The 143,401-nt window shown below is 43.7% G+C and overlaps 1 protein-coding gene across 3 annotated transcripts; it reads left to right on the forward strand.

The window, feature by feature from the left end:
* Positions 1-29,011: 29,011 nt before the first annotated feature.
* On the forward strand, positions 29,012-118,269 carry GCNT2 (glucosaminyl (N-acetyl) transferase 2 (I blood group); the record flags this gene model as incomplete). Of its 3 annotated transcripts, none has more annotated exons than XM_080805243.1 (3): positions 29,012-30,317; positions 109,347-109,439; positions 115,659-118,269. In XM_080805243.1, 3 exons carry the CDS (start codon positions 29,393-29,395, stop codon positions 115,847-115,849), a joined length of 1,209 nt encoding a protein of 402 aa, XP_080661369.1. In that variant the 3' UTR covers positions 115,850-118,269. The 3 variants fall into 3 exon arrangements, with proteins under 3 accessions (XP_080661369.1, XP_080661371.1, XP_080661370.1); XM_080805245.1 differs by lacking the exon at positions 29,012-30,317 and adding an exon at positions 56,551-57,466; XM_080805244.1 differs by lacking the exon at positions 29,012-30,317 and adding an exon at positions 81,491-82,716.
* Positions 118,270-143,401: the final 25,132 nt, after the last annotated feature.

Consider the following 143,401-nt stretch of genomic DNA (forward strand, 5'->3'; position numbering starts at 1 on the left):
ACTTACCATCACACATGTCCCTGGATGAGTGTATTCCTAGTGGGCGGCCTAGCTCCAGACAAAGAGGGAGGAAGGAAATAGATACCTGCCCACTTAAGTATTCCTTTCACAAAGGCACTGGTGTTCCTGTCCCGGCGTAGCTAACATTTCCGTCTTTTGTTAGCCCCACGCCTGCTTTAGGTGTATTGTTTACTGATATTCAACACTGTTGTGTAAGTGAAGGACAGCCTCGTCCCCCTTGAGTGGCTGAGGCTTCCCGAACGTTAACTGAGGTTTCCAGAAGCTTCACCATTAGGCACAAATTCAAGGAGTCTGACTCCAGACGAACTCCTACCTGCTGCCCAGACATGGACTTAAGAGCCTCGAGCGCTGGCTCGTTTGCCAGACGCTGTTGTCCTGGGCTGAGGTTCTTTGGAAAGGTCAAGGGGACCAACAGCTCACAGACTCTGAAGGCAGGAGAGACGCAGGTTCAGAGCAGAATTGTCACTATGTGATTTACAGCAAGGTATGTGACCCCCTAGACCGTCAGTTTCCTCTTCTATCAAGAGATGGGATAACACCCCCCTAACGGGATTGTTGGGAGGACTACATAAAAGGCCTATTTGCCAGTACTACACTCCTGTCCTCTGGGCCGGTGTCCCCACACACCCATTTAATTGTTTAAGATACCTTTGAAATGCCTGATAAAAATTTGCATTATAAAAGCAAGACTAGGGGGTCACCTGGGTGGCTCCATCGTTAAGCTTCTTGCCTTCGGCTTAGGTCATGATCCCAGGGTCCTGGGATGGAGCCCTGCATCGGGCTCCCTGCTTGGCGGGAAGCCTGCGTCTCCCTCTCCCTCTGCTTGTGTTCCCTCTCTTGCTGTGTCTCTCTCTGTCAAATAAATAAATAAAATCTTAAAAAAAAAAAAATAAAAAGGCAAGGCTAGGGGCCCCTGGCTGGCGTGGTCTGTAGAGCATGACTCTTGATCTTGGGGTTGTTAGATTCGAGCTCCACTTTGTCTATACCAATTACTTAAAAATAAAAATCTTTGTAGGGGTACCTGGGTGGCTCAGTGGGTTAAGCCTCTGCCCTTGGCTGAGGTCATGATCTCAGGGTCCTGGGATTGAGGCCCGCATTGGACTCTCTGCTCCGCGGGGAGCCTGCTTCCTCTCTCTGTCTGCTTCTCTGCCTACTTGTGATCTCTCTCTCTCTGTCAAATAAATACATAAAATCTTTTAAAAAGTTAAAAAATAAAAATCTTTTTTAAAAAATCAAGATTAAAAGTGAGAGAAAGGCAAAACAAAAACCGTTTCTGAGGTTTAAGTAGACAAGCTCTTTAGTGATATTTCCAACACGGACTGGCTATTGGCCTGAAAAAACGTTATTCCACAAAGCAGAGGTGAGCTGGTCTGGAGTGTTCCTGCAGCCATCACCACCCTGACCTCAGGCTTAGTCTGGAATGTGATGGTGAATCCTGGTGAGCAACTCCGATGAGCCAGCTAAATGGACTTTTGAGGCAATCTGGTGCAGCTAAAACATTCACACTGATCCAAGAGCACGAGGACCTTGGTTCCTCCCTCTGTGTCAAAGGACTGAGACCTCCCCTGGCATCTGAGACATGTGGAGGCTCTGGAAAAGGAAGGTACATTCCCAAAGTGTGTCAGCACCACACCCAGCTCCCAGGGCCTGTTCTCCAGAACCATCAACAGTTGTCTTCTTGTAATGCAAATGAAGTCGAAGGCAGAGTGCTCTGGCAAGTTTGATCTTGCTCCAACTTGAACCTTGCCGTGAAAAAACTGGTCATTTACGTTCCTTCTCTTCAAAATTGGGAGGAGATTGTCTCTTGCCTCTTAGGTCTGGGGGGCCACCATAGAATCCTGGCTCCCACTTTCTCCCAAGGATGTGGGGAAGGAATGTCACCAGGGATGCTCAAAAATTCACTAGTCCTGTTCTCCATTGCTTTTAGTTCTGGAAGCCTCTATCTTACTTACTATCAATGTCAAGTCAAAACGGAGCCCTGCTGTCACTTGAATTGATGAAGGAAAGAGAGTGAGCTTGAATGGACCCCCTCAATGCTTCTGCTGCCCCAGGGGCTCAGCAGAGCCTCCCAAGGGCTGGAAAGCTTTGGAGCTGCTACACTGACTTTCTTGTGGGGGGAGGGGAGGAGCGTGGAACACGTGGTCAGAGGGCCATCCCCAATCTTGCAAGGAGGGCAAGGAGGTGACATCAAGAATTAAAGTCTTCCTCGCTGTCCAGTATGTGTCTGGCAGGAAAGGCAGGGAAGGCATCCCAGCTCCCTGAATCGCGGTGGGTAACTAGATAAGCCTGCTCTGAACCATTTGAATTTTCAGCATTTTATTTGCCTAGGTCTTGCTTTGAGATTTAAAAAAAGACATCAAGTATTCGGCTCTTTGCATGAAAGCATTAGTCATGGGATAGGAAATTTAATTGAATGACATTAAATGGTAACTCAATTTATAGTAGCTTCTCCTAGGAGCATCTTCATGATCATTAAGGTCTCCGGCCAGACTTAGAAAGTGCCTATTAGGGCAGCAGTCACCTATTTGTGAAGTCATGTCCTGGCAGCTGAAAGCCGGGGTGGGGGGCTCACTTCCGCTCATCACTTAGCTGTTTTAGAATCGCCTTTATAAAAGCAACACATGGCTAGAGCTCTGTGATATTGCCAGGGCCAGTTGTCTGCATCAAGTTGGTACCAAATGTGGTCTGATGGCGCTAATGAGTTCTCGCAGACCATGTCCGCCCGCAGCAATCACTTGTACTTTCCAGCAGTGAAAGCAAGAAATATCTGGAATCCTTAGACTATGGAAAGATCATGCTTTCTCTGGGAGCATACATACATACATACGTATGTACATATTGTGTATTTTCTACTCTAGAGCATTGTCTCAAGTGAGTTTTTTTTTTTTAAGATTTTATTTATTTATTTATTTGACAGACAGAGATCACAAGTAGGCAGAGAGGCAGGCAGAGAGAGAGGAGGGAAAGCAGGCTCCCCGGTGAGCAGAGAGCCCGATGTGGGGCTCGATGCCAGGACCCTGAGATCACGACCTGAGCTGAAGGCAGAGGCTTTAACCCACTGAGCCACCCAGGCACCCCTCAAGTGAGTTTTTTTTAATTGTACGATTTATTGCCCATTTTTTAAACAAATTACATCTACACAGCATCTGATGGGCGACCCACCCCCAAGCACACAGTGCTCTCCTTGCCCTCCCCAGCTACACTTATTTACTTTTTTTTTTTTTTTTTTTTTTTTTCCAGAGAGGGATAGAGAGAGAGGGAGGAGGAGGATGGGGAAGGGCAGAGGGACAAGGAGAGAAAGAATCTGAAGCAGTCTCCATGCCCAGAATGGAGCCCAATTTTGCCACCCTGAGGTCATGACCTGAGCCAAAATCAGGAGTCAGATGCTTCACCGCCTGAGCAACCCAGGTGCCCCTAAACTTACTTTTATTTGGATCTCTACAACCCGTCTGCTCTTCTGAGCAGGGCAGCTATCAGTACTTATTAGTATAGACTGATGCAGCTTACATTTTTAAAAACCAAAGCAAAGTCAGCTCTGTGGAGTTAGGATGTGAGACTGGTGGGATTTTATGAAAAGAGGTGGAGTTCTGGAAATTTTGATATTGCACCAGTAATGCCTGGTGGGACGGCCACCCAGGAAGGAAGGAAGGAGGAAAAGGAGGGAGTTTGTCCAGAGATAAACCTGTAAGGTCTGCGTGTGTGTCTATCTATCGACCTACATCCCCCTATCTAGCATCTAGCATCTCTCTATTTATCATCCAGGTTCCTCCGTGTCGAGAACCTTGCTCGAGTTCACAGAGGAAGTGTAGGAACCAGAACTCTGCCCTTCTTGCCAGAGCAGCGACTCAGTATGTCCAGACAGGTTGTTTTTTTCTTTTTTGCTCTTTATTCCAAACTTTTCTGGAATGTTATCAAATCAAATTATCAATGGATGCCACAATTAATGGAAGAACACCCACCGTATTCTCTTTATGGACACAAAAGACCCAAGGTCAGTTTTCTACTTAGAGGTAGGCTAAAGCTGTCAATGTTTAAGCCGAGCTAACAGGACGCTAACCGTCAGCCTTTGGAACTCATTAGACTTGGGGCTTGTGGTTGGAGACCTGCATGCAGGACCAGTGGTGCTGGATAGTCTGAAAGCCCTCAATATCTCACTGCGTTTGCCTGAATAAGAAGTACTAGTTAGATTTTTTTAAAGTAAATTCTATTTTGAGGGGTGCTTGGGTGGCTCAGTTGGTTAAGTGTCTGCCTTTGGCTCAGGTCATGGTTCCAGGGTGCAGGGATCGAGTCCTTCATCAGGCTCTCTGCCCAGTGGGGAGCCTGCTTCTCTCCCTCTGCCTGCCACTCCCCCTGCTTGTGCTTTCTCTCTCTCTCTCTCTGCCAAATAAATAAATAAATAAATAAATAAAATCTTTTAAGAAATTCCATTTTGGGATGGTATTCAATTTACAGAAAAGTTGCAAAGATAGTACAGAGAATTCCTATACACCCCTCACCTGGTTTTAGTTTTCACTAATGTTACCATTTCACGTTACATTTGTGATACATTTGTCAAAACTTAAGAAACTAACGCTGATCCTTACTGCTGAACTCCAGACTTTATTTGATTCCACCGGTATTTTCACTACAGAGAAACTGCCCCTCACTCTGCCACACTTTTTTTGGCCCAGAATCCAACCCATGATACCTCATTGCATTTAGTTGACCTGTCTCCTTAGTCTTCTCTGGTTTTTGACCATTTCTGTCCTGCCATGTTTTTCATGACCTTGATAGATTCAAGGAGTACTGACCACCTGTTTTCTAGAATGGCCTGCAGTGGGGGTTAGTCTTTTCTCAAAATTATCCTGCAATTTGGAGTTTGTGGGGCGGAGGGGAGAATGAAGTGATGTGCCCTGCTCATCATATCATTTCAGGGAGTCCCTGACATCCATACAATGACACTGAGGTGTTCATTTTGATCATGTGGTCAAGGTAATGTTGGCCAGATTTTTCCCTCATAAAGTCATGATTTTTCCCTTTCTATACTCTATAACTTGGAAGTGAGTTACTGAATCCAGCCTACCCTCAGGGACAGGGGGATTGAACTCGACCTCCCGAGGTGAAAATAATTAGATTGCCCCCCCTGAGAACTGGGGATCACTCTACTCCATCCTACCCTCCTTATAATTTGCCACTTATTTGTGTTATGGGATAGAGAATGTGTCAACGTTTTCTCAAAAATTGGAATGATATCATCTTTCTGAACAATTATGAAAATTAAGCTGTACAACAAGGCTGAAGACAATGCTGAGTACAGTGTTTGGTATGCAGTAGGTGCTCAATAAAGGCTACTTGCCTTCCTCCAGTGAGATGACATAGTGTTGCTGCCAAGAAATGGGTCCTGGCTCCAGACTGCCTGCCTTTGAGTCTGGTTCTCCTGCTCTGAGCTGTGTGATCTTGGGCTGGTTACTTAACCTCTCAGTGCTTCAGTTTTTTTCTTGGGGATAATAATAATACTCCTTTCATAGAGTTGCTGTGAGTTTCAAATGATTTATTGTAGGTAAAGGGCATAAACAGTGCCCAGCACATTTGTAAATATCGTGTATCCTTCCATACATTTCTATTTTGGGCACGGGGATAAAAATACAATATGCATTATTTTAATATAAAACTATCCTATAGATTACCATGCCCATTTTTTCCTGCCAGAACCCCCACATTATTGATGTATAATTGACATACAATAAATTGCCCATAAGTGTACAGTTGACAAGTTTTGACATATTAATATATCCATAAAACAATCACCACGATCAAAATACCCAACTTGTCCGTCAGATCCCAAAGCTTCCTTGTTTCTCTTTGTAATCGCTCCCTTCTTTGCTTACCATCTCTAGGAAACCATTCATCTACTTTCTACCACTATAGATGTTTATATTAATGGAATCATGTAGTAAGTACTGTTTTTTTGGTATGACTTCTTTCAGCACAAATATTTTGAGGTTTATCTGTGTTGTTGCATATATCGAGCATTTATAGCTTTCTCTCTTTTTAAAGATTTATTTATCTACAAGAGAGAGAGCATGTGAATATGTGATTGGGGGTTGGGGCGGAGGGTGAGGGGGAGAATCTCAAGCAGACTCCTTACCCAGCGACGAGACCATGGCTTGCCTGGATCCCATGTTATTCTTCCCTGGCATTGGATAGTTTTCTTTTCTTTTTTTTTTTTTTTAAAGATTTTATCTATTTATTTGACAGAGAGAGAGAGAGATCACAAGTAGGCAGAGAGGGGTGGGGAGGAAGCAGGCTCCCTGCTGAGCAGAGAGCCCAACGCGGGGCTCGATCCCAGGACCCTGAGATCATGACCTGAGCCGAAGGCAGAGGCTTAACCCACTGAGCCACCCAGGCGCCCCCATTGGATAGTTTTCTTACACCCTTTTCCTGATCAGTATTCAGCTCAAGACTTGAGGGGATCATCTGAATGAGTCTGGAGTTCTCTCTCTCTTTTTTTTTTTTTTTTTAATTTACTTATTTATTTGACAGAGAGAGATAGATCACAAGTAGGCATAGAGGCAGGCAGAGAGAGAGAGGGAAGCAGGCTCCCCGCTGAGCAGAGAGCCCGATGTGGGGCTCAATCCCAGGACCCTGAGATCATGACCTGAGCCGAAGGCAGAGACTTAATCCACTGAGCCACCCAGGTGCCCCTGGAGTTCTCTTTCTTACTCTCTCTTTTTCAACACTGTCTCCTATGATGCTTCTTGACAACCTAGAACTCCCAAATCTGTTTGCAGAGCTCAGGAAGATGGCGACTCCACCCGGCTTCCTCCTCCCCACTCTGTGGTTGGGAAACTCGCCCTTCTCAGTAAGCTGGAGCAATCATAGGGCTCACTGCATGAGACCCCCTTTCTCAGGGTTCACTGTCCCATCTGTCTCATGTCCTGTGTTTGAAAACTCTTAGCGACAACAAAGATGAAGTGTAGCTGTGGCATGATTATTTTTTTTTTATTTTTTATTTTTTTTTATTTGACAGAGATCACAAGTAGGCAGAGAGGCGGGCAGAGAGAGAGGTAGAAGCAGGCTCTCTGCTGACCAAAGAGCTCGATGCGGGACTCGATCCCAGGACCCTGACATCATGACCTGAGCCAAAGGCAGAGGCTTTAACCCACTGAGCCACCCAGGCACCCCACCCCATGTGTGTTCTGATTATTGAAAGCTATCTAATTGAGCTTTCATTTTGTACTGATAACTTATTTGAATTATTCGAACAATGTATTCCTTGATTCTGAACCTACATATCCTAGTAGTTTGAGAAAAGAAGGCTACCATGGATTGTAACCTCAGTAGAACTACATGGTGTGGAAAACAACTTCCCTGAAAACAAAGTAGGCTATTATCAGAACAGATTAAAAAACTGCAACTCCTCCTCCAGGAGATACTATAAATGACTTCGTAATTTCTTCCAAGGACAACAGGTTTCCATTTTCTTATTGACCACAGGCCTCTCTACTTACCTGAATTGTTTGAATTCAGGCTGTCCTGATTTATGCACTTTACTTTCTAGGCCTGGCCAACTATTAGTCCTATACTTCTAGAAGAGTGAAGTTCTTTCAAGTTTGAGTCCCATATCCATTCTTCTGGATTTTAGTTGGATCCAATGCAGTGGAGACTTTTCTCTCCAAATTAGAGAAAGAATTTTCCCTCCACTCATAGTCCCTTTTAAAAAGAACCTGTTCTTTCCATGAGGGCAAGACCTAGAACCAAACCCATTGCCCTTCCCCACTCCTCCAGCATTCCCAATCCCAACTATTAGGATGGAGATCTGATCCAAATTAAGCAAACCTAATATATTCTTCCAGGAATTTCTATAAAAGTCAGTATTTTCTTAGTGCTTTAGTTGCTTAGCTGTGGGGAAGCTGAGCTGGAAGTTTCTGTAGACTTGTTTGAGGAGCCCATGATTTGTAACCAAAGGAGACCATGTGCAAGGGGGTGAGTGAGCAGAGAAGGTGGTCTAAGGTTGCTCAGAGTGGGGGAGAGAGAGAATGGTTGTCCATATGACCCAGCTATGCTTCTCAGACTTGAACAAGTCCTTTGAGTGGTTTTCTATCCTTCGCAATCATGTGATTCCTAAGACCCTCACCATCTGGGCTGGCACCTGACTCTGACCCTGGGAATCCTTCATTCTTGTTATCACAGACTTCTGCTCCTTATAGTAGCCTTGCTTTTGCTGATTAAGTATTGTGTTCATCTGCCAGGGCTGCCATAACAAAGTCTCGCAGGCTGGGTTGTTTAAACGACAGGAGTTTATTTCTTCACTGTTCTGAGGGCTGGAAGTTCGAGGTCAGGGTGTGTGTCAATAGGGTTGGTTTCTTCTGAGGTCTCTCTCCTTGGCTTTCAGATGGATGCTTTCTTACTGTGTCCTCACATGATCTTCCCTCTGTGTGTGCCTGTGTACTTATCTTTTTTTTCTATAAAGACACCAGTTCCATTGGATTAGGGCCCATCTCAGTGACCTCAGTGAATTTTATTTACCCTTATAAAAACTTCACCTTCTATTTGCAAAGGATATTTCTGATAAGGGGTTAATATCCAAAATATATAAAGAATACTTACAAGTCAACACCAAAAAAAAAAAAAAAGAAAAGAAAGAAACAAAACCCAACAACAACAACAAACCAACCCACACTATCCAATTAAAATGGACAGAGGACCTGAAGAGACATTTTTCCAATGCAGTCATGCAGATGGCCAATAGACATATGAAAAGATGCTCAGCAAGAACCATCATCAGGGAAATGCAAATCAAAACCATAATAAGCTATCACCTTACACCTGTCACAATGATGAAAATAAAAAACACAAGAAATAACAGCTGTTTGGGAGGATATGTAGAAAAGGGAACCCTTGTGCACCATTGGTGGGAATGCAAACCAGTACAGCCACTGGAAAAATGTATGGAGCTCCTTCAAAAAATTAAAAATGGAATTACTTTGGGGTGCCTGGGTGGCTCAGTAGGTTGAGCCTCTGCCTTCAGCTCAGGTCATGATCTGAAGGTCCTGGGATCGAGCCCCGCATCGGGTTCTCTGCTCAGCGGGGAGCCTGCTTCCCCCCTTCTCTCTGCCTGTCTATGCCTACTTGTGATCTCTCTCTCTCTGTCAAATAAATAAATAAAATCTTTAAAAAATAAAATAAAAATGGAATTACTTTATGATTCAGTAATTCCACTACTGTGTATTTACCCAAAGAAAACAAAAACTATTTTGAAAAAATATATGCACCTCTGTGTTTATTGCAGAATTATTGACAATAGCCAAAATATGGAAGCAACCTAAGTGTCCATCATCAAAAGAACAGATCAGGAATATGTGGCGTGCATATATTATATATATTCATATGAATATAATATTGCACAGCCATAAAAGAGGATGAGATCTTGCCCTTTGCAACAACATGGAAGGATCTAGAAGGTATTGTGCTAAGTGTAATAAATCAGACTGAGGAAGACAAATACCATATGATTTCACTTATATGTGGAATCTAAAAAAATAAACCAAATGAATAAACAAACAGAAAGCAGAATCAGACCTATAAATACAAAGAGCAAGCTAATGGTTACCAAAAAGGAGGAGAGGTAGGGGGACTGGCAACATGGGTAAGGAGAGTAGGAGATAGGGCCTTCCAGTTATGGAATGAATAAATCACAAGAATAAAAAGCTCAGCACAGGGAATACAGTCATTGATATTGTAATAGTGTTGCATGGTGACAGATGGAGCTACACTTGTGGTGAGCACAGCATGACATATACAGAAGTCAAATCACTATGTTGTACACCTGGAACTAATGTAACACTGTGTGTTAAGTATACTAAAAAAATTTTTTTAATAAAGAAAGGAATAAAATATAAAAACCTACAAAGTTAGCATGTGTGAATCTAGACAGACATAAATAAACACTTGGATTCATAAAAATGGGTCACAAGAGATAAAAAAGATAATTTTGAAAGTTCTCCCATGAAAAATCCTGATTTTATGTGGATGCACACTAACTAGAAGGCTTCCTCTCTTATCTAAAACCAAACTGAGAAAGTAACTCTAAAATACAGTAGAGGAATTTAAAGCTTTAGCATTATATATGAATATACTTTCTGTTTAAGAAAATTAACAAAGAGGTGCCTGGGTGGCTCAGTGGGTTAAGCATCTGTCTTCAGCTCAGGTCATGATTCCAGGGTCCTGGGATCGAGTCCCGCATGGGGCTCCCCGCTCAGCAGAAAGCCTGTTTCTCTCTCTCCCTCTGCCTGCCTCTCTGCTTACTTGTGCTCTCTCTCTGTCAAATAAATAAATAAAATCTTAAAAAAAAAGAAAGTTAACAAAAAGAAACTGAAGAGACAGACAATGAAGAATCTATGAATAAAAATATCAATTCAAAGAAAAAAAGTCTAATGAGAAAAAGTCTTCTAATAAAAAAGTTGATTCTAAGATATCCTAATAAAGATATAAAGAAATTTTTTTGAAGACCTTGTCATCGATATAGTCACATCCTGAGGTACCAGGGGCTGGTTTTCAACATAGGAATGGGGTGGGGCAGGGTCCCAGATCAGCGCCAAATAAGCATTTTGCAGTTGGCTTCCTTTTGCTTTCCCACTCCTGCGGGAAGTGGTCTTCAGCTGCTTCTCTTCTAAGGTTCAAATTCACCATTACTGGAGTCTCTTTGTTACTCTTGTTTCTAATAAGAGTCTGTTTGTACTCTAACTATTATAAAAATTTGTCCCAGAACCCAAATTTGATGTCTCATTTGTTGGTTGGTTGTTTCTCACAATCTCATCTTTCACACTTCCATTAACATGTTTATATCTTAATAGCATTTATCTCCTTTATTTAAAAAATTTTTTAAAGTTTTATTTATTTATTTATTTATTTGAGAGAGAGAGAATCTGAGTAAGGGGAAGGGCAGAGGGAGAAGGAGAGGGAGAATCTCAAGCAGACTCTGCCGAGTGCAGAGCCTGATGTAGGACTCTATCCCAGGCCCTGAGATTATGACTCAAACCAAATTCAGGAGCTGGCTGGTCAACTGACTGAGCCACCCAAGGGCCCCTAAACTTTTTTTTTTTTTTTTTAAGTGGAGCGTGGAGCCCAGTGCAGGGCTCCAACTCATAATCCCAAGATCAAAACCCCAGCTGAGATCAAGAGTTGGACATTTAACCAACTGAGCCACCCAGGTGCCCCAAGCATTTTTCTCTAATAAGACACCTCAATATTTCAAAGGCAATCACGCACTATAACAAATTAATGTATAAATTAAAAAATTTAAAACTTCTCAAAGTCAAGGTAAGACCAAATGCTCAGTCTAGTTAGAATGCCTGACTTTTAAAATATACATGCTTTTCATTTCTCTGAGTGAAGAAGAGGACCCGTGAGTGTGCATGGGTCCACATACACGTGCATGTATGAAAACCTGTGCACACACGCAAGCATTTGCCCCTGTGTGATCTCTGCCCCTTATGCTAGACGGGGCTATGGTGCGAAGAGAGACTAATATACAGCATATTCTAAAAAGCAACATGTAATATAAAAATTAGGAATCAAGATATTGAGTATGTTGGTGGTGTCAACTTCCCAGGTGAAAAGGAGGCAAAAACATTTACTGAGAATTCTTCAAAAGACAAGTGTGTCCTGGGGCACCTGGGTGGCTCAGATGGTTAAGTGTCTGCCTTCAGCTCAGGTCATGATCTTGGGGTCCTGAGATCAAGTCCCGAGTTGGGCTCCCTGCTCAGCGTGTCGTCTGCTTTTCCCTCTGCCTCTGCCCCTCCCTCCTGCTCATGCTCTCATGTGTGTGCACACTCTCTCTCTCTCTCTCAGATGGATAAATAAAAAATCTTGAAAAAGAAAAAAAGACAAGTGTGTCTGACATTTTCCAACTATACACACATTGTGAGTGTAGTTGGGATGTAATATATCACACTTGCTGAATGGACCACCCAGCCTTGCTCAAGTAACATTGACTTGTTCCTTGGGTTCCTGATGGGACTCCTATGACGAAAGCGGTCTGTGCCAAAATAAATATGGACACTCACCCGTTAGAGTGACTGTTACCAAAACAACAAAATAACAAGTTTTGGTGAGCGTGCCGAGCAATTGGGGCACTGCTGGGGGGAATGTAAAGTGGTATAAGTCATACAGAAAACAGTTTGGCAGCTCCACAGAACATTAAACATGGCATTACACAAAGGGGCTAGCGAGTCCAGTCCTAGGGATCTACCCAAAAGAACTGGAAGCAGGGTCTCAAATAGCTACTTTCATACCAATGTTCATAGTAGCACAATTCACCACGGCCAAAAGTTTAAAACGGGGAAGCCTGGGTGGCTCAGTCGGTTGAGTGTCTGCCTTCAGCTCTGGTCGTGATCACCGGGTCCTGGGATCGAGCCCCACATTGGGCTCCCTCCTCAGTGGGGAGCCTGCTTCTCCCTCTCCTTCTGCCTGCTGCTCCCCCTGCTTGTGCACTCTTTCTCAAATAAATAAATAAAATCTTTAAAAAAAAAGTTTAAAACAGCCTAAGTGTCCATCAACAGATGAACGAATAGACAGAATATGTGACGCACGTACAACAGAATATCATTCAGCCAGAAACAGAATGGAATTCTGACGCACACGACAGACCACATGGATGAGCTTTGAAAACATTATGCGGCGTGAAATCAGCCCAACCCAAAAGGACAAATACATGATTGCACTCCTCTGAGGTATCCAGAAGGAGCAAACTCACAGAGACAGAAAGCGGAGTAGAGGCGAGCAGGGGCCTGGGTGGGGAGGAGGGGATGCTGTTTCATGGGTACAGAATTTCTGTTTGGGGTGATTACAAAGTTCTGGAACTAGTGGTGATAGTTGTCCGACATTGTGAGTCCACTTCCTGCCACATATCTTACACGTAATTTTACCACAATAAAATAAACAACAAAGTGCTAAAATATGAGCTGGGACAATACTGGATTAAATAAAGTGAAGCGGGTCTCTTGACCCCGTGGCATCTGAGAAGCTTTAACGGGTTAGTTAGAATCATCAGTCCTGGGGGAGCAAGATTAGTATTTCTCAAATCCCCTTTTTTTGCAGAGTAAATCCATAATAAAAGTTGATAAAATAACAAGCTGGCATTTAAACTTGAAACAGAAGGCCGTGGCACCAAATAAAGCAACGCTGATCTTGAGCACGGTTTTAATCACTCGGTCCAGGGTTCCACTCCAGAAGCATGTGGCTCAAGGACGATATAACAGGTGGCCTGTGTGCCTCGCTCAGTAGCCAGAAGGTCAAAGGTCAAAGTCAAGGTCAAACTCAAGGGAAGATGGAGGAGCTGAAGGACATGACCGCTCCTCGCCCCCACTAACCTTTCTTGGTTCTGGAAAGAATATGTACAGAGAAAGGCAGTGTTTTATTTCTTCCTGACTAATCTCTTAATTTCATTAAACTGAATCAAATTACCCAGGACACAGAACTTAATAAAAATATCAGATAGGATTTCTTTTCCTTCTCTTGAATGGATGCTGCCAGAAGTCTCTGGATATTTCTCTTACAAATTGCAGATCCACATCAGTTTTGAAGCACTGTTCTTTTTCAGGATGCCCACACTTAGCGTACTGAGCTCCTCCTGGAGCAGAGGTCACTTCCGCTTTGATAATCCTGGATTCCAGTACTTAGCACTTAACAGTGAGACTAAACGAAGTATTTCCCCCGTGAATAAAAGGAACGTACATTCTAGAATGGAGTGAAAGTAACAAAAATAATCTATAATCCTATAACTCAGAGATAACCACTGTTAACATTCCAGTGTAGCTGTGTACATGTGTGTGGCAACAAAGTCTATCACTCACCCCTGTCTCCCTATCACGGAGCACATGTTGAGCTCAATCCCTGACATAGAGAAGGCATCCAATAAATAGAGCTAAATATTCTTGCCTAAATTATTATAAAATTATACACATGAAATTTTATATCACATTCAATTTGTATGACACCTATAGAATAGGCAAATCTATGGAGTCTATGGAAAGTAGATTAGTGGTTGTGAGGGTCTGAACTGAGGAATGGTCAGGGTAGTGACTGCTAATAGGTATGTGACTTCCTTGAGAGATAGTAAAAATATTATGGGGGGACACCTGGGTGGCTCAGTCTGTTAAGCATCTTCCTTTGGCTCAGGTCATGATCTCAGGGTCCTGTGATGGAGCCATAAGTTGGGCTCCCCTCTCAGTGAGGAGTCTGCTTCTCCCTCTCCCTCTGCCCCACAGAGCTCCCCACCCTCCCCTACTCATGCACTCTCTCTTTCAAATAAATAAATAAAATCTTTTTTTTAAAAAAATGCTTCAGGGAACATTACTAGTTGAAATAAGTCAGTCCCCAAAAGACAAATACTGCATGATTCCATTTACATGCGGCATCGAAAGTAGTCAAGCTCATAGAAACAAAAAACAGAATGTGGTTCCCAGGGCCTGTGGGGGGAGAGAGATTTGGAAATCGTTCAGTGGGTATAGAGTTTCGGTTACATAAGATGAAAGTTCTAGAGCTCCGTTGCACAATATAGGTATCTTTCACATATTGTATGGTGCACTTTAAGGTGGTTAAGAAAGTGAGGTTTTGTTATTTATTTTTATACCGCAAAAGAAAATGATTTTGCAAGTCTTCAACGTCACGGACGAGGGATAGAATTTGAATTTTACCGGTTTCAGACCTCAGTATTAGGGGTTAAAAAGGGATTCTGTGTCAGATTTTCCTGTAGATGCACCTGCTCCAGCCAACTGGACAGAAATGCAAGCTTAGGTCAACTGTGGAAGGACAGGGTGGAGGACATGGGCGAGGAGACGGTGAAAAGATCCGTAGCGGGACCCCACAGAGGAGACACTGAATACGAGTTTAGAAATAGGCTGATGTGTTGGGTTAATTCTTGTTTTTATGAGAAATAATGTATTTGCAGAAGGTAACTGAGGAGTCAGAGGACATTCATAAACATAAATGTCATTAAAACTCGGGGCCCTTCACCAGAGTTTTGAATGTACCTATTGGCTTTGGTCATGAAATTTCCAGAATCTGTTGTTTTGCTGTGGCTATATTTTCCCAATCCTGATATGACCAGCCAGAAGAAGTGTTATCTCACTGTGCTTCGAAGTGCAAATATTCTACCAGCTTCGTTTCAGAGCACAAATATTACCTTTAGCCTGGGTTTCCGAGGGTAGAAGCTGAACACAAGAACAAATTTCAATGAAGTTTAGATAATCTCATCCCTTGTTTAATTTGTCTTTCAGAGTTCAGATAGGCAAGCACTTGTGAAATTGTGTTTTCTGAAGTCTTCTGTCCTGGACAAGGGAAGGAAACACTTTTGGGAGTAGCTGATTGCATGGGCCAGTTGCCACTATGAAAGCTCTGTGACTTCAGGCAAGACTCTCTCTGGACCGTATCTTGCTTCCCTCTGTAAAGTGACAGCATGGGATAAGAGGACCTCTAACCTACTTTCCAGTCGTTAACCTGGGCTGTTCTCCTCTGTAACCATTTAACTATTCTAGAAAGAAATAGAGTTGAAAATTTAATGGTCAAATGACATGAGAAGAATTAAAATGAAACTTGAGCTTTGAGGTCAGTGTACCTAGGGCATCGGGGAGAATTTGATTTGTAAGACATATCTCATTCTGAAAATGATAATATTGGTGATGGTGCATGACACCCCCAGTTGCATCTTCCTGCCCTCATACTGGGAGGCCCTCCCTGCCAGCATGCTCCAAAGAACCTGCAGTAGCCCCCCAAGACTCCAGACCTTGCTTGCTTTCTTTCCATCTAATCTAAACTGTCCCTCCTCCCATTTTTTGTAGGTCTACTGAGTGTCCTTGGTTGCTAATGACTCAGGGACATACCGAGAAGTCTCCACTGTGTCACGACTCTTGAATAACTCACTTAAACAATGTGCCTCCTAATGAGCCCCCTTAACTAGCATTCTGGATCCCTTGGCTGGGTGGTGGGTGGAGACCTTGAGAGGGACATGTTTTCCAGGAGCCCTCCAATGCCACATTGAGCACTCCTCCTATGTCGTTGAAGACATATTCTTTCCTTCAAGTTATGCCCAGTCTAGTGGGGAACAGGATGCTATAATGGCACAAAAATGATTCTTTCCTCCCATTCACAAGATTTTCAATCACTGAGAGGGAAAGAAAGTCACATCAAGCTACACGGTATGGGGGCCATTGAGTGACAACACCACACTTTGCCAAAGTTTGGGCCCAGTGGAGTCAGGTAAAGCATTGTGGTATGAATTTTCAACTCACTAAGAGTGCTGGTAGACTTAAAATGACCATGTGCAGATAATAATAACCAGCATTTAAGAATACAACTAGTCAACTCTGCTGTTGCAGTGTGAAAGCAGCTATAGCTAATCTGTAAACAAACAAGTGTGTCCATGTTCCAATAAAACTGTATTTGTGGACACTAAAATTTTAGTTTCATATAATTTTCACCTGTCGTGAAGTAGTTTTTTCTTCATATTTTCTTTCAACTGTTTAAAAATGTAAAACCAGGGGCACCTGGATGGCTCAGTGGGTTAAGCCTCTGTCTTCGGCTCAGGTCATGGTCTCAGGGTCCTGGGATCGAGCCCTGCATCGGGCTCTCTGCTCAACAGGGAGCCTGCTTCCCCCAACCCCCTCTGCCTGCTTCTCTGCTTACTTGTGATCTCTCTCTGTCAGATAAATAAATAAAATCATTTTAAAAAATGTAAAACCATCCTTAGCTCACAGGCTGTACAAAAAATATGCAGAAGCCTGGATTGGGGCCCCCTTCCCACCCTCTGCCATAGTTTGTGTAGAAGAAAGAGGAATTACCACACTTAATTCAATGATGAGCACCTACCGTGAGGTAGGTGCTGAGAATACAGTGACCAGTAGACAGAAGAATCTTCCATAGCCTAATGGTGGAGCAAACAAGCAATTGAAAGGGTATAAAGTCCTATGAGGAAGGTAGAAGGGCTCCCAACACAGACTTGGGAGAGTAGGGAAGGGACACCAGGAAAGTAGTGCCACAGGAGGACCTAATGGATGGGAGGAGACCATCAAGAAAATGTGAGGGGAGAGAATATTCCAGGTAGAAGACCTGTGCAGTCAGAAGAATCAGGTTTGAGACCTGATGGCTACCCTTAACTCATTATTGGCTATCGGGCAAGTCCATGTACATGTGGACTACCATTGGTGCCTCCTCTTGTGCCCAATGGATATAATGTTGATGCTTACCTCACCAGTTGTCTGTAAGAAGACAGAGAACAGAGTGTGACAGAATATTAGTTACAGTTCACGGTCCATGTTCTCCATTTGTGAATTGAATGAGCTGGTCTGAATAATTTGCAACGTTCCTACCAGCCCTGAAGTTCTATGAATTCCTGACTTTCATTTTTAAATAAAGAGAAGCAGTGCCGTTGAGCAGTTCTGGATGCTGTCAATGTCAACGGTGACCTGCCTCACCCCAACTGAAACTGCCCAAAGCTGAAGAAATATGCTATCCCTTGTATTCAAAGATGACATCAGCGATTGTGATGGTGGCCCCTCTCTGGAGCAAAAGGGTTGCAAGATGGACAAATGTTTCACCTTCACCCTACATGAGAAGACCACTCTGAGTTGGCAGCTGTGGTGATTTGTCAGAATCTGAACTTGAGGTTGGCCTAGACAAAGGCACTCAACACTGTCCAGCTCTTGCTCTGTTGGCCCCAGTGGCTCATGTTCTCAGATCTGCTCAACCCCTTCAATGTAAGAGAAGAGCTTCAGACTCGTGGTTGGTCCCCTTAAGTGAGTGGCAATATTTCTCTTCCTGCTCAAAATAACAAATGGGAGTAGATTCCCCAACAATCTAGGGATAGACCTGCAGGTTGACTTCGGCAATGGTATGAAGTCCAGCAAGTGACAGACAGAGAAGAGATGGTAGGAAAAATGAAGCTGAAGGTGTTTGGGTTTGTTGAAGGCCTTACAGCCATTTCTATAACTCTTTTGTTCCTTTATACTGATTTAGTTTCACAAAAATACCTGCAAGGGAGGAACATCTCAAATGCTGTCACAGACTGTGCAGAAGTCTGTGACATGAAAGAAAAGAAAATCTTCTGGGATTAAAAATATACCAGTGACGCTGTGGGGGAGGAAAACATTTCCCTTCTTCCTTTCTAGGCTCTTTGGCTGGCCTAATCATCAAATTGATATAAGGCAGATTAACAGGAGAAAAACAAATTTAATTTCATACATATGGGAGCTCATAGAAATATGAGACTGAAAAAGGTGACTCAAGCAGGCAACTTTTATAGTTTTTAGACAAAGAAACAATAAATCTGTGAAGAATTGTAGAGATGAAGAGGTTTGGGCTGGGGTAATAAATTTGTGAAAAAGTGTCAAAGTTTGCTTATATAGACTTCTTGGCCCTAAATGCCCTATCTCTGGTGATAAGGATGTCTCTCTTTCTCCTACTAAGTACAGGGAGAATACCTTTCACATAAGAGATGTATTTCCTGCTTCCAGGAGAACATAAAAGAATCAGTGCCTCCTTCTTGCACCAGCTTTTTCTTATGTAATTTTAATTCAAAATAATCAATATGTCAAACAGGCATTTTTGGGGCAGGCTGCCCTGAATCCCATCAACACCATTGAGAACAATAACTTGCCAACAGTACTGGCTCCAAAATCAATACCTAACGAAACTCTGTCTAAAGACGAAGCTGAGTTCTCTTTGGTATATGTCATGGTCATCTACAAAGTTTTGGATATGTTTGAAAGTCTCTTAAAGACTTTTTGCTCACCTCAAAATTTCTACCATGTTCATGCGGATAAGAAAGTCATCCCTGCTTTCAAAGACGCAGTGGGAAGGCAATTGAGCTGCTTTGCAAATGGCTTTCTGACTTCCAAGAGGAAGCTGTGATTTACACAGAAGTTTCCAGACTTGGGTCTGACCTGCACAGCCTGGCAGTACTTGTAGCTTCTGAAGTTCCATCAGTTCCTACGGACGAGATTTCCCCCTGAAAACCAAGGAGGAATTAGTTTAGTATCTGATTTTAAGGGGAAACTATAACTCTAGGGGAGCCATCTCCTCCTTATATTATCAGAAGGACCAAAGACGTGCACTTAGAGCAGGGATGCTGTTTGTTTTCCTTTATGCTGCAGGCTTGGATGAGAAAAACACCTCCTCATTACCTGGCGTTTGCTTCGGCTCTGCCCATGTGGTCCTCACAAGAGAATTTGCTAATGTTGTTCTTCAAGACCAGAGGGCTATTGATTTACTTGGGTGGTTGAAGGACCCCTGCTCTCCTGATCAACGTTTCTGGGGGACACCCAGTAAGCTTCTACGTATGTGAAACTGAAGTCTAGAAGCAGTGTGTATGTATGTTTTACACTTTGAAAATGTGCTTGATGGCGTTATGTATATTCACCTATGTTCCCAGTCTTTATGGGCAACCTGTGGACTGTTTTCTGCGTTGGTTACTTCTTCTATATCAATAATATACTGTTTGCTTATATACTTACATACTTACAAGTACATAAGTATATACTTATACACTTGTTAAAATTTTTACTGCACAAATTGTCACAAATCTTTGATAGGACACATGAGACTTTTTAAAGCAATTATAGTATGTTCAGGAATTCAGTTATCCAACATGGGTAATTTGTTATGGTCTTATTTTGTGCGAATTTGAGTTGTGTGAGTTTGGGACGTTTGAGATCTGAAAAATATCAGTAAGATCCCTATAAGAACAATTTGAAATAATGCACATCTGTCCATATTAAATTTTTTTAAAAATTTAATTTTAAATTTTAAAATTTTTTTAAAAATCTGTCAAGAATTTCAAGAATTCTTGTGTTTAGGCTTGGCCATGTGGCAGCCTCACTTAGCTTGGTGAATAGAAATCCTGCCACCCATTGTTAGCTCTGTACTCCAGCCATGGATGAGTCTTCAGGAACTCACCCTTCAGGCAAAATTTGAAAACCCTATAGTAGTTACTGATGGGCAAAAAATAAAAAAAATAATAATAAAAATAAAACTTTTTCTTATTCTAAAATACAGTCCTATTGTAGAAAATCTGCGAAATGAAGAAAAGTAAAATAAAATTGCTAAGTAGAAATAGTAAGAAAACAAAAATTATACATCATACAAATTGAGAAGTCATTGCAGTGAAAATATTTGTATTATTTATCTTCTCCATGTATTGCTTTATGTAGTTAGGTATATATATATACTTTTTTTTTTTTTAAGTAGGTTCTGTGACCAGTGTAGAGCCCAGCATGAGTCTTGAACTTATGACCCTGAGATCAAGACCTGAGCTCAGATCAAGAGTCAGACTCTTAAGTGAGCCACCCAGGCACCACTGTAGTTACGGCATATTGATTTATATAATTTTGTATCCTGCTACTTTCTCCTAACAATATATGAGAATGATTTCCCTGTCTTCTTGGAAATGTGACATAACTGCTTTCTTTTTCACAGCACAGATGAAGCATAATTTGACAGTCATTGAGCATTCATTTCCATTTTCCTACTGTGGAAAATATTATCATAATTAATGTTGAAGAACATCAAAAGTAAGTCACACCTTTTCACATAAAGCTTTGTCACATTTCAGTGTTACTGCCTTTGGAACAAAAACTTCATGAATTGAGTTAATGGAATCACTCTGTCATATGCCTGAAACTAATGTAACACTGTGTGTCAACTCTACGTCAGTAAAAACATTGTAACAGCCATTAACAAAAGAAATTGAGGGGCACCTGGGTGGCTCATTTGGCAAAAAGTCTGCCTTCAGCTCAGGTCATGATCACAGGGCCCTGGGATCAAGCCCCTTGTCAGACTCCCTGCTCAGTGGGGAGCATGCTTCTCCCTCTGCCTCTGCTGCTCCCCCTGGTTGTGCTTTCTCTAGCTGTCAAATAAAAATAAATAAAATCCAAAAAAAAATTGAGAGATAGGAACATTTTAAGTTCTTGATACATATTCCAAAATCATCTCAGGGGAGGAAAAGCAAACCTTGAGTTTACCCACTTACGTTCTTCACCTAGAGCTCTAGAAATTACACTGACAAAGCACAGGTTGTCGAGAGAAAAAACAGTTTATTAACACACGCAGCTCACAGTCTCATGGGAGAGACTCAACGGTGAGTAACTCAAAGGAATGGTTAAAACTTGGGGTTTATACAGTGTCTTGACAAAGAATGATACCTTTGTAGTGAAGGAACAAGACAAAGGGAAAAAGAGTTCAGGATCTTAGGATTGGCAAATTGTAGTAAAAAAAAAAATGTGGGGACAACTAATGGAAGATAAGAGCTACTTTGTAGGGCTTATGATCTAGATCCCTCTGGTGCCATGTCCATAAGGGTCTAGAGAGTCATCCTACCACTCCATGGCCATGTGGCTAAGATCAAGTGTGAAGATCATCCTGCCCTTCCTGCTAGAGATGGGAAGGGCAGAGTTTCCTGTGTTTGCTTCTTCCAAATCACTTCAGATCACAGTCACCCTTATGTCACAGTGACAGACGTTGGGTAGCCTACTCTGAATGCTCGGAACTCCGTCATTGCCTTCCAAAATGCGTTCTAATATTCAATCAGACCACTAGTGTACCGGAGGGTTATGCCATCACACCTCTGCTCACAGTGGATATTCTTAGGTGTTCTTTTCTTTTCTTTTTTTTAAAGATTTTATTTATTTATTTGACACACACAGAGAGAGACGTCACAAGTAGGCAGAGAGGCAGGCAGAGAGAGGGGGAAGCAGGTTCCCCACTGAGTGGAGAGCCCCCAGTGTGGGACTCGATCCCAGGACCCTGAGATCATGACCTGAGCCGAAGACAGAGGCTTAAACACTGAGTCACCCAGGTGCCCAAGACCTGCATTTTTGTTTTTATTTGCAATTCAGTGAAGGTGAATCTTTTATTTTAAACATCTACTAGGCATTTTCCTTTGTCTTTGTGGGATGCCAAGTTTTCTCCATGGTAGGCACGGAATTTAAATATTCTCTTGTTAATTATGGGGAAGAGCAGAGTAGGTGGGTCAGAAGGAAGAATAAGGGTATTTAGAGAAGAGAATGGAGCCATAAAGAGCAGGGAAGTCCTGAAGTGATTTGAGCGGTGTAGTGAAATAATTAGTGAAATAATTGTCGAGGAATGGAAAATCAGCTTTGGCTGAGATCATTTGCCTTGACTGGCTCTTTCAAAATGAGAGGACCCAGTCCTTAACCTTCAGAACAGCTCCTTCTTCCTCCCCTTCCCCCTCCACCTTCCAGTGCTGAAAGGGTCTGAAAAACCCCCATATATACAATAATAGGTCTCTGAAGATTTTATTCCGTTGTTGGTGAAAGACGTAGAATCCCATAAGGCATTGTATGTTCTTCTCCAGCAAGATTCCTATGGCGTAGGGTCTATTTGTTCATCCTTTTGCAAGTGGTACAGAATGCCAGGCCGTGAAGAAATAGAGGAAGTTGAATGCTAAGGAGGAAGTTGAATTGTCCATCAATGTCGAGCACATGCAGCTCTGCCGAGGGTGAGGGGAAAGATAACCAGCCGAAGCTGTTACAACTTTTCTTTTCCAATTCAAGAAATAATCCATGACCATGAATATGAAAAGCAGGAACAAGTGTATAAAAATAGTAATTTCTCAGAATCCTAACGCTCAGAAAACTACTACAACAGTTGAGCCTCTTTTAGTCTCTTCTTCAGGAAATGGTCATTTGAAGAATTGCTGATTTGATATTCCTTTGGCTTTTCTTGACTCTACTGCAAATTTTGTTGTGGCCTTTTTTTTTTTTTTTTAAGATTTTATTTATTTATTTGACAGAGCGAGAGAGAGAGAGTGTGAGCAGAGGGAAGCGGCAGGCAGAAGGAGAAGGAGAAGCAGGCTCCCCGCTGAGCAGGGAGCCAGGTGTGGGGCTCGATCCCAGGACCCCGAGATCATGACCTGAACCGAAGTCAGACCCTTAACCGACTGAGCCACCCAGTGCCCCTGCCAATTTTGCTTTTTAAAACCCATTGGATATTATCAGTTGCTTCAAACCATTTATGGGAAGAGAGAAAGCTGGGTAAAAGTATAAGAGCACCTAGCTTTTCCTCTGGAACATGAATCATAATTCATTCCTGGAAGGATATGTAAAGGGCCCTCCTGTCTGCCTGGCCTGAGGCTCATGGTGCAGTAACTCATTCAAGGAATACAACTTGTGTTACAGATCCCAGCATCTGGTCTCCTAACTCCCAACCCAGTGCATTTTCTCCTAAATCCAGTTGCCTTGTGATTTCCCTTCCTTAGCGGGCAGATCTGTGTGAGGACCACTGATCTAAATCCGTTATAACTCATTCTGGATCTGGGACTGTAGGATTTCCCATCTGGAACTACGTTGAAGGGTGAACCTCAAGCTCCAAGGATCTGTGAGGAGAATCCAAAAATCCCTTCTCTGGGCAAAGCAACCTTTGCATGGGGAAAATGGAGGGTAGTCTCAGAAAAATACCAGAGAATAAGTCTCCTGCCTCCTCTCTTAGAGCTTCCTGGCGGGAGATCCTTATGGCAATGACAGTTGCTTCCCTGTGTAACCTCTCTGGGGTTGGAAGCGTTAGAGTCAAAGCCCTCTGGATTCTGTAGGGAAGGGTTATATACCGGTGGTCATTAGATAACAGTAACTTGAGACATGAAGACTCCAGGCCTGATCCTTCTTAGGCTCCCAGCCCTTTGGGGGTGGGTCTAAAAGCCAAACAGATCTTTGTGCGTCCACATTCCAGCTTTTGTTATCCCACATCTAAACATTAAGGTTAATTTGGTTCACCTGCCTTTACCTTAAAGAGAAGGAGGGATTTGCTGTGGGATTCATCTGGGCAACTTCATCCTCCTAGGAATGAGAGAGACAGAGACAGAGACAGAAGAGGGGGGATTGGAGGAAGAGGGGCACAGCACTTACCTCTGTTTAATCCCAAGCAGTACTCAACCCAGTAGGATTAAGTTCACGTGGCCTGCCTTTCTGTTTTCTATTTCCAGAACCTAGCAGAGTGCCTGGCGTAAATTAAGCGCACCAAAAATGATTGTTGAATGAATGAGTGAATCATTTGATCGTGGTACACGGGATTTCCATTTCTAAAGGTTTTTCAAAGAATAGTTCAGGCTAGTGGAGGCTCTCCTTAGCCATGGACTTGCTGGGGACTGTGATTTCTCGCATTTGTCTTGTTAAATCATTAGTAGCCATATATATTTAATTACAACTAAGCTTTTATTGAAGGACGATGTTCCTTTCTAACTTAATGGTTGACATTATGTACTTCAGTTTCCTTTAGGCAAAGGGAAAAAGTTTCCAGAATTTAACAAAGTACTTGGCACTGTGTGGTGGGTTAAAACGTACTTTTATTTCACGCGTCCCCACAACATTCCTGTTGAGAATAGGTAAAACTGGACCAACTAGAAAAGCAATGAGGTAGGTTTGCGAGTGATTGCTGTGAAAATCCAACTCCCAGAACTAAAGACACATCGATGACTTAAAATCAGGTTTTGCCAAACGCAGAGCTACTTTTCTGGTTTCCGTATTTTTTCAATCTGGGCCTGTCTCGAGCCCGCTCTGAGGGCGGGTCATGGGGTTGTATCTTTCCACAAGGTTGGCTTTACGCAGTCATAAAGCCAGGTAAACACAGCTGTAAAGCAGGTTCAGGATTCCAGATTCAATGGCGTTTCATGGAGCATTTAACTTGGCTTCAAGCATGGCACCCCAAACAAAGCACAATACAAAGTCACGGAAGAAAGATACAATAAGGAGTAAGAAAGTAATGAACCAAAGGCGAAGTCAATTTGCAAGCGCATGAATTATGTGCAAGCCGTGGAGGGTCTCTGTCATGTTCAGTGATCAACCAGGCAGAGCCTTTGGCTACTTTCCTGATTATATCACTACTTGACATGAGTGACGCCATCTTGCACTCTGCAGGGCCTTTGGTAGTCACCTCTTGGAAAGAGGGTCCCCCCCCCACTCATCCAGGGGTGAATTGGCCGAATAGGCAGTGGGTAGCCAAGAGTTTCTGTAGACTGTGGGCTCTGAGAAGAAAAAATGGGGACATTGCAATGCCAGCACCTGGGGACCTTACAGATTAGGGGATCCCTTCTTTGCAGTCTGTTCTGATTGAACAGCCTGTTGCAGTCAGAAGAAGGGAGACTCTGTTCTTGGAGCATGTTATTCTCCAGGATCAGGAGCTCGAGGTCTCCCCTGTGGTAGGAACATTTGCTGCAGCAGTGATCTTAAGGTCCTAAAACTTCCAAATCAAGGACTTCTTGAGGAATAGAATGGAGAAAAGGAAGATTAAAAATCTAGAAAGGTAAACAGGCCAAGCTGGACCCCTGCTGTTTCTCCCCTGACACCCAACCTTGAAAATCCAGCCAAATCTTACACAGGGGGATTTTCTGAACTGGGAGGTTAGACTGTCCAAGCATCGGAGGTCCGTGGCTCAGACTCCCTTAGTGCGTGGCATTTACAGCGAGGGTGACCAGTTATCCCTTCATGTGCAAAGAAGCTGGGAAGTGCTTCGATGCCACAGACTTGACTTAATGCCGCTGAGATGGTTCATCGTTCAGCTCTTTTCCTCAGCTCAGCCTTGTTCCAATGCTATTAAACCGACTGCTTGCAGAGAACCAACCTTTCCACGCATTTCCACACTCTCCTATGTCCAGTTATCCTGTGTTAAACTCCTACAATCCTCCCCATGTTCTTCCTGTGATCTGTGCTTTCCCAAGCCTTTCCCTCAAGGTCTGACATCTCTGGCCATCCCTGAGCTGGCTGCTGGACTCCTGCTGGAATCCTCTCGGCTCCACCAGGAGACTGATGATGGCACCCAGACTGGAATTGAAAACCTGAGACTCAGAGGTGTGGATGACCTGGCAAGGAAGGAAGCAGCCACTGGGGGTTGGAGACCCCGGGGTAGCTGCAAGGGGTGTTTCCTCAAATTTGGCCAAAAGGGAGCTGTGAGGGGTGAGATCCAATGTCTTGTGGACAGCTGAGAACCAGCTTGGTTCAACTGGAACATTTGGTCCAACTGGAACATTTCTGACCCCCAACCCAGGGCTCTTCTTGTCTATTTGAAACCCTGTTGTTTCCTGTGGTTATTTAAAGCATTGATGAGGATAAGATAGGGTAGTGAATTCAACAATAGTAAGTACATCAACAGGCAGAGGAAGAGATAGATAAATAAATAAACTGAAAAAAATACTAGTAGGCAAGCATAGGGTGAATGCTGGGACACAAACTTACACCCTGCTATTTATGGAAGGACCAGGCCACAAGTCTGAACTGGTTCCCAGTTTCTTCAGCACTCCATCCTGCCTGATCACGGCCTCCAGCTTAGAATTGGGGGTATTAATTTTGATCTAAGTCTCCAGCTGGAATGAAGAATCGCACTGTTCTTTTTGGTCACCCATTACCATCCCCTTCTATTACTTCACGCAAATGCAAGAGCCCAGAGCTCGGGATTTAGGAGGGTAATTAGTGAGATGCCACACAGGGCCTCGGGAAAGCCAGGAGGATCAGAACGAGCATTTCCCGTATTTCTTACATGAGAACCAAGAAGGTGAGCATCAGATAGACTAGGTAGATGGGGGAGGGGCAGATTGGTACTAATTCTTTAAAATATGTTTAGCATTGTTGAGGGGTGTCTGGGTGGCCCAGCTGCCTTCAGCTGAGGTCATGATCCCAGGGTCCTGTTGGGCTCCCTGCTCAGCGGTGAGCCTGCTTCTCCCTCCCCCTTTGCCACTCCTCTTACCTGTGTGCGCTTTCTCTCTCTGTCAAATAAATAAATCAAATCTTGAAAAGAAATAAAATTTAAAATGTTTAGCATTGTTGAAGAATTTATTTTAAATAACGGTGGAAGTTTCTAGAGCTTGCAATCAAAGGACCCTTGGAGCGGTTCAGGTGAGGTGCAGTTAAGGACTCCACTGCAGCGAAGGACTAACCTTAAATGTTCTTTGCCCCATGACTGTAAATTCAGGGAGCTGTAGGTTTAGAGAAGAGCCAGGAAACTGTTGGAGATGCATTTCCGCATGAAATGTCTGGAAGGATGGGACTGTGCCAGTTATGAAGTTGATAGCCAAAATAAACAGGAAGTTATCTGGATATGTTAGGAGAAGAAGCTGTAAAAATTGGACTAGTTTCGGTAAGCATAATTAGGTATCGATGGCTTCATTTAGTCATCCCTGGTCCCTTTCATCTGATGTGGACAGTGGCTGCCTAGAGGGAAATGAACGATTTTTTTTAAGTGAGAGAAATTTTACTCATCATTTCAGAAAAGACGATTCTTGGATGACTACTCTATTGAAGAAATGATTTGTTTTAAAGAATTTTAGGTACACGCGTGAGAGATGGTTGTGTAAACAGGTATTTGGGTTGTTCGAATTCTATTTTGGGTCATATAGACAAGATGATGCATCTGAATCATGCTATAAAATCGGATTCCAGAAACTAGTAAGATTGACTCACCTAGTTCTGGAGAATTTCCCTGGGTCCATTCTAAGCATTATTTTCTGCGTTCTCAAAGATCCCCTCATTGAAACATAAAACTTTCAGCTGGGGTGGGAAAAACAAATAACTCCAGTCTTGTGTTCTAAGGTAATGACTGTGAAGACAATGCCCAGTGAAGACTGAATAGCACCATGGAAATGAGAGGCTGTGACATTCAATGCAAAACACAGGATGCAAACTTGCATATCCCTTGTGTTCTTTGTAAAAATCAAAACGTGAATGTCTATGGGCAAGTAGTCTATTTACTACCAGAGATGAAAACACTTTGTTTAGAAACGGTCTGTAATATTATGTTGTCTTTATAACTAAGACGTATTGGGAAAATAGGTATGTTGAATGTACCCACATCCACAGACACAAATAAAGATTAGAAGTCCTCAGTACTTGGAATCTCACACTAATGTGATCAGGGAAACAGGGAAACGAAAACTAGAGCACTCGATCAATACATATTTGATGGTCTAGCATGTGCAGACAGGGCTGGGAGCTAAAAACGGATGAGGGATGTGTGAACTCAGTGCTAACGCACCACTCCTCTAAGTGTGGATGGCGGATGTTCACACCCACATGCAGCCAACCACCAAATAAAGTAAAACTGATCCATGCTATCTTTGATATATCATCTAACTGGCATGGGCTCATGGAAGAGAGAATAGGGAAGTGTAAAAAGGCTTCAAAGGAGAGGTGGTGATTGTGTCCTTTCCTTGACACACGGTGGGGGAGGGGCTTTTGTTAACTCTTCTCTCTCAGCCCTTCTTGTGGTTGGCCATGGCCATGAACTCTTACACATATTATCTCGTTTTGCTTTCACGACTGACCTAGGAAGGAGGTAAAATTATGTTTGCTTTTTACATAGGGGAAACCCCTTTGAAAGGGTAACCTTTTTTGAAAGGGTACATTTGTGATACCTCTCTCCTTGAGTTCTGGAACTTCCCAGACTGAGACAGCTCCTCTCTCATACCTCTCCAGATACCCAGTTGGGGCTAGGGTGAAATCAGTTTGGCCTTTACAGTTCTAGCCTTTACACAATTTTTGGGTAAGGACAGCTGTTTGGGGTTTTTTGGTTTTTTGTTGTTTTTTTTTTTAAATTAGCCTTTATTCATCAAGTGCCCCGGTCACTTTGTGTAATAAGTTAGGTGGTGAGGTAAGTTTGCAAATGTGCCTTTTTAAGGACCTCACCCAGCAGCAAGGAAAATTAAGCCTTGGAAAGAATTTGGCTCCACAACCAGTCATATGCCTTGCTTTACAACATACTCAGCCAACACAGGAAGGAGGGTGAGTATGTGTGGAAAAAGACAGGTTAAGAGATTAATTTTTAAGCACTAAATATTTATTGACAGAATATCTCTCCAGGCAGTGTTCACATGCTTAGAACTGAAGCTTTTAAAATTGGCAGTGCTGTTTAAGCAAACAAAGCCAGTCAGTTGAACGCAATGATTAACAGGAAGTTGGGGAGCGGACACAGTTGCCAACCCTTGGCCGGGAGAAGAGGCTGGGGTAGAAGTCTTAGGGGGATGACTTGCAGAATGGTGAACTCAGCCCTTGGTGATTTTACGGTAGTGATAGGTGGCTGCGTTAGAATCGGAATCTCCCTGAGGCAGCTGGGGTTTGTGTGGTAACAGGTTGCGGGTTAACAGGAGCCCAAGCAAAGCAAATCCAAAGAAGCTACTTCAGAAATGTGTCGAAGAATGGTGGAAATGAAGCACAGCGGTGAATGAGGAGGGAAGGAAGACAGCGAAAGGACAAAACGGTCACCTGGAAGGGCACGGAGCAGCTGATCAGAATTGCGTCTACCGAGAGGATGATTTCTGGATTCTGGAGAAAATGTAAGTTAAATCTATCTATACCCTGATCAGCTCTTGAAAAACATTTCCCTCACTTTCTGGTCTTGAATGATGGTCTCTTGGAAGCATTGTCTTTTTACTGTGTCTCTTATCACTGCCCTGATTTTTGTGTTTGTTTACAATAACGAGTTATGGGAGGAGAAGCATTTTCTGAAGGCATCTCTGTCCAATGCTTCACTGTTAGCGCAAGTCTGTCATCAGATTTTTAAGGGGAAGGTTTTTTACCCAAGAGAGAATGCATTGAAAACTACCCTCAGCGAATCTACCTGTTACGAGTACATGGCTCAAAGTCACTATATAACAGAAACACTATCAGAAGAGGAAGCGGAGTTCCCTTTGGCTTATACGGTGACCATCCACAAAGACTTTGGCACTTTCGAGAGACTCTTCAGGGCAATTTACATGCCCCAAAATGTCTACTGTGTTCACATGGATGAGAAGGCAACAGATACATTTAAAGATTCAGTGAAGCGATTACTGAGTTGCTTCCCAAATGCTTTCTTGGCCTCCAAGATGGAGCCGGTTGTCTATGGGGGGATCTCCAGGCTCCAGGCTGACCTGAACTGCCTCAAAGACCTTGCAGAGTCCGAGGTGCCCTGGAAGTACGCCATCAACACGTGTGGGCAAGACTTCCCCCTGAAGACCAACAAGGAGATCATTCGGTATCTGAAAGGCTTTAAGGGGAAAAACATCACCCCGGGGGTGCTGCCCCCAGCTCACGCCATTGGACGGACTAAATATGTCCACCAGGAGCTATTAAGCAAAAAAAATTCCTACGTGCTTAAAACAACAAAATTAAAAACTCCACCTCCTCACAACATGACCATTTACTTTGGTACTGCCTATGTGGCCCTCACAAGGGAATTTGCCAACTTTGTCCTCCAAGACCAGCATGCACTTGACTTGCTCTCCTGGTCCAAGGACACTTACAGCCCTGATGAGCATTTCTGGGTGACACTCAATAGGATCCCAGGTATGTGTGTCTCTTAACTTTTGTTCTCATGGGTGAACATTGCATGGTCAATACTGAATGTACTGCTTTAAAAACTAGTTTAAAAAAGTTAACATTTCAAAGCTCTTTACAGTTTTAAATGTTAATTAAAAAAATCTTTGTAACAGTTCTGTTCACAGGTGTCACTTTATGTCCGTTTACAGATGAGGAAACTGAGGCATAGGGATTAGCAGGGCCGAGGTAGAGCTCAACCCTCTGACTCAATTTTGCTGACATGCCAAACTGCCTTTCGGGACCCACAGACCCATTTCAGATACGTGCTGCAGCCTTGAGACAGGGCAAAGGGTTGAGGGAAAGCCGCTGTGCCAGTGAACGACTAAACCCAACTCTCCTTTAAGTGAACATTTTAATAATACTTTGGCTCCTGTCAAAGCTCCAATAGCTAAATTCACATGCTTTCAAAAAAGGAGCAGTGTACGACTTTAAAACTTTTTATTTGCAAGTTCTTTTCCTGGAATTGAGTCAGAAATTTAGAGCACCTTAAAGATTTCTAGACCAGCGTCTTCATTTTATAGACAAAGAAACTTCCATGGGATCAACGTGATGGCCTCAAGCTACCCAGCTAGTGAGTGATCATGCCGATGATACAAACCAGGTCTCCTAAGCCTAATGCTCTTTTGATTTTGGTTGGATCTCAGTCGTTACTAAATTAACTGCACCTTCTCTTTGGCCCAAGTTCTAAACGATTTGGATGATCTCAAGTTGTTTGTAGTGAACCGATTCAGTCCTGCTAGTTCAATTCAAAAATAAAAATTCAGATTCACAGTTCAAGCAGGAAGTAACTTGAATCCATATGAGCATCAGATTCATGGTTTCTTGAGATTAGTGGCTCAGCCCTGGATGCATACTACATTCACCTGGAGCTTTTAAAAATACATAAGGCCAGGCCCCATTTCCACCAGGGCCTGACTTCTGGGATGGACCTCATCTTAGGTATTTGTTCTGTCTCCAGGTAATTCTCAGGGACAGCCAGGGCTGTGTGTGAACCATTGCAGTTGCTTGCTTTAGAAGTTGTTATACAAAACTTCATAGACTTAGAATGCTTTTTTTAAACCACAAGAAAATAACCCCTTATTTATTTTTAAGATTTATTTTTAAGTTAGGTACAATTGACATATAACGTTGTATTAGTTCCGAGTGTACGTACAACATGACCTGCTATCTGTAGATATTGCAAAACGATCACCACCACAAATCTGATTAGAATTTAGCAACTTTATTTGTCTTGTGACAAGAATTTTTTGTATGTGTGACGAGAACATTTAAGAACGGCTTTCTTGAACGTAATAGCAACAATAATAATAGTGATAACAAAGAACTGCTTTTTTAGCAATTTTCAATATACTGTCAGAGAGGAAAAAATTTACATCTTTTTAATATTCTTCTGGCTGCTCTAAGAATTCAATCGGCATGAGATGAATTAACAGGAGGGAAAAACCCCAAAGTTTAATTACGTGTGTGCAGAGAACCAATAATGAAAGTACAACCCAAAGCTGGATGGTAGCATCCAGCTTGTATACATTTTAGAAAAAGAGACATAAATCTGTGAGAAATTGACAGGACAAAGAAAACTTATGTTTGCGAGCCTCAATTACTAAGAAATTCTAAACAGGATTTGGGCAGGGGTAATGAATTAGTAAAAGTACCAAGGTTTGCTTCTACCTTCTTCTCAGCTCTGAATTTCCTACCTCTGGTGAGAAGGAGATCCCTTAATCTCCTGATACAGTGAGGTAGCTTTCATGTGGGAGGTTTAGTTCCTGCTTTTTAGACAAAGGGTGGAGGGAGGGTCAGGATGTTGCTCTTAAGTAGCGTCTTTCTTTTTTTTTTTTTTCTTAATTTAAATTTTAATTAACATACAGTGCAATATTGGTTTCTGGAGTGGAAATCGGTGATTCATCACTTCTGTACAACACACAGTGCTCATCACAACGAGTGCCCTCCTTAATGCCCATCCCCCACCCCCCTTCCCTCCATCAACCCTCTTTTGTTCCCTATGGTTAAGAGTATCTTATGCCTTGCTTCCCTCTCTCTTCCCCCCAAAGCCTGTATTTCCCTCTGTTTTCCTTCCTAAACTCTACAGATAAGTGAGATCATATGGTATTTGACTTTCTCTGACTTATTTTACTTAGCATAATACACTCTAGCTCCACCCACATTGTTGCAAGTGGCAGGATTTCATTCTTTTTGATGGCTGAGTAATATTGCATTATATATGCATATAAATATGAGATATTTTTATATACGCATATATATGATATATACATATATGTGTATATATGTGTGTATATATATGTATATATATGTGTATATATATATATCTCACATCTTTATCCATTCATTAGTTGGTGGACATTTGAGCTCTCTCCATAGTTTGGTTATTGTTAATAAGGCTATTGTAAACATTGGGGACCATGCACCCCTTCAAATCTGTATTTTTGTATTCTTTGGGTAATGCACTGGCTCTTTCTTAAGTAACTTTAATTAAAAATGTGTCAAAGAGGCACATTTCTGGGGTGGGCTACCCTTAGCCCCCACAGTATAATACAGTACTATTAACTATAGTCATATGTTGTACATTACATCTCTAGGACCTGTTTATTTTAAAAATGGAAGTTTGTACCTTTTGACCACCTTGACCCATTTGCCCTCCTCCCCACCTCCCATCTCTGGAAACCATCAATTTATTCTCTGTATTGTGAGTGTTTGGTTTTTTTTTTGTTTTTTTTTTTCCAGATTCCACATATAAGTGAGATCATGCAGTATTTGTCTTTCTTTGTCTGACTTAATTTCACTTAGTATGATGTCTTCGAGGTCCATTCATGTGGTCACAAATGGCAAGATGTCATTCTTTTTTATGCTCAGTAACATTCCATTGTGTGTGTGTATATGTATGTGTGTATGTGTATATATATATATATCACACCTTCTTTACCCACTCATCCACTTATGGACACTTAGGTTGTTTCCATGTCGTGGCTATTGTAAATAGTGCTGCAGTGAACAAGGGGGCACCATATCTTTTTCATCTAGTGTTTTTATTTTTTTTAGGTAAATACCCAGAAGTAGGATTATGGGATCATAGGGCAGTTCTAGTTTTAACTTTCTGAAGAGCCTCCGTACTGTTTTCCAGAGTGGCTGCACCAGTTTACATTCCCACCAACAGTGCAAGAGGTTTCCCTTTTTTCCACATCCTCACCAAGACTTGACATTTCTTGTCTTTTTGATAATAGTCATTCTAACAGGTGTGAGGTGATACTGCATAGAAATCTATTTAAATCTGTGGTTTTCCAAAAGCTGGAAGGGGTAAGGTTGTAGTGATAAAAGAAATCAGGTCTCAAGAAAGTTGGAGGGGGGGGTAGTCATGACCATATAGCTGTTTCTATGGAATTACAGTGTACAGAATGAGGGAGGAATAACCCCACTTCTGACATGTTGCTTGGATCAAGCATGATGGAGATTTTTTAGGTATGAGCCCCAGACTTTTAGCAAAGACGTTGACAATGCAGGTTCCAAAGATAGCAGTCAAAAAGGATAAAAGACCAAACCCCATTTTTTTTTTCTAGCAAGGACCAAGGCAAACAAAAAAGTTATTCAATATGAAAAAGATTTGAAGAAATGTCATTGTCTTCACATGATTGAAAGATTTGCTCATTTGGAAAAAGAATCTAGGGTCAGTGGTGGGAGATTTAAAAATCTGTCAATCTGGGATTAGAACTGGTAGCTTCCTTGGTGGTGGGCAAGCAAAAGGGATCTGTAGAAACAGAGGAGAAATGCAGTAAAAGCAGCTCACTTATCAGGTGTTGGACAAGATGTCCTGTGAGTCTCTTCCATCCTGAAAGTCTGTGATTCTAGAGGATGATTCTAGTCAGTTTGTTGCACAGAAACTTAAGGGTAACACCCTGGCTTCTCCAGCTGGTTTATCTATTGGAAATGGACTTTAACACCTCTGGTTAGCAGTTACAGATCAGTGAAACAATGGAGACCCATTGTACTGCTCCAAAACTTAGAAGAGTGAGCCCTTGAAGGAGTTTCTATCTTATATGTATGAAGGTTCCTTTCTTTCTTTCTTTCTTTCTTTCTTTTTTTAGATTTTGTATTTATTTATTTGGTGAAGAGAGAGAACACAAGCAGAGGGAGCAGCAGGCAGAAGGAGAGGGAGAAGAAGGGTTCCCTGCTGAGCAGAGAGCCCGATGCCGGGCTCGATCCCAGGACGCTGGGATTATGACCTGAGCCTAAGGCAGAGGCTTAACTGACTGAGCCATGCAAATGCCCCTGAAGGATCCTTTTTGGAAGCCAGTGCCCCCTCACCCGGGCAGCTGGCTCATGCAGGATCTGGGTGAGCCTGAGTAGAGGGTTTGGTCATGAGGAGGGAACGGAACTGAAACCTAAATGTCTGTCTTGTCCAACTATCGCTCCTGTTGTGTGGAAATCTGAGTCAATTCTGTTTTGAGGGCACTTCTAGTTGATGTACTAATTGGCTGGTTTGTTGTTTAGGACATTTGAAGATTGTTCTAGTTGACTGCAGTGACTGGGGGTTTACTAAATAATCTCCCAGACAAAATGGCCTCATGGGGCGCTAGAACAGCACCACCCAAAAGAAACATAATGTGAGCCATATATGTAATTTTGGATTTTCTAGCAGCCACATTAAAAGAAATAAAAACAAACCGGGTGTTATACGCAACTGATAAATTACCGAACACTACATCTGAAACTAATGATGTACTATATGCTGGCTCATTGAATTTAAATAAAAAACTTTAAAAAAATATATAAAAAATAAAAACAAAGAGGGGAAATTAATTTAAGTAATATATTGTATCTAGCCCAGTATACCCCATATACCATTTGTATACGTGGCTGATGTTGCCATCGCAGGTGTCCTCCCAGCTGTGGGTAAACTGGGCAGACAACAGCGATGCCGTCCCAGCAGCGTGATGGAGTCTGTCACCTCTGCTGCTTTGGCTTTGCCTGCTTCCTTTTCCTTTTCTGAGATTCTCATCCTGCCTCAGAGCTTCCCTTGCTGGGCCTGCACGCTGACCCATGGCTCGTGCCCTCTGCGGGTCCCCACTCCGCAGCCAGATGCTGAGCTGTTCTGTGGACCATGATTTCTCAGGGCTCCCCCTTCCAGTATGTGCAGAGAGTCTTGCTTTGGGCCACGTAGGAACTGCGGGATGGGTCCCTGTTCTCATCTCACATCACTGCACAGGGTGCTGCCGCCTGCTCTGCGCATGGCTGCCCTTCATTTAGGTCTTGAGCTGTTCCAATCAGCTGTGGGTTAAAGCACAAAAGAAAACATCCACTCCTCACCCCATCCATGTCCATAATAAATGCCTTAAGAAGTGGCAGTCCTCTGGAAGCCTTGAAAGTAAGAATTTGTGCATCGCATACACAAGGGGGAGGTGCCCATGAGGACAGAAGAGCCACAGAAAAGAAATTCACCTAGAGTCCTTTCTTTTTTAATTTAAGATTTTATTTCTTTATTTGAGAGAGAGAGAGAGACAGCGAGCAGGTGCACACGAGCAGGGGGAGGGGCAGAGAGAACAGGAGAAGCAGGCTCGTAGCTGAGCAAAGAGCTTGACTCTGACTGGGGCTCCATCCCAGGACCCTGAGATCACAACCTGAGCCGAAGGCAGGTGCTTAACCAACTGAGCCAGCCAGCCGCCCCCACTTATGTTCTTTTTTTTTTTTTTTTAAGATTTTATTTATTTATTTGACAGACAGAAATCACAAGTAGGCAGAGAGACAGACAGAGAGAGAGGAAGGGAAGCAGGCTCCCTGCTGAGCAGAGAGCCCAATGTGGGGCTCAATCCCAGGACTCTGGGATCATGACCTGAGCCAAAGGCAGAGGCTTTAACCCACTGAGCCACCCAGGCGCCCCTCCCCCCCCCCAGACTTATGTTCTTGAAGAGATTGCTCCCTCCCCAAATAAATAAAAATTCAAACAAATAAAGAGGTTGCCCAATAAACTTCACTAGCTGTTGTAAAATTAGGGCTTCCTGACCTCCCTGCTTCCCCTTTATGCCTCCAACTTTCCCCCACTTTTCTCTAAGCTCTCTGCTCCCACCTCTTCCCCTTCATCCAGGCTGCAACAAGATGGCGGCCTCTTAATCCTCTGACTCGGCTGGCCGTGATTTCCAATTAGGGAAAAGAGCCATTTGTAGTCCCCAGGGGCAAGTTTTTGTCCTCCCACTTTCCTTCTGAGTTGCTCCTCTTGTGTGCATCTGGCTTTCAGGGTTCAGCCCAGGTTAGGGTAACACCAGTGGCTGTTACATTCCTTGAGTGTTCCTCGGATTTAAAGACTTAGTAACTGACCGATGATTTCTGTCTCACTTGCTACAAAGGAATATTTGGAGTATGATTCCGTGAGGGTTTCTTGGAAATTCATCTTAAAATCTGAATGAGTGAAAAAAAGAAACCTGACCGCAGGTTTTGGTGGAGACGAGAGGAGAAAGGAATGCGAAGGAGCCTGAGGAAGGAGCAGAAGAAGGAAGAGAGCTGGAGATGGTGGACCTGGAAAGGCAGACTCCCTGCATCTCACTTTTCTTTTCCAGGCCAGCCCTGATGGTCTTCTGTGTCATCCATGAACCCCTGTGCCCTTGATGGGGGAGGCTTGCTGCCGAAGAGGCCACGCTAGGGGGAGTCTACCATTATCGGCAATTGGCTAATCTCTTTAATTGCCATGTTTGTAGAAATGCAAAGCGGAGGTGCCAAGCTCCTGGGAGAAGCAATTGTAGGAGTCAAAGAACAGTAGATCTGAATCACGAAGGTCCTGGGAACCCACGCTTGTGGCCCCAGTGATTTGGCTGGGAACTCGCTATGCCCAGAGGGAATTTATGTTCATGTTCCGCAAACACCTGATGCTTCCAAGAGCCCCTGGGTGTATGGACAGACTTGCAGTGCGGGAGCGGTGTTAAGTCGTACTATTAGCTGGAACGGTATCTTTTTCTGTCTGCTAGAAAATACCAGTTTTTCAACTTACAGGAAAGGGAATCGGTGACTGGGGCCCCCATGAGTTCTTTTCAAGGAAATATGGTCTCATGAGAAGGTGATAAATGGCGTGACACACTTCATCTTTATGTAGATAGATCAGCAAGGAAATAGTGGTATTAGTTTTATTTCTCCGGAAGAAATGGGGGCAGGGCAGGGCAGGGGGAAGTGGTTTGAATGATCTTATCTGTGCTATACTTTTGTCTGCCCTCCTTCTCTGGTCACTGAATTTGTTCTTGGAGCTTTCTGTGGCTCCTACTTTATCCTTACTTTCTTCTTTATCCTTCCTCACTAAGTTAGACAATTCTTTCCTGGCTCTTTTCTCTCAAGAGGATGACCTGTGTTATCTTGACAGTTACACCCTCACAAGACTGAGGTCGCCTAGAAGTTCAGTGTCTTTTGCGGTTTAAGCTTTGGAATAACAGGCTTACTTGCTTAGGATGACTCAGCAGAGTCAAGGACCACTAGAGATCGTGACACTTTTTTGAGTTTTTTAACTCAAGATAATGATAATTTCTGCAAATCAGAAATTGCCCTAAGATGCCGTTTAGTTCATTTATGTGCATTTTACATATCCACATATATCACTACCAAAAAGGGTTTGCATCATTAGTGCCGACATAGGTGAACAAGCTTGCTCTGTTAATTAGAGCATATTCCTGGATTTCTGAGGAACAATGGGAGACATGACCCTAGATTAATTAAATTAAGATATTAATACTTAGATTTAATTAACTTAATGGAGATATTATTAATACTTAATATTCAGAGACAGCACTTCTTCCTGTGGTGGCCCATCTTAATGTTATAGGGAGCAAGAGACAAAGTAGATTGAAGAGAAAGACGGAGGAAGGGTTAGGCCTAACTGAACTAGAGTCGGTGGTCAATTAGAATGCTTTTAGACTCAGTGGTCTGTGGAGTGAGTGTGTTGAATATCAACGATCTGAAGATCTGTTTACTCTGGCGTCAGTGGGTGCCCTCCATCTGCTGGTGGGATTTGAAAGCAGACTGTCTTGCCTTTGCCACCTACACTTTATAACTTTGGGCAAGGTGCCTAATTGCTCTGAGACTGATTCTTCGTCTTTTCTTGAAGATAACGTAGCTCCTTGTGGGCCTGTTGGAAGGATCTGGTACGTTGTAGGCACTCAATGTCCAGAAAGAGGGGAACAGACCAACCTCCTCGATGTTGATTTTTGAGGTTTTGGTGTTACTATTCTAGAATTTCCACGTGTGACTAGAAGAACTCATGACCATTTGGTTTTGAAGGTGCAGGGATAATATTTCGCTAGAAATGGGTATGGGGCCCACGAGGCTACCCCCATCTGTAGCTTTTCATGGCCATGTCACATGAGTAGAGCCTTAAGTGGTTGGTTTCTCTTTCCTGTTATTAGGAAGTAGTGTTCTGTGACTAGTTGAAAGCCTCCCATTCTGCCAAGCTTCTGTTGCTCTAGATTGGCCCGAAGACAAATAGTCTCCCCACCCTTGCTGGGGCTGTCCCCTTGTTCTGGAATGTTCTTTACTCGCATTGCCCATTCTGGACATTTGTTAAGATCCAGCTGAAATGTCACCTCCTCAGAGAAGACTGCTCCTTTCCTCTCCCACAGAAGCAGCAAGCTTCCTTCCTTTCGTTCCTTTCTTCCTTCTTTCCTAAATTAACAACTTCGCTGAGGTATAATTTACATACCTCAAAAGTGAGGCATGTGATTCAGGCGTCTAGTTGACACACCATAAAACACCAAATTCACCCATTCTGAACGTACAATTCATTGATTTTTAGTATGTCTACAGAGTTGTGCAACCATGACCCCCATCTAATTTAGAATATTTTTTTAAGATTATTTATTTATTTATTTATTTGACAGCATGCGCATGAGAGAGAGAGAGTGTGAGTCAGCGCACATGTGCACACGCGCACATGCACAAGCAGGGGGAGGGGCAGAGGGAGAAGCGGACTCCCCGCTGAGCAGGGAACCCAATGTGGGGCTCAATCCCTGAAGACAAACACTTAACCAACCGAGCCACCCAGGTGCCCCTAGTTTAGGATATTTTTATCACCTCCAAAAGAAACCTCCTGCCCTTTTCAGCCTCTTTTTATTTCCACACCCAAACCTCACCTTCCTGTCTGTATGGATATGCCTTTTCCGGACATTATATATAAATCAAATTGTATATATTTTTTCACATCTGGCACTTTTGCTTTGTGTGATATTCTTGTGGTTTATTCACATTCTAGCATGAATCAGTACTTTACTCCTTTACATGGCTGACCTCCTCTTCCATCGAATGGCTGTTAACATCTTGTTTATTGATCCGTTGATAGACATCTGGGTTATTTCTGCTTTTTGGCCATTAGGAATAGTGTTACTGTGAACATCCCTGAGCAAGTCTTTGTACAGACACATGTTCTCTTTTCTCCTGAGGAGATCCCAGGAGTGAAATTGCTGGTCCATGTGGTAACTCCATGTTTCACATTTTGAAGACCTGCCCAGATGGTTTCCAAAGCAGGTGCTACATTGTACATTCCCACCAGCCATCTGTGAGGGTCCCATTACTCCCCATCCTCACCAAGGCTTGTTACTGCCTGCTGTTTTATTTACACCATTGTAGCGGCTGTAAAATTATAGCTGTGATTTAGATTTGCATTTCTCTAATGAACAACGATGTCAACATCTTTTCACCTACTTGTTGGCTTTGGTATCTCTTCTTCCGAGAGGACAAACTGCCTATTTTGCCTTCTTTCCTTGAATCTTAGTATTATTGCAATCCTATTTTATAGATGAGTTTATAGATGGGAACACCGAGGTATGGAGAATTTGGGGTACTTACCCAAGGACACCCAGTTCATAGGCGCCCCAGTCAAGATGATTAAATTCGTTTTGAACATGGAGTGGATTGAGAGATGAGATTGTCCAATACTGAATTAAGAACACACTGCAAAGCCCAAATGTTAAGGTTTTTGCTTCTTGAATCCTCTGACTAAGCAACTGGCTAAGACTTATTTAAAAAATAAATTAGACGGGGTATCTGGTTGGCTTAGTCGGTGTAGTGCGTGACTGTTGATCTCTGTCTGGGTCGTGAGTTCCAGCCCCACGTTGGGTGTAGAGATTGCTTAAGTAAATAAGCTTTAAAGAAAATCTTTTAAAAATAAATAAAGCAGCCCACGTAAACAAGATGCAGCTACTGTGACAGAACCATTTTTCTCTGGGTTTATGCAAACCATGATTCCTCCTCTTTTTAAGAAGCAAATGGCTCCAGTTCCCTCCTTTCTGATAAAATAAAATAAAAAATATTTTAGCCCTCATCCTTATTCTCCCCGTTCTTTATAAGGAAGGGTTTGTGCTGGAGTCCTCGTTGGTGTTTCTGCAGCTTTTACTTTTTGTTCCTTCCCTTTCTCAAGAGGTGCCCGATGGCTGTGGTCTCCTTTTGGGGGGCTATGCACTGGTCTCTGCTAGCTGCGTTCGGACAGCTGGACCGTAAGGAGGGAGGCTGTTTTAGTGCACCTCAGTGTGCCGCTCCAAATGCTAAATCTTGGGTTACTGAGCTTGACAAATTCAGGGCAGTGTCTCACAGGGTTTCGCAACCATTTCTTTTTTTTTTTTTTCTTTCTTTCTTTCTTTCTTTTTTTTTTTAACCTCAGAGGATTCATAAATGTGTCTCTGTGGTTTTCTCCTTATTAGGAATGAAGCAAGCCTCAAATTCCTATAATCTCCTCAATCCTGACTAACCTCCTTCGAGCCTTGGTGAAAAATCGTAACAAATTTTACAGAAGGTAAAGTCACCCTGGTAGAATTTTCCACTCGAGTGCCGAGCCGTGCACAGCTGTTTTTAGCCACTCTTGCGACCTCCCGGGGCCCAGTCCTGCTCTGTGAGACTCCAGTGTCTTCAGTCTCATGAATCAGGCAAAAAAGCCAGGCGAGGGATGGCATTTAAGGCTGGCCTTGTTTTCTGCTCTGGAGCCATAAAAGGGAAGTTTAGGGCAGGAGGGGAAATGAAATCAAGGACACGGCAGGACTGCGCAGGAACTGACTGACAATGATAGGTCACCATGGACAAAATGTGGGTCCTGAGAGTGGAGACCTTGACTTGGTCTGAAGGTCACAGGGCCCCGCACAGCCGAGTGTGCAGCGTAGCTACAAACAGCTCGGTCTTTTTCCAGTGTGGGTGCAGTGCTTTTAGCTTGTTCCTGAACTTTCTCCCCTAAGAGCAGCCTCTTTCCTTGTTGTGCTCGGTGCTCACTGCAGAGCTTTCCCAGCGGCATCTGTGTGTGCTCACGGGCTGGTAGCCACAAGATCAGTCGGTGTCCCTGGACCATACATCTCTGGCTCAAAGAGCTTCGTCTGTATATATTGGTTGGTGTTCATATGTTTTGCACGTGCCAGATGAATGACTGCTTTCAGTAGATGTCCCAGGGTAAAAACGGTGGGAAAGTATTCCCTTAATACACCATCCCACGTGAGACCCTAGATTTCAGAATCTCAGGGAGCCAACTTTCCATTTGCTGTAAAATGCCGGGAAGAGCTGATCTGGTGACAAGGCACAGATCTTGAGGTAGCATCATTGTCCTATGTTCAGTCTATAAAATGGGGATATTTCCACATTCTAGATGGCCCCAACATTGGCATTTGTGTGGATGTCGATAATGTACCTTTTCTCAAAGAAGGAATTCTCTAGAACAAATGCTTTCTCCACTTAACACTGATGCTTCATGGATTGAGTCATTTAAGCCTCACAGAAATCCTCTGACAGAAGGGCACCTGGGTGGTGCAGTCAGTTAAGCATCTGACTCTTGGTTTGGGCTCAGGTCATGATCACAGGGTCCTGGGATGGAGCCTTGTGTCAGGCTCCTGCACTCAGCAGAGTCTGCTTGGGATTCTCTGCCTCCCCCCACTCATGCGTTTTTTTTTTTTCTCTCTCTCTCTTTATTAAGATATAATGTATTATTTGCTTCAGGGGTACAGGTCTGTGAATCATCAGTCTTAGACAATTCCCAGCACTCACCATAGCACATACCCTCCCCAATGTCCATGACCCAGCCACCCTACCCCTCAGCAACCCTCAGTTTCTCTCTCTCTCTTAAATAACTAAATCTTTTTTTTTAAGAAAAGGTAATCCTCTGAGGGAGGTAGATATTATCACCTTCAATTTGCAGGTGCAGAAACCGAGACTCTAGAAGGTAAAATGACTTAATTTCTAGGTTTGGGGATGCCTGGGTGGCTCAGTCGGTGAAGCATCTGCCTTTGGCTCCAGTCATGATCCCAGGGTCCTGGAATGGAGCCCTGCATGGGGCTCCCTGCTCAGCGGGAAGCCTGCTTCTCCCTCTCCCACTCCCCCTATTTGTGTTCCCTCTCTCACTGTCAAATAAATAAATAAAGTCTATAAAAAAAAAATCCCAAAAGTCTAGGTTTGTGTGATCTCTGCTTCATTATCAGTCTAATCCTCCAGGCTGCCCTGTAGAAGTCCCCACAGCTTAAGCAGTGTATATAATGGAAACAGGACTCTGGGAAAAAAGAGAGAGAGAGAGAGAGAAACCCAAAAACAGACTCTTAACTCTAGAGAGCAAACTGATGGTTCTGGGGGCGGGGGGGTGGGGGTGGGGAGGTGGAATGGGTGAAGGGGATTAAGAGGGCACTGGTCCCGATGAGCCCTGAGTAACAGATGGATTGTTGAATCGCTACATTGTGTCCCTGAAGCTAATACAACACTGGATGCGAACTATACTGGAATTAAAATTTTTAAAACGTTGAAATTTAAAAAAGAAGAAAACATGACTCTGATCTAAAAATGTTTAAAGATCTCAGTGAGTTTTTTTTTTTTTTTTAAGATTTTATTTATTTATTTGACAGACAGAGATCACAAGTAGGCAGAGAGGCAGGCAGAGAGCCTGATGCGGGGCTCGATCCCAGGACCCTGGGATCATGACCTGAGCAGAAGGCAGAGGCTTAACCCACTGAGCCACCCAGGCGCCCCTCTCAGTGAGTTTTTAACCTTTTATTTTTAAACTCATTTCAAAATTATTATACTTACAGGAATAGCATAGAGCTCTACCCTTCATGCCCACATCCCCCAACCCATAACATGTGACCACATTTGCCTTCACCTTATCTTATTCTCCCTCTCTCTTTTATAAATTTTTCCTACGCCATTTGTCAATTCCTCCTTGCTAGTTCAAACAGGGCTTCCTAACCACAGAGATACTTTCCTATATGACTAGCACCACCATCTAAGGACACATCACTGCCCACAGACCCTATTCCAGTCTTATTGGTTGTACTAAAAACTTCCTTCATAAATTAGGATCCGCTTAACGATCTCAAGCTGTACTCAGCTGCCATCCCTCTTTCATCCCCCTTAATTTGGAACCACTTCTCAGCCTGTCTGTGTCCTCCCAGCTCTTATCATTTTTGAAGAGTACCGTGTGGGTGTTTCCTTGTGATTAGATTCAAGTTCTGCATTCTGGGCAAAGATACCAGAGATAAGATGCCGTGGAACCATGCAATGTGTATTCTTTCTAGTAGCGGTGATGTTCACTTTTGTCACTGGGGTCAGGTAGTACCCGCCAATTGCTCCTCTGTAAAGTTAGTCAGTATGATTTTGTATTTATTACTAAGTCATTAATGAGTATTTTGTGTGGAGACAGTTTGAGGCTTTTTAGATATACTGTTCTCCATCAGATGTTCACTCCCCAGTTCTACTGTCCATCGATGGTTCTTGCCTGGCTCAGTTATTATGGGTGGTTGCCAAATTGCGATTTTTTTCCTAACTCCCTCCTTCTATGTTTATTAGTTGACAATCATCTATAAGGCTGAGCCTTCTCTTCTTCCCATGTGTTTGTTTATTTATACCCCCGTGGACATGGATTCCCATTTTACTCAATGGGTTACAATCTATGACAATTTTTACTTATTTTGCTGCTGAAATTGCCTCAGACTCAGCCAGTGGGGCCCCCTTCACGGTGGCTCTTGAGTCCCTTCAACGGTCCCCATTATTCTTTGAGCACTTCCTTCCATGTACTTAACCCGCCCCCTGTCTTGGAATCAGCCATTTTCTTCAAGGAACCTTGGCTCCATTTCATGGAGAATGATATTTAGAAACCAAGGCCTGGGCACTCAAGGATGTTATTACTTCTATGCCTTCTCAGGGCTTAGAGCTAGCAAAAATATATATATACGTATGTGTACACATAATGTCTGTATGTACCCATGACACACACACACACACACACACGTGTGCACTCTCCAACATGCACTCCAAGTCACTCGCACATCCACACACATGCCCATCTATATCTTAGCTTTTCAAATAGATATTAAAACCACAAGTGCACACTGATATCTCCGTCAACACAGGGTTGATTCCCTCCACTTCTTTCCCTAGCAGTGAGGGACCCAGACCCCGTTCACCTCCCTGGATTCACTTAACGTTCTTGCTTCCACTCTGTGAAACCAGTCCTCCCCTTCACGGTGCTCAGCTGAAATCCTGCTCCCAGGATCCACCTTCCAAGAGCTGTAGCTTTGGCTCCCAGGAAGAGAGAAAGAGTTCTGAATGAATTTTGATATTGTCATAAACGTATTTGTATTGGGAAACAAGTAAATATGTAAATGTATAAAATACAAAGTTAGGCTCCAGCTCTACCTGACTTCATGAACTTGGGTAATCTGTTGGGCCCCTCTGATCTTACTCGCTTATCTGTAAAATAGGGATAATAATAGGTCTTACTTTACAGTGTTGCTGTGAGCATTAACAATGTCCTGCCTGAAGTAGTGACCCAATACTTGGTACCTGATAAGTATTATTTCAATGTTATCTTTTATTACTGTTGAAAGAGTCAGAGCCTCAGCAGGAAACAGAGTGCTTAAACTAGGCTAATCAAGGGGTACCTGGGTGGCTCAGTGAGCTAAGCCTCTGGCTTTGGCTCAGGTCATGATCTCAGGGTCCTGGGATGGAGCCCCACATCCGGTTTTCCGCTCAGAGGGGAGCCTACTTCCCCCTACCCCTGCCTGCCTCTCTGCCTACTTGTGATCTCTGTCAAATAAATAAATAAGAACTTTAAAAAAAAAATTAGGCTAATCAAGGGTGCCTGGGTGGCTCAGTGGGCTGAGCCTCAGACTCTTGGTCTTGGCTCAGGCTGTGATCTCAGGTCATGAGACTGACCCCACATCGGGCTCTGTGCTCAGCACAGAGTCTGCTTGAGATTCTCTCTCCCTCTTCCTCTGCTCCCCCCATCCCATGCATGCATACGTTGTCTCATGCTCTCTCTCCCAAATAAATAAATAAAATTTTTAAAATAGGCTAATCAAGAAGGACTTACCAAAAGGACTGTTTTTGAAGGTGTGGGCAGAGTGGAGGGAAACTATAAAGGGTATGGCAATACCCAGGGCTGGTAATAGTGGAACTATTATTACCATTTCGAGACCTGAAAGAAGGCGTGGTTGGCCCTTCTCAAAGGGCCCCTATGAGAAGAACTTTGGTCAAAGGAGGCAGCTATCCTGATGTGACTTGACAAGAGAGGAGCTGCGGAACAAACACCTTGAGCCTTCTCTTGTGCCCTCATTGGCAACCCAACCAGAGCCAGAGCTGCTGGATACACTCCCTGTAAGTCAGTCCTCCTGCAGGATGGAGACCAGAGGGAGGGATCTAAAAGGGCCAGACAGAGGGACGCCTGGCTAGCTCAGTGAGTAGAGCACCTGACTCTTGATCTCAGGCCTGCGAGTTCAAACTCCATCCTGGGTATAGGGATCACTTAAAAATAAAATCTTTATTTATTTATTTTTAAATTACTATTATTATTTTTTAAGTAGGCTCCATGCCCAGTATGGAGTCCAATGCAAGGCTTGAACTCACAACCCCAAGGTCAAGACCAGAGCTGAGATCAAGAGTCAGACATCCAGTCAACCGAGCCAGCCAGGTACCCCAAAAATAAAATCTTTAAAAAATAAAATAAAAAGACCGATTGGAAGCTATTCAACTCCATTTTTCAAGGTTGGGGGAAAGATGTTTTGGTCAAACTGGTCACTGATTCTGATGGAATTCTTGCAGTAGTGTCTCAAACCCCCGTCAAATATACCAGTCATGTGGATGGCCTCAGACCTAGTCTACCTGAGAATCAAAGCTTAAAAAAAAGAAACTTAGAAGAAATCACCAGGATAGCAAGGGTCTGTGGATGGGGAAGGGCTGGGAATCCAGGAAGCATGAGGCAAGGTCTGTGCACCTGGCGTCCCCAAGTCAGATCAGAACAGAGGAAGAAGTACTTTGGGCGTGGGGAATTGTTCTCTGCAGAAAGAGGAGAGAGAGGAATGGTGCACGGGGCCTCTGCTGCTCCAGATGATTACCAAGCACCTGGTAATGAGTTCAAGAGCCAGACCTCAGGAACCTAGTTCAACCTGCACTAGGAAGTCCCTAGATCCTTCTTTCTGCTTATGACCATTCAGAACATGCAGAAATGTGGTCACCTGAAGAGGGAAGGGAGAGGAAGAGTTTGGAAATCAGTCATAATATGAGCCATAAGGAAAAGATTTGTCCTGACAGTTTTTCTGAGCTATAGAAAAAAAGAAGCTGGAAGGAAAGGAAAGGAAATTTCATAGTGTTTCTGTCTTAGGTGCTTTCTCAATGCTGCTGACTGATTGAACTTGAAACAGAAAAAAGAAATGCTGGAGAGAAGGAATGCCTGTGTCTCATTGGAAGTGAAGCCAAACCCCCTTTCCTTCTCATGGTCTCTCCATGGAGCCCATCTGGGTTCTGTGCCATTCTTGGGCCTGCCTGATGGGGCCCAGGATGGCACGGTGACTCCCATGCCAGTCCCAGGTCATACTGAGTGACCCTGGGCTGGGAAGTCCCAGAGTCTCAATTCCTCATTGAGCAGATAGGGGTGATCGCCCCGGAGGCCAGCGATCAGCTTTGTCATTCATACCTGCTGCTTGTCCGTGTGGGTGCCTTCTCCATCCACATCAGCTCCTGGTGACAAGTGCCACAAGGGCAGGCACTCAGCTCTGTGTTGATGAGCACAGAGGGTTTTTGAATGTTTGACCTCCTGTTCTGTTTTCTCTTGACTCCTTTTCTTCTGGACATTACTCACTGGCAGGCAGGAGAGGTGGCCGGTTGGATCGTGGCCCAAGGTGGCTTGGTGTCAGGAACCAGACAGGAGACTGACTTCCTTAACAGTCTGACGGTTAGAGGAAGAAGTGAGTGAGCTCTGGAATGTGTCTGCAGAGTATTTGATCACTCTGAATAAAACCCCATAAATATTCGTCATTCCAGGATGCCTGATCTTTACTCACCTAGGAGACTCACCTGGCAGAGTTTTCCTGGGAGAAGGACCATGACTCATTTCATTCATTCATTCATTCATTCACTCATGCTTCGTTTGTTTGTTCATTTGTTTTTGGTGAAGAATTGCATAACACGGGAAAATGCACAGATCAGGAATGTTCTCCCACTGAACAGACCCAAATAACAACCATCAAGACACAGAGCATGACCCGTCTCCCCAACACTACCCTGATGTCTAAGACCATAAATTACTTTAACCTGTTTTTGTCCTTTATATACCTGGAAATAAACAGCATGTACTCTTTTTCTGTCTGGCTTTTTTTTTTTTTTTTTTTTTTTGCTCAGTGTTATATCTGTAAGATTCACTTTTTGTGTCGCAAGCAGTTACATTTTTTCATTCCCATCACCGTGAAGAGAGAAGGAGGTGTGGGAGGTGAGGAGGGATGATTTCCCCTCCCCCCCACCCCTACCAGAAACATTTAGAAATATCTGAAAATACTTTCGGTAGTCACAATTCACAGTTGGGAGCAAGGGATGCTACCGGCATGGCACTTAGTGGGTCGAGGCCAGAGAGGCTGCTGGACATCCTACAATGCACAGGACAGCCCTCACAATAGGCATATTCAACCCCAAATGCCAGTAATGCCAAGGTTGAGAAAGGCTGATGGGCATTTGGGTGTGTTGTGAATATAGTTACAGTGAATACTGAGCTGTATGTCCTTTGATAAACATGGATGCCTTTCTGTTGAGTCAATCCCCAGGAATGGCATTACTGGGTCAGGGCACCTGCCTGTGTTCACCCTTGGGAGACTCCGCATGGTTCCCAGAGTTGTGTCCCTTCACATTTTGACCAGCTGCACATGAGGTTCAGGTTGTCCCACATCTGCCCCCAATAATTGTGTATTTTCTGCTTCTTTCTCTCTTTTTTGAGTTTGTTGTTTTTTTTATTTTTATTTATTTTTTAAAGATTTTATTTACTTATTTTAGAGAGAGAGAGAGAGAGAGCCTGAGAGCAGGGAGAGGAGCGAGGGGGAGAGGGACAAGCAGACTCCATGCTAAGCGTAGAGCCAGACGTGGGGCGGGATTTTGTGACCTGAGAATGCGACTTGAACCTTGAACCATAAGCAAGAGTCTGATGCTTAATGGACTGTTGTTTTTTAAATCTCTCTCCTACACCCTGCCTCTAAGTCAATTTATGGCATATCAGATACCCAAAACATCAGTGTTTGTCAGTAAATAATCCTGTTCCGTATTTTGCAGGAGACTGGGATTATGCACAGGTGTGCTTGCTGTATACAGTAAGTTAGAGAAGGCAGTTGGGGCAGGACCCTGGCAACTAGGCCTTCTCTCTCCCCCCACTCTCTTTTTTAGAGAGGGAGGAAGGGTGGGGACAAAGAGGGAGAGAGAATCTCAAGCAGACTCCCTGCTGAGCAGGGACGGAAGGAGCCTGAGGCAGGGCCTTATCTCGTGACCCTGAGACCGTGAGCTGAGCTGAAATCAAGAGTCAGCCACTTAACTGACTGAGCCGCCCAGGCGCCTCTGGACTTTTCTCACTTAAATACCCATATTAACACTTTTCTGTATGTCCATTTTCTTCCATTCTTCCTGGGGGTGCTGATAGGTTTCCATAGTAAATTTCACAGGGATCAGATTATCCACCATTTGAGTTCATGTTTATTAAGTATTTTCAAATTGTGCAATTATTGTTTTGTTTTTTATGGTAAAGTGGTTAGTCACAGAAAGATAGGTCAGGTAGAGTCATTGGGGAAAAACAAAAGTAAAGAATTTTGATCTTTGTACTATTGGTTCTCAGACAATTAGTCCCAAGAGCTTTTTAGAAACACAGATTGTGGGCACCTGGGTGGCTCAGTGGGTTAAGCCTCTGCCTTCAGCTCAGGTCATGATCTCAGGGTCCTGGGATTGAGCCCCGCATCAGGCTCTCTGGTCAGCAGGGAGCCTGCTTCCTCCTCTCTCTCTGCCTGACTCTCTGTCTACCTGTGATCTCTCTCTCTCTATCAAATAAATAAATAAAATCTTAAAAAAAAAAAGAAAGAAAAAGAAACACAGATTGTTGGGGCACCTGGGTGACTCAGTCGGTTCAGCATCCAACTCTTGGTTTCAGGTCAGGTTATGATCTCAGGGTGGTGAGATCAAGCCCCGCATCAGGCTCCACACTCAGCACAGGGTCTGCTTGAGTTTTCGCTCTTCCCTCTACCCTTCCCCACCTCTCTCAAATTAATAAACCAATCTTTAAAAGAGAAAATAAAATAAAAGAAATGCAGTTTATTAAGTTTCACCTGAAACTTATTGACCACTTGGGATGTGGGCCCTGCAACCTGTATTTTCACAGCCCGTCCAGGGGACTGGATGCTTCACAGAAGTTTGCATACTCTTGATCAGGACAATCCTTATCCCCAAGCCCCAGACACACCTAGTCTGGCTGAATACTTTTGGAAACAAAGGTTTTGGTTCTTCCAGGGTTAGCAGTTCACTTCCACAGGTAAATTCAGTGATAAGTTTCCTCTTGAAATGTTAATTTGCTGTGATTTATTTGGGGTAATTTCATTTTCTAAGCCTCCAAATTTCAGGCTCTTGCTATTTCCAATTGGTGTATTTATGCTACCAGAACGTTGCAACCCACCTGTGCATGCTTGGGCATTTGCCTATTTTAATATGTATATGCTATCTTTTGCAAGTATTTGCATAGCCTCCCTTAACATCCAGGAAGCGTTTCCATGATACCTTTGCTCCATCAAAATCAGATGCAGAGCCGTTCAGTGTACACCACCACAATATGGTATAGCATGACCGTCCTCTGGACCTACTCTCTAGGTCTTAAAATTCTACATATTAAACTTCTTCCCTCCGCTGAGAGAAGAGTTTGAAATAATGCTTTGGCTTCCGTGATCTAGACAACAACTTCTTCTGTTGCTAATTAGATGAATGGTATAGAAAGCAAAATGATTGAGTCCCAGGAGAAGGTGGATTTTTCCCCAGAGAGCCCCATCAGAGGACTCCTCAGTTATCGGAGTTGTTTCAGTTGAAGATGTGTTTTGGAAATGTCTTCTTTCTTTAACATCGTGAATATCATCATGAAAGAGAAAACCAAAAACCTCCATTTACAAATTATCTGGCCACCAGAACAGAATTATGTAGTTGGCTGTCTGAAGTGAATTGGATTGTCACCATTCTCTACCTCCCTGTGAATTACCCTTAGCTCAAGGAGAAAACATAATTCCCTATGTGTTATAATTAAGAATAAGTCCCTGAGTCGTTTAGCCTGCTTCAATAACAAAGAAAACCACACAAAAATGACCTTCCAAAGAACAGCCATCAGTGAGCCCAAGAAATGATAACATCTCACCTCATTCACTCAAATTTTTCTGTCATGGGACTTAGGCTCTCAATGTCACTTTGATAAACTTGATCAGACCCTGTCCTTGTGGAGCCCTTTCTGCTATTATTTAACATTTCAAATGTTGTATGCCTGCTCAAGCCTGTGTCCCCTCTATTTCTTTCCCAACCAAAGCACAGCAGTTAATTGAGAATGGAAAAACCAGTCCCAGAACAATTATGAAACCATAATGAAGTTTGCATAAGTCCATGCAATTAAACAAAGAAAAGGTGTGTGAGGAAGTGCGAGAGAGTTCAAGCCTGAGGTGGTATGTTCATGGTTAGGTCTCTGCAGGTGTGTGCTGAAACAGAAGAGCAAAAAAAAAGGAATACTGGAACAGGAAAGTCACAAATCATGGAGGGTTCCCCTAGCCTCTGCTGTTCTAATACACAAATTAGAACAAAGGGCAACTATAGATTTTAACACTCCTTTTTCCATTGCTGAAAACTGTACTTTTCAAATATCCAGATGATTCTGGACCCATTCAACGAGCATTGAATGCAGCATGTGCCAGATGGCCCACCTTCCAGAACACAAGGGAAGGCTGTTTGAGTTGCTGGACGATGGTAGGAACAGAGGGAACATGTCCCTGGCTCTCCTGCCGCTCACCTTCTAACCTTGACTGGTACTCTGATGTCATGGTTCGCTGATGGGAGGGTTTTTAATCTGCGGCTACGCCAGAGAAATTCCAGATTCACAACTCTGCCAGGGAAATTTCTCCACATTGGGCTTTCTTGTTCTTCTGTTCTTCCTTGCTCTTGCAATCTCTCCAGTTGGAGCGCCTTCTCCATGTTCTGAGGGGCAGAATCCAACCACCGGAAGCCATTTCTCACCACTCCAGTTCCTAGGGAGCTTTTTCCCCTCTGAGCTCCCATCTTGTTTGGAACCGATCCATAGTCTTCTGTGTTTTGCTGGTCGTGTATTTTCAGCTGTATGTATTTCGAATCCTACTGAAGATGGAATTTCCTACAGGACACGGGCCATTCCTCACACTTCCTGAATTCCGTCGCTGCTGCTTAGCGGATTCACCATACACATACCGAATTATAGCTCATTTTAGCTAAAAGAGACTACAGAGAACATCTTTTTTAAAGGTGAAGCAAGTAGGGAGCCAAAGACCACATACTCGGTTAGAGTTAGAAAAGGGCCTAGGATCCAGTGTCCTGATTTTGCACCATGCCCTGTTAGTAATATTGTGAGGGTTAATAGACAACCCTTCCTTTTTTTTTTTTTTTTTTAAAGGATCTTTTATTTATTCATTTGACAGAGAGAGAAAGATAGAGCAAGTGAGAGCATGAGCAGAGGGAAGGGTCAGAGAGGGAGGGAGAAGCAGACTCCCCGCTGAGCAGGGAGCCAGGCTCGGGGCTGGATCCCAGCACCCTGGGATCATGACCTGAACCAAAGTTTGACGCTTGGCCAATTGAGCCACCCAGGCACCCCTGGGCAACTCTTTTGACACACAAGTGAAAACACATTTTGCATGGTTTCTCACAGAAACTTGATTGAAAGTTGTGGGTTTTTTAATGTCATTTAATCTAACTGATCAATCATTCTGGCCAGACTCTTAATCATAGGAAACAAACTGAGGGTTGTTGGAGGGGAAGAGGGCAGCAGGATGGGGTATCTGGGTGATGGACACTAAGGAGGGCATGTGATGTAATGAGCACTGGGTGTTATAGAAGACTGATGACTCACAGGCCAGGACCTCTGAAACCATTAATATAATAGATGTTAATTAATTGGAAAAAAAAAAACAAGAAAGAAAATAAAATCAATCTGATGAGAGTTTTTGTTTGTCAAAATAAAAGATACCAGTTGCTCTGTTCTCAATTCCAGTTAAGAGTGCAATTACCTAGGGCTTAACTGGAACCATGGGGGATGTAGACTCCCCTCATTCATTCATTTGTTCATACCCATACAAACAGGTAAAAAAAAAAAACAAACCAGTATAAATATGGTAACATACATATTTCTACATTACAAGGTTGAGCGAATGGAAAAGTAAGTCTAGACTTCCCGCTGATTCTTAGCCCATGAATTCCTTAGTGACCCTAGAACTTTAAATCCTTCTTCTAACTATATTCTTATAAGGAAAAACGCAAGAGTCCAGCAGCTGATGTTCTGTGAGTATTTACACGATGAAAGCCTCCTTAAAGCCTCAGGGTTGCTTCCAAAACATCGTTAATGAGTACATAAATAATGAATTTATTTTTATTATTATTACTATCAGTGGATGCAGTATACTGACGTATCCTTCCTCACTGTGACTTATTTTGCTCTTGTTCCTCCCTCAGCTGGCACGGGTTGCCTTGGAGCGCTGCCCAACCTAACCATGTCCTTAGTAGACCTCCTTTGCGGCAAGATGGAGGCCCAGTCTTTTCTGCACAGTCTTTTACGACAGTCGGGTGCGCCATGATTTCTGTCGTGCCGCAGCCCCCTTCAGCGCCGTCCTCTCCGGGCCCTCCGCCATCTTGCCCCTTCACGCGGAAAGCCTAATGGTGCTGAGGTGTCGGGGCATCTTCTTTCGTCCCCATGATGATTTCTTAATTTCATAGAGATTCTGAGTCTTCTGTCATTTCCAAGAGAGGATACGCTCTTCATGTGGGAGCTGTGTTCTAAGATAGCCCCAGAGCTGGAGGAATGCTTTACCAATGGACCAAAAATTAAAACTGGAGGGAATGCAGGGCAAGCGTTGAAGGCGGCTGCAGGGGAGGGGAAACATGTCTCTCCTGATTAATTGGCTAGTTGGGGAATAATTGCTTCCAAAGTGAGCACAAGGCTCAGTTGCTAGGCCTACAGGTGCCAGCCCGGTCCCTGCCTGCTGTCAGAGGCGGAGAGGGAAGGGAAGGCTGAGCAGTTCAGCCTCGGTAGAAGAAGAACACACGGTGTTTGTTCTGGGCTAGCGGCTCTCATGGCCTGTTAGGAAGGAAAGGTAGCAATGAACAGCCTTTCTCTGTTTCGACATGCAGTTTCTTAAAAGAGTTCTCCTGTGGGTTTGTTTGTTTGTTTGCTTGCTTTGGTTTGGTTTGGTTTGGTTTGTTTAATACCAGAACCTGGGGATGGGGAAAGTTAGCTAGCTCAAGGACAGCCAAAAAGGACAGTGGGAAAACAGCTATATTTTCAACACACAAACAATGCCATTGGTAGTAATAGATTGAATACAGAAACATTAGGATAGCTCCTAGCTTGGCTGGTGTGTATGTCTTAACATAAGGGCATTTTAATGTCTGTCCCCAAGCCTGTGTGGATCTGAACCCCTGTGCTAATGGCCGGTTGGAAACAGTAATGTAAACAGCTTCTGTTGGCCTAATTAGGTTAACCCTGAACACTTCCAGGCTGCGAATATATTAATATTCATTCTAAGCCAAAAGGCTTTGCCGAACTAGATACTGGAATGACTCTGTTTTGAAATAAAATACACAATAACCTCATACTTAAAGGTATTATTTGGAAAAAGAGAAGCTTGGGGTTGACTTTTCCATGATCATGCACTTTGCTGTCATTTTCTTTGCTTTATTCTGTGGAAGACGCTAAGAATTCGATTTATCTGGTTTACCCACATAATGGCTACATTTTCTTTCTTCTACTTTGCCTAAAAATCTGAAGATGGGTTCTACATGGAGTGTACTTGTGGCAGGTCTCAAAGAATGAAGAGGATTTAGTGAAGGGGAGAGGAAGAGAAGGTACGAGTTGGAAGGGTGAAAAGTAGGAACAGTGAAAACTAGCAGAAGGAAAAGCTACAGAGGGCCTGGCTGGCTAGGTCAGTAGAGCATGGGACAGCTGATCTGGGGAGCGGCGGGGGGATCTTTGCTAGTTCGAGCCCTCTGTCGGGCATAAAGTTTGCTTAAACAATATACTGTGCTCAGAAGGTCCATCACTTGGAGCACAGTGCCTGGAACAGTGGGAGGTTCACATTGGTTTTCCTATCCTTGCCAAAGCAGGAAATCAGCATATTGTCATCTTAATTCCATTAATAGCAGGGTAGAGACTTTTCAAAAGGAGGGAGAAAAAGCCCGTTGAAGGACATTATTTCTTCATGGGGTGGGTGGGGGCTCAGTCTGTGCTTTGAGTTGATTCCATAGGGCGGAGGGTGTGAGGTTGACATTCAGAGCATGAGGAAAAATGGGAAAAATTGTTGACCTGACAGTTTAGAAGTCATTGTAAATAGGGGCGCCTGGGTGGCTCAGTGGGTTAAAGCCTCTGCTTTCTGCTCAGGTCATGATCTGAGGGTCATGGGATCGAGCCCTGCATTGGGCTCTCTGCTTGGTGGGGAGCCTGCTTCCTCTCTCTCTCTGCCTCCCTCTCTGCCTACTTGTGATCTCTCGCTGTCAAATAAATAAATAAAATCTTAAAAAAAAGTCATCTTAAATAAAATACATTAATCTATATTTTTTAAAAAAAAAGCAGCTGGCAGGAAAGTGAGGGGTTGAAGATGAGAAGCTCCTAAGTCAAAGGGCTTGATACCCTTTACAGGTGGGGGGGAACATGGTTCCTTTCCTAGAAGGTCAATAAGCCTGACTGGGCAGGTTCAACGCACTTCTCAAAGTATTAATGATGTTCTCTTGGTGTTTAAGACCTGTGTGCTCCCCCTCCCCTCATTGTGAACATCACTTGCAGCCAGAATTCAAGTTCTTTCCAGGGAAACTTTAAATCCTTACTTAAATCAGGGGATGTAGCTTGGGACTAGCTCGTGTGACCCTAGCATTCTGTGACAAGCACCTCCACAGATGCCATAAAGGGAGGAGAGGGACTCGCACCTGATCTCAAAAGCCACAGGGAGCCTGCGTTGTCAGGTCCCCTAGGAGTGGGTGCCCTGTAATCTCTTGTTTTTGTAAAGGCTAGGGCGGGGCGGAAAGCGTTACAAAGGAGCCGGGATGGATGCTGTGGTTTTGTTCTTTTAGATCTTATCTCTTCAGTCCCTTTTGTCATTAGAGCATGTTTTTCACGAAAGTATTTGAGCATGGAGGCCGCATTACACGCTGTGGATTGTACTGGAAGAGCCGAGGAGCCAGGTGATTGCCAGGGGCAGCCAGAGGGGATCGCGCCGCGGCCCGCCAATGACTAGCAGGAAACGGCGGCGCGCCTGCCACAACGCATTATTTCAACTTTGGCTTTCAGGGCGCTAATTCCCTGAATGACAATAACAAGGGGGTGGGAGGGAGAAACACGTGGGAACGGAAAAGAAAAGATATTTGAGAAGCTAAATCTGAGGGGGAAAGGAGTTGCCGGAGTTTTTGGGGCGAGCAGATGCAGGCAGGGAGGCAGAGGAGGGGAGAAGGCTGGGCTTCGGGAACCTGCTGCTGGGCTTTTAGACAAAGGCGGTTTGAGTAGCAGAGAACGAGGCGGGACCAGTTGCTAATATCAGCACGGGGGACGGAGTCAGCCCGCTGGACTCCCGGCATGAGACGGACTCAATTCCCAGCGTCTCCTTCGGGCTGGGAATGACTGGAGTATGTACCAAACTAAGAACTCAGAGGAAAAAGTGAGTTTGGGGAAGGACTTCCAGATTCTGCCCGTCTTTGCAGTCTTGCTCCCCTGTGAGGCATGCCTCCGACGCGTTACCTCTTTATCGTTTCTGTTTCTTGCGTGATCATATTTATTGTGTTCTACGTGTTCAGTTTTGGGGGAGAGCAGAGCTTCCAGAGGCCGAATAATTCAGACTCTTTGATCCTGACTCAGGTTTGCACATCCTTCATCAAAGGCAAAACGCCCTTCCTGTGGAGAAACAAACTGATAATGTACGAGATGTCTTCTTGCAAGGACTACCTGACCCAAAGCCACTACATCACGGCCCCTTTATCCAAGGAAGAAGCTGAATTTCCTTTGGCATATATTATGGTCGTCCATCACCATTTCAATACTTTTGCAAGGCTCTTCAGAGCTATTTACATGCCCCAAAATGTCTACTGCGTTCACGTGGATGAAAAGGCGACCATTGAGTTCAAAGAGTCAGTAGAGCAGTTACTGAGCTGCTTCCCAAATGCTTTCCTGGCCTCCAAGATGGAGCCGGTTGTCTATGGGGGGATCTCCAGGCTCCAGGCTGACCTGAACTGCCTCAAAGACCTCGCGGCGTCCGAGGTGCCCTGGAAGTACGCCATCAACACGTGTGGGCAAGACTTCCCCCTGAAGACCAACAAGGAGATCATTCGGTATCTGAAAGGCTTTAAGGGGAAAAACATCACCCCGGGGGTGCTGCCCCCAGCTCACGCCATTGGACGGACTAAGTTCGTGCACCGGGAGCACCTGGGCAAAGAACTTTCCTATGTGATCAGAACCACGGCGCTCAAGCCCCCTCCTCCCCATAACCTCACCATTTACTTTGGCTCTGCCTATGTCGCTCTGTCAAGAGAGTTCACCGACTTTGTCCTCCGTGACCCGCGGGCTGTTGACTTGCTCCACTGGTCCAAAGACACTTTCAGCCCCGATGAGCATTTCTGGGTGACGCTGAATCGGATCCCAGGTATGTGTGTTTCCATGTTTCACATGCCAGCAGCGTGCTGTACTTGGAAAGGCTTCTCAAGAGCCAGCTCCTTTTTTGTGCACGTAGAAAATGAAAAAGTGAAATCCATAGCTCTCCCTCTTATCCTTTCCATGTGCAGAACCATGGCCTAGCATGGCCCAGTAATACCCTTCCGGGGTGTTGCTTTACAACGGGTCATGTGCTTTTGCGTTCATTTTAGTAAACCATTACCATGATAGGCATTCCTGTTCTCGGTCCGCGGTGGTGTTCTTGCTTTCCCCCAGGTTTGTCAGACTCACTCTTAACCCGGGGTCTTTGCCTCAGCCATTCTCCTTCCTACCTGCAGACCTGCACAGGCTCCTGGTCAGCCAGATGTCACAGCTCCCAGAGGCTGAGCTGACCACCCCATCCTGTTCTTCTTTCAAAGGAATTTGGAATAATCTTTTTTTTTTTTTTTAAATAATTTGCATGGGTTTGTTCTTGGCCTTTTCTGTATCATTAGTTCCATGATGCCGGGGTCATTTTCTATCTTGTTAACTGCAGCATTCCAATGCTTCTAACACGCAGTAAATGATCAATAAATTTGATAAATGATTGTGTGATGAAATGAATGAATGAATGAATGACCCAGCATAAGGCTTTACACCATCGTTGCCTCCCTTAGACCCAGTGAGTTGAGCAGTCTTTGGACTCATGCATAGACTATATCACATGTGTAGAGTTGTTTTGTTTTGTTTTGTTTTTTAACATTTTACTTCAGATCAATAATGAGATTCTAGGAACAGCTCCTTCTCTCATCAAAACATTTCTACCTTTACTAATGGACCAGATCAATTATTTTTAAAAACTGCATAAACCACGATAGGATTTCTTCTGACGGAAATCGCATGCTTTGGACTCAATGAAAAATACAAAATGGATCTCTGATGAACTCAACAGCATTATTATAGCAAGAGAAAAGCAATCATTGTTCTGGTTTTGGGGGACTGCCAACTTGGAAACACTGGTAGGTGCTCTCAGGCTGCAGGGCAGGGCCTGCTGGGCGATAAACATGCCAGCATTCTCTGGAAAATACCGTGTTTGGTCTCCGAATCCCAGGGCGACTGGCCTGGTGAATAAGGTTTGCTCTTGTACTGGGAGCTCGGGCTCTCCTGACCTCCCTCTCGGTCTGGCCCCCATCTTTTCATCTCTTGTCTGCTGTTCAATCATTGGCATATAATTTGGGAGCATTAGATATGTCGAGGCTGATTTTCACAAATAAATATATAGCCCCTTTCTCTTCTCACTATTCCCTTTTGATTTATAAAAAGTCGGTACTACATATGGAGTTCCCTGCATATGGTGTGAGAGGAGGGCATTTCATTAGCTTAACAAAAGCTGGAATCATAACTTTTTAAAGAAGAAAAACATGCATTTGGGCTGGTGTTAAATGTCCGTGGTTACTGTGGTATACGGTCAGTCTTCTCAGTGTCAAATCAGTAAAAGAAAACCAAGGGAAAAAAGAATCTTTCTGAGGGCCCAGATAAGAAGACCCCCTTTGGCTCTACCTGTGCCTTTCCTTGCAGAAAACACAATGCCTAGCACCCCATAAACACCCGGCACGCGGCTATCAGGAATTTGTAGGAAGGTAGAAGTGCTGGTGAGTCTGGATTCTCGGTTGCCCATTAGCCTTGGCGAACGCACTACATTTACTCTGGAGGCGAGAGCTCCACCACGAGCATCCTTCAGGGAGAAAGTCGAGCGCAGCCCAGGATCAGTAATCCTTCAGGTCTGATTCTGCAAGGGACGCGTTTCAGGATACCATGACGTCTCCTGCGGCTTTGCCTCCTTCCTTTCTTAGATGCTGGATGGCATCCTGGTTCAGGGAGAAAGCAAAAGGATATCCTGCTTGTAGGTGGGGTCTTCCTGAATTACAAGTTATTTTTAAAAAAAACCAAATCATCAAATACTCTGGCTGATGTTGGATGTCTCCATCTTCAAAGGCAATGTAAAATCCAGTCACACAGTCAAGTAACTCCCAGGTTTTAAGCGTGAGCATTCCTTGTGACTTAAGCTTTAGTGTGTGAATCTGGTTCTTTGTTACCAGACAACTTGCAACGATAGCAACTCTTTCTGTTTTCAGTGTCACGTGCAAAGAGGAACAATCCTTAAGCAAGTACAATTTTGACATCCATTTTGCAAAACGTCCAAGTACAGATAGTGTTGTTCCTTTCCTCCCTCAGAAGTTCCTTCCTTTCTTCCCCCTACCATCCTAAATTAAAGTGGTTGTGTTAGAAAGACCGTGCAGGGGTGCCCCAGTTTTCCCAAATCACCCACCAAAGTAACAGGACCAAGAAAATGACTAGTTCCCTCTAATGAGGTGACATCAGAAAACCAAGTGAAAATTGTCTGAAGTTGGTGAGAGTCAATGGAAAGTATGTTCACAGAGATAGCCCCGAATCACATAGCTTCATGGCTTTTTTTTTTTTTTTTTCCATGTTCTCTCTCTAGTGAGAAAATGATTTCTCTCTTGGTTTTCAACGCTTCAGCTTTTCCATTCTACATTAGAATTAGAAATGGTATCGAAACAGGCCAGAAAGAGTCCCTTGGGGAAAGAGGCCCCAGTCTCGAATCCTTCAGGGGAGGCCCGGCAGAGGGGCTCTCATTCCACTCTGTGCGGCTCCTTTACAGAGAGACTATCTGGACCTCTCCCTTCTGGCCACATTCCCAAAGGAAACCCTCCAGGAGCACAGATTTCAACACTTCTCTGACCGACACTACAAGACACCAGGTTCTGGTCATTCTTACAGCACTGTCTTTGGTCCACCTGCCCCACGGTGGAGAGCCAGAGGTCGTTTAGATTTTTGCTTTAAATCTAGTGAAATTGATTAGGATCTGCAGAAACAGCTGTTGTGCTTGTTTTTTGCAAGTCCATTCCTGTGACTGAATTGTCTTTTTCTTTTTTTTTTTTTTAAGATTTTATTTATTTATCTGATAGAGATCACAAGTAGGCAGAGGCAGGCAGAGAGAGAGAGGGAAGCAGGTTCCCCACCAAGCGGAGAGCCCGATGAAGGGCTCGATGCCAGGACCCCGATACCACGACCCGAGCCGAAGGCAGAGGCCCAACCCGCTGAGCCACCCAGGCACCCCTGAATTGTCTTCTGATCCTGCTTCAGGAGTGGTCCATCTTCAATGGAAAGGCAAAGCTGTTACTTTTTTTCCCCCCAGCTACTTTTTTTTTTTTTTTTTTTACCCACCCCCCGCACTGTGTAAGTTTGTCCTTTTGAATTTTTGCTCTTGCATTACTGTGACCTTTCTCATGCCATGAGGTTTTTCTTCCATAAGAATGTTTTCATTTGCCTCTCTTCCTTTTTTCCATTTTGTATACATTTTTTTCAAAGCCCCTTCTTCAAATAAATCATCTCAACCTCAGAAGTGACCGCATGATCACATTTCCGCATTTTTCAAATCTAAAAATAGTGGGTTTCCTCCTTCGATTTATTTTGCTCCTTTAACTTCGAGTTGTATTTATATGTGCACATTCTTTGGGAGTGTGCTCTGACTCCCGAAGTGGCAAATGGAAGAAACACAACTCAGAGTTGCTGAAATAGAAACCAGAACCCATTGGGTCACAGAATTGAGATGCTCCAAGGGCTCCAAATAAAGCTGGATTGAGAGTGGAAACATATATTCAGGACTTCTTGCCAGATGGTCTCTTGGGGTGAAAAACTTTTGCTGTTTGCCCAGAGCTAAAGGGAAGTCCTAGATACGGGACTCTCAGTGCTACCATCAGGAAAGTCCCGGTGAACTGGGACAAGCTGGTGACCTTGTCTTTCTCTCTCTCTCTGTGTTGGCGCCAGACAGGTCCTCCCCACAGGGCGTCAGAGATGCCCTGCAGAATCTCCAGGTACATGGTTCTGACAGCTGGCTGCCCTAGGGGACAAGAAGATCTTTCTGCTGAGAGTCCCAGAAGCAGTGTAAGGGAGTCCTCAGATTAGTCCTGCTTGGTTCAAATCCCTGTGCCTAACCAAACTGGGGCGGAGGTGGGGGGGTGGGCGGGGCGGTGAAGAATGTTGACAGGCTTTCTTGGGTCTCTTTCCCAAGGGGGCAGGCTACGGTGGAAGGTGGTTCCTTAGGGTGACACTGGTCAGACCATAGCAAAATGGCTCCTTGTCCTGAGGGCAAAGTGTTTATGAGCATCTCCACCTGGTACTAGAAGACTTAGCCGAGATATAAAACTTTAAGCCCTTGAGCAATTGTAATTAGGAGAATATGAATTAAGTTACTTGTGTGGGAGTGGCGTGAGCTCAATAAGCATATCTTTTTTTTATGCTCAATAAGCATATTTTTTTTAAGATTTTATTTTGGGGCTTGAACGTGGGGCTTGAACCCACAACCCCGAGATCAAGAGTCACATGCCTCGAGGTGCCTGGGTGGCTCAATCGTTTAAGTGTCTGCCTTCAGCTCAGGTCATGACCTCAGGCTCCTGGGATCAAGTCCTGCATGCCCCCCACCCTTGCTCAGCAGGGAGTCTGCTTCTCCCTCTGCCCCTCCCCACCCTGCTTGTGCTCTCCTCCCCCCAAAAATAAATAAATAAAATCTTTAAAAAATAGCAAAAGGGTCACATGCTCAACTGACTTGAGCCAGCGAGACACCTCCCATAAAAACAGTTTTAATAATGTTCCTTTGTTATGTTGAGAGTACTCGTTTTGCAAAAGTACTTACACATGATTTTTAATCCTTATAAGACCCGTATAAAAGGACTGCCATTCCCATTTTGCAGATGAGAAACGTGAAGACTAAAATATGTGACTTTTCGAAAGACAAATATTTCCTATACCTAGCAAGAAGTAAGAATAAAAAGAAGGAGAAGTAGACTTGTGTTATATATTTAGATTAAATTGTACCTACTTTGATGAATTCTTCCCTTAATTATTGCAAACCCTGCAAGTGGTCCGAAGATGGAACTTAGCTCATTGTAGGTCTTGTTAAGTCTGTGGGATGGTTAGATGGCTGGACCCTCCGGACCATAAGAGAGTTCTCTCTCATTACTTATGTCATCTGGATAGTTAGCCCATTTTCCTGGAACTCGGGCTTTTTCATGCGAGTGGGATGCACAGGAAAAATGAGGGGACTATTTATTGAACATCGCCTTATCTTAGTTTAATCTTCTCAAGAATCTTGTCTGGTCAGCCCTTAAGCCCACATTTTACCAACAAGAAGGTGGAATCAGAAGGGTTGAGTAAGGCGCCTTGGGAGCAAGTAGAAGGGACAGCAAAAGAGGGAGTGGGTACAATGAGAACCTCAAATCCTGCCCACTCAGACCTCAGCCCACACCCTCTCACCTTGCTGTGCCCTTGAATCCCACACTGTCCTCTCTTAGCTCCGCCCCACGGGCTGGATTCCCCTTCTCTTGGCTGTTCTCACTGTCCCATCCCTGTCGATCTGGTTTTCCCTGGAGCTTGGGTTCCAAGACATAGAAGGACCCAGGTTGGAATCCTAGCTCCCCCACCTCCAGCCACGTGGCCTGACATTTATAAAAAGGCATCAGCTTTGAGTAGTAGAGCAAAGGTATTGAAAGCATGGAACCTGTAGCCAGACAGCCCGGATCTGAATCCAGGCTTTGACAGTTACAAGCTGTGTGACCTCGGACAGGCTACTGAATTTGGGGGCCTCAGGTGCCCCATCTATAAAATGGAGAAAGTATATGAGGCTTAAATGAACTGGACTAGTGCCCAACACCTATATTAAGTGTTGATTTTTTTTTAAAAGATTTTTTTTATTTGTTTATTTGACAGACAGAGATCACAAGCAGGCAGAGAGGCAGGCAGAGAGACAGAGGGGGAAGCAGGCTTCCCGCCGAGCAGAGAGCCCAACGCGGGGCTCGATCCTAGGACCCAGGAATCATGACCCGAGCTGAAGGCAGAGGCTTTAAACCACTGAGCCACCCAGGCGCCCCAAGTGTTGATTTTTTATTATTGTTATTATGTCTTCATCTATAAAATTTATATTCACTTAATAAATATTTGTTGAGCACCTAGATACTGTGCTAGGTATTAGGATATTGTAGTGAGGGAGACAGAGAAGGCCCCTAGCCTCGTGGAGCATATGTTCTATTCGTGGAACATAGACAAGAATAAGCAGACAGATAAGATCATTACAGATTTATAGCGAGTGCTATGAAGGAAAGACAAGTTGATCCAGAAAGGGACCTGCTTAAAATGGAGCGGGGCGGGGAAGCCTCCCTGGGGAAAGGAGTCCACAAGCTGCTCCTCCTAAATGAGAATGAGCCAGCCATGCCCTTGGGGAAAAGGTACCAGGCAGAGCAGCCTGGGCTTGCAAAGGTCCAGGGGGGAGCAGGAGATCTGGGTGTTTGTGAGTCAGAAAAGCAGCCACATGAGTGACGGTGAGGGCTGGAGTTGGCCTGAGATGGGCCAGGCCCTCGTGTGACGGCCACGGGGATGACACGACCTGGCACCACCTTCCTAGGGTTACTGGCAGAAAAAGCGAGACGATGAGTACAAGTTCTTGGCATCGCGCTGGATACAGACTAAACAGTCAGTAAATGGAATCTGGCTGCCTGCCTCTTCTCCGCCTCTGGGGCTGCCATCTGTGTCCCCTCGTCTGTCTCCTACAACGATCTCTTTTCTAACTACGGCTGACCCATGAACGACACAGGTTTGAACCGTGTGGGCCCACTGACGCATGGACTTTTTACAATCCAGTGCTGTAAACGTCTTTTCTCTTCCTTATGATTTTCTTAATGACATTTTCTTTTGTCTGGGTAACTTTAGTGTTGGTTTAGAGGGTATGATGCATCTCAGATGCAAGATATGTTGACTGGTTGCCATTGTTAAGGCTTCCAGTCAACAGTAGGCTATAAGGAGTTAAGTTTTGGGAGAGTCTAAAGTTATATGTGGATTTTCTTCTGCACGAGCGGTGGGCACCCTTAACCCCTGCATTGTTCAGGGGTCAACTGTATTTTCCCTGACTCCATTCTCCACCTGCTCCAACCTATTCTCCATAGTGACAGGATGACCTTTATAAAAATTGATCATGCAATCATCTTTCTCCTTTGATGACCTTCAGCAGATCCCCATTACCTCCAACATAACATCCCAGCCCTTCGCTGGGTACAGGGCACTCTTAGCCTTTCTGGCACCTTCTCTTGCTGTGTACCCCATCCCATGGGGTGGACTCCAGCTCTACGAGATGATTTGTGAGTCCCCCAAGTGCCACTCCTACTCTCTCTGCCTTGACTCAAGCCAGTCCCCCTGACGGGATGTTCTGGACTTTTCCTCCCTCTCCCTCCTTTGACTGACATATGCTTTTCTTTTAAGATTCAGCTTACAGTCACTCTAAAAAGACTTTCGTGATTCTCACTCCCATGGACTCGCTCCTCCTGTACCATACTGTACTATTAGTAGCCTTGGAATGCCGTGTTTGTGTTCCCAGTGGTCTTCTAGACTGAGCTTCGAAGGTAGAACCTGCACCTGCTAATTTTGTTTTTTTTTTTTTTAAGATTTTATTTATTTGTCACAGAGAGAGAGAGCACGCACAAGCAGGCAGAGGCAGAGAGAGAAGCAGGCTCCCTGCCGAGCAAGGAGCCCAATGCGGGACTCGATCCCAGAACCCTGGGATCATGACCCGAGCCAAAGACAGTGGCCCAACCGACTGAGCCACCCAGGAGTCCCTGTTTTTTTTTTGTTTTTTGTTTTTTGGTTTTTTTTTTTTAATACCTAGTGCAACCCCTGGTACTTGAGCAGCGCTCAATACGATGGAGTCTCAACTTCTATTCATTTAACTCGCACAAACTCACACCCATACGCGTGCATGCGTGTGTAAATTTAAATGGTTTTGTCCGTTCCAGCCCGCCCTCCGTTCCACCCAGTTTGTCTGGGGTTTAGAGTGAGCTTAAGCTGGATTCTGCTTATTCCCATGATGGGTCTTGGTTCCCATGACTCCCGAGTGTTAAAGACACCATGTACATCTCATAAGAGAGCGCCTCAGATCCAGCCAACTTCTTCATCTGGTGCTTGTTAGGAGAAACCGCCATCTGCACCGAGATTGAAGGGAAAATCGGTCATGTCGGAATCACAGAGACTCCCTGTCACCTTAATGTGGCACATTCCCAAGGGATTTCTCCAGAGGAATTTTGACTGTATGTTGGTTCCCCTTTATATACTGACTTTGCAACCTACACTCCCTGTGGGATGTATATCTTTCTCTCAGTATGTCTTGAATTTATTGAACGGCCAGTAATCAGGAAACTCAGAACAGGAATTCAAATTGTTTTAGGGATAATCTCATGTTCTCTCTCCTCCCTAGAATGAATGTATAGAATCATTCTTTTCTGGAAGTCATTTTTAGGGGCACCTGGGTGACTCAGTCGGTTAGCATCTGCCTTCAGCTCGGGTCATGATCCTAGGGTGCTGGGATGGAGTCAAGTATCAGGCTCCCTGCTCAGTGGGGCGTCTGCTTCTCCCGCTCCCTCTCTCCTTCCCCCTGCTTCTCGCACCATGCTCTCTCTCTCTCTCTCTCAAATAAATAAAATAAGTAAATAATAAAAGTCATTTTTACTTAGAAAGGCAATAGGGTAAGAGCCACGAAGCGATAATTATCAAAGACTAAAGCTGGAAGTCTTTGAACAGTACTTTGTCATGGAAATTTTTTTTCTTGAGGACTATCTAGTTTTATTTATTGATTTATTTTAAATTACATATTACAAATCTATTGATTTATTTTTAATTACAGTTACAAATTACATATTTGAAGAGGTACATTGTCTTTTTAAGTTTGATTTAAATTCCAGTGGGTTAACATACAGTGTTACATTAGTCTCAGGTGTACAATATAGTGATTCAGCACTTCCATACATCACTCGGTTCTTATCAAAAGTGCCCTCCTTAATCCCCTTCATCCCCCCCCTTCCCTCTGGTAACCATCTGTTTGTTCTCTAGAGTTAAGAGTCTGTTTCTTGGTTTGCCTCTCTCTCTCTCTCTCTTTCCCCTTTGCTCATTTGTTTTGTTTCTTAAATTCCGCCTATGAGAGAAATCATAGGGTATTTGTCTTCCTCTGACTTATTTTTCCTAACGTAATACTCTCTAACTCCATCCATGCCATGGCAAATGGCGAGATTTTATTCTTTTTATGGCTGACTAATATTCCATCATATATAGATACCACATCTTCTCTGTCCATGCATCAGTCAGTGGACACTTGGGCTATATCCATGATTTGGCTCTTGTAGATTATGCTGCTATAAATATCAGGGTGCATGTACCCCCACTGAAATAGTATTTTTGTATTCTTTGGGTAAATACCTAGCAGTGCAATTGCTGGGTCAGAGGGTAGTTCTATTTTTAACTTTTTCAGCTGTGGTTCCAACATTATGTCAAGGCTGTCAGGTTGCCAAATGTTAAAGGGCATTGCTTTTAGAATCCCTCTGTGAAAAACTTGTGTTTAGAGGGATAATTTTGTTCTCGTCTTACTCCTGGTTATTGACTATTGAGTTGAGAGTTGGTTAATGGTGGATTTTAGAGTCACTCTTCTCAGAGAAATTCAGAATTGGGGAAATTGGAATTTTCAGTAAGCATCCCCCTGGAGTCTTGCTTTTTTGGCTCTTAATGCTCTCTTTCCCGTGGTGATTCTAATTTATGTCTACAGCTCATCACTGCTTGGGTACTGATGAGTCATTACCCTGCATCATGTTCCCCAGGTCCTCTCATACACTTCTCCCTATCTCTTGGGTATCTCTTCCTGAGGCTCCCACTGACATGCTCCGCCTTCCGCCTCCCTACTCCCCACAGACCCACTTTTCCAAATCTCTGTGACTGCCACCGCCTTTCTCTCCAGTTAGCCAATGGCTTCCTGCCCCATATCTAATCAGCACATTCTGTACATTCTGTCTGGGATGGTTTCTAGCGAGTTATCACCCTCCCTGTTCCCATCACTACCGCTGTAACTCCAGCCCATCATACCACTCTAACAGATTGTTAAACCCGCCCAAGTGCACTCTCCAGCCCAGGTTTCTCTCTTCAGACCATTCTAACACTCTTGACATATTTTTCTAATGAAGGCATGGCTCTAAGAATAACTTCTGAATCCCAAATGCTTTAAGGAGTTCCGAGAGCTTATTGAATTACTCTGTGTAAACATCTCAACATGGCATGTTGGGTATCAGCATATTCCTAGTAAATATCACCTCATTATCACAATACTGCCTCACTGTCAGTCCCCATGGCTGCCTCCCCAGAAAAAAACAGTGTGCCTTGTGTTCCTGCCTTTGGCACTTTTCTTGTTCAGGTCATTCTCTCTACATGGGCCATTCTCCTCCATCTCTCACATTTAAATAATGGTTTTAATATGTCCGTTATCTAATGGCTTGTCATTTAGGAAGCCTTCCCTAGTTTTTGGTTTTTTTTTTCCGATTATACACTTTGTAAACCTTTGTCGTAACTCTTTTGTCATTCTATAATCTTCTCTACAGTATAATTATGAATGTGAATCTCATATTACCCTGACTGAACCGTATAATCTCTTTTGGGATCTTTTATATTTTGGGCAGCCAGACATAGTGAGCATCCAGTGGGATGAGAATAGTTACTGAATTGGGGTGCCTGGGTGGCTCAGTCGGTTAAGGGACTGCCATCAGCTCAAGTCATGATCCCAGGGTCCTGGGATCGAGCCCCACATGGGGCTCCCTGCTCAGTGAGGAGTCTGCCTCTCCCTCTCCCTCTGCTGCTCTACCTGCTTGTGTTCTCTCGCTTTCTATGTCAAATAAATAAAATCTAAAAAAAAAAAAGAATAGTTACTGAATTGATTTAAATGGAACTAATTATTTTATTCAAGTATAATTAACATCCAGTGTCATATTAGTTTCATGTGTACAATATAACAATTTAACAATTCTATCCTGGGGCGCCTGGGTGGCTCAGTGGGTTAAGCTTCTGCCTTCCGCTCAGGTTATGATCTCAGTGTCCTGGAATCGAGCCCCACATTGGGCTCTCCACTCAGTGGGGAGCCTGCTTCCCCCCTCTCTCTGCCTGCCTCTCTGCCTACTTGTGATCTCTCTCTGTCAAATAAATAAATAAAATCTTTAAACAAACAAACAAAAACAATTCTATCCATTGCTCAGTGCTCATCAAGATAAGTGTACTCTTAATCCCCTTTATCTAATAACACCCCCCACCAAACATTCCCAGTTTGTTATCTGTATTTAAGAGTCTGTGTTTTTATTTGTCTCTTTTTTCTTTGTATTTTTTTTTTCTTAAATTCCACTTGTGGGTGAAAGCCTATGGTATCTGTGTTTCTCTGGCTGACTTATTTCCCTTAGCCTTATACCCTGAAGGTCCACCCATACTAATGGCAAGATTGCATTCATTCAGTTGGCTGAGAATATCCCATTGTGTATATATACCACATCTTTATCCATTCATCTATAGATGGACACTTGGGTTATTACATCTGTATGTTGGTTATTGTAAATAATGCTGGAATAAACATAAGGATGTATATGTCTTTTAGAATTAGTTTTTGTTTTCTTTGGGTAAATACCCAGTGTGGAATTAATACCCAGTGTGGAATTACTGGATCATATGGAAGTCTATTTTTAACTTTTTTGAGGAACCATACTGTTTTTCAGAGTGGCTGCACCAGCTTGCATTCCCACCAACAGTGTAAGAGGGTTCCCATTCTCCACAGCCTTGGCCAACACTTGTTATTTCTTGTGTTTTTTATTTTAACCATGATGATGGGTGTGAGGTGATATCTAATCCCATTGTGGTTTTGATTTGTATTTCCTTGATGATGAGTGATGTTGAGCATCTTCTCATGTGTCTGTTGTTCATCTGTATTTTTTCTTTGGATAAATGTCTATTCATTTCCTCTGCCCATTTTTTAATTGGATTAGGGTTTTTTTGGTGTTCAGTTTACATGTTCTTTGTATACTTGGGATATTAACCCTTAACAGATCATTTGCAAATATCTTCTCCCATTCAGCAGACTGTCTTTTGCTGCTTTCCTGCACTGTGCCAGGTTATTTTAGTGTAGTCCCAATCGATTAATTTGCTTGTTTCCCTTGTTTGAGGAGACATAGCTAGAAAAAATGTTTCTACAGCTGATGTCAAAGAAGTTACTCTATATGTTTTATTCTAGGAATTCTACCATTTCAGGTCTCATATTGAGGTTGATAAGCCATTTTGAGTTTATTTTTGTATCTGGTGTAAGAAAGCCAGTTTCTTTCTTTTGCATGTAGCCGTCCAGTGTTCCTCAATGCTTGTTGAAGAGACTGCCTTTTCCCCCACTGTATATTATTGCCTCCTTAGCCATGGATTAATTGACCATATAAGTGTGGGTTCATTTCTGGGCTCTCTATCCTGTTCCATTGATCTATGTGTCTGTTTTTGTGCCAGTACCATACCGTTTTGGTTACTACAGCTTTGTAGTATACCTTGAAATCCAGGATTGTGATACCTCCGGTATTGTTCTTCCTAAATGGAAATAATTTTTAATATACCGCTCATCCCTGCCACTCAGTCAGCTGCAAATCATCATCCCCTCACCCTCCACCCCCATCATCTCACACACACACACACACACACACACACACACACACAACCTAGATTTCTTTGTCACGTTCTGAGAGATCAACTTAAGACAGCATTTTCTAGCCATGTTCAGCCTCTCTGGGACATTTCCTGAAGTGCTTTCTGCTCCTGGTCAACAGCAATGGGACGGGTCTCTCTCCTTCAGTTTTTCCAAAGCATCTTGCTCACCTTGGGAATGCTTTGAAACGCCAGGCTTATTCTGGGAACAGCATGGGCTCAAGCCAGACTGTGCTTCAGTCGGAGCTAGCTCTACCATCTCCGAGTTTACCAAACTGGTGCCTTATTCTGCACCAAAGAAAGTAAAAAGAACAGCCCAACAGTAGAGGCCCCTTCCTTAAAGACCAGGTCTGGGTTTTCATAAAGCTGCTTTACAAAAAAAAAAAAAAAAAAAAAAAAAAAAGATTTATTTATTTGAGAGAGAGAGAGAGAGAGCACACAGTGGGGAGGGGCAGAGAGAGTCTTAAGCAGACTCCTGGTTGAATGTGGAGCCCAATGCAGGGTTCGATCCCTAGACCCTGAGATGAAAACCTGAGCCGAAACCAAGAGTTGAACATTCAACCAACGGTGCCACCCACACACCCCATAAGGCTGCTTCTTTAATGGAAAAAACTCATCAGTTGGTCAAGGAAATGATCTTGCTAAGACTTTGGGTGATTTTTTTTTTCCTCTGAGACTCAGAGTAGACAATTTACAATCTTAGAAAGTTACATCCAAAACAGTAAATGTATTAGTTACTTTCCTAATTTAACCATTTCTTTTCTTTTCTTTTTTTTTTTTTTAAAGACATTTTTACTTGCTCTCATCACTTAGGAAATTCCAAGGTTTTTAGGAACTCTTTGCCAGAAATGGGAATGATGATCAGGTATATATTACTTATTTTTTTTAAAGATTTTTTATTTATTTATTTGACAGACAGAGATCACAAGTAGGCAGAGAGGCAGGCAGAGAGAGAGGAGGAAACAGGCTCCCCGCTGAGCAGAGAGCCTGATGCGGGGCTTGAACCCAGAACCCTGGGATCATGACCTGAGCTGAAGGCAGAGGCTTTAACCCTCTGAGCCACCCAAGCGCCCCCTTATTTTTTTTTTAAGACTCCATTTATTTATCTGACAGACAGAGATCACAAGCAGGCAGAGAGGCAGGCAGAGAGAGAGGGAGAAGCAGGCTCCCTGCCGAGCAGAGAGCCCGATGCGGGGCTCGATCCCAGGACCCCAGGACCCCAACCCGAGCTGAAGGCAGAGGCTTTAACCCACTGAGCCACCCAGGCGCCCCTAATTTAACCATTTCTTGATGTGATTTCTCAATAACTGAACTACATACAAGCCTGTCTTTCTCTCATCCTCTGACCTGCAGAGTATATGACATTCTTTCTCGAGATGCTTTTGGACAAAGCCATGAGTAGCAGGTTTCCCCCCAAAATATATTTATCCTGTATCTATATCAGTGCCATGTTTTCAGAGAACATATGGATGATATTCATTCCCCTGTAATCTTTCTTTTCAGCCAGATTTGAAAGATAAGAACATAATTGTGAACATTTTGCAGAATAAAACTGCCATTTTTTAATATAGATTTATTTATTTATTTGAGAGAGAGAGAGAGCACGTGTGTGCATGTGCAGGGGATGGGCAGGAGGGTGGGAGAGAGAGAATCTCTACCAGACTCCTCACTAAGCATGGAGCCCAATGCAGGGCTTGATCCCACCATCCCAAGATCATGACCTGAGCCAAAACAAAGAGTTGGACACTCGATGGACTGAGCCACACAGGCACCCCAAAACTGCCTTTTTTTTTTTAAAATTAAGTAAGCTAAAGATACTCAGATCATCCCAATGCACTTAGCTTCCTGCCATCGTAAGTCCCCTCTTCTAGACACTTCCTTTTCCCCCCACCCACTTCCTTAGCCCAGTCCTCACAGGATTCCTTCTTCATGAAAATCTTTAATTCTGTCTTCAAGTCAGAGCTCCTTGGGGGTCTGAAAAAGGAAGGCCCTCCTGCCCAGGGCTCCAGATGCTCTCCCACATCCCACCTGAAAACTGCCTAGCTTAGTCCCTGAAGTCCTGGTTAGGTCTCCTGGAGCGGCTGCACACCCCCTCTGGTTTCCTTCTCTCCCAGGACTTTGGTCTGTCTGAGCTAACTGCCCTCCACCCACCTCCAAGACTTCTTGATTATATCACGGGTCAGTTATCCTACCACATTTTGGACTTTCCCCCGACACTTACTGAATCTAAACAAAATTTCCCAGTGCAGTTTTCCTGTAAAAACAGCCTCCTCTTTATTCTGGGCAGGATTTAGAATAATCACAGCATTTAGAGCCGAAAGAAGCCTGAGGGAGCTTCTACTTCCAGTCCTAAGGTTGTACAAATTTGGAAATTGAGAGTCAGAGAGCTCAAATGGCTGGCTGACTCTGCTGCTCTGCAAATAAGTGAACATTTTCTGGCTTTATTGCCCATTTATTGCAAACGTTAAAATAAGTGTTTCCATTCATAAGACCCCCCTATTTTTCTGTTAGTCTCATCGTAACAGAAAGAAGACCTCTCAAGTCACATGGGATGTGGAGGGGGCGGGATTTCGGAATCCGTTAACACTATAATAACCGTTATTATCCTTTTGGGTTCTCCCTTCATTATGTAGGTTGTTATTAAGACATTCTTATACCCACTGGGGAACCTCTGTGTAGACAGAACAATTTATGTGTGTTCTTTTTCGTTCACTGTGAAGCTGTCCCACAAACACTAATTGTTTTGTCCCCGTTCCTCAGTGGTTCGGGATACATTGGGAGGGGTTATGTAGTTTTTATGGATTACAGTTTGGAGATTTTTGACGGTCTGAGTGCTCTCCTACACAGATCAGTGGGTTAAACATTTCTCTCCCTTCCATGCTATTTTTTTTTAAAGGATTTATTAATTTGAGGGAGAGGGCACATACAAGCTCACAAGGAGGAGGTGGGGCAGAGGGAAAGAGAATCTTCATCAGGCTCCACGCCCCGCACAGGGCAGGGTGGAGGGGGAGGTGGGGGGGCCTTGACCTCACAACCCTGAGATTTTGACCAGAGCTGAAATCAAAAGTCAGACCCTTAACGGACTGGACCACCCAGATGCCCCACACACTGATCAGTTACTGAATACTCCTCAAACAGATATCTCTCAGCTGTGAGTGGGCAGGACTGCTGGGGTCTGGGGTCACCAGTTCATCCCAGTGTGCCCAGGACTTCCCCAGTTTTAGCTCTGAAAATCCCACATCCCCAGAAATCCCTCCATCCTGGGCAAACTGGGACAGATGGTTACCCTAAGCATTGCCCCAACACATTCCTGCTCACTTCCCAAAGCCCAGGTCATCTCGGGGCCAAAAATGAGTGCCCTAGATATTCACGTTCCATAGAACAACACTGATCAATAAATTGGAAACAAGTTACAATCAAATGACTCAGTAAGGCCGGTTCCATCATACTGAAGACCCACTGAAGGGTAGTGATTGAAACTCACTACCGGTCACGAGGGCCCTAACCAAAGCAGACTGGGACCAAGCCTACTCTATTTATAACAATTTTTCCATTGTTTTTGAGGAGAAAGGATAAAGCTTAAGGAAGTCATTTAAAAGGATAAATTGGTACACGTAAAATCGGAATCTGAACCCGCTTTAACCAGTGGGAGAATCAAATGCAAAGATCTTCGAAGAAATGCAAACACAGGACATATCATGGAGACAAATTTGTTCCAGCATTTTAATGTCTAGCAAAGAAGTGTCTGCTTTTTGGGATGGATCCAAGCCCTCTGCCCTAATAAACTGTCTAAACTCAAGTTAATGACAGGTTCTGTGGGAAAGAAGCTAGTAGGACAGTGGATTGAATAAACTGAATACGAGTCAAGAATTGAAAAGGGCTATTAAAAGTGGAAGTTGGAGGGAGCCACTGCCTATCTCTATTTTAAGACTGTTTTGTTTCCACTTATTTGAAAATGTTCAAAAGATAAGGAATATCTTCAAAATAGAGCTCTGTGGCAGCTGCTGAAAGATAAAATACTGTCTCTTGGTAGAAATACCATCCCCTTGCAATGTCAGTTGCACGTTCAAAACTATGGAGGTGGGGGCGCCTGGGTGGCTCAGTGGGTTAAAGCCTCTGCCTTCGGCTCAGGTCATGATCCCAGGGTCCTGGGATCGAGCCCCGCATCGGGCTCTCTGCTCAGCAGGGAGCCTGCTTCTCTCCCGGCCTCTCTGCCTGCTTGTGATCTCTGTCTGTCAAATAAATAAATAAAATCTAAAAAAAAACCCAAAAAACTATGGAGGTGGAGGAGTTGGGAGGTGGTTGGTGTCAGAAGGGTGGCAGAAGACTGTCCCAGATCTGGACAGACCTCGGACACACAAGTTGTCTTCATGAATCTTCAATCTTTTCTTAAAGGAGACCTTGCACAGAAAGACAGTCACCTGTTCTGTTCCTTGAAATTTAACAGAATATAACCGAAGATAAAAATTTCTGTTTCTGGGGTGCCTGGGTGGCTCAGTGGATTGAAGCCTCTGCCTTCAGCTCGGGTCATGATCCCAGGGTCCTGGGATCAAGCCCCACATCGGGCTCTCTGCTCAGTGGGAAGCCTGCTTCCTCCTCTCTCTGCCTGCCTCTCTGCCTACTTGTGATCTCTGTCTGTCAAATAAATAAATAAAATCTTAAAAAAAAAAAAAACCACAGGTGCATTGTTTAAAAAAAAAAATTTCTGTTTCTGTTTTGTATTTGGCTTTCACTTTTGTTTCTGTTTGGGCAATTAGAATTAAATCTGGGCAGTTCACCCCAGAAGGGAAAGAACTTTGCTTTCCGAAGAATACTACTTCTAGGGAAGTAGGAAAAGGCTTGTGACCCCAGAAGAATGTGGTGGTGTTGTGTGGCATAGCGGAAGAAGATGCAGAAGAAGTCTTTTTAGCCAGATTTACTTTCCACCACTTGGATAAAAAAGGACTACTCCTTTTTTAAAAATTGGGAAACTAAGACAAAGTGATCTCAAGAGACTTTTTCAGGGTCACATAGTAAGCAACAGAGCCTTGTTTTTGTTTTTTTTTTTTTTTTAAGATTTATTTGTGTATTTGAGAGAGAGAGAGCGTAAGTGGAAGGGGCAGAGGGAAAGGGAGAGAGAGCCACAAGCAGACGCCACACTGAGCGTGGGGCCCGATGTGCGGCTCGATCTCACGACGGTGAGACCAGGATGTGAGCTGAAACCGAGCGTTGCTGCTTGACGGACTGGGCCGTGCAGGTGCCGCCCCCTCTGAAAGCAGAGCCTGGTTTAAACCCAGCTCCAGAGCCTCAGTCTTCCCCGCCATGCGGTGTGTTTGTCTCCATCATGACCTTTCTGTGGGGTGCCCCAGCAGGCTGGCACTCTGAGAGGTAACCGCTTGGATGTGGTTTGGAAAGACAGGTTAAAGGGGCTGCAGTTGGGAATGAAGGGTCACTGCCCCACCCCGAGTCAGGGGAACAGGGCAGAAGAGGCCAGTGCCAGCCCATGAGAACAGTGGCCTTGAGGGTTCCTGCCTGTCTTCCGTCTCTTTTAGGTGGCAGAATGACCCCTCAAGCACAGATGTTCTGCTTCACTAACCATACCTGGGAGGCAGACGGGACTGGTAGTTTCCTAGGTGAGACAAGTTTGCCAACAGAGAGATGACTTAGATGTGTTGAGTCACTCTTACGACATTCTTATTCTTATGTTGAGTCATTCAATGTGCATTGTTCTAAGCCCTTTTTATGTCCCGACCTGCTTAAAACTCTTTAGATCCTGGGGCACCTCGATGGCTCAGTCAGTTAAGCCTCTGCCTTTGGCTCAGGTCATGATCCTACGGTCCTGGGATCTTGGGATCTTGCCCTGCATCAGGCTCCCCGCCGAGCTGGGAGCCTGCTTCTCCTACCCCCTCTGCTGCTCTGCCTGCTTGTGCAATGCACTCTCTCTCTCTGTCGAATAAATAAATAAAATCTTAAAATAGATAAATAAATGGATAAATCTGTCTAGAACCCTACGGGGTCAGTCTTTTCTTAGTATCTCCATTTTCTAGAAGAAAGAGGGATACTGAGGCATGTAATCCAATTTCCCGCGCTCTAACCCAAATGGTGTATGTAAGCAGTTTCATGCAAGTAGAAGGATGACCAACATCACTGTTTGCCCTCATTTCACGTTTCTTTATCTGCAAAGATACAGAAATTCTAGGTGATTGCAAAGACTCCAGTAATGCAAAATGTGGGCCTTGGAGGATCGCAATTAGAATCTAGAAGAGAGATCAGCAAACTACCTACAGCCCCTGGGCTAAATCTGGCCCATTTCTCTACCGTCCACAAACTAAGAGTGACTTTACATTTTTAAATGATTGGGGAAAAAATCCAAAGAAGACAACTTGGTGACATGGAAATTATATGAACTTCAAATATCAGTGTCCATAGATGAAAATTTAGTAAGACACAGGCCCAGGCATCTGGGTGGCTCAGTGGGTTAAGTCTCTGCCTTCGGCTCAGGTCATGATCTTAGGATCCTGGGATCGAGAGCCCCACGTTGGGCTCTCTGCTCAGCGAGGAGCCTGCTTCCCCTGCTCTCTCTGCCTGCCTCTCTGCCTACTTGTGATCTCTCTCTCTGTCCAATAAATAAAAATAAAATCTTGAAGAAAAAAAAAAAAAGACACAGGCTGGTATTGTTATGGCTGTTGTCATGCTGGGGAAGAAGCACTCAGTGGTTGCATCAGAGACCAAAAGTCCCACAAGCCTAAAATATTTACTACGTGGCGCTTTATAGAAAAAATGCTGATGCCTGATATAGGATCGCGTGGTCAGCACAATTGTCTAATACTTTCAGAGAAACATTTTTGTCATAATGGGGAGTTTATTAAATAACCCAAAGCCTCCCATTTTGTACAGGAAATGGTTAATTTAAAAAAGATTCTGAGGGTGCCTGGGTGGCTCAGTGGGTTGAAGCCTCTGCCTTCGGCTCAGGTCATGATCCCAGGGTCCTGGGATCAACCCCCACATCAGGCTCTCTGCTCCATGGGGAGCCTGTTTCCTCCTCTCTCTCTCTCTGCCTGCCTCTCTGCCTACTTGCGTTCTCTGTCAAATAAATAAATAAAATCTTAAAAAAAGAAAAGGATTCTGAATAAACATTTCACAAGTGACTTTTTATTTTTTTAAAGATAATATTTACTTATTTGAGAGAGAGAGAGGGAGCTCAAGCAGAGGGAGAGAGAGGGAGAGGGAGAAGCAGACCCCCACTGAGCAAGGAAGCCGACACGGAACTCGATTCTAGAACCCTGGGATCATGTCCTGAGCTGAAGGCAGACACTTAACCCACTGAGCCACTCAGGCGCCCCCAATAGATGACTTTTTAAATAGCATCTGAAGCATGTATGCATAAGACAAATACATTTATATTCCTGTTATGTTGTTCCTAAATGTTAGCACTCTGCTTGTTTTCAAGGTCTGGTTGGCCCAATGTTTGCAGTGATCTTTACGGTTGTCAAGCCCTTTCACAGTGACATGAACTTAGTTGATAATTTACAAATGCTGGAGGTCCTGATCGACAGTAATAAAATGGTCACCGAGCTGTATGAATGCCAACCGTCCTTCATTGAATGATCGTGCACTGCTCTGCTCCCGGAGTTTTTCCTGGAACCTTCCACTTCATCCTCTGTCCATCACCTCTTGCTGACAACAGGGTGTCCCAATCCCCCAGGGCTACATCCCTCTTTTAATCCATGACTTCTTATCTGTTCAGTTCTGAGTCTGATTGTTACGACTGTGTCGAAACTAAGAATCCATAGGCTAAGTCTCAAGAGGGATTCAAAGTACATGACCTTCAATGCTTAAAGCAGAGATGATACACTGGCATCCTTAGGGCCAAAGGCAGTCTCTGGGGGTGCAAATGCATGCATACACTTGTGTCTCACAAATGTGTTAGTGACTCGGTAACATTTAAAGGGTTTGGGATTTTTATATATATATAAAACTCAGCTTTCTCACTTCTCTTAAAATATCTGAGGAGCTGGCAGCCCCAGCCCTGTGACCAGCAGGTCACAGGGTGCTGCTTGCTTTAAGTGGGACCCAGGCTCTTCCCTGCGGTCCCCACTCTCCCTCTATGTCCATGACCCCGTGGCCAAGTGTTCGCTGCCACTCGTGAACTTACCAGCCCGGTCTTTCCCTTCCTCCACCAGCTTCACTTCCTTCTTACATTTGCCATCCTCAACACGTTCCAGTGTGTGAATCCAGTCCACAGCCTCGTGGTCATTGTTCTGGTTGCTGGGAGATCTTGTTCACTTTCTCGGTCTCCCGTGCAGCCCAAGTATTTTGGGTTGCCAGACTGACAGCGACTGGTGTACCCTTAGTGGAGATGAGGGGATCCATCAGAAAGCATCGCCTTGATTCGGTTGCAAAAGTTAAGCTAGGAGGAGTGATCTGAGGTCAAGGAGAACTATGAGCACTTAGAAAGGAGTCCGGCCCGGATTCCTCCCCTGCCCCTGTGACCACCGCACCAGCATTTGCAGTTACCTCTCAGGGCCCAGCTGGGGTGGACACAGAGCTCCTAGAACATTCATGAGAACTACAGGACTGTAAGAGGGGGAAAGTTCCCACCATGTTCTCAGAAAGCCCCAGAGAGCCCCGCCTTTTGCTCTCACATTGAGCTGAGCTGATGATGTGTGGCGAGCTGCTGTCCAGTGCTGTCCCCTTGTTGGTGATATTAAAGATGATCCCGGGACCGAGAGAGGCAGGGATTGGGATACCAAGTGTCCACGTGATGACAGTTTTCAGTATGTGAAGCCAGCTAGAATGAACAGAGCAGAAATAACGTACTGGTTCAAAGTTACTAGCTCAGCCCGCCCAGCGATCTGCTAGAAGAAAATGCCTGTTTGGTTGCCACAGATACCAAGCAAAACAAACCTACCCGCTGGGCTAAGCGCTTAGCAGGCATCCCGTTTTCATGTCTGGTTGTTCATCTAAACAACTGTAAATAAGGCAGGACAGACCACAGAAGGGTTTCTGGGAGTACTGGTGTTTTGAACTGTAAATCACCTTGCACCACTCCCCACCCCATTTGCAATGTGCTGTGACTAAATCCTGATTAAAGATTGGTTGAGTTTGCTTTGGATGGGCTTTCCAGCGGAGGTCCGGCTTGTGGGGCCAAGGCTTGAGGCAAAAAGAGGGAAGAACCCACAGAACCTGTGGGGAGAGAGAGCCCTGTACCTCCCCTCTCCCCTTTGGCGCTTCCCCTCCTGCTCCCCACAAGTCTGGCCAAGGATGTATTTTGCAGAAAAGGGTGTGGTTCTAACTAGAATGAGGGGAAGTGAAGGCATCCAAATGGACCATTCCATTCTTCCCTTCCTCAAGCAGTATTTCTGCTTTTTGTCTGGGCCAAAGTGGGCTAGGGATGGGGAAGGAAAAGAGGGGGAATAAAATCAACCCGGTGGAAAGCCTTAACAGGATAAATGTATCTCTTTTCCGTTACTAAGAACAGAAGTGAAAATATCAGGTCATTCACATGGTCGGAAATGTTGGCTATTTTTCAAAAGAGAAGTGACAACAGTAACTGGTAATGCATATTGAACACACGGGATCGTCCACCCAAACCCTAAACAGAAGTCATCTCGGTTACAGTTCTTCACAACCGCGCGAAACGGGAACCGCTGTGATTTTTTTTCCATCTCACAGATGAAGAACCCGGAGCTAAGAGAGGTTAAGTAACTTTACCCTGGTCTCGCAGCTGGTCACTGACCAGCAGGGATTAGAAGCCAAATAGACTGGCTTCAGCATCTGGACAAGGGAGCTGCAGAGTGAAGGTTTCTGGCTTCTCTCCAGCTGAGTGACCTTGGGAAAAAATATTGTTCTTGGCTCCCATTTCCTCATCTGTAAAATAAAGGGTCCTGTTAGATGATCTTTGAGTCTGTTTCCAAATCGATATCCATCATCTCCAGGCCACTGCTATCATTCATTAGCTCCGTGGATAATCCACCTTTACGTGAAAGTGAAAGGCTGGGCTCTCCAGGGCTTTCTGAGAACACAGTGGAAACTTTCCCCCCCTTACAGTCCCGTAGTTCTCATGAACATTTTAGGAGCTCTGTGTCCACCCCAGCTGGGCCCTGAGAGGTAACCGCGAACGCTGGTGCAGTGGTCACAGGGGCAGGGGAGGAATCTGGGCCGGACTCCTTTCCAAGTGCTCATAGAGTAAGGCGGGTGAGGGATAGGAAGGGGGCAGGGAGAGTGCTGCATTATACCCCGCTTTCGGAACAGAGGCACCTGCTCCAACGGCCACCTGGTGCCCAGACAGTTAGGATAGCTAGGTGACTGCGGGCTGAGAGGGGACCAGGCCACTTTTAGCTACCGCTGTGGCTGCCACCATTGATTTTTTTTTTCTTTGTAGCTGGTTGAGTTACTTCCCCCAGGAGCGTCCTTACCACCCTCCTATGTCTCCAGCACCCTCCACATTTGCTGAGTGCTCCAGGCACCCGCACAGGTGAGCTATGACAAGCCCTCTGTAATGTGACCAGACCTGCTGGGCTTCCCTTCCTGCCTCCCCTGAATTACACTGACTGGTACTTCCAGGAATTTTGCAGCAACCCCGAAGCCTTTGTTCTTTCTTCAGAGTGAGGAAGTGGGAGAGGAGGGGGCTGGGTGGGAAGGAGACTTCTTTGATTTGTATGAAATGACCTTAGATCTGAAGATGTCAGACTTTTTGAAAGACCCCTGGCGAGTGACTCCACACACTGGAGATAACCGCGGTGTCAAGAGTTCACGTTATCTGAAGCTCTGTGTGAAAGGGGAACCAACTTTCTGGGAACAATGACTATCACCTTTCCCTTTGGCGGTGCAAACTGAAAGGTGTGTTTATTTCATTTTTGTCATCCACACTGACCCTTTAACGTTACAAGTCGCTGCTAGGTTCCTTCTGCCTTCATCCCATACTCCAAGAGTGTAATTCTTTTTTCCCCTCTTCCCATAGCCTACACACACATGTATACGCTACGTAACACGATCAGAGTGTCTGATTTAACCCAGGAACACCCACCTGGCCACAGACTCTTGTCGCCGTTGACAGTCTTCTGCGTACGCCTAGTACACGTGCATTTTTTTTTCTTACCTGTGTCTGTGCGCCCAGAGGTAGAAATAACACTGAAATGCAAAAGAGGGAAGACGAATAAAGCCGAGGGGGCAGAAGTCCTAAATGTTGTGCTTTTGCAAGGGCTGCTAGCAGGTTGCCAGGGCGAAGCAGAGAAAGTAGAAGCGCTTCACTCGAAAAGGCGAGCAGAGAGCCGGCGAAGAGCAGGGAGATCGGAGCGGAGTACGGAGCACCGAAGGCGGGCGGGGCGAAGCGAGGGAAACTCAGCCCCCGTGGAAAGTCCATTCCAGAACGCAATTTGCTACATCCGCCACTTGCATTTCGCATGCAAATGAGGAGGGCTTCCCGGAGGCGGGGCTGGGCTGGGCGAGCGCCGGGCCGGGCTGAGCGCCGCGCGGAGAGCCGCTCGGGATTCAGCGCCGCTCGGGATTCAGCACCCCCGGGTCGGAAGAGCCGAGCGCGCTACGGCAGCATCTCCTCCCGCCGGCGCCGCCGCGGAGGATGGACGCCGCGCTGGGGCGGACGGCGCGTCGGGACTGAAGGACTCCAGCCCTCCGGACAAGCCTGTCGGAATTCGAGACCGGGAAGAGCGATCGGTTCAACCTCTCCCCACTCGCGGTTTCAGGGACAGGTCATTTCTCAGTCCCTGGAGAGCGCGTCCTTCCCCAGGGAAGTGAAAATAATGAACTTTTGGAGGTACAGCTTTTTTGCTTTCACGGTCTTCAGCGCGCTTCTATTTGTGATACTTTATAACAGCCAGTTACACCTGCCGGCGAGGTTCGGGTCGCTGAACGGCTCCAGTCACAAGTACTTCGGAATTCATGCCTGTGATTACGCCTTAGACGATAAGGCTCCTTTTTTGTGGGGGAGGACCTTGCCCTCGCCTTTGGGGAGCGTCCCGTGCAAGGACTACCTGACCCAGAATCACTACATCACCAGCCCCCTGTCGGAAGAGGAAGCTCTTTTCCCCTTGGCTTATGTCATGGTCATCCATAAGGACTTTGATACTTTCCAGAGGCTCTTCCGAGCTGTTTACATGCCCCAGAATGTCTACTGCGTTCACGTGGATGAAAAGGCCACCGTTGAGTTCAAAGAGTCAGTAGAGCAGTTACTGAGCTGCTTCCCAAATGCTTTCCTGGCCTCCAAGATGGAGCCGGTTGTCTATGGGGGGATCTCCAGGCTCCAGGCTGACCTGAACTGCCTCAAAGACCTCGCGGCGTCCGAGGTGCCCTGGAAGTACGCCATCAACACGTGTGGGCAAGACTTCCCCCTGAAGACCAACAAGGAGATCATTCGGTATCTGAAAGGCTTTAAGGGGAAAAACATCACCCCGGGGGTGCTGCCCCCCGATCACGCCATTGGACGGACTAAGTTCGTGCACCGGGAGCACATAGGCAAAGACGGCTCTTTTGTGAAAAATACTAATATTTTGAAAAGCTCGCCTCCGCATCAGCTGACCATCTACTTTGGCACTGCCTATGTGGCCCTGACCAGAGAGTTTGTCAACTTTGTCTTCCATGACAAAAGGGCCATTGATCTTCTACACTGGTCGAAAGATACTTACAGCCCCGATGAACATTTCTGGGTGACACTTAATAGGATTCCAGGTATGTGCCGACGTCCATTCCAATTTTTTCTTCTTCATAGACTGAGTTCACTAATATCCAGCGCTTCTAGAGAACAGACTCGTTGGAGATTATTTGGGGGGAAAAAAACCAAAAAAACAAAAACCAGAACTTGAATGCTTAGAAAACTATTAGTCTGGTTGCTTTTTTTTTTTCCCAAATATTTTATTTATTTATTTGACAGAGACAGCGAGAGAGGGAACACAAGCAGGGGAGTGGGAGAGGGAGAAGCAGGCTCCCCGCCAAGCAGGGAGCCCAATGAGGGGCTCAATCCCAGGACTCTGGGATCATGACCTGAGCTGAAGGCAGACGCTTAATGACTGAGCCACCCAGGCGCCTCAGTCTGGTTGTTTTTAGTGACCAGCTTAGTGCCAACTCTGTTGTCTTGTAACTGTGTGCAGTATAGTGATCTAAGAAGCATTAGAAGCTGCAGGAACTCTGGCAAAGCTGTCTTTGATCCTGTGTCCTGTAGTTCAGTCGTGTGTGTGTGTGTGTGTGTGTGTGTGTGTGCGTTTTAAATTGAGGTGCAATTGACATATAGTAGCTCAGTCTCGTGAATGGATGCTTTTCATCATCCTTGATAAGCACAGCTACAGCATGTTGAAATCGATTTTTAATAAGCATCCTAGAATTTATGACTTGAAATAGGTATGTTCCTTTCAGACCGTGTCACACAGTATCCCATTCATCCTCAAAGTCATCACTCAAAGCCGCTGGGGCTGTTTTTGGAATCTGTGAATCTTCTTTGGAAGTTGATAAATTAGCTCTTCAGTTAAATGTCTCTAACCTAAGACCTGACCAAGTACCCAGGTGTCAACCGACTTGGTTCAACAAGAACCAAGTCGGATGTTTTGTTATCGAGGACAATGGGTAAAATGAACAGAGAGGGGATCAACAGTGGGAGTTGATCCAAACTTAATTCTCAATTTCAAAGTCACAGATTATTGGATATTCCACTTTGCAGTCTCTTGATTTCGTAGACTGCAAAGTCTTTTCCATTGTTCATGATCATTTGGAAAAGGGTCTGAGGTCCGCCAGGCCACTGGAGGCAGAAAACAGCACCAGCTTCCCTCTTTGATTCGGGACTGAGTTTCTTCTCAAAATTCTGTTTTCTGTCTGTTGTCTGAGAATACCTGTGTGACCTGTAGCACCTGTTCCTGGTGATGTCCCAATAAACCAGTTTCCATTGTTGTGACAGCAGGGCTGTGGCTGTCAGCCCTGTGTGAGTGAGACCCTAATGCCTGCCACATGTGAAAAAAGTCTCTGCTTCTACACAGAGTCTTGGTATCATGGACACATCTGAGAGCGGTTTGAAGCTACCTTCGTAGTTGAAAGTAGATTCATAGCAGTGACTCTTTTCTCAATGACCCGGCATTCCTTAGAGCCAAATTGGAGTGGCAGTGACAAAAGTCTACTCAGGGCAGAAAGAGGACAGGCAAGGTGACTGGGGACAGAGACCTTTTCTGGATTACGAAATTGTCAGATCACGAAGACTTGTAGGAGCGGGAGTAAACCAACACTTTACCAGAGTGTAGTGAGTGTTCATTCATATTGTTTACAAAGTTTAAAAACATGGCAGTATGTTGTTGGTGGCATCTCTAATACTGTTGATGGAGTTTGCTCCAGATGTGTGTGCTACATCATTTCTTTCAATTATAAGAAATAATCACTGTTATCCTCATGCACAGAGGAAGAAAAAGAGGCTTAGAGAGATCGAAGCGACCTGCTCCTCTTCACACAGCTTGTCCAAGCAAAGCCGGGGTCTAATCCTGGACCCGTATGACCTGAAGTTTGAGCTTGCACCAGAAGAGGAGGAAATAATCATTTCTCCTTTCCTGTATCTAAAGCAGATTCTCTGGGTGCCCGGGGTGGGGGGCGGAGGACTCAGTCAGTTAAGTGTCCAACTCTTGATTTCAGCTCAGGTCCCAATCTCAGAGCCCCGCGTCAGGTTCCAAGCTCGGTGTGGCGTCTTTCCGCCCCTCTCCGTCCCCGCTGCTTATTCGCATGCACTCAGGTGTGCTCTCCTAGAGTAATAAATAAAATCTTTTAAAAAATAAATAAATAGGGGCTCCTGGGTGGCTCAGTGGGTTAAAGCCTCTGCCTTTGGCTCAGGTCATGATCCCAGGGTCCTGGGATCGAGCCAGACATCGGGCTCTCTGCTCAGCAGGGGGCCTGCTTCTCTCCCCACCCCCACCCCGCCCACCTGCCTACTTGTGATCTCTATCTGTCAAATAAATAAATAAAATCTTAAAAAAAAATTGTACTTAGGACTTCATAGAAAAGGCATTAAAAAAAAAAAGGCAGTAAAAAATAAATAAATAAATAAAGCAAATTTCTTGCAGATCCCAAAAAGGGGGTAAGGTAAGGGGTTGGGGGGGGGGCGGGGAAGAACAGTGGAAGTAAGTTCTACCTGACCACTTTAAGCTGGAATAAGGTTAGCCGGAATATGGAGTGCTAGGGGTGTGTGTGTGTGTGTGTGTGTGTGAACACAGTGAACTTGCTGAGGCTTAGCAGGGCCACTGTGCTCGCTGGAGTCACGGGAAGTTGTCCTTGCTGAGCGGATTGCCAACCCCACACAGCCGTCTGTGCCAGCTTCCTCCATCCCTATCTGGAACACGCTTTGGTCTAACTCTTCCCTCTGTGAGCCGGTGGAAATGGGAGGTGTTCTTTAGTTAATGTTCTGACTAAAGTCTGGTGAGGGGAGAAGCGAACAGGATGAGACTTTGAACCTAATGACTGTGAAGTGTCCTTTGAGCCTAATTACCGTGAAGTGTCTTGAGGACTTTGTCTTTACAATGAGTAGAAGTTTTCTTTCCTTTTTTTTAAAGATTTTTTTAAAAAGTATTTTATTTATTTATTTGATAGAGCTAGGGAGAGCAGAAACATAAGCAGGGGGAGTGGGAGAGGGAGAAGCAGGCTCCCCGCTGAGCAGGGAGCCCCAGGCGGAGCTCGATCCCAGGACCTTGGCCAGATCATGAGCTGAGCCAAAGGGCAGACGCCCAACGGCTGAGCCGCCCAGGCGCCCCAAGATTTTTTTTTTTAAGTAATCTCTACACCCAAGGTGGGGCTCAAATTTACAACCCCGATATCAAGAATCACATGCTCTACTGACTGAGCCACCCAATCGCCCCACATATACTGTTTTTAAGTTTACCACAAAAATACACAGAAAAAGAAAAATGATCTTCATGTTAGGCACCCTGTTGTCTGTAAGTGAGAAACGAAGGACACCTGGATATGTCCCGTATTTACATAGGTCATATGCAGATATTTAGGAACCTAATTTTTAATTTAAATGCTTAAGTTTTTCTTAATTTGGAAGCATTTCATAATCTGGACCCGGACAGTTTGGTAGAACAAAGTCTGCAGGGATATTTGCTCCCCAGAATTCAACCAGGGCGAGTGAGCGGAGCTCTCCGGTAGCTTAGTATGACACCTGCTGTTTCCGTGCTTGGAGCTTTCCCTTGGCTTTTCATTATCTTGAGATCAGCTTGAAGTTCTTACGGGGACATGACCTCCATGACCTGACTCCTCCCCCTTCCGTGTCCCTAACCCATCTCTCTACTTTCATTTTTTTTTACTTGATGCCTCAGACTTGGTGTTTCAGCAACTGCTTGACCCTCCTTTGGGGAGGGTCAAGCAGTTTGGCAATTTTCACTTAATCTGGGGGGAGAGAGGGGCTTTTTGTGATGTCCTCTCGGGTATCCCTCCGGCCATCTCTGTCTAACTCCAATTCACGTTCTCTAATCTACCTGGGATGGCACCTCTTGAAGCCATCTCCAGTCACTCACCTCCCAGATGGGTGGTACTTCGGCTCTGGGTTCTCCTCTACTGGATGCCCCTGCTGCCATCATTGGATTATCATTTCCCGCTAAGCATTTATCTCCTCTGTCCTACCCCCTCAGTGTTTGGGTTCCTGAAGGGTAAGGAATCGGATGATTGTCTTTGAAATAGGACGACCGTCAGTGTCTTCCCCATCACTACCCCACCACCTACGATGGTGCCCGACTTGAGGGTTTGTAGCTTGATGGATGACTGTGGGGCAGGTTGTGGGAGGGGCTAGATAGTTACCCGACGCTTCGGAGGACTAGAACTGTTGTCTCTGGGTGGGGTGGAGCGAATTTTCGATCGTAAGGATTAGAGAAACAGGAAGTAAAGATACTGCTTGGAGGTATCATTCCACCCTAAGTCCTGGGAATGGTATCAGTAAAGGGAAAGATAACAGTATCAGAAAGACCTTGTAGAATTGGCAAGCCCCAGAGTTCCAGCTGGAAAGTTAGTGGGGCAGAGTTCCTCAAAAAAACAAACAAACAAAAAACCTGGTTTCCAGGTTGTCACCGTGGGCTCTTCATGCCGTCTCTTCTGGTTCCAAGAGAGAGCACTGGTGTCCTGCTGGTAGGACCTCTTCCTGGCCTACTCATTGCTCCTGCAGTGGGTTTCTGCTGTCTTTAATTTGATCTAGGCTGCTGCTCAGCAATGGGATTAGGAGGAAAAAAAAAAACAACAAACACCTGAGTATAAGGAAATGAAAGGTTAGGAAAAGACAACAATAGAAAGAAACTTGAAACATTTCTCCAGGTGTAGCTCCCGGCAAACGTAAACAGTGAGCCATTGAGGAGGTATGTGTTCTCCTCGGAAAGGTTACCAGGCCCTTAAATCTGGGCAGGGCTGGATCAGCCCCAGTCCTTTTCAAAGTATGCATTGTGTGCTCTGTACATCAGCCTAAATTTAGAAGTTAGTTTCTAGAACCACAAAGGATGCATTCAGTCATGCTGATTGTACCAGTGACCGAGAATTAGAAACATTGATGGCCTGGTGTAAGTAGTCCTGTCTTCATGAATGTCGTAGAACAGTCAGGTCTACCAGAAAGCTGAGTGTGTGTGTGTGTGTGTGTGTGTGTGTGTGTGTGTGTGTGTGTAGCCAGAGGACAGTCCACACTGGCACTTCTTTCATCAATATGGAGATAAATTCTGGTTGAAGGAGAAATTACATAAAACAGAAGCTTTCATGGGTTCTTATCCATTTAACAGAATTTTAAAATGATACCCCTTTAGAGTAGAGGCACCTGGGTGGCTAAGCATCCGGCTCTTGGTTTTGGCTCAGGTCATGATCTTAGGGTCATGAGATCGAGCCCCGTGTCAGGCTGGGCATAGAGTCTGCTTAAGAGTCTCTCCCTCTCCTCCTGTGCAGCCCACCCCTCCCCACCATGCATGCACGCTCTTTCTATCTCTCAAAAAAAAATTAAATAAAGGGGCGCCTGGGTGGCTCAGTGGGTTAAGCCTCTGCCTTCGACTCAGGTCATGATCCCAGGGTCCTGGGATCGAGCCCCCGCATTGGGCTCTCTGCTCAGCGGGGAGCCTGCTTCCTCCTCTCTCTCTGCCTGCCTCTCTGCCTACTTGTGATCTCTGTCAAATAAATAAATAAAATCTTTTTAAAAAATTAAATAAAAAATAAAATGATACCACTTTTGTATAGCCAGATAATACAAAATACACATAATAAGTTTGGACATGATTTTTAAATTATTATATCAGTGGTTTGGGCCTTTGGGCCTGTTTTTCTTCCATTACAAAAGGGCTCGAGGCTCTTCTCGGGCCAGGAATTTGGGGAAGATTTATAGTTTACAATTCATCATGGCTCTCCAGTACACCGACTGATGAGTTTATATCATAAAATGGTGAGCTCCTGGTAGAGAAACCTTAGGCAGGTTGCCTATTATTTGCATAATTAAGATCCGCTGAAGCCGTAGGCAGTTTGAGGGCTCATTTATGCTGCTGGAAGCCATTGGTTGTGCTGTAATGTTTGGAACATCTTTACTGGAGAATCCATGCCCAAACATTCTTTGCTCCCCACCCCTGTGAAGGAGAGAGTCCGGAAACACTGCTTTTAATTAGCTTTTAATTCCTAATCTCTAGAACAACATTATGCAAGACAGAAGATACTGGATTAAAGTATATATGAAGATGTAATTAAATATAAATACCATTATGATTGGTAAATATTCACTGAGCTTAACATGGCTTGAATTCTGGCGGAAAGGATTAATGTAGCTACAGTTTCAGAACTGGCAAGACCATTTGTCCAACATTCTTTCAACCTGCCATCACTGTCTACTGATTGTATAAGACAAGTATTTTCTAGAAGCCATAGTTACCTTTTTTTAAGCAAAAACATAATAGTGCATTTCAATGACTCTTTAAACAACACCATAAATTATCTTGCATGTCAAAGCCCTAATAGATATATAATCGATGTCAAAATTGTCTCTGTGACATCGGTATCTCTACACTAGCTCTCTGAACCATTACAACAGCATCTCCTTCCATCTGCCTTTGAGTGAGTCCACATGATACTTACGAAAAGACTTGGGAGTCAGACAGAAATAGTTGGAAGTCCTGGCTCCCATTATTTGCTAATTATGTGATATCAGCCTTCAGTGTGTGCTGACCTCAGTTTACCCATCTGCGATGATGGGAATAATAAACAGCACTTAATTCCCAGAGAAGTTAAAAGTACTAAGGAAGATCATGTGCATAGTGCGGTGCGGGTCTCGGACCCGCAAAATCTGCTGTAAGGCCTGGTGAAGCAGAATACTGGGCCCTCCACCCCCACCCCCGAGTTTCTGAGGGAGCAGGTCTGAAGCAAGCCCCAGCATCTGTATTTCTAACAAGTTCCCGGGGGATCCTGATGCTTCTTGTCTAGGAAGCACACTTTGAGAACTGCTGCTCTACCCCCTCTTTTATGGAGACTGGCCCATTTATAGATCTGTAGCAAATGTTGGTTGTGTTGATTTCCTCCAGACACTCCTTGACTGAGAAAAAAGACAGCCACCAGGACAAAGGGAAGTGAGAGTGTGTAAGGAAAAGCTGGACGGTGTTGGTTACATGAAGAGGATGTTTTAGAGGTGGTGTACAAAGGGCTAATGGGAAAGTACTACTGAGCACATACCTCCAGGGCTCAGGAATGAGACAAACCTGATGAATTTTAGCTTTGTTCCTATTAGCTTGGTGACCGTGGGTAACTCTGACCTCAGACTCCTCATCTGTACCGACCGGATTAACACAGCTACTTAATAAGTTGTTCTGAGGAGGGCACCTGGCTGGCTGAGTTGGTCGAGTATGGGACTCCTAATCTCAGGGTCATGAGTTCGAGCCCCATGCTGGGTGTAGAGATTACTTAAATAAAGCTTACCCAAAAATTTTTTTTACAAATCAAATTCTGGGACGCCTGGGTGGCTCAGTGGGTTAAAGCCACTGCCTTCGGCTCAGGTCATGATCCCAGGGTCCTGGGATCTAGCCCCACATTGGGCTCTCTGCTCCGCGGGGAGCCTGCTTCTCCCTCTCTCTCTCTGTCTGCCTCTCTGCCTGCCTCTCTGCTTACTTGTGATCTCTGTCTGTCAAATAAATAAATAAAATCTTTAAAAAAAAATCAAGTTCTGAGAATTAAAGGAAAACGTTGAGTGTAAAGTGACAGGATACGTGTTTATCTACTTAGTAATATGAGTATACATAAAGAAAACCGTAATGTGACCTCGAATTCCTAAACTAATGAGATCCTCAAGGCATTAAATAAGATTAATTTAAATGTCTTTTTACTATACAAGAATATCTACCCTATGGCTCCACCACTATGTACAACTGGATATAGATATGCCCAAAGAGAACCAGGAGGAGGGGCGCCTGGGTGGCTCAGTGGTTAAGTGTCTGCCTTTGGCTCAGGTCATGATCCCAGGGGTCCTGGGATCGAGCCCCACATGGGGCTGCCTGCTGGGTGGGAAGCCTGCTTCTCCCTCTCCCACTCCCTCTGCTTGTGTTCCCTCTCTCAGCTGTGTCTCTGTCAAATAAATAAAATCTTAAAAAGAAAGAAAGAAAGAAAACCAGGAGGAAGTATAGGAAAATGTAAGCAGTTGGCACATGTTGGGATGGGCACTTTTGTCATTTTAATTTCCCTTAATGTAATCGGTGCGAATTTTTGAAACCACTAAAACAGCTCCCTTTGTCCTCACATGAATATTGCTGAGTGTGTATTATCCTTGAGGAGTGTTTCCTTAAAAATCCAAAGGATGTCAGTAGTGTCTTCAGGACTTTTATTTCTGTGGTCACATCAGGTGAAAAGAACAGGAATTGGGATTCATAGGTTGTTTTGTTTTCTGAAATCGCACCATGCACCAGAAGGGACTTACGTGGTATTTGTTTGGAACATAATATAATTTCTCAGAAAAGGAAATTAGCACAGCCAGGACCCGAAAGAAGCGAGAGCTTTTTCACAAGCATTCTATACAGGTTTTTGCTGGCGTAGCCACATCCTTCCCATTTTGGGTGTTCAACTTCCTCAAAGTTAAAACAAACGCTGCCCCTCCTAGATTCTTACACAGGGATAATTTATAAACCCTAATACGAAATTCACCGGCACGCAGCACCATAACCCTCTTGGGCCCACCAACCAGTTTCTGCAGCTACCAACATACTACACACACTCAAAGCCAGAAAACAAAATTTACGAAAAATCATTGAATAGATATAATTCTCAGACATGAGTTGCTTCCTCTTATCAAAGGAAATCTAAAATTCCAATAGTACAGGCTGGGGCTTTCTGTGTATCCCATGATAATGATTTGCTGAAAAGTGAAAATCTTTTTATCCAACTTAACCTTTTAGGATATAGTACATCAACCAGACTGTGTTTTCTTTTTCCCTTTTTTTTTTTTAATGGACAAAACTGAGTCTATAAACTCTTTAAGCCTTAGAAAGCAAGAGTCAGAATAATGCTTGTTAACATTTCCCTTCTCTTGGCCGTCGTCTTCATACCAGGAAAATGGGAGGACTATGTTACTAGGAGTAGTAAAACCAATTTAGTGAGGTAGACCCTTACACCTGCAATGTTTTAGAGATAACTTTTGTTCATCTCTTGTTGCTACCAAATATCCACTCCTCGATTTAGGGGGGGGCGGGGAGGACAAACAGACAGTCTTCCTGTTTTATGAGCCGCTGTGTGTTTGTGGAAATGACACAAGGATACTTCGCTTTCAGCTACATGTAAACGTATTTACCATGACCACTGGTTCTCACAGAGCCTTCTCTGGTGGCTTCCGACATCTTGTGAATTTTTCACACGTGTGATTTCATCTGAGATTCCCCGGGTTTTAAGCTTCCGAGCTTGGCACAAGGCTCCTGTCATCTTGCAGGACTGTGCAGAGGGACCAGTTTTGACATTAGCATCCCAGCCTCCTCGGTCGGCAGCTGGTCTGACACTGGGTGAGTTTACTTTTACCAGCCGGAGCTCCAGTTCATTTTTGGTTTGGGGACATTAGAGAAAGTTTGGAAGGTATTTGGGAATTTATTAAAAAGTGAGATTTGTGTATTGGGTGGTTCTGGTTCAATTTCACTTCCTAATATATAAATAGGTAGAGTAATGCATTTCACAGCAGTGGCCCTGACTGGCTAGTATTTCTTTTCAAAGATGTTTGTGAAAGAGCCATAAGAATCTTGGGGTGGCTCTGTGGATGACCGTTTTAGATGACCCCAGAGGACACTCAAGAATTAGAACAGCAGGGGTGCCTGGGTGGCTCAGCATCTCACTCTTGATTTTGGCTCAAGTCATCATCTTGGGGGCATGGGATCGAGTCCTAGGTCAGGCTCCAAGCCTGGTGGGGAGTCTGCTTGAGATTCTCTCTCTCCCTCTCCCTCTGCCCCTCGCACTCTCTCACCCTCGCTCTCTAAAATAAATAAGTAAATCTTAAAAAAAAAAAAAATTAGAGCAAGTTTTTGGACTTTGAGTTTTTTTTTTTTTAAAGATTTTATTTATTTATTTGACAGAGAGAGAGATCACAAGCAGGCAGAGAAGCAGGCAGAGAGAGAGAGAGAGGGAGAAGCAGGCTCCCCGCTGGGCGGAGAGCCTAATGCAGGACTTGATCCTAGGACCCCGGGATCATGACCTGAGCCAAAGGCAGAGGCTTAACCCACTGAGCCACCCAGGTGCCCCTTGGACTTTTGAGTTTTTTAAACACTACACACTGCACATCTAATACTAAATAAATGGACAGTAAGTGCTACGAGCATGGTGTGAATGTTTTATTTTCCTTTTTATAAGTTCTTCAAACTCCAGCCACTGGACCACATAAGAGGGGCCAATGACCTAGATATGCACACTGCAAAATTACCTTCTAACCTCTGTTCTAGCCTCTGTCTTTGATTAGCTGTGTGACCCTAGGTAAGTCAAATAACTTCTTTGGGCCTTGGGTTCCTCCTCAGTAAAATGAAGGAAGTGGGCTGGGTGATTTCAAAAAAGTTCTCCTGCATTATTTTGCTTTAGCTCTGGAGCATGCAGTGAAAGGAGCAGAAATTTTAGTCATTCATTTACAAATCTGCTGGCTGACCTTGTGCAGTTAACCTGTCCTATGTGAGCTTCTGTTGACTCATCTATAAAATGGAGACAATACCAGCAATTTATAAGATGATAGAGAGGGTCCTCCTGTCTCAGCCTTTGTTGATTCTATGACCATTTCCATTCTGTCCCCTTTCCCAGTATAGAATTACTGGAACCATGGCCTCTGGGCAATGAATTTCTCTTCTTTCCTTGTTACGGTCACTATGTCTGTGTTTAGATGCCAACTGCAACTCCTGCCATGATTTCTGAAAACTCGGGCCAGTCATCATAGGCAGTGGGTGGAGGTGATTTTCGTGCTGTAGATTTCTAACCAAATGAGGATGTTAGTTGCTGAGTACTAACACGTTCTCCCCTTTTGCCTGGCTATCTTAATATAGCACATTTCTCCTTGTTTCGGGAGCGTATTTTCTGGGCACGCCCATAAATGCTGAGCTTGAGGGAGGCCAGTGTAATACGTCACCGTGGGGGAGGGAAGGAGGCCTTCTGGAGCCAGACTACTTGGCTTCAAATGCAGTTTTGCAGATTCCTAGTGTATACAATTTGAGGCAAATGATGTAATCACTCTGAATCTTGATTTCGGTATTCGTAGAGTGGGGACGATAATAGTACCTACCCTTGTAAGTGAATTACGTGTAGTAAGACATTTTCAAATGCCAAAAATGGTGTCTGGTGCCTGGTAAGTAGTAATAACTATTAGCTTTTTGGTTTTGTTTTTTTATTCCACCCAGTTGTCCTCACTAAGAGATAACAGGTACTGGAAAAACACAATTTTTCCATGATGCGAAGGCTTCTGAGATCACTACAAGGGATCTGGAAGATTTTCTAGAATTCTGACAAAACCAGTTTGAGTTTCTCCCTCCCCCAGCTTCCAGTACTACTCACCTGTGTGGGAACATGAGGGGAACAGAGTAACTGACCATATAACACTGGTTAGTGAGAGTATTTGTCTCATGGGCATCGTTTGTGGGTGCGTAAGCTCTTGCTTAGGTATGAGAAAACACAGGTGACCAACAGCAGTCCTACCTCAATGTTGACATCTTGACTCTTGAGGATACCTGCAGTTTCCAGATAATCTGAATTTCCTCTCTCTGCCCCAGCTAGAAAAAAAAAAAAAAATGCAGCATTATTTCCAGCAGAATGAGGGGGCACCTGAACGAGGATGAAACAGGGTGTCTCAGGAAGGGGCATCTGGTCCATCTCCCTGTCCACTTCCATCCACTGTGTCCCAAGAAGGACATGGGGAGTGAGGAGTGCACCAGATGAAACAGACACGGCCTCATTTACCCTCAGAGGCCTCCAGTGGGCCACATGGAATTGCGAACTGTGGTAGAAGGTTGGGGCGCCTGGGTGCCTCAATGGGTTAAAGCCTCTGCCTTTGGCTTGGGTCATGATCCCAGGGTCCTGGGATCGAGCCCCACATCGGGCTCTCTGCTCGGCGGGGAGCCTGCTTCCTCCTCTCTCTCTGCCTGCCTCTCTGCCTACTTGTGATCTCTGTCTGTCAAATAAATAATAAATCTTAATAAATAAATAAATAATAATAAATAATAATAAATAAATCTTAAAAAAAAGGAACTGTGGGAGAAGGAGGAATGGGGGGCCCCCTTCCCTCAAAGGGGAGGGGACTCAAATCATGTCTTCTTCTAGCTCGTGATTGGGTACGTCCCTTCAATTCTTCAAACTTCATTTCCTTGGCTGAGGAATGATACGGCTCATCTCATGGCGGTGATGGGAAAGGAGGCACGTGTTGTGAGAAGTGAATCATGTGGTCACTCTTAACTGTGCCGTGACTCTGTAACTAGTAACTTAACTCCAGCCAGAACTCTGAAGCCTGTAATGCCACTGACTCACAGAAGGTGCTCCCTGAATGTGGTTTTGGGGGTAAATTCTGTTTTTGTTTTAAGTGGACCATACTAGAAACAGTAAAAACTTGGAACGGGCTACTTCAAGAACAAAATGACTGTGAAGTGGAACAGGTAATTTCCTTCTGGAGCTGGCGATATATTCCCATCACTTAGGTTTAAAGAAACCAAGCCCAGAAAGGTGAAGTGATTGTCTGGGACATGAAGATGGGATTTCTTTCTTTCTTTTCTTTTCTTTTCTTTTCTTTTTTTTTTTTTTTGAGATTTTATTTATTTATTTGAGAGAGAGAGCACAGAGGGAGAGGGAGAGAGAGAAGCAGACTCTCCACTGAGCAGAGAGTCCAATGCAGGGCTCCATCCCAGGACCCTGAGATCATGACCTGAACTGAAGGCAGACATTTAACCGACTGAGCCACCCAGGAGCCCCGAAGATGGGACTTCTAAGTCATAATACAATAGTCTGTATATTTAGTGCTTCTCACCGTTGCTTTCTGAAATACTCTAGATTTTGGAGCAAAAGAGCAGTAACATTTTGTTATGTATGTTATCTAATACTGAAAGTTAGGTCTTAATGATGCGATTCTATAAATGTGTTCCAAATTCATCAAAAAAGGTAATGAATAGTCATATTTGTCAAATGAAAATCTCTATTGGTCTACTACAAAAGGGAACTTTTCAGTGTATCCATTTACCATGAAGGAGACCCGTTCTGTTACACAATATTGTTGAATTTGAAGAAGCTTCCTTTTTAATTTTTAAATTCATAGGCACCTTTTGGTGTCCGGTCCCATGTGTTCTGATAGTTACATCACGTCATGGGTCCATTACCACATTGGCAGACTCTGACCTGTTCTCTGCCCTATGGTTTTGCCTCTTCCAGAATGTCATAAAAATGGAATCCTAGAATATGTCACCTTTAGGGTCTGGAAAAGCAGCTTCTTATTCAGCCTTTTTAAAAATCTTAATAAATTTTATGTGTTCCAAGGTGAATAGTTTGGAGTGCAAACTGCAACAGTGGTGAATGGTTTCTTACAGACCTTCTGGCATCATAATAGCTGTTGATAACTGGTTCCATTTGGCAGACTTTCCCCATATTATTTATTTATTGTTTTCCATGAATAATAGAATCAGTTGGATCTCTTATTATTAAAAAAAAAAAGCATGGTCATTTTTAGTAATATTATCCCCTGGGGTAAATAAACTAAAAGTAAATACAGTATGTAGTTCTATCATTACTAAGCTTCAATTTGGTAAGCTTCTGTTAGCTTTGACTTGACAGTATCTGTGATTCAGAATACGGACAGTCCCCAGTTTAGGGTGGTTCTGGTTCTACTTACTGTGTTTCAACGTTAGGGTGGTGCGAATGTAATTCTCATCGGGTAGAAACTGCACTTTGGATTTTGAATTTTCATCTTTTCCCGGGCTAGTGATACGCTGTCCCCTCTCGTGGGCGTCAGCGGCAAGCCGCAGCTCTGGGTCAGCCCCCTCCAATGGCAAGGGTCCACAGCTGATGGACTGACAAATTCTGTGTACAGACAGCCGTTCTGTTTTTCATTTTCAGTACAGTGTTCAATCAATTACAGGAGATAGTCAACACCGTGTTATCAAACAGGTTTTGTGTTAGACAGTATTGCCCAGCCAGAGGCAATATGGGTGTTCTGAGCATATTTAAGGTAGGCTAGACTTAAGCATTGATGCTCAGTAGTTTAGGTGTCTTAAATGTATTTTCAATTTGATATTTTCAGTTTACGATGAGTTTATTGGGACTGAACCCCGTTGTAAGTCAAGGAAGATCTGTAAATCATAGGAGTATCACGGGCTTAATTGGAAGAATAAGAGTAACAAAAACTGTATTAACATGTGACAGATTCACAAAACTTCCATTGTGAGTCTTTTCAGTCAGTCATATGAGAGCATCATAATGAGCACCTCACGACCTCCCGGTATTATCTCTTAACAGAACTCATCTGGGGGCACCTAGCCAGTTCAGGCCGTAGATGGCATGACTCTTAACCTCAGGGTCAGACGTTCAAGCCCCACATTGGGCGTGGAGCCTACTTAAAAAACAAACAAACAAAAACTCATACAGAAGAAGATTTGTCCAGATTTTGGGGTGCCTTAAGAGTTTATCCTTTACTACAAATGAAATGTATTCGTCATTGGTTTTGTATTTAGTCCATAATTCAGAGTTTCTAAAATACTGAAATAACTATCATACAAATGAGAACACCAGTGTCAAGTACTTCAGAGCGAGGGCCTTGAAACCTGAGAGCTGGAGACTCAAAACTAGCCCCATGATCCCAAGGATGACCCAGGGCAGGGGTAGAGGACCAGGGCAAGGAACCGATGGGGCCAATGTTTCTTTGAAGTCTCAAGTTTTATTTTACAAATTTATAAAAATATCACTTTCTTACATATCTGTAACTTTATTAAACTGTGTACTCAAAATACTCCCTAAACATAAGCATAAATCTTGGACTTGATCACTGAATTTTCAGCTGATCTTACTTGACCTGCACAAGAAAATAGTTACTGCTAATACTCCAGGAAACCACTCTAGTCGCTTCCAAGAGTGACAACCATCCCCAACCCCCCAAATTATTTATGCCTGTCTTTGTGTTGCTGTGTGACTTGTAATTGTAGCCCAGTGCTTTTCATCCAAATGTTCAGGTTCAAGAGATGTTTCCAGAAGAAATGCTAGGCCTACCTTGTGGCTTTGTGTATTTCTAAAAACTGCTACAAACTCCACGGGTTTAAGGGTGGGGGTGGAAAGGTAGAGGATGGCGGGTGGGGGATGCCCACATACCAGGGGCACATCCCAAGGCTCTTTCTCCCGTGTTTCTTCTCTTTTGAAAGTTTGGATGTTTCTCATATTTGTAGAAGAAGATTGTGAACAGAAGAACTACTTCTCTCCAGTTCTGTATAAAAGATTGCTTGCTATAGATAGGCACTTAGTTCCCAGAATTAGCAACCTTTTATGTACCCCAGTACATGTAGCAACAAATGGAACTTACCACTGACCTTTAACTCTTCGGACTTGTCTTGAGTTGAAAATAGGATTAAAATTAGACAAGAGTCCTAAGCAGGTATGGTTTTTTTTGTCTGGCTGCTTTCCCATGGAATTGGAGGGAATGTTTTAAATTTGCAGATGAATTCTTGATTTACTTCCAACTGGGTGTAGCCTGGTGCCTTGTTTTGAAGAAGGCACGGTGTACTGGGCAAGATGAAAATTTGTCTAATGGATTTGCTAAGAACCTTCTCCCAGACAACCAACGAGGTAGCACGGGGCATGCAGTGTTCTGTTTTCCTCCAACAGGGAATGATGCTGCCGTGAAATCCTTTACGGTGTAATGGAATGAGAAGGGGAATCAGTCTGGTCCATGCTTCTATTTGAAACAGTCACGTAAAATCTAGGAAATGCCCCTTGAAAGGCAAATACTTAATTGAAACTGGAAACAAACACATCTAAACAAATAGATCACAGAGGAAATTAGAGTATGTCATGTTCACATGCCGCAAATAGCAACAGAATCTCCTGTTTCTAGAATCTGTAAAAAAACTTAAGTCCTAAGGAAACTGTTCTTGAGTTGATACGCCTATGAAAGTGGTAAACGTGTACGTAAGGAATGCCCAGACACATTTAGAGGAACACAACCCATCTCTCTCTCTCTTTTTTTGGAGAGAGAGCAAGCATACACATGAGCAGGGGAGGAGGAGGTTGCAGAGAGAGAGAGAATCTTAAGCAAGCTCCACACTCAGCAGCTCAGAGCCCATCGCGGGGCTTGACCTCATGACCTTGAGATCATGACCTGAGCTGAAATCAAGAGTCGGACGCTTAACGAACTGAGCCACCAGGTGCCCCAACAACCCATGTATCTCAACGATAAAAGCCACCTGTGAAAGGTTATTTGCAATCTATATCCAGTATAGGTTAGTCACCTAGTTAATAGCTATGTTGAAGTCTTAAGGGGGCATGGAAGTATTTATTTGTATAAGAAGATGCTTTATGAAATAATGTTTTCTTTTTTTCCTAATTTTTTCAATTATGGTATAGTTAATATATGTGCTATTTTAACTTCAGGTGTACAGTATAGTGATTCAACACTTCCGTGTATCACCCTATCATGACAGGTGCCCTTCTCAATCCCCATCACCTGTTTCATCCATTCCCTCCCCCGCCTCACCGCCAACCTCCCCTCTGGTAACCATTAGTTTGTTCTCTATAGTTAAGATGTCTGTTTCTTGGTTTCTCTCTCTCTCTCTCTCTCTCTCTTTTTTTTTTTTTTTTGCCAATTTTTTTGTTTCTTACATTCCACATAGGAGTGAAATAATACGGTATTTGTCTTTCTCTGATTGACTTATTTCACTTAGCAGAATACTCTCTAGCTCCATCCACGTTGTTGCCAATGACAAGATTTTATTCTTTTTTCTGGCTGAGTAATATTCCATTGTAGATGTATGCCATATCTTCTTTATCTATCTTCTATTGATGGGCACTTGGGGTGCTTGTGAATAACGCTGCTAGAAACATCAAGGTGCATGAATTAGCATTTCTGTGGGTTTTGGGTAAATATCCAGTAGCACAATTACTGGATTGTCGAGTACTATTTTTTTTTTTTTTAATTTTTGAAGAACCTCCATACTGTTCTCCACAGTGGCTACACCAGTTTGCATTCAACTTTCATGTTTGTTCTTTGTACTACTATGCATTATTTGAATCCATTCCAATAACCAGAGTTCAGTTTTTCACAAATTATAGACTAATATTTTAGGAAGAGAAAAAGGAAAGAGTCACAAGGCGCATGTGCCACCTTGCTTGACAATGCTTAATTTTGGGGAGTTGGAAAATAAACAACTGGTCTCTCTGTACTTTTCCTGTGCTTTTAAAATCTCTAAAACTTAAAATTGCTTTATTTGGTGAAAAAATAAAATCTCTCCTTAAGAGGCACAGTGGTTGGTGTCTGAGAAGCCAAAAAGTATTATCCCTGGGAAGGGATGTTCCATAAAATATTCTGTAAGAACAGGTGTTCTCAACCCTGGCTATACAGTAATATAATATACGAGCATTTTGAAAAACAGCAGTATCGGCCTCACCGCTGACCAGTGGAAATGGAAGAGCAATTCAGGAATTCCCCAGAGGGTGACAGGACAGCCCGGTGTGTGTGGGCAGTGATGCATGAAGGATGAGGTCTGGAAACCAAGTATTACACGCTACACGTTGATCCGGGCCAGGTGGACAAGATGAATGAGTAAAGTATGTAGGGGTCATAGGAGCTGGAGAGTTCCCGGCTTCTTAAAGCCCGATAAGTTGTCAAGCGACGCTGGCAGTCCTAACCTCCATGGGGAACCTTCTGGTTCCTTTTCAGTGTTCAGCCCCCACTTCTATGAGGGTTGAAACAAATAGGCCTGTGAGCAGGTGTGGCTTATGAGCTGCCCGTCTGCTCTTCATAGCCTGGGGACAAGATCGCAAGGATCCTTATGTTGTCATGGTCAGTATCTTGGTATCTTCCTGGCCAGAATATGAACTCTAGCAGCGAACTGCTGGTCCCAGCCAGGGTTTCGGTTCTGAGGGGCTCGCTGGGCCCAGCCACTTGATTAGTGACAGTCTGAGGCCGAACATTAAAAATAGCAGTTGAGGGTCAAGCTTTGGAGGGAGGAGATAAATGCTTTAAACTGGGTCCAGGGGAAGCAGAAGCAGCCATTTCACATGGGCATTCTGGTAAGAGGCAGAATGGGCACCTGTGGGAGAGGTTTGGGATGTTGGCAAGCCTGACTTTACTTTCATTTGTTGGGGGATGAGTGGTTGGCGGGTAAGCATCTCAAAGTGGCTTGAAGAAACAGACGTGGGCAGACAGTTCAAAGTAATCCTGCACCCCCCCCCCCAAAACAGGAGGTAAACAAGGTCAACGGTGATTATAGAGAAAGCCCTCTAGTGGTATTGCCCATAAAGTGGACAGATTGGAGGCACTCAAAGTAGTCTCGGCGAGAGATGGGCAGCCCCTGAGTTAGGACAATGCCCGCAAAGGGAAGCAGCACCATTATAAGCCAGGGAGGGTTTATACCAGGAACCACCGGCAGACTGGACATCAGTTGGGAGCTCCCCTACTGCACAAAATGGCAAAGCCTCCGCTGGAAGGGATTAATTACTGGATTTGGGTTCATCACGAAGATGAAGGATTTTGAAAGCTGTCGTGGTTTAGGGGAGGAAAGAAAGGCAACGTTGACAGCCTCCAAGCCTGAAACTGTGAAACTGGAGGTCTTCACCGTCTCAGAAAAATGTCCCGTGATTAAAAGGAGTGTTTGAGAAGAGTTAAAGGTATTAAGCAGCCGAAGAGAAATGTAGGCAGAGGGTCAGTGGGTCAAGGTCAGCCTTTAGGTTAGGGTTGTATTGAAATCTGAACTGTTCTGGGTCAAAGATTTTCCACCTTTCTAAACCTGTCACTGACCTTCCCTCTTCTTCCCCAGAAGACTGTCCAGGACAGACTTGAGTAGAGGAGTCTGGGCTGCTAGTAGAAATATTAATAAAAATAAACCCTTCTGGATACACTAGGCCAAAAGCTCCAAGAACGCCTCATTCATAGCTTTATCCTCAACATCTACTCTAGAACATAGGAAACGTTCAAGAAAACTGATTGAATAATTGAGTAAGTTGTCTTGAAACAAACTCCGTAAGTCACCTAGCATGCCCATACTCCTGGGCAATCACTTACATCTCCTAGGCTCTAGTTTACACAGCATGCCAATGAGAAGGAATATATTAAAGTAGTAAAGCATATTAAAATTTCTAAAATCCCCTCAAGTCTGAAATTCTGGGTTTTTCTTCCTTCTACTCATTTCATCGTTTCCTTTTACAACGAAAGAACAATCAATTTGTTTACAATCACTGGAGTTGAATGCCGGGGTTTAAGGATATTACGCTATGATCTCAAAGCTGCAGAACTCTAGAAACATCCATTAAGAAAACAGACAACATCTCTTTCAGTAAATTTCATGTGTCAAAAATCCTAAGTGATTAATGAACAACTTTGTAGGTAAAAATAAAAACATACCATTTTATTGCTAAACATGACCCCAATTGACAATGAGAAGAAAGGGCTACAAGTTACTTCACACTACATTTCCCACTTATTAGGTAATTTTCCTTTTTTTGTTGTTGATAAAGCAAATCACCACTGAACATTGTGCGTTTGTCTTTTGTTGAATTATTCTTAGAACAGTCACAAGTGCCATGACTAAGTCAGCAAAGCCAGTAAGCCTCAGAGGTTCATAAATAAATGTATGAAAAATATAAAAGCAATAACATTAAAGGTTTTATAAGCTAAAAGAAATGTTCATTTTACACGTAAATATTTGCACATGATTTTATTAATAATGCACAATTTCATGTTCTCAGTCGGGGCAGTTTTGCTCCCCAGGGGACATTTGGCTACATCCGTAAACATTTTGGGTCGTCAGGGGTGGGGGGCAGGAGGTAGGAGGATGGGACAGGTGTGGGGACTGTTACCAGCATCTAATGGACAAAGGCTCCACATTCTCTGGTGTGCAGGTCAGCCCCCACCGCAATGACGTCATTGCAGTCCAAATGTCAGGAGCGCCGAGGCTGGTAAACTTGCTTCTGGTTATAGTAAAGAAGCAGTCTCTTCCGCAGCTACAGTGGTCCCGGTGACTTTAATAGAGGGATTCTGTTTGCAACCATTTATTTAGGGAACTATGCCAGGCACGGTGCTAAGCACAAGACATACGTTATCTTATTTAATGTGAACAAAACCCTGTAAGGTTTTGAAGATTAGTCCGTGATATCTTAAAGAGATTACGTAATTGTTCAAGGTCACAACCAGTCATAGCAGAGATAAGGATTTGAGATGTGGACTCTGACCTTAGAGCCTGTGCTGTTAATCATTATGTATAAATAATGCCTAAATGATCATCTTCACATATAGATACTTATTACACTTAGGAAATTAGGTCTCTAGCTCACGTTGAAGCTATTGGTTTAAAGGGCCAGAGGGAATTGGGCGTTCTCGTGGCTTTCTTTGCGTATTTCCAAATTTTCCAGAGTTAGACCAGTTTACAGCATGACCTTAATGGGTGAGCATTGGGAGCATTGGGGTTGACTTTTGACATTTAAAACGAAAAGCCCTTGTTTATTCAGTAAGTTAAAAAGTATACATCTGAGCTTCAAAAATAAGCAGTTGCTGGAATTTGTTAGCACAAGTAGGTCTCCCAAAATGAGGACCACACTGTGTGAGAACAATAAGGAGAAAGTCAGGTCAACATAAATAAAACTTGCATTTCAAAGAACCGTATTCATTTATTCAACAAATGCAGTTATTTGACTAATAATGGCTAAGCTCCAAGAAAAACATTCTTGGTTACTCTGTAAACGTACCTCAAATCTTTTGTTTAAATAAGCCTATGAAGAGCAAATGAGAGAATTAGAGTTGATGGTTTAGAACGGTTTCTCGGATAATACTAGTGTCTCCTTTGTGCCCCAACCTAGAAATAATGCAAAAGAGACCCTTCCTAGGACACGGGTGAATTGAACGTAGACTTTATTCATATACCCCATAACTGCGCTCCTAGAATCCTGACAAGTAAGAATAATCATAATCATAAGAGCAAAATAAAAACATAGTCATCTAGTCCAGTATTTTTTAAAAAGATTTTATTTATTTATTTGATACAGAGAGAGAGATCACAAGTAGGCAGAGAGAAGGGGGGAAGCAGGCTCCCCGGAGAGCAGAGATCCTGATTCAGGGCTCGATCCCAGCACCCTGAGCTGAAGGCAGAGGCTTAACCCACTGAGCCACCCGGGTGCCCCTAGTCCAGTATTTTTAAAATAGCACTTTTCCCCATGAGTGGATCCAGAAATCACTTCAGTAGGCTTTGACCAGAATATGAGAAAATAACACAAAATAGGTGCATGACACATAATAAGACTAAGTCGTTTGTGAAACTTTCGTTTATGTATGTGTATGTGCCTGCAGTGGTATAAATTGTTTTTCTGTGGATTGCAGTCTAAAAGTTTGAAAATCCGCCAATCTGTTCTAGATTTCACTGGAAAGGTGAGTCTACGGTCTTAAGTGATGGTTCCAGGATACAGAACTGGTTAGTGACAAAGCTGGGGTAAGAACGAAGTTCCCCAATCGCGGTGGGAAATTGTGTTCCCCCGGGGGCCGGGGCAGGGGCGTCTGCTGCGGGTCGTCCCTGGGAGAAAATTATGCTTAGTAGATAATTTTAGGAAGTAGAAGGAGCATCGGATGTCAGCACAAGTGATGCGATCAGTAGCTTTGGGGTCTCCACGTCTGTTTTAACCCAGGCCCCATTAAATCACTGCGTAGTAGGCACACGGTACATTTAGACCACTCAGGCTCTCGCTTGCCATTATTCCCTGACAATAATAATCAAGCGATGCCTGCAAAGTATTCACACTGAGTTGACGTTTGAGCTGTCGCCGGAAGCCCTGCGGAGGCTTATCAAGCGAGTTGCCTTATCAAGGCAGGACCCACGTGGCAAATAGGTGACTGATGGCCTCTTAAGCAGTTGCTGTAGGGCGAACCGAGACAGGTTGGCCTCGGCCACGAGAGGAGAATAAATACTTTTTGATAGCGAGAGGTAGAGCATGAGTGTATCTTCTTATCTACATTGTACAGTGACCTGTTGGGAAACCAAGGTGGCGAGCAGGCCTGGCTTAGCCACACACTTAGGGCACCCCTGGAGACTGAGTTGCTGGGGGCAACCCTTACGTGCCTCACCCATTCAGTCCCTTAACATTGACTGAGAATCCCTCCCTGGGCCCCCTGCTGTGAGGTCAAGGCTCCCTGAGGACCGGTCTTCTGCTCAACGTAGCTTTCCCCCACCGGAGGGGGGTTCATGGTCTTCAGGAAAGTGATTTGAGTGGTTTACTCAAATGCCTGTGTTCCCTGCGGTGCAGACAGGTTTGCAGACTTAACCAAAGGATGGAAGGTACATAGTACCAGATTTCTTCATCAGGGCAAAATGTGGGGAAAAGGAGGAAAGAAAAGGTAACCGGAAACCTGGTGAAGGCTGAGGGAGGGACTTCAAGGAGAGAGGAGACAGAAGCTACGTCCTCTTTGCAATGCTGCTCAGGCTCGATCGCGTGCCGGGATGCTCTGGGGATCTTGTGAGGGTGCCGATTCTCGGGCAGGATGGCTGATTCGGCGTCTCTAACAAGCTCCCAGGGGACGCCCAAGTTCCCAGTCCAACAAAGCCAGGGGCTCTGCCCACTCATGCCAGGTATTTCTGGGCCTCGGGATTCTTTGCAAGAAAAGACAGAGTAGAGTTCAACTTTGTCCCTCTCTCTGATTCCACTTGGAAAAATGTAATTTTTGTCTGCACACTTATGAGTAATATTTAAACAGATATGTTTGAGACTTGTCGGTAAACCAAGTATGGAAGTTGAGGTCTGGGGCACCTGGGTGGCCAAGTCAGTTTAACGTCTGCCTTCGGCTCAGGTCACGATCCCAGGGTCCGGGGATCGAGCCCCACATCAGCGGGGCGTTTGCTTCTCCCCCAGCTTGTGCTTGCTCTCTCTTTCTCGCTCGCTTTCTCTCAAATAAATAAATCTTAAAAAAAATAAATTGAGGTTTGTAATTCCATGAGCAGGAAGTTCACATGTGTTATGTATTTATTTTTTTATTTTTTAAAGATTTTTATTTATTTGAGAGAGAGACGGAGAGAGCATGGTGCGTATGAGTTGGTGGGGGGGAGACACAGAGGGAGGCACACAGCAGACTCCCCGCTGAGCAGGGAGCCTAACACGGGTTCTATCCCAGGGCCCCAAGTTCATGACCTGAGCCGAAGGCAGAAACTTAACCGACTGAGCCACCCAGGCACGCCTGTTATGTGTTTATTGTAAAGATGGCAGTCATTAATTATAAATGTCACCATCTTATTTCTAGAATAATGGAGTGTGTTTCCAAGAAAGAGTCAGTTTGTGATGATCAATATTCATGAGAATGAAAGAGGGGAAAAAAAATCTTATCCTTTAAAAGACATAATCGCGTACAGGAGAGTAGGGACTTTTTGTTACGGTGATGTGTTCGCACTTTTCTGCTGTAGCTTTTCACCAAAATAGACTTGTAAAAATTACATCCATGTCCGCTAATCTTGTTGACACAAGTAAATATACCAAATTATTTCCATGTTTCCTGGAGTGTCCTCCCCTCACCCCCCAACTTTAACCAAGGCAAGTTTTATTCTAGATTCTTTAAAAATGTGTACTAAGAACAAAATAAAGAAGCTTCTCTTGGGAAAGGCATGTGCTAAAGTAATTTTTAAAGTAATAAATGCAAATCAGAGCAATAGGAAGAAATATTGCTTAATAAATGGTATTTTTCTTGGGGACTACTCAGTATTTATAAGCAAACTTTTCGAGTTTGGCAGCAAGAAAAAAAAAGGATCTGTCTTACAGCAAGCCCTTAGGAGTAGGGATCATGCCATTTACAGGAAGGGCTGTGCAAAATTTAATTTTAGTTGGGAAACCTGGGTACAATTCTTGATTTAGGTCATCATATAATTACCATGTGACACCAGGGCAAAAGAACAGAGCTTTTTTTCTTCTGAACATGCACATTTTTATTAATGTTCTTGAAGAGGAAACGTATTCATGTGCCTAATCCAATTAAACTTTCTGAAAAGTATTGGTCTTGTCTCATTTTTTTTTTCGTATTAAAAAATATCTGTCTGGGGAAATGGACATTGGGGAGGGTATGTGCTATGATGAGTGCTGTGAAATGTGTAAACCTGGCGATTCACAGACCTGTACCCCTGGGGATAAAAATACATTATATGTTTATCAAAATTAAAAAATTAAAACAAAAACAAAAACAAAAAAATATCTGTCATCCTGGATAATTTTTTTTCTCATTTAGTATGCATATTAGTTTTTTGTTTGCCGTTGTAACAAACTACCACAGACTTAGCAGCTGAACCAACATGAATGTATTATCTTACTAGGACAGAAATCTGACACATCATCTCACCAGACTAAAACCAAAGTGTTGACTGGGCTCCGTTCCTTTCTGCAGGGTCTGAGCCTTTTCTTATGGCCACCAGCTCTTCACCTCCCTCTTCGCTGTTAAAAGACCATTGTGGTTGCATTGGTCCAGCCTGGATAATTCAGGATAATTTCCCTATTTTAAGGTCAGCTGATTAGCAAACTGAATTCCATTTTTCCCTGTAACATTACATAATTTCAGGTTCCAGAGGTTAGGATCCAGACTTCTTGGAATGCATGTCATGGGGAGGGGCATTATTCTGCCTACTGGGTCTTCAGAGAAAGGACTGTTACAGTCTGGGTACAGATGTCACGAGCACGGTACTGTTAACATCAGAATTAACTTTCAGATTTTCATTGCTCACCGGTGAAAATTGCTGGAGCTCTTATGAAACAAAATATTTCTCTTTTATCGCATTTACCTTTGATTCCCATCTACCCACTTTCCAGTAATGGAAATCTTGGGGTAAAACTACTCTATAGGATATAAAATGGACCCTTTAATCTCTGTGAACTGTCCAAAATTTATTGAGATGGAGAGGGTTATACGAAATGGTTTAGCACAGGGGGCCTTGGGTGGCTCAGTTGGTTGAGCGTCTGACTCTTGATTTCGGCTCGGGTCGTGGTCTCAGGGTCCCGGGATCAAGCCCCACATTGGGCTCCACGCTCTGCAGGGAGTCTGCTTGAAATTCTCTCTCCCTCTCTCTCTGCCCCTCCCACTCATGCGTGCGTGCACATCTCTCATTCTCTCTCTAAAAAATAAATAAATAGATGTTTTAACAGAGCATTTCTCAAATGGGGTAGTTTTGTGCACCCACCATCCCTCCTGGGGGACATGTGGCCACACTGGGAGATGTTTTTGATTGTCACAACAGAGGGCTGTGTACTTCTGGCATCCGGGGGGTAGAGGGCAGGCACGCTGCTGAGTAGTTCCACAACACCTGGGACAGGCCTGATCACAGGGAATCATCCAGCCTAAAGTGTCAGTAATGCTCTGTATGTTCATTCATTGAATGTAAATAAAATAAATTTCTTTAAAATAAAATAAAAATATAAATAAATATAAAAATATGCAAAAATAAATAAATAGATGAAGTGTCAGTATTGCCAAGGAGGAAAAGCCCTGGCTTCGTGGGGACCCAAAGCCCTCTTCTCTTTTTTAAAGGCTCTTTTTTACATTTCAAGAAAGTGCATTGATTCCTGATTAGTTAGTGGGTCAGCCACAAAACTTTGGGCCAAAGAACAGGGGAAAGAAATAGAGAAGATAAGTGGGTCAGTGCACACCAGTCTTCCTCATAGTGGGGAGTCTCAAAGCTCAAACCTACCGCTTGGGGTCGGCAATTCATCTTCACTGGGTCCATTTCCTCTCTCTCTCCCCAGGGCCCTGCACAATGCTTGGCAACACCAAATGCTCAAGAAGCACTTTAAGGAATAAAAAGAATAATGTGTCAGGGGGCCTGGCAGGATCAGTCAGTAGTGGAGCGTGGGATGCTTGATCTTGAGGTCCTAAGTTCGAGCCCTGTGTTGGGTATAGAGATTGCTTATAAAAAAACAAAAAGGGACGCCTGGGTGGCTCAGTTGGTTAAGCAGCTGCCTTCGGCTCAGGTCATGATCCCAGCGTCCTGGGATCGAGTCCCACATCGGGCTCCTTGCTCGGCGGGGAGCCTGCTTCTCCCTCTGCCTCTGCCTACCACTCTGTCTGCCTGTGCTCACTCGCTCGCTCTCTTTAATAAATAAATAAATTAAAAAAAAAAACAAAAAAAAAACAAAAAAATAATTTTAAAAAGGTAGCATGTTAAGGGATGTGTTTGAGTCTATAAGTAGTGAACAAGATATTTCCCTTCTGTATGCCTAACATTGCAACCTCGTATAAAGGGCTTTCACTTATTAGTGCTTAGCACTTAGAGTAGCCTGCTTTCTGAGCTTTCATTTTAAGATACAAGTCATCTGAAAAGTCTTAAAGAGCTGTAATGTTAGGACTGAATGTAAATTCCGTTGAGGGCCATTAAGAGATAACCCCCAAATCTCCCAACTTTTCCATCTTTATTATGATTTCAAGCTATGGTATTTCTTAAACTCTATTTTGCAGGCTTGGGCACACATTAGAACCAAAAAAATTATACGTATGTATATATTTTTTTCTTTTTCTTTTTTTCACTAGTGGCAAGGTGGGGTCATAACCACCAACTGTTAATGCCATAAGCTTTTGAGGTTTTGCACCCATGAAGGAAAATCTAATGTGAAAAATAATCTACCGAAAACATAAGCATAACTTGCAGGCTTCGTTGGTGAACTGGCACCCATCTCTTGGTTCTCATTTCTGCTTCTCTTCTTTATCAACATTGCAGGTGTCCCTGGCTCCATGCCAAATGCATCATGGACCGGTAACCTCAGGGCTATAAAGTGGATCGACATGGAAGATAAACACGGAGGCTGCCATGGTGAGCTGTTCATTCCACACTTTGAGGCCACGCAGTTTGTTGGTGTTGGCGTGAACATTGTTGTGAAATACAGGGGTTCTCATGGAGAACAATCTGTGTGTTCTTAGAGTAGCTAGAGGCTTCAAGACATGGTAAATTTAGGTGATTTCCTGGGTGGCTCAGTTGGTTAATCATCCGACTCTTGATCCTAGCTCAGGTCTTGATCTCAGGGTCATGAGTTCAAGCCCCACATTGGGTTCCATGCGGGACGTGGAGGCTGCATTTAAAAAAGAAAGGAAAGGGATGCCTGGGTGGCTCAGTGGGTTAGCGCCTCTGCCTTCGGCTCAGATCATGATCTCGGGGTCCTGGGATCGAGCCCCGCATCGGGCTCTCTGCTCAGCAGGGAGCCTGCTTCCTTCTCTCTCTCTCTCTGCCTGCCTCTCTGCCTACTTGTGATCTCTGTCTGTCAAATAAATAAATAAAATCTTTAAAAAATAAATAAATAAAAAAGAAAGGAAGGAAGGAAGGAAAGAAGGAGGGACAGAAAGAAAAAAGAAAGAAAGGTAGATAGATCTCACTGATGTTCTCTAGCTCATGATTTTCAAGTGGGGGTAGAGGTGGCCTCAACTTTGAGGATACTTTCTTGCTAGTTTCTGCTTTCTTCTTATTTATTCCTCTTTCTGTTCCTTTTGGGAGGGCAGTGGTTAGGACGGGACAGTGGTCAAGATGAGAAGTGATGTCATGTTCTCACCACTGAGCAAGCTGGACCTCCAACCCTACCCCTTACACCAGCTTCTGCTACCCCTGCAGGTGGGCTTCCAGCGGGCCTGGAGGTACTCACTGCTGTTCTGGCGCGATGACGGGCAACACTAACAAGAGATATCTTTCCTCCAAATGGACAAGAATGAGAAAGTTTAAGTAGTTTTCATTTCTCTCTTCCTTTTTTTAAAAGATTTTATTTATTCATTTGACACAGAGAGAGAGAGAGAGAGAGAGAGAGCGCACAAGCAGGGGGAATGGTGGGCAGAGGGAGAAGCAGGCTCCCCACCGAGAGGGACTGTATCCCGGGACCCGGTTCATGACCTGAGCCTCAGGCAGACACTTAACCAATGGAGCCACCCAGGCGCCCCAGTAGTTTTCATTTCTGTAGGACTTTCTAAAGAAGGGCTTTCATCAGCCCTGGTCAACATTCCATTTAAACTGTTGCCTGGTATGTAGTGAGCACGGTATTCATTAACTAGGGCTCACGTAACCAAGTATGAGAGACGGGTGACTTCAACAACAGAAATGTGTTTCCTCACCCTCCTGCAGGCTGGATGCTGGAGATCAAGGTGGCTACAGATTTGGTTTCTCCTGAGAGGCTCACAGATGGCCACCTACTTCCCATGGCCTCACGTGGTCTTCCTTCTGTGTGCGTCTGGGTCCTCATCTCCTCTTTTTACCCTCCCAGCACTCCTACTGCACTAGGGCTCATCCTGTATGACCTCATTTTAGCTTGAATAGCTCTGTCTCAGACACAGTCACAGTCTGAGGTACAGAGGCAGGGGGCTAGGACTTCAACGGGTGGATTTGGGGAGGGGGAAACTCAGCCCATAACGGGAGGTGGCCTTTGCTCCCTCTGCTGACAGAGCTTTGCCACCTCTACTCGTCCATCAGTCCGTCTATGTGCAGTCTCAGGCTTCCCTCTCGGGGCCATCTCATCGACACCTTACGTTTCAGAGGAAAACCTCCAAATGGCTGCCTCTCGGCAGCTCTCCGTTCCTCCCCACCGCCTTCTCCTGTCTCTCTGAGCATCCGCTTCCGCTGCAGGTGGCAAATCCTCATGTCACTGTACAGTCTGCCCCTCGGTGTATTCATGTCTTTACCTTAATCAGCCAACGTATTGTCCCCAGAGGACACCCGTGCCACCTGCCTGCATTTCATCGAGGCCCACCCTCCTGGTGGAAGGAGGAGGGTGGAGAGGACATTTGCTTTGGGGTCTCCTGGGTCTTCTTTAGAAAAGAGACCATCATCACCATCAGTTGGGGGTCCCAGTATTTGAGATGTGTTGCCTTCCCCGAAGTCCTCCCATAACCCTGTCACCCTCCCTCTGGGACCGCTGTGGTCATCCTCGGATCTGCTGCGTCTCTCCGGCTGTAACTCAGGAGGACTTCAGCCTCCATGGCAGGGACCATTGGGACGTCATGACTTTGTGGCTTTAATCTCCACCACGGAAGCTCCTGTACCCCTGTGCATCCGTCACCAGCCCCTGCCCCTCCATAGAGCCTACCTTCCATCTCCTTGTCCTCACCTGTGTCCAGGCCCTACCCCATAGAGAAGGTATAGGCTAGTCAGGTTTACATTTTTAGAGGGATTTTTACGTACCACATGACAAGTGGGCCCATGAGAGGAGCCCCGAGCCAGGGACCTACCTAGGGTACCAAGCTTGGGCAGCCCAAGCCTCTCAGAGAAATGTCTCATTTTTCTTCTTTTAGCACCTGTTACGCCAGTGAACATCTGAAAGCCTTGTACGGTCCAGAGCATAAAAATAGTTTGTCCCCCAAACCACTAGAGAGAGAAAAGAAAAAGAACCCGGAGAACACAGAGCAGTGCGCGTCGGAGCAGCGAGTCAGGAGGACGATCTGGACCTTTTCCCCTTGGGGGCGAGAAATAGGAATTGTCCCAAACCCGTGGACGTGTACCCCCTCTAGACCCTGTCAGCACTTACAATCACCCGACCGCTCTAGCTCCTGGTCTTGAACTTGGAGCTTCCCCCTTTGATTACAATCTCTTTGTCGCTCGGCTAGTTTTCTTCACCCGCTTATGTACTTTGTATCTTCCTGTCTTTCTCCCCGGAGTAGAATAGAAGCTCCAGGAGGGCTAGGATTTTTGACCCAATTTGTTCATTGCTATATCCTCACATCTAAAATATGTTGTTGTTGTTTGAAACGTGGCAGCTTTTTTTAAATTGGGATTGCCAGGGTTTCAGCGGTCCTAGCTGCTTTCTCCTCCTAGCTTCCTTCTGAGGACTCCCTGTCCAGCCTGTGTAACTGGGTCAGCGGTCCCACGCTGTTCTCACTCGACATTCCAGATCCCCCTGCCGTTGGACCCTACAAGGTCCATTCCTATGCATAAGGATCACCACCATCTGCTTTATGCCATTTGTGTTTGCCTAAGCAGACCATCGCTGGAGACTGTCCCCCCACAACAGGGAGGCTAAACCCTCCTGGCTGGCTGCTTACTCTTTTTATTTACCTCATTATCTTCCTGGTGTCCTTTTCCTCTTTCCTGCTCGCCTTAAACTCTCGGTCTTGGGCTAAAATGGCCTTTCTACTCTCAAAAGGTAACACCTTCAACTTGAGGAAGAACTTTCAAGACATTTGATGGACATCCCCTTACCAGTTTGTCATGCCATCCCCATTCCTCCATGTCAGGGTACTTTGGACACACTCTCATTGTTCCTTCCTGTTCTGAGAGGAAAGCTACCCATTCTCACAACCGGTGTCACCATCTGGGGGGGTCTCAGCTTTGTGTGGGTTTCCCTAGAGGATCCCCTTGCTCTCCTGCCTTCCTGTGTTGCCCCCTCTGTGCTGGTGGGTAGTGATTCTCTTCTCTCTCCAGGGTGTAGTGATTGCCTCTGGCCTGAAGACCAAGTTGTCTATGTAGCCTCTACTCCATCACACTGAAACAGTCACCCCTGTTCACTTCACTCTCTTAAGCATGGACGGGCTATTATGACTTCAGTTCTGAACCCCGCCTCCTCCCCCGGGTCCTTCTCTGACTTCCCACAACTCTGGCTTCTGTGCCCCGTGATTTCCAGTCTCTCTTGTGCTTCCTCCCAGGCACATTGAATTAATCACAAGTCCTGTCAGCTCTTCTCTGCTCTGTTTCTAATACCTTTCCTTCCCCTCTCATGGCAACCATTAACTTTGAACCAGTTCTCTGGTTTACATTAAGTTGTTAGTGTGGCCTCATGATTGATTTCGAATGCACCCTGCCAAGCTGCGCAAAATTAATCTTGCTAAAGCTCGTTTCACCATTTGATTCTTCCATTCAAAAATCTTCAGAGACTCTCCCTATGTATGGGATTAAAAAAAAAAAAAAAGGCCCAGCCCTTTAGTTTGTTTTAGGTCAGTCAACCATAGTCGTTCTTCTCGATGCCAAGAAACCTCTAGAAAAGAGGTTCAACTTCCTACCATTCTTCTTCTAACCCACTTCCCAACCAAACTCCCAATTCTAGTAGAAAATTTCCACCTCTGCACATCTTTCCAGAGGCATTGTCCCCAAATGAAGCCACCATCTGTGCCCCCGATGGCTTCCCCCAGTCCATCCTTCCACAAAGTCGCCACCCATCCTTCTCTATCCGTGTGTTCAGTAGTATTAATGTAACACCTCATGTTTACAAGGTTCTGTCCCAGATGCTGAGGACATAGAGGGGAACAAAATGGCCTCAAGTTCCAGCCCTTTGGAACCTTATGTTCTAGTCTAGGGAGAAAGACAATAAACAATTATCTGGAAAGAAAGACGATAAACAAAATATTTGCCTTCCTGGCACTGACACACATGTCTACCTGTTGCTCATGAGAGCCAAGAGGAAAATGAATCAGGGAAGGAGGAAAGAGGGGTCAGAGGAGGCCTTACTGAGAACACGGTCTTGGAGCAGATGCCTGGGGTGCGGTGTGAGAGGGAGCCTCCAGGATGTGTGGTGGAAAGGGGCTGGCGGGGGCAGAAGAGCAACGTGGATTCTCGGGTAGAGCGGGCGTGGTGTGCTCGGGGCCAGCAAGGAGGCCAGTGTGGCCGAAGGGACCAAGCAAGAGTTATTAAGGGTTGTAAGTCAATGAGCAAGGGGTGGGAGGTAAAGGCCAGACCCTGAGGAGTCCATGTAAGGGCCTACTTAGCCAGAGCATTCCATCAGGTTAAACAGTGATTTTGTTGTTTATGCAGTAAAACTTAAACTGACCCTTTCCCCACCCCGCCAGGGGAACTTTCTTAAAAGCAAGCCCGGGAAACCAGTAGAATGTGGTCAACCAGTCCCTGATAACAGAGCCCTAATACAAGGGCGGGTCAGGTCAGGTGGAGACAACAGAGCCCGAATGCAGGGATGAGTCGGGCCAGGTGGAGACATCCAATCAGTGGGGCGCGCATACTGTCTCCCTAGCTACCAAGGAGTGTGGACCCCGCCTTTTGGGCGCCAGTTCTGACCAAGGTGATAGGCTAGTTCAAATAGCCACTATGGGGTGAATTGTAATTCAATTGGCCACCCGTGTGTGACCTAGCATGACTGTGCAGCTTTCTCTATGTGTTGCAATCTCATTGGCCACCTGTGTGTGGCCAGGCCCAACCACATGGCCTTTGCTCTATAAAAGTTAGTCTGTGAGGCAGGGAGGGGTGGCCCTCTCTGTTAAGAGGCGGCCCCGAACGGTCGGTTTGATTCTCGATGCTTGGCACGAAATAAAGCTTTGCTTGACCTTCGCTTTGTATCAGTCTCGCTCCTTTGATCACGGACCTAACACTCCAAATGAGATGAGAAGCCCTTAGAGGGTTTTGAGCAGAGGAGACATCATGATGTGCTTACATTTAAAACAGTCGCTCTGGCTTTTGCGCTGAGAACGTACTAACAGACCAAGGTGGTCGCAGCGGAATCCGGTTATTACTGTAACAATTTGGACAGGACGGTGGAGGTAGTGTGGGCCCCAGTGGTGGTAGCGGAGGTGGTGGAAAGGGGTCCAATTCCATCAGTATTTTGAAGGTTGAGCTGACAGAATGGCTGACAGATTGGGTGTGGGGTGTGAGAGAAAGGAGGAGACGTACCCAGGGGAGCTCGGAGGGGGTGAGCCGTTGAGTCCTGACATGCCCTCTCAGGGAGACTCATTCTCATCTAAGTGGAGATAAAAAGTCAGCCCTTGGATAGGCTCACAGAACAGGCCCGACCAGGGCAACCCATAGGGACCTCTCCCTTCTGTACACTTCTAGAACCTCTCCTCCATCGCTCTCATTTGCTAATACGCGGAATGGTACCGTTGTACTGTACCATTCACTGTCCTGTTCTTTAAGGACCTCTGGGTGCCTTCGTCTTCCCATAAAGAGCTGAACTTCCTTGTGGGCTGGGCCCCCGCGATCGTGCTTCATCAGAAGCCCCTAACGCTTGGCACCCTTTTAGTCGCTCCGCAGGTAGACAAGACTCTACTGCTGGGCAGCCTCACTGCCCCCAGCTTGGGAAACCCAGCATGTTCTGACGGTCTCTTGTTCTCCTCTCCGCAGGCCGCTACGTACACGGCATCTGTATCTACGGAAACGGAGACTTGAAGTGGTTGATTAATTCGCCCAGCCTCTTCGCTAACAAGTTTGAGCTTAGCACCTACCCCCTCACCGTGGAATGCCTGGAGCTGAGGCTTCGAGAAAGAACCCTAAATCAGAGTGAAACCGTAATTCAGCCCAGCTGGTATTTCTGAAGCCCTGTAACACGGGCTCAGCGGGCGCCCGCAGCCGGGGAGAAGAGCCTTGCTTCGTGGGAGAATTCTGCCTCGTTTAGGGGAGGAGGTGCCGGAGTGAGGTTACGGCTGCAGACCCTGGCTGTGTTGTTCAGTGTGAAGACATCTGTGGACACTGTGAACTCTGCCATCAGGGTGGCTGCCCGGGGCGAGGCCAGCCTTTTGGCCTCACCAGAGGCCTCCCGATGCTCCTTCCACGTGGGGCTGATGCTCTGATCCGTGATAAATTGAACTGACGTCAGACCTTTGCACCAGATGCTCACTGGAGAGAAACGTCCTCATGAAAAGGAGAACTGTAGATAAGAAAAGGAGAACTGTTGAGGGAAATAGGAATTGTGTCTCTTTGAAGGAGTCTTCTCTGACAGGTCTGTAAGCTATGCATTCATGGACACAAGTCCTCTTGGCTCAGCCGCACGGAGGCATAGAAGAGCTTTCTGGGCAACTCAGCCATCTCCTTTAGAACTTGAGCTACCAGAAGGGAGAACTAGGTCTTGTTCCCGAGTTCCAACACTAGCATTTCCAGTTGACTGTGTCTGGACTTCTGTGTAGAAGGTAAAGTCATTGACAGGAGGCAGGATATGCTTTTCGGACAGTGGCCACTGCTTCCTGCTTCAGCAAAGGGATCCCAGGGAAACTGGACTTCTCTTGGGGTGTGTCTAGAATGTGCGCTAGTCCCCCTGCCGTTGCTTTCCACGGAGAACGCCGAAACGTTCCCAAGAATGAAGATACTTCTAGAAGAGAGGTGCTATTGCGTGAATCTTGTCCCGAGTCTCTAACCTCAGAATGAGTCACTTTCCTCTTCAGTCACCACCCTCCACCCCTACCGAAGTGATCTTACCTGCAAAATGGAGCCCAGGTTCTACGCCACGAGGCTTCAAGGACTCCAGAGTATTCTCTGAGTAGGTTTACAGTGCTTAGTGCTAATAAGAGCGTCTAGGTTTCTAAGAGCTCTCCACTGTGAGTGAGCATCTGTGTCACTGATCCCTCGTCTCGTTCTTTTATCCAACTCATTCATTCAGCATGCAGTCAGTAAATATTTATTGAGTGCCTGTTGTACACCACACCCATCTTGGACACCAGGAGAAAAGGAAGACAGAAGCCTTTTCACTCTAAAGTTCTTGGTAATAGCATCGACGGCGAAAAGGCAGCTGTAGAGAATCTCCCGGATTGCTTGTATTTTAATACTTCATGTGCAAAGTTATAGATTTGGGATATCAGGCCAAGAATATGAGTAATTAGAAATCGAGGTCTAGGTGTGCCTCGGTGGCTCAGTCGGTTAAGCGTCTGCCCTCAGCTTAGGTCATGATCCCGGAGTCCTGGGATCGAGCCCACATCGGGCTCCCTGCTCCACGGGGAGTCTGCTTCTCCCTCCCCCTCTGCCCTTACCCACCCCCACCCCCCATTCGTTCTCTCTCTCAAATAAATAAATAAAATCTTAAAAAAAAAGAAATCAGAGATATCAGAGATCATTGCAAAGGGAGAAGGAAAGGAATTGGCAAGCTAAAGCCTGTTGCGTTGTGGGCATCCCGGCAGCTCCCTTACGGCTCGTTGCACTAAAACCTTACAACACCTGGGAGGCTCACAAGATTGCCTCCATTTTGCAGATGAAGTAAGCGAGGCTTAGAGACGTTGTTAATAAGCATTAGGAAACAAATTCTCTGAGGATCGGGATGTTCTTACTGGTCTCCTTCGTTCGATGTCCTGAGATGGAGTATTTAGAGAAGGTGAAATAAAGCCATATTTAGTATACCAGAGACAGTAGGTTTTAAGAAGGGTCTCAGCGTTAATGTGAGAAAATGTGCTGTCACCTCAGAAAAATGTGAAGTCTACTCTTGTCCTCCTAAATCCATTAAGTTCCTTAATATTAATATTTATTCTAACCCAAAAAAAAGTGACTACAACTAATGATATCTTTAATTCACAAATTTTATTATTTTTTCCTGTGACTGTGCCTGTTGAGTGTTAATCGTATTTAAGGGAGTGCCTTTGAAGTAAAGCCGCCTTTTGTTGCTACTGAAAAAGATGTAGCTGTGCAGAGTGGTAAAGGCTTGAAGCATAGGGAACACACCCAGAGCTAATGGAGTCTAAGAACCATCTTTTTTTTTTTTCCACTTTAAGTGACCCCACCCGAGAAGAAGGAATGTTTTACACTGGATCTTTCTCATCTAGAACGAGACTCTTTTTTGGAGTAGAAGATGTTTACATGTCTGTTGCTGGTCATCTCTGTGTCTTGCATTCTTTAATATTGGAAGATTGTAATGTTTGGGCCAGTGGGTTTCTGCTAGCCCGTGGGGATGGCCGAAACTACTAAACCCATCCTTGGTTGCAATGATGTTCTGCGTTGTTGTCTTAGAAATAAATTAATATATTGTTTTCACCTTTGGGACTGTTGTGTCTTTTTATGTGATGGTTGGCTAATAGGCACTAAAGGTCATGTTTAGCCAGGAAATTCTTCTAGCATTTTTACAAAAAAAATACAAGTAAAGGGGCACCTGACTGGCTCAGTCGGTAGAGCACTCAACTCTTGGTCTCGAGATTGTAAGCGCGAGCCCCATGTTGGGTGTGGAGGTATTCTTAAAAATAAAATCATAAATCAAAATACTTAAACTTAAAATTTTTGAATAGCTTTAGTTTTACAGAAACTCTACAGGAAAAAGTGCGGATAGTACTGAAAGTTCACATGTACACCCCACTCACTTTCCCATTACTGCCATATTAGAGTAGTATGGCGCATTTTATTTAGATTTCCTAAATTTATACCTAATGTCCTTTTTTGGTTACAAGACTCCATCTGGAATGCCCCATCACATGACGTTCAGTCGACAGGCTTCATCAGGCTATGACTGTTTCTCAGTCTTCTCTTGCTATGATGACCTTGACGATTTTGAGGGATACTAATCGGCTATTTCATAAAGTGCCCCCCTGGTTTTCTCCCATGTTTTGCTCATGATTAGACTGGGCTTTCGGGTTTGGAAGAGGAAGACCACAGAGGTGAAGTGCCGGGGTACATTCCATCGACGGGACCTAACCGGAGTTGAGGCTAACCTTGATCACTTGACTTCAGTGGCTAACCTTGATCACTTGACTTTCTCCACTGGAAAGCCACTGTTTTTTCCCCTTTCCATACCTCACTCTTTGGAGGGAAGTCACTATTGGCAACCTGTATATAAGGAATAGGGAGTTATGTTCCACCTTCTTTAGAGTAAAATACCTACATAAATTATTTAGAATTCTTCTATAAAGGAGATTTGTCTCTTTCCCCCAATTTACTTATTTACTAAATAATTTGTTTACATCATTGGGGGGCTCATAGATGTTTATTTTAAACTTCAGGTTATAATCCAATACTACCTTGGGCACCTGGGTGGCTCAGTCAGTTGAAGTGTCCACCTTCAGCCCGGGTTGCAGTTGTGGGGTCCTGGGATTGTGTTCTGCCTTGGGCTCCCTGCTCAGTGTGGGGTCTGCTTCTCACTCTGCCCTTCCCCCCCTGCTTGTGATCTCTCTTTTACACTCCCTCTCAAATAAATAAATAAAATATTCAAAAGATAAATAATCCAATGCTATTTTTTTTTCTCTAATTGTTCCAGTCGGGGCCATAGGTAGTTCTTTCACTTGGCCCCGTCTTTGGCCTATCCCCATCACTGTGGTTTTTTCCTTGAACACTTAGTTATTTTCTGCAAGGTGCTCCACCCTTACTATTCCCTTACTCCATTTTGAGGAAAAATGACCAGTGCAATAGGCACGGCATGAGAAGTACATGGTGATCAGAGGCTCGGACTCTCGGACAAGGGTCTGGGTCACCTCACCAGCTAGGCATACAGACTAGCAGAGGTGCTACTGAAGGATATGGGGAATCTGGAATGGGAAAGAGAAGGAGACACCGGGCATCTGTTAAACGGCTTCAAGACCAGCTACAATGGTGGAAACTGTAGGTCATTCCATTAATCTTGCCTTTGTAAGTTTTCCCCAAGAAACACTCACGGGATTCGGAGGAGCTACTCTCTCAGTTTATCAGAAGAAACTGATCCAAGCTGCTCTAGTATGGATGGTGCACTGGACAAATGGGATCTTCTCCGGACTGAAGCTGTCCGCCTTCCCTGGAAATTACTCTCAGCCTCGGAGAGTGACCCCACCCTACGTCACATCCCATCTGGGGTCAGCCTACACCCAATGGCAGGAGGGTGTGGGGCTATAAAGGCTATAAAGGCCCATAGCAGCCGATGAGCTCTCTGAGGGGGGACAAGGCCTTATTGTAATTGTATCACAGACCAGCTTCTTCCCTTAATCCGAATCCCTTCTCTTCCTCCATAAATACTGAATGCAAAGAGCTCCCTTGCACACTCATCAATTTAGAGTCTGGTTTTTGGAGAACCTCACCTGTAACAAGTTCCCCGCACAAACGATGATACAAAAATTTACCTATATTTTGGGCCGCCTGGGTGGCTCAGTGGATTAAAGCTTCTGCCTTCGGCTCAGGTCATGGTCTCAGGGTCCTGCGATCGAGCCCCACATTGGGTTCTCTGCTCAGCGGGGAGTCTGCTTCCTCCTTTGTCTCTGCCTGCCTCTCTGCCTACTTGTGATCTCTGTCTGTCAGATAAATACATAAAATCTTTTTTAAAAAATTTACCTATATTTTCTTTTTTAACTTTCATAGTTGTTTTTTTCCCCCTCTATGTTTAACTCTTCAGGATTTCAGCCATCTAGAATTTATTTTGTCATACGATTTAAGGTAGGCACCTAAATTTTTTATTCTGCTAAGGAAAATCAGTTATCCCCATACCATCTTCCCTCCATTCCTTTGAAATGTCAATAAGATTACGTATTAAATTCTCATGTGTTGGGGGGTCTTTTTATGGAATCTATTCTGTTCTACTGATTTTTTGGTCTATCCGCATGCCAAAACTGTATTTCAAAAAATTACAGTAGATCTCTGCTCTGTGGCAAGGCAAAGAATCCCTTACTGGTCTTTTTCAATATTTTCATCGTAATTTTTGCTCATTTACTTTCAGGCAAATGTTAGAAACAGTTTATCAAATTCCTTGAAAAATCCTATCGGGATTTTAATGGAATTTGCACAGAATTCATATTGATTAATTTTGAGGTAGTTATACCTTGACAACATCCATCTGTAATATGTCTATTCAGGCCCCCTGTTGTGTATTTCCTTAATATAGTTTTCTTAGGCATGTCTTGCACATGCCATGTTATATTAATTGCCCATATTTAAAGAGTTCTTTGTGCTTACTGAAAATGGGATTTTAAAAATATATATCTGTTTTGTTGTTGATAGCATAAAGGAAAACAACTGATTTTGATCATCTATGTGAATTTTATTAAATTTTTTCATTATTCCTAATAGTTTCTCAATGTGTTTTCTTTTCTTCTTCTTCTCCTTTTTTTTTTTTTTAAAGTAGGCTCCACACCCAGCATGGAGCCCAATGTGGGGCTTGAACTCACACCCTGAGATCAAGACCTGAGCTGAGATCAAGACCTGAGCTGAGATCAAGAGTTGGACATCTAACCAACTGAGCCACCCACACGCCCCTCTCAGTGTGTTCTCTAATAGTGTTTCAATCGATTATACCTCACATTTTCTGGTAATTATCTATAAATACTAGTTTTGCCTCTTCCTTCCCCAAATTAAGTCATCTTGTTTCTTTTTCTTTCTTTCTTTTTTTCTTTTCTTTTTTTTTTTTTTTGGTCTTCTTACATTGGCAAAAATTTGTGATACAGTTTTAAATGGTAGCAGTGATAGCAGTTATCCTTGAGTTGGTCCCAACATTAAATGGCATGTTAATTCTTATGCATGGTATGTCGGAGGTTTGATACAGGTTTCTGGTAGATACTCTTTATTGAAAAGAATACCAGAAAATAAATATATATTGAAATATAATATGTATATATCCTGGTTGCTCTCTCCCTTTTTTTGTTGTTGTGTGATACAATTCTGGGTGACTGGTTTTTAAAATTTTTCTTTGCATATATTACTTCAAAAACTGAGAGGGCAAAGTCACTACTCCTAAACTTTTTAAACAGTTAGAATCTAGTATAGTAGTCGATGTCAAGTGAGAATCTGGAGCAGGGATCCATTTGAACAGACTAGGCAAACAATTGAAGTTTGAGAAAACCAATAATGACTGACTGGAAGATTCCTTATCGTAACGACTCCCCCTTCTGGTCAGGATGGCTTAGGGTTTAAGCAGCCATGGGAACCAGAGCAGAGGTCAAACCCTCTCAGAGCCAAGTTCCGACTTTGGAAAGAGAACTAACAGAGACGTCTCTGAGAGGAAGAGAGGAAGCGCTGAAGCTGTCCATGCTCTCTTTTCCATGAGGGACACCTACAGACTTAGAAAGAAGGGCCCCCACTGTAGCCATCTGGAAGACTAACTTGACAAGTCCTATTGTGAGCCAGGAAGCCTAACCTACAACTTGGAAGGATCCCGGCCGGGGGCTCTATCAGATAAGTGGGCTGAATGGGCCAGAAAGAAAAGGTTCTTAAGAGGACAAAATTCAGAGAATGATGGACAGCATCAAGGGTCAAACTGTAGAAGGGAATCTTGGGCTAACTGTCGTCAGGAGCTGAGGAGATTAGGAGAAACAGTAAAGAAAAGTTACTGCAAGATTAAAGTGTATTATTTATGAACTTCAGTCCATTTGTTTTAGTTAAAATGAATTATTAGTGAACTCGAGGCCAGGTACACAAGTCAAAAATGTAGGGTTGTATTTTATTTTATTTATTATAATTATTTTTAAAGATTTTATTTATGTATTTGTCAGAGAGAGAAAGAGAGAGAGAGCACAAGCAAGGGGGGTGGCAGGCAGAGGGAGAGGCAGGCTCCCCATGGAACAAGAAGCCCAATATGGGACTCGATCCCAAGACCCTGGGATCATGACCTGAGCTGAAGGCAGGTGCTTAACTGGCTGAGCCACCAGGTGTCCCAAAAATGTAGGTTTTTAGAAGATTTCCTTAAAAATTTTTACTTTGGAAATAATGTTAAACTTAGAGAAAAAGTTATGAAAATGATAAAGAGTTCTTGTATATCCTTCAAACTGCTACTTCCAGTGTTAACATCTTACATAACCAAAGTGTAATGATCAAAACCAGTTTGTTTGGTTTTTAACGCTGTGCTGGCTGTGTGTTGAGAGTTGTGGCCAATGGACTTTTACCTTTGCACAGGACAGACCAGATGGTATGTAACATGTAGTACCATCATCTTCGACCAAATGAGACTTAGACTGGTCTCAAGTGATATTTCCTGATGAAAACTGTACAATGGAAAAGAAAATTCTGTACATTCGGTATTCCAGATCATGGAAGTGAGATAAAAGAAAAAGATAGAAGAGCAGATCCATAGTCATAGCACTAAGAAAATGGTGGAGAAGAAAATGGTGTGGTTGAAATGTATCTTGTATCTTACAGATCACTGGTTGGAAAATTCTGATTTAGATTAATTTTCTCAGGATTTCCCTACATAGATTTAATGGGTCATGAAGAGCTAGGAAGAAAGGCACTGATTACTGCCATGTCTACACATTTAAACTCTGACACTTAACACCTTTGGTGATCCCCTTCTGCATACCTCTGGGTGCGCCAGGCATGGAAGTTCCACAATTAGCATTCATAGGGTGGCCTTTACAGGGGACTCAGCAAGAAGTATTTAAATTAGACTTTCCACCTGCATGGCTGTGTATCAGAGATGACCCAGGGGAGGAAGAATGGTTTAAAGAGTAACCACAGTAATAGCATGAGATTCTTAGGGGATACAGTTACAAAAAGCAACAGAGTGACTTTAAATACATTCTGGACTGCCAGACAAATACGTGAAAATGTAGGAAATTTAAAACATTAAAGTGGTAGTCATTCGCATACATCGAAATTTTCCTATCTGGATATGTAATCAGGAAACCTTTCTAAGGAATGTTGGAAATCAGGGCAAACATCATTTGAAAAACTTTCATTATGTAAAATAAGGGTAAAGAAATATGTTGCGTTTGCACAGGATTTTTAAGCAGGAAGATTCCATTTATTCACATATTTAACAAAGAAATTGTGCCAGGTTCATTTTCTGGTAATATACCTATGTATTAAGACTGATAGAGCTTTTATATTCAAGTTGAAGAGATAGAAAACTTAGAAGAAGATATCAACAAGCAAGATAATTTTAGATAGTGTTTAAGTTCTGTGAAAAAAACAAAACAATGGGAGGTGATAGAGATCAACAGACCTAGAGGGAGAGGAGCTCCTTTAGATTAGGCTGTCGGTCCTAAAAGAAAACAGGTAGTAAACTCTTGGACATGGGTCTGAGCTATATTTCTTTTTTAGATCATCTCCTCAGGCAAGGGCAGTAAAAGCAATAACAAAGAGTCGGGACTCCGTCAAACTAAAAAACTTTCGCACAGCTAAGGAAACCATCAACAAAATGAAATAAGCAACCTACTGAATGGGAGAAGATATTTACAAATGATGTATCTGATATGGGGTTAATATCCAAAATATATAAAGAACCCATACAACTCAACACCAAAAAAATTAAACAACCCCCCCCAAAATCCCACCACAATCTAGTTCAAAAATGGTCAGAGGACCTGAACAGACATTTTTCAAAGAAGAAATACAGGTGGCCAACATGTGTGTGAAAAAGTGCTCAGCATCCATCATCATCAGGGAAATGCAAATCTAAAGCACAATGAAGTATTACCTCATACCAGTCAGAATAGCTAGTATCAAAAAGGTAAGAAATAACAAGTGTTGGTGAGGATGGTGAGGAAAGGAAAACTTTGTGCACTATTGGTGGGATTGAGGTAGGATCTATAAGAAACAGTATGGAGGCTCCTCAAAACACTAAAAGTAGGAATATCATATGATCAAGCAATTCCACCTCTTGGGTATTTATCCAAAGAACATAAAAACACCAATTCGAAAGGATACATGCACTCCATGTTTACTGCACCATTATTTATAATAACCAATATATAGAAGCTACCTAAGTGTTCATTGATAGATGGGTGGATATAGAAGGTGTGTATGTGTATGTGTGTATATATATATATGTGTGTGTGTGTATATATATATATATACACACACGATGAAATATTACTCAGCAATAAAAAAGAATGAAATCTTTCCATTTTTGACAACGTGGATGAACCTAGGAGGTATTATGATAAGCGAAATAAGTCAGACCGAGAAAGACAAATACCGTCTGATTTCATTTGCCTGTAGAGTCCAAAAGTAAAAGAAATGAACAAACAAAACAGAAACAAAGTCATAAGTTCAGAGAATAAGATGGTGGCTGCCAGAGAGGAGGGGGGTGGGAGGATAGGTGAAATGGGTAAAGGGGTTTAAGTGGTGCAAGCTTCCAGTCATAAAATAAATAAATGACAGGGACATAAAGTATAACATAGGGAATATAGTCAAAATATTGTAATAAATTTGTATGCTGACTAGCTAGACTTATTATGGTAGTCACTTCGTAATGCATACAAATGTGGAATTACTCTGTTGTACACATGAAATTAACATACTGTCTTACATAATGTGTATTTCTGGTAAGAAAAAGACCCTGTTTAAAACAACAACAACAATATTAGGTTGTCCGGCAAATCCTCTTCTCAGAGGGGCCGTTTTTAGATTAAAGGTTTGCTATCTGCAGTTGCTCACCAAGGCAGTAGCTGGATGCTAGGACTCGCTTTTACCCATGTACTCCTTGTCTTTGCTAAAATTTCAGCCAGTCAAGTTCTCCTTGGAGAAAAGTCTGGTTTAACAGCTTGAGCAGGGAAAGTATGAGTTTGCACCATAACGTGGCACCAGTAAGTAGATAGGACTCAAAGAACGATGAGAACAAATCAAAAGCACCAGTGTCACCCCGAAGGGTCTCCTACAGGCTAACATGGGACATTCTGAGCATCAAAATAAATATTTAGAAAGGAATAGATTGTAACGCAATAAATAAAATGAGTTCATGAACCCATACATGTATATATACATGTACGTAAATGGAGGAGAGGGGAAAGCTTTTACAGTAAAAGGCCAACTAGTAAACACAGAAGGAATGACGGAATTAGGACATCATTTATGGTTGCTGCAAACTAGTGGGCAAATGTTTGATAAGGAATAGAAAATGTTTACGGTTTCAAAATATCTTCCCCCAGATTACTTATTAACTGGAAAGGTACAATTATAACTTTGAAGCGAAAAAAACCTGGAGATATCATCTATCAAGGGAGGGAAGTTACATCACTAAGACTGGGACAAATGGACTCACAGACCTCCTGAAAGAAAGCAGAGTTGGGCATAACATCCCTGTGATGGTACTCCTACCCCAAGTGCATAAGCTGAGGTTATAGTCATGAGAAAACATCATACAAACCTTATTGATCCTTCATAATCAGTGTGTATCAATCTAGCCAAAACCACAATTTTTTTTTTTTTGGCCTGTTTTCCCAGGGTCATAAAACATCCACAATATCAGCCATCAAAAAAAAAGAAAGAAAGAAAGAAAGAAATCTTGCCATTTGCAATGACATAAATGGAACTAGAGGGTATTATGCTGAGAGAAATAAGTCAATCAGAGAAAGACAATGATCATATGATCTCACTGATATGTGGAGTTTCAGAAGCAAAACAGAGGATTGTAGGGGAAGAGAGGAAAACATAAAACAAGACAAAACCAGAGAGGGAGACCAACCATAAGAGATAATTAATCACAGGAAACTGAGGATTGCTGGAGGGGAGATGCTAGGGGAATGGGGTAACTGGGTGATGGGCATGAAGGAGGGCACGTGATGTAATGAGCACTGGGTGTTGTATGTATGAATCACTGACCTCTATCTCTGAAAGCAATCATACATTATATGTTCCTTAATTGAACTTAAATTAAAAACATAAAATAAATGTAAATAAATTAATTAATTAAACTAAAAAACAACCCCTAGGGAAAAGAAATCCAAAATAGATGGGTATTTTTCTCATGGAATTGTTTTTATATCTCCAATAGAAAAAATGTTTATCACACAAGGTTCTTACCAGAAATCAATAGAAATTGATTCTGGCTGATTTAATTAGAAAAGGAATTTATTAAAAGGTACTAGAGCTGACTTATACTTTAAAAAAAATTTTTTTTAAGATTTTATTTATTTATTTGACAGAGAGAGAAATCACAAGTAGGCAGAGAGGCAGGCAGAGTGGCAGGCAGAGAGAGAGGGGGGAGCAGGCTCTCTGGTGAGCGGGGAGCCCAATGTGGGCTCAATCCCAGGACCCTGGGACCATGACCTGAGCCGAAGGCAGAGGCTTTAACCCACTGAGCCACCCAGGCGCCCCTACTTTTTTTTTTAAGACGTATTTATTTATTTATTTATTTTAGCGAGAGACTGTGTGTGTGTGTGTGTGTGTGTGTGTCCACGCGTGCACGTGTGCATACATGAATGGGGGGAGGGGCAGAGGGAGAGAGAAAGGGGAAGAGGACTTCCCCTGAGCACTGGAGCCTGGTGTGGCTCCATCCCAGGACCCTCAGATCATGACCTGAGCTGAAACCAAGAGTCGGACACTTAACCAACTGAGCCACCCAGGCGTTCCTGACTTTTACACTTTAATGGACTCATCCTTCACACCCACCTTTCTGCTGAAAACAACGAAGAAAGTTGGATGAAATAAATGTGTCCTTCCTAACAGCATCAAAGAGGCAGCAAGATAGTCAGGCAGGACTAAGCCAAAATACCAGAGAAATGGAAATCCAAAGATTTCTGATGTAGGAGAAATAGTCAAGAGGCTGAACAGCACCATTGATAGTCTGGCCTGGGACGGGGGTTGATACCTTTTCTTAAGAAGTGCAGATGTTGGGGCGCCTGGGTGGCTCAGTGGATTAGGGCCTCTGCCATCGGCTCAGGTCATGATCCCAGGGTCCTGGGATCGAGCCCCGCATCGGGCTCTCTGCTCAGCGGGGAGCCTGCTTCCCCCTCTCTCTCTGCCTGCCTCTCTGCTTACTTCTGGTCTCTGTCAAATAAATAAGTAAAATCTTTAAAAAAAAAAAAAGTGCAGATGTTAAATATCTTAGGGTTGCAGACCAGAGTCTCTGGCTCACTGTCATAGTTATTCAACTCAGCCATTGGAGAATAAACATTAGAGACATTTGCACATACTCATGTTAAGAGTAACACTACTCATAACAGCCAAGACGTGAAAGCAACTCAAATGTCCATTGGCAGATAAATGGATGAGCAAAATGTGACATATAAATAAGATGAAACATTTACAATAATTTATCACTCATATAATAAGAATCACCAAATTTCAAAGAATTGGAAATATACAGAGCACCTATTCTGACCAAAAAGCAATTAAGCAAGAAATGTTTGAAAAGTAACTAGGTGATCTTCATATGTTCCGAAATTAAACAATTCATTTTTAAATAACCCATGGGTCAAAGACAATATCAAAATGAAAATTATAAAATATTTTTAATATTTTGACAATATAAATAAAATATATGTGAGTGTAGTTTAAGTGTGCTAAGGGGGAATTTATAAGGAATATACACAAATATTAGAAGAGATAAGCACCTGAAATTTTAATTATAAAAGTAGCAGAAATTAATGAAATAGGAAACAATGTACAATAAAGATAATCAACAAAGTCAGGGGCTAATTCTTTGTTGTTCAGAGATCTCAGACGTAAGTTTAGACACTGTGGGTAGAGGGATAGAGTGAGAAATAATATTTGTCTCTGTCTCTGAAACTCACGTTGAATTTTGGCTATGAATAACTCAATTAGGGGCACTTGGCTGGTTCAATTGTTAGAGAATGCGACCCCTGACACCGGTGTTGTGAGTTTGAACCCCATATTGGGTGTAGTGGTTACTTAAAAATAAAATCTTAAAAAAAAATCCAACTAATATTATTTAAATGGGTCACTTTAGTCTATGAACCAAGGGATAAAATATCAAGCAAAGAGTCAAACTTCAAATTGGGTGTGTGTGTGTGTGTGTGTGTGTGTGTGTGTGTGTCTAAGCAACTGTAATATTAAATAGGATTTAGCTTCTTGTCCATGGAATTAGTGACAAGAGCCAGAACGGAGGTCAAAAGAGCATTAAGTCCCACATTACTATGCTCATAAATCCCCATCAGAGATTGTTAAGACATGGCAAAACAAGCCTTTTTATTTTATTTTATTTTTATCTTATTATAGAGAGAGTGAGAGAGATCACAGAGGAAAAGGGAGAGAAACAAGCAGACTCCCCACTGAGCAGAGAGCCAGCCAGATTCCAGGACCCTGAGATCATGACCCGAGCTGAAGGCAGTCGCTTAACAGACTGAGCCACTCAGACACCCCCAAAACCAGTCTTATTACAATCAACCATGATTCTCTAACTCAGGGGTCAGCGGTCTTTTTCTCTGAAGGGCTAGATAATAAATAGGTTAGGCTTTGGGGGGATGGTTTCTGTTAAAACTGCAAAACTCTGCATTGCAGTGCAAAAGCAACCATAGACAATATGTGAACATGCATGTATTCCAATAAAATTTTATTTACAAAAAATGGGGGAGGGACAAAGGGAGAAAGAAAGGGGAAGAGGACTTTGTCCTCTGACTGATTTGTCCCATGAGCTGTAGTTTGTCGACTCCTGATCTAAACATTCCCTCCTCCCTAATAACAAACTAAGACTGATAAGGGAGAAAGATCATCACAAACGTGAATTATCAGCCCAGTGGAAATGTTGTGGTTACCCCCACCTCCTACTCCTAAGCAAAATGAGGAAGACAAGAGAATCACTTGAAAAAACAAAGTTAGCCCAAAGGAAGACTGGCATCTCCTACTCTAGTTAGATCTGTTTCCAAGGAGTGAACTTACAGCTTTGAACTTCATCTAGCTAAACAAAGGAACAGACTGGATAGAGTTGGCAGGACAGAGAGAGAGACTATAGAAGAGGAAGGAGCAACCATATGCTGTAACAAATAAGTGTAAGATTCCCTTAATTCCAGGGGTCACGAGGGAAGGAAACTGGATTTGATTGGTTTTGTCCTAATTTTATCTAACATGATTTGTATCCTGGCCCAAAGATCAGTTGTGAAAGAGTTTGAGCCGGGACCAGACCTCCCAGGTCAGAGAACATGGTCAACAGGGAGGCTTCTAGGCTTTCCCAAGAATGCACACCATGCCACAAAGAAACAGTGGTTGGTGACCTGCCATGAAGTAGTTATCCACAACCAGTTGGCGTGGAAAAGAGAAGTTGCCACAGCCAACAAAAAGCCACACCAGCAGCTGAATCAGTAGGAGACCCTCATCTGTTCCCAAGAAGAGAGAGGGTAAGACCACATGTCCTTTCTTCTCCACCAAACTACGCACGTGGAGGTGAGGAGGAGTGAGGGGACCTCAAAGAACACACCTTGCTTTCCTCCACACTTCAGCTTCCCTCAACTGGGGAACTTTCTCAGCGGCAGGGGAAGGAAAGCCTTAGACTGGAATGAGGTTGTAGCTTTTGGGGATGGATTTTCCATCACGAGGGTAACCTGAACGTTCTGGAATCCGCTCAAGGTGCTATTTATTAAGGAATCTGCTATGAGAAGAAAGGGAGATTTAAAGCAGTAGACTTAGGAGCCCTGATTGCTGGGAGGAAAAAGTATAGTGTTTATATCCTGGGGTTGAGATTATTCAAAAACTAAATACCCGTGTAGAGTAACATCTCACTAATCTGGAGTCTATGTAGTTAGTCTTTTTGGCTACACATGCCAGTGTCAAGAAATTGGAACACACACTCACATGTACACAGACACACAAGCACAGACACATCTCTGAAGGAAAATCTGCCTCTCCTTTATATTCTGAATATATTCTGCATATATTCTGCAAGCTACTCAAGTCTTCACTCAGCTCACATTTGAACTTCCTTGTAACAATTGAAATAACTCTACGCTTCCATCAACAAGATCTGGCTAACCTTTGTGTAAGAGGACCTCATACTTCTTCAAAATAGGAAGACACGGTCTAAACAGTTACTGTATCCATCACTGGCTACATTAATTACTCAAGTGCAGTCACAGTCCCACTGAATAGTCCATTACCTAAGGAAAGCACTGCAAAGTTAACCTTCGATAACTTGTATACATAAAAACATGTACAATAATAAAAAAATGGGAAGAATGAGAAAAACTGGTTAGTATGTGCAAATAAACACAATCAATGAGAAAAGATGCAAAGCTACCATAGTCCTCAATGTTTTTATCATTTATTTACATTGTTTTGGGGCACCTGGGTGGCTCAGTCGGTTCAGTGTCTGACTCTTGATTTCGGCTCAGGTCATGGTCTCAGGGTCATGAGATCCAGCCCCACGTTGGGTTCTGCACTGAGCATGGCGTCCACCTGAGATTCTCTCCCTCTCCCTTTGCCCCTCCCCACCCCTGGTCGTCCATATGTACACTTTCTCTCCCTCTCTCTAATAAATAAAATCTTAAAAAATTATATGACATAAAACTTACCATCATAACCATTTTTTTAGTGCACAGTTCTACTGTGTTAAGTACCTTCACATTATTGTGAAACAGAGCTCTAGAGATTTTTCATCTTGTAAAACTGAAACTCTATACACATTGAACAATAATTCTGTATTTCCCTTCCTGCTAGCCTCTGGCAACCAACATCCTATTTCCTGTTTTCATGAGTTAACTACTTCAGAGATTCTTCATATAAATAGAACCATACAGTGTTTGCCCTTTTGTGACTGGCTTATTTCACTTAGCACAATGTCCTCAAGGTCCATCCGTGCTGTAGCATGGGACAGGATCTCCTTTTCAAAGACTGTACAATATCCCATTGTATGTATAGCCCTCATTCTCTTTATCCATTCATCCTTTGATGGACAATTTGAATTGCTTCCACCTCTTGGCTATTAAGAAGAGTAATGCTGAAAAAAACAAGGGTATGGAAATACCTCTTCAAGATCCTACTTTTAATTCTTTTGGATCCCATAATTGGGTTTTATGGCTTAGACAATAATTCTATTTTTAATTTTTTTGAGGAAACTCCATATTGTTTTCCATAGTGACTACACCATTTTACATTCCCAACTATAGTCCCCACTTTTATAATTAGTCACAAATTTGCATGTTGTAACTATGACTTTCTTCTTCCACTACCCATTCTATATTTCTCATGTTCTCAGCTAGAACTCCAAGTGGTCAGGGTTCTTTACCTGGTGGGGTGATCCAAATCTTCAATTCTGAAAGTTATGAGTCCTTTATCATCTTACTTCTTTTTAGTTGCTATGGTTTTCTGATAACCTTTACTATTGGGCATAGAAATATTAAGAGACAATGCCCAGAGAATTTCCTTTGTTCCCAAAACTGTCTACCTTACCCCTATTTGTTAGTGTGATGAAATTACCTTTGAAAATAGTAATCATTCCAGCCAGTAGAGTGATGTGCTCTTCTTCTCTCTCTTAGAGTGATATATTGTTTTTCTCTGTTGGTTCAGTGGCACAAGGAATCCAGAATGACCAAGGGGGAAATCTCATCTTTGCATTCAGTGGAACCATTGTTGTGCCCCTTAGAGGGAACATTCCAACTTAGAAACCAAATCACAGAATTCAACCCAGTCCTTGATTCCCAGACCCATGTATCCTGGCTATGGAGAAGATTGCCATCTAACAGTCCCTGATTCAACGTATTTGTAGCATCCTGTATAAGAGAATTCCATTCTTTCAGGAGCTGGTACTGAATTTTCAGAAAGCCATTGCAAATTTAAATTAGGCCAACCACTTGTACCTGATGAGGTATGTGGTGAGACCAGTTAGTTCCACGGACGTGAGTGAATTGCCGAACGTCCTTTGCTCTAAATGAGTTCCTTGATTATTTATGCAAAATGACATGATGATAGATAAGTCATCTTATGAGCCTATGGATTGTGGTGCTAGCAGAAGCATTACGGACGGGGAAGGCAAATCCATATTCCATGTCTGTTCCAATGAGGGCACATTTTTACTTCTTCGGTAATGAAAGAGGTCCAGTGTAATCACCCTGACGCCTGATAGCTGGCTGACCCTCTACAGAGCAGTACCATTTCAGGGCTCAGTGTTGGTCTCTGCTGTTTGTAGATTAGGCATTCAGCAGTAGCACCGGCTAAGTCAGCCTTGGTAATGGAAAGTCCATATTGTTGAGCCCATGCTTAGCTCCCATCCCTGCCACCAGACCCACTTTGTTCATGGGCCCAAGAAGAAGGATTGGATGATAGGGGAGAGTGGCTGGCTAAGAGACCCAGAATGAGTCATTTGCTTCACCTGATAATTAAGAGCCTTCTCTGCAGTATATGCCGTTGGGTAGGCATTCACATTAGACACAAATATCTTCATAGTCTTTTCCCGTTGTGAGACACCCATCCATATACCTCTTCCCTCAACTTCTTTGTCACCAATCTTCCCATTTTTCCCAAGTCCCTAACATCCAGCCCAACTATGCAACTGCCCATGTAGTGAGTATAGATCCATACTTCTGGTCACCTCTCCCTCCAGACAAAGCCAACTACCAAATGTCCTCAAAGTTCTGCCTGTTGGAGGACTTCGCATTAGCACTGTCCTTCACAGTCACCCTCAACTGGTACTATGAAGCTGCAGCTGTTCATGTTAAGTGGTAAAACAATGCTTTGTATGTCTATTACTAGCCCAACCTCTCTACTTAGCTTCAAGTCCAGCCTTTTCTCCGGTGCAATTTATTTTTAATGTTTTAATATAAAAGTGTCTAAATATACTTTAAATATAGAGTATGATGAACCCCATAATCCTATCAATGAGCTTTAAGAATGATCCAGGGGTTCCTGGGTGGCTCAGTCAGTGAAGTGTCTAACTCTTGATTTCAGTTCATGTCATGATCTCAGAGTCCTTAGATTGAGCCCGACAACGGCTCTACAGTCAGTGAGGAGTCTGCTTGCCCCCTCCCTCCACCTCCACCTCCCCTGGTGCACATGCACTCTCAAATAAATAAATAAAATCCTTTAAAAAAAAAGAATGATACATATAATGATATCTATACTTGATTCAGTTACTGCCCTCCACATTTTCCTTAACTTCAATATTTGAAAACAATTTCCAGGCCATTTTGTCTTTTCGCCTCTAAAAACCTCAGGATGCATCTCAAAAGAAGAAAAAAATTCCCACCATTTAATTATTCAACATAATTCCATTAACACATATAAGAAAATTAGCAATAATCCTTCAATGTAACTGAATACCCAATTCAAATTCAGATTTCCTAATTGTCTAAAAAACGTTCATACTCTTAGTTTGTCAGAATAAGGATCTGAACAAGTTGCACCCATTGAATTTGTTTCTGACCTCTCAAAGCTCTTTTAAGTTTCTTTTCTTCTAGAACAGATCTTTAGTCATGTGGAACATCCCACATTCTAGATTTGACTGATTGCTTTCTTGTTTCGTTTTTCACTTGTTTCTCTATCCCACGCATTTCTTTCCGACTAGAAGTTAGATCTAAAAGTTTGATTATGGTTAGATTGGCCAGAAGGGCAAGGGGGTCCTCTTGCATGGAGTGAGGACACATAAAATGTCTAGTTGTCTCCATTGTAGGGATGCAAAAATTCACAAGGGACTTCAGGAAGATTCACTTCCTTTAACTGACCCATAAACATATCCCCAGGAGTATTCACCCCCTCCCCCAAAATGCCCTTCCTCCTTTACTCATTTTCAAGGCAAAATGTCCTGAGACATCCTGCATTTTTCCTTTTCCACTGGTTCCCACATTCCAGTTTAGCTTCTAAACAAGGAACATTTCTTGTATCAGATTCTTCTCTATGTACACCACACTGCCTCAGCCAGAGAAGGTTCCAGAATGAAGATTATTTGAGTAAGATATTTGAGTAAGAATGAAGATATTTGAGCTTGAAGTAAGGAGAACTAAGGACACAGATTCATTCCTCTGACTCTCCCAGACAGAATAATCATCGTTCTTCTCTATTTCCACAACACTTTTGTTATTCCTCTGTGATTGGATTTATCCCATTACATATTTAATGTCTATTTCTCTTCATATCCAGGGTGGAAATCCTTTTAGAGAAAACTAAGTTTTATTTGATGCCCTAAATTCCTTATACCTGGTTACATTAAATGTTCACTGTTGAATGAATGTTTCCCTTACAGGCAATACTAACATTTGAATAAGTAGTATATTTTCCAGTTCTTTTTATTAGTTATTAAATTATGTTTAAATGATTAAAATGTTAAATCCAGTTTTGCACGAGTAATCTTAATCTAATGTACGATGGAGGAAAAAATTACAACCTAATATTTCACAGGCTAGAACAAGGATGCTCATGAAGATGTGGGGCCACATTTGGATTGTTTATGTGGTGTGGGTCCCAGTCTACTGATAATGATGCTATGGGTTAGCAATACTTGAACCACTCGCCCAACTGTATTACTCACAGGGCCAATGTTGTGGCTGGACTCCCCCCTTGTGATTCCTTTTTTTTTTTTTTAATTTTAATTTTAAATTTTTTAATTTTAATTTCATTTTTAATTTTAATTTAATTTTTAAATTTAATTTTAAATTTTATTTATTTACTTGACAGAGAGAGAGAGAATACAAGCAGGGTTCAGCAGACAGAGAGAGGGAAAGGAAGAAGCAGGCTCCCTGATGATCAGGGAGCACAGCGATGGGGTTGTATTATTTTCAGGTGTACAGTACAGTCATTCAACACTTCTATACATGACCCACTGCTCATAATGCGTGCCTTAATCCTCATCACCTCTTTCATGCCCACCCTCTCCCTCCTCTCTGGTAACCATCAGTTTGTTCTCTACAGCTAGGAGTCTTTTTCTTGGTTTGCCTCCCTCTCTTTTTCCTTACGCTCATCTGTTTTGTTTCTTAAATTCCACATATGAGTGAAATCTTCTGTTATGTGCCTTTCTCTGACTAACATGCTTCTCTAAGCATTATACCCTCTAGTTCCATCCATGTCATTGCAAACGGTGAGGAACAAGATGTACGTGGTGTATCCAAGAGGCACACAGCAAGGTCATGGGCGGAGACACACACACACACACACACACACACACAGGGCGTGGGGTACTGCCTTTATTAGGATCCAAGGGTAGGGTATCTAGGATTTTGTGAGTTCACTCTTTATTAGCTAATTTAAAGTATAAAATAAAGAATTAAGGCATAGGAAGGGAGAAGCAGAGTCACTCAAGAGATCAGTTATCTAGGTTATCTGGGGCTTTCTGAAAGAAGAACCTTCATGAATGGGGGCAACCTAATTTCCTTACTTGATTGTTTTGCCAGTAGCTGTGTCACACAAGTGGCACTCTATGGCAATATTCAATACGGATGCCTTTTGAAATGGATGCCTCAGTAACCAAAAGCTTACTGTCAGGCACCTACTTCCCAATCAAAAAGCTTATGTCAGACTCTTACAGTACAATTAACTCTAAGGTCCACAAAGTTCATGGTCATATTCAGAGAGAAACTAGAGATAACCTAGATCAGCCAGATTTAATGGCCAGCAGGTGCACTGAAAGACACTCAACATCACTGATCATCAGAGCAAAGCAAATCAAAACCACAATGGGCTGTCGCTTCACACCTATTAAAATGACTATCAGGAAGAAGATGAGATTAATGCCAGAGAGGACAGGGAGAAAAGGAAACCCTTTTACACTGGGGATGGGAATGTAAATTCCCATCCTCCATAGGAATGGAGGTTCTTCAAAAAATTAAAAATAGATCTACCATATGACCCAGGAATTCCACATCTGACCATAGACTCAGAGGAAATGAAAAGGGTATCAAAAAGACATCCAAGGGTATCAAAAGGATATCTGCACTCCCATGTTCATTGTAGCATTACTCACAATAGCTGAGATATGGAAACCACCGAACTGTCCACTGATGAACAAATAAAGAATATGTAATACATAGATCCTAAGAATCTCCAAAATTTTTTTAGAATCCATAAGCAAGGTCAGTAGTTTGCTGCATATAAGATCATTATTTGTAGGTGAATGGTGTTCATATGTACCAGCAAAGAATATCCAGAACAATGATAAGACCCTAACTCACTAAGGAATGAAATCTAACAGAAGATGTCCTAGACCTTAACAGATAAATTTATAAATGTTATTAAAAACTTTAGAAGGAGTGATATACAATTTTCATGGATTGAAAGACTCAATATTTTAAGGACGGCAATTCCCCCAAATTAATTTCCCAGTTCCATGCAGTTCCAATAAAAATCTGTTTGTAACAGACCTTTGTAAGCTGTTCCTAGTACTAATTTGCAAGTAAAAGAGCCCCAAACTGAATATCTCTCTAGTTTTATTTTAGTCATCTTTTCTTTTTTTCCTTTTTAAGATTTTATGTATTTATTTGACAGAGAGAGACACAGCAGGGGGAGTGGGAGAGGGAGAAGCAGGCTCCCCGCTGAGCAGGGAGCCCAATGCAGGGCTTGATCCTAGGACCCAGGATCATGACCTCAACCAAAGGCAGACACTTAACGACTGAGCCACCCAGGCACCCCATCTTTTCTTTATTAACTGTTTTTCTTAGGTGTTAGTGCTTCTGTTTTTTGAACTTGGGGATTCTTTCTGTTTCCATTTTCTTCAGTTGTTTTTGATATTTGTTGGCATGTCTCCTTTCTTATTTTTTAAGATTCATTCCTCCTGTCTGTGCACATCGGTTAATATCCCTCGTGGCCTGTGATGATGCGGAGCCAGTGGGATGAGCTTGCAGCTTGACGACATTGTACCCTTTCACTTAAATCTTTGCACTTCCTCCTCCTGAGCATCACTAGTCATTCAGAGATGGTACAACTTCTTTTTCCCAGACGTCTACACCAAGGGCCTCAAACTGGAAAATTCCCAATAGTAAACATTTTAGGCTTTGCAGGCCACCGTGGTCTCTGTCATGTATTCGTTGCCCTTTTAAAAATAAATGGACGGGGCGCCTGGGTGGCTCAGTTGGTTGAGAAACTGCCTTCGGCTCAGGTCATGATCCTGGACTTCCAGGATCGAGTCCCGCATCGGGCTCCCAGCTCCTTGGGGAGTCTGCTTCTCCCTCTGACCTTCTCCTCTCTCATGCTCTCTCTCACTCATTCTCTCTCAAATAAATAAATAAAATCTTTAAAAAATATATTTTAAATGGAAAAATGGAAAACGGAAAAACTATAACTAGCTTGCAGGTAATATACAAAATACAAAATGGACCACAGGTGGCTTTGGCCTGTGGACTCTGGTTTTTTCTGGCCTTTGCTCCAATTTGACCCTTATTCCCCTACCCTGAGACAAATGCCTCTTTCCTGTTGCTTAACATAAGTGGAGGTGAAAGAGAGGACTTACTTATCAGGTACCTCCTAATTTTATTTTTCCAAGCAATTACTCTGACTTTGGCACAGGGCCCTACCTTGTTCCTCTTGAGCACTCCTGTTTCTTTTTTTTTTTTTTTTAAGATTTTATTTATTTATTTGACAGAGGGAGATCACACGTAGGCAGAGAGGCAGGCAGAGAGAGAAAGAGGAGGAAGCAGGCTCCTTGCTGAGAAGAGAGCCCGATGCGGGGCTCGATCCCAGGACCTTGAGATCATGACCTGAGCCGAAGGCAGAGGCTTAACCCACTGAGCCACCCAGGTGCCCCAGCACTCCTGTTTCTGTACCTGGTGTCATCCCTGGGCCCGTCTCACTCCGACCAGAACACGTCCTTCTATAAGCTTTGAACTTGATTTACTGCTCTCTGTCTTCCGAAGGACATCCTGATGTTACGCTTATTATTTTCCAGTGCTGTCAACAGCTAATTCTATCTAAAAATATATATCTTTCCTAAGAAAGAAAAAAAATCTTTTCTGTTATGGGTAAGATTTGGGGCAGGAGGGAAAGATCCACAATGTTTACCCAATATCTACTACTTCCTAGGAAAATTTTCTCCAGAATTGCCCTGAACCTAAAAGCAATGCATTAACAACGGCTTAGACTTAACTATGAGTTTAATGTCTCCGCTATTTTTTTCTTATATGCCATTTCTCTTATTTTTTAAAGTTTTTAAATTTATTTATTTTTAGGAATCTCTACACTCAACGTGGGGCTTGAATTTACAACCCTGAGATCAAGAGTCCCACACTCTGGGGCACCTGGGTGGTTGGGTCATGAGATGGAGTCCCCCGTAGAGCTCTTAGCGGAGTCCGCCCCTCTCTCTCCCTCCATGAGCTTTCTCTCTCTCTCTCTCTCAAATAAATAAATAAATCTTAAAAAAAAAAAAAAAAAGAGTCCCATGCTCCACCAACTGAACCAGCCAGGGGCTCCCCATTTTATTTTAGATTAATATTTTATTGGAGTTGGATTATATCTCTGGGCAATTTTTTTAAAAGATTTTATTTATTTATTTGACAGAGAGAGAGATCACAAGTGGGCAGAGAGGCAGGCAGAGAGAGATGGGGGAAGCAGGCTCCCTGCCGAGCAGAAAGCCCGATACTGGGCTCGATCCCAGGACCCTGAGATCATGACTTGAGCGGAAGGCAGAGGCTTTAACCCACTGAGCCACCCAGGCGCCCCCTCTGGGCAATTTTTTAATAAATGTTCTGAAAGGGGTATACACTATTTGAGTTACTGCACTGTTTTCACTCTTGAATGACAGATTAGTTGAACAGATAATTTTGAATTTTAAATAATTTCCCTTGGAGCTTTTCTTTGATCACTTTTAGCAACAAGTGTCACTAGTGAGGAATCTGTTACCCATGAGATCTTTACCTTTATAGGTAATCTATTCTCTCTCCTCTCTATGTAGAATCTTAGGATTTTGCCTTTGACTGTGAAGATATAAAATTTAATCGAGAAGTGACTTAATTTGTGATTAATGATGTGGGGTAGGAGTCTGAATTCATTCTTTTATATCTAGATACTAGGTTATTGTAGTATCTTCTTTTTTAGAGGTGGGGAGGGGTAGAGGGAGAGAGAGAATTGGAGCCTGGACAAGGAGCTCGATCTCACCATGAGACCATGACTTGAGCTGACACTGAACAAACTGAGCCACCCAGGGGCATCAGTTCTAGTGCCATTTGTAAAAAAAGATTATTCCTTCCATCAAATAGTCATGGCAACATTACTGAAAATTAATTGACCATAATTATAAGGGTTTTTTTTTCTGGAGTGGTGATTCTTTTCCATTGATCTATACGTCTACTCTGTGCCAATACGACATCATCTTGATTACCATCGCTTTGCAGTAAATTTTCAAATTAGGAAGCATAAGTCCTCTGATTTTGTCGCTCTTCTTTTTAAAGATTGTCTTGGATATTTTGGAATCATCGGCCTTGTAAGCTTAATCTATTCCTTTCTTTCTTTCCTGGAACTAAAGAAAATTTAAAAAGCCCTTTCTGTTTTTCTTCAAATTTCTACAAGCCTTAGCTCATTCAGGATCAAAATTTGTTGGCCTAATGCTTACATGGGCTCCCATAATTCATTTTTAGTTCTATGCCCTTCTCTACCTATGGTTTTAAAACCGGGATCGTCAAATGGACTTTATCCAAGTTTCATGAGCTACTTCATACCTTTCTTCACTGGAGTCGTTCATGGCCATGTGGTTTGATTCTTGTTCTCTCTTTTTTCTTTCTTTCTTTTTAAAGATTTTATCCATTTATTTGACAGACAGAGATCACAAGTAGTCAGAGAGGCAGGCGGGGGTGGGGGGGCGGGAAGCAGGCTCCCCACAGAGTAGAGAGCCCGAGGTGGGGCTTGATCCCAGGACCCTGAGATCATGACCTGAGCCAAAGGCAGAGGCTCAACCAACTGAGCCACCGAGGTGCCCCTGATTCTTGTTCTTTAGAACTCCTCATCCCCTTTTAAATTGTCTTTCCTTTGAGAGCTTCTGGTGACAAAATTAGACATTTTTATTTTTTTCCCTGAACTTTTTGAAATTTTCTATCTTAACATCATGCCCCAGGATCCTTCCTTCACTGTCAGGGCAGCTGTTTGCTAAAAGGCCTGAGACTCTGTGTGCTCCTGGTCACAGGAAAGGTGTGAGGACCCCAGGCTGAGGAGCACTCTTTCTTGTGTAACCTGTGACCTAGAAAACAGACAGTGTGGTCAGCTATGAACCCCAGATTAATGATCTGAGCCCTTCCATTCTGGTGATGTTGGTCAGACACAGTGACCACAAATGGAGAAGCCAATAAGAGACAGAGTAATTACATTTTCCCTCAACCTGGGGACTATGTAGTCTAGGGAGTATTCACAAAGATCAGTAATTCATTCACAGATAGTGGTAACATGCAGGGACTAAATGTAGATATGCTGTCAACAGCCTTCCTTCTAGCTGAACATCAGTAAGCTATCACAACACACCAGAATATTATGACACAAGTTCCTTCTTCTTCAAGGCCTTGGACCCCTTTGCACAACATCCACTGAACACTCATTTCCTTAGGAGAGCAGAGGTTGGCCAAAGGGTTGTCTTAGAACTGGCCAGAGGACTGAGTGATCTCTGAGTTACCTGGGACCCCAGTGACTACTGATTTCTTCCCATCCTTATGTGACTTCCCATAAAGATGGATATTAGTACATCTTACCGGGCTAAGTTAACTGCCTCAGAAATAAAAAGAGAGTTTGCGAAGCTGGCCAAATTGACAAACTAAGACACAGGAAATTCAATTGCTTTCTTGGAGTATCTCTAAGAAATATAATGGGGAAAGATCCCACCAACATGAAGTACACATAATAATCTGAATGAGATATGTTCAAGATAAAAGGCAAGGTGGGAAAAATAGTTTTAGCCTATGTGACTGACAAAGATTTAATATTCTCTTTTTATATGAAGAGGGCAATTATAAATCCATGAGAGGCAGTTTAAGTTTAGCTTAAAAGTTCAAAAGAGGAAGAGGAGGATGGGGTGGGGGGAGTTGGAGTTGAGGACAGATCACTTCACAGTTGCTGCCATAAAAATACCAGGAGAGAAGAAGAAGATGGTGAAGTGGCAGATTTAGTATTTGTGTGTGAAACTTCCTCGTTAAAAGGGAACTTGACAGGACCCAATCTCCCCAACTCCTTGGACTTTCTTTGTCTAAGAAAGACAGTGTGTTTCCGGTGGGGGAAGGGTGTTGTTGGGATCGTCTCTCTTCCTCTATAAAATAAGTGTGTACAATAGGCATTATAAGAATTCATCAAGATGTAGGGTTTTTTGGTACTCCAGCAATTCTCAGAATACATACGGTCCCTGGAGAAGCATCAGTACCACCTGGGAACTTGCTGGAAATGCAGATACTCAGGTTCCAGCCTAGATTTATAGAATCAGAACCCCCTGGGGTGTGAGAAGAGCCATGTGTGTTTACCTGGCTGGCCAGGTGGTATTCTGATGCATGCTGACCTTTGAGAACTGCTGTCATTGCTAACATTTTCCTTTATTGTTTCATGAGAAATTCAAATAAGTAGCTTATGTGTTTCAATCCATATTGTATATGCTAAGTCATATTTATTAAAATGCTAATAACATATTACATCTACAAAATGAACTCTCTAATGTACTAAATTTCAGTATCTCATTACGTAAAAGATGAACAGAGGTGGATCCAGGACAGGGTGGTTCTGGGTTGGTTGCTTTGTCTTTTTCTTTCTTTCTTTCTTTCTTTCTTTCTTTCTTTCTTTCTTTCTTTTTTTTTTTAAGGAAAAGAGCCCATGGAAGGACAAACAGCAATGCAAGAAAACATCCAAATTCGTCAACGGTCGCCCAAAACATGGTTTGTTCAGGGAAAGTCCACAAGTCCCACTGACTTATTTCAATCCTTCTGTCTTTCTCTTCATTGACTCTCCAGGTGCCCCTGGACCCTTGGCCCAAGGATTCTCAGATATAAGTCTTAGAGCCATGAGGTGGATTTTCCAGGAAAATCTTCATAAGTGTTGCCATGGGAACACTTTCTCTCTTATTTTTTTGGTTCCTCGTTGGGACTACATTTTCAGCATTAGAATGAAAGGAGGAGATAGGATGGCATTGAGAAGGAGAGTGTCTAGCTAGAAAAAATTGTGTCTGGGTCACAGAACGAGTGGCCAAGAATTAATGCTCTGAAAACATGTCAGCAGATCTGCAGTAATTATTTTATCTTAGGGATTTAGAGTTTTAGGGCTCTAAGAAGCTTTGGAAATCCTCTGATCTCCCTCATTTTATAGATATGAAAAGACAGAGACTGAATGACAAGCCAGCGAGAGGCAGAAGTGGGAACAGAACGTAGCCATCCTAACTTTGAGTCTAGGATTGTGTCCCTATCATCCGCTTTCCCTTAAACCTTTTTTTGTAGTAATAATTACATAGAACCCAGAGATTCCTGGAAGTTCTAGGAGATCACTCTAAGTGTTAACATTTGACCAGCCTTCCCCACTCACATATGTATTTGTTTGATGTGGGACCATTGACAAAATTCTTGGGCATGTTTTGTCTTCCTGGCTCATGTATCGTCTTTAAGGTACGTGCAGGTATAAAAACGACCTCCTAAGTGTGAACCACAAGAGAGGTTCGCTCTGGTTTTGTTCTCAGTCACGTTCAAGGGAAC

This window comes from Martes martes (genome assembly GCF_963455335.1).
Source record: "Martes martes genome assembly, chromosome: 6".
In the NCBI taxonomy this organism is placed as follows: Eukaryota; Metazoa; Chordata; class Mammalia; order Carnivora; family Mustelidae; genus Martes; species Martes martes.